The sequence below is a fragment of the Durio zibethinus genome, chromosome 14, assembly GCF_047325235.1.
Source record: "Durio zibethinus cultivar Kanyao isolate XHJ-2024 chromosome 14, ASM4732523v1, whole genome shotgun sequence".
Lineage (NCBI taxonomy): Eukaryota > Viridiplantae > Streptophyta > Magnoliopsida > Malvales > Malvaceae > Durio > Durio zibethinus.
The window spans coordinates 1,039,770-1,174,128 of NC_143175.1; the positions used below are offsets into that span (position 1 = coordinate 1,039,770).

At 34.6% G+C, this 134,359-nt stretch overlaps 20 protein-coding genes and 6 pseudogenes across 39 annotated transcripts; 19 read left to right on the plus strand and 7 right to left on the minus strand.

Annotated features, from left to right (window-relative positions):
* Nucleotides 1-1,648: 1,648 nt before the first annotated feature.
* Nucleotides 1,649-5,597, plus strand: LOC111293857 (DHHC-type zinc finger family protein). Its single transcript, XM_022886878.2, has 10 exons — nt 1,649-2,072; nt 2,160-2,253; nt 3,082-3,176; nt 3,264-3,431; nt 3,513-3,585; nt 3,708-3,760; nt 4,246-4,337; nt 4,420-4,472; nt 4,675-4,800; nt 4,989-5,597. Exons 1-10 carry the CDS (start codon nt 1,924-1,926, stop codon nt 5,265-5,267), a joined length of 1,182 nt encoding a protein of 393 aa, XP_022742613.1. The 5' UTR covers nt 1,649-1,923; the 3' UTR covers nt 5,268-5,597.
* A 147-nt stretch (nt 5,598-5,744) lies between these two features.
* LOC111293811 (uncharacterized) lies at nt 5,745-18,150 on the plus strand. Its single transcript, XM_022886775.2, is given in 12 exon segments — nt 5,745-7,980; nt 7,983-8,429; nt 8,432-9,453; nt 9,560-10,057; nt 10,167-10,871; nt 11,737-12,567; nt 12,708-13,208; nt 13,480-13,959; nt 14,319-15,152; nt 15,391-15,864; nt 16,566-17,408; nt 17,808-18,150. Coding segments are annotated over 12 exon segments (8,388 nt in total). The 5' UTR covers nt 5,745-6,317; the 3' UTR covers nt 17,898-18,150.
* Nucleotides 18,151-18,714: 564 nt separating this feature from the next.
* On the minus strand, nt 18,715-23,335 carry LOC149514920 (disease resistance protein RPM1-like; annotated as a pseudogene). The gene is made up of 3 exons (XR_016327324.1): nt 21,618-23,335; nt 19,026-21,573; nt 18,715-18,929 (listed from the first exon to the last, which is right to left on the minus strand). The product of XR_016327324.1 is annotated as a disease resistance protein RPM1-like (transcript).
* A 9,076-nt stretch (nt 23,336-32,411) lies between these two features.
* Nucleotides 32,412-35,908, plus strand: LOC149514921 (uncharacterized). Its single transcript, XM_089743066.1, has one exon. It carries the CDS (start codon nt 33,653-33,655, stop codon nt 35,906-35,908), a length of 2,256 nt encoding a protein of 751 aa, XP_089599192.1. The 5' UTR covers nt 32,412-33,652.
* A 6,347-nt stretch (nt 35,909-42,255) lies between these two features.
* Nucleotides 42,256-44,496, plus strand: LOC149514922 (uncharacterized; annotated as a pseudogene). Its single transcript, XR_016327325.1, has 2 exons — nt 42,256-43,715; nt 43,826-44,496. The product of XR_016327325.1 is annotated as an uncharacterized LOC149514922 (transcript).
* Nucleotides 44,497-44,588: 92 nt separating this feature from the next.
* LOC111294110 (uncharacterized) lies at nt 44,589-45,391 on the minus strand. Its single transcript, XM_022887287.2, has 2 exons — nt 44,973-45,391; nt 44,589-44,881 (listed from the first exon to the last, which is right to left on the minus strand). The coding sequence occupies exons 1-2, from the start codon at nt 45,132-45,134 to the stop codon at nt 44,777-44,779; spliced, it is 267 nt and encodes an 88-aa protein (XP_022743022.1). The 5' UTR covers nt 45,135-45,391; the 3' UTR covers nt 44,589-44,776.
* Nucleotides 45,392-47,241: 1,850 nt separating this feature from the next.
* Nucleotides 47,242-50,103, plus strand: LOC111293706 (glutamate dehydrogenase 1-like). The gene is made up of 9 exons (XM_089743067.1): nt 47,242-47,671; nt 47,806-47,919; nt 48,059-48,280; nt 48,386-48,460; nt 48,561-48,677; nt 48,744-48,994; nt 49,076-49,151; nt 49,234-49,320; nt 49,575-50,103. The coding sequence occupies exons 2-9, from the start codon at nt 47,890-47,892 to the stop codon at nt 49,758-49,760; spliced, it is 1,044 nt and encodes a 347-aa protein (XP_089599193.1). The 5' UTR covers nt 47,242-47,671; nt 47,806-47,889; the 3' UTR covers nt 49,761-50,103.
* A 630-nt stretch (nt 50,104-50,733) lies between these two features.
* On the minus strand, nt 50,734-57,143 carry LOC111293705 (casein kinase 1-like protein HD16). Of its 2 annotated transcripts, none has more exons than XM_022886586.2 (17): nt 56,751-57,143; nt 55,535-55,995; nt 54,982-55,107; nt 54,820-54,893; nt 54,640-54,709; nt 54,503-54,558; nt 54,328-54,399; nt 54,135-54,229; nt 53,848-53,914; nt 53,638-53,767; nt 53,332-53,550; nt 53,112-53,242; nt 52,414-52,588; nt 52,225-52,315; nt 51,578-51,735; nt 51,284-51,472; nt 50,734-51,107 (listed from the first exon to the last, which is right to left on the minus strand). In XM_022886586.2, exons 2-17 carry the CDS (start codon nt 55,940-55,942, stop codon nt 51,048-51,050), a joined length of 2,121 nt encoding a protein of 706 aa, XP_022742321.1. In that variant the 5' UTR covers nt 55,943-55,995; nt 56,751-57,143; the 3' UTR covers nt 50,734-51,047. The 2 variants fall into 2 exon arrangements, with proteins under 2 accessions (XP_022742321.1, XP_022742320.1); XM_022886585.2 differs by having other exon boundaries at nt 55,535-55,998.
* A 2,338-nt stretch (nt 57,144-59,481) lies between these two features.
* LOC111294245 (ADP-glucose phosphorylase pseudogene) lies at nt 59,482-61,416 on the plus strand (annotated as a pseudogene). The gene is made up of 3 exons (XR_016327205.1): nt 59,482-59,832; nt 60,074-60,192; nt 61,120-61,416. The product of XR_016327205.1 is annotated as an ADP-glucose phosphorylase pseudogene (transcript).
* A 2,343-nt stretch (nt 61,417-63,759) lies between these two features.
* LOC111293867 (YTH domain-containing protein ECT1-like) lies at nt 63,760-68,146 on the plus strand. 2 transcript variants are annotated; one of them, XM_022886894.2, is made up of 7 exons: nt 63,760-63,965; nt 64,794-64,870; nt 65,474-66,049; nt 66,229-66,804; nt 66,891-67,103; nt 67,218-67,364; nt 67,517-68,146. In XM_022886894.2, exons 1-7 carry the CDS (start codon nt 63,923-63,925, stop codon nt 67,751-67,753), a joined length of 1,869 nt encoding a protein of 622 aa, XP_022742629.2. In that variant the 5' UTR covers nt 63,760-63,922; the 3' UTR covers nt 67,754-68,146. The 2 variants fall into 2 exon arrangements, with proteins under 2 accessions (XP_022742629.2, XP_022742630.2); XM_022886895.2 differs by having other exon boundaries at nt 64,803-64,870.
* A 641-nt stretch (nt 68,147-68,787) lies between these two features.
* LOC111295601 (T-complex protein 1 subunit theta-like) lies at nt 68,788-73,936 on the plus strand (annotated as a pseudogene). The gene is made up of 13 exons (XR_016327326.1): nt 68,788-69,261; nt 69,366-69,627; nt 69,730-69,876; nt 69,979-70,140; nt 71,322-71,398; nt 71,642-71,775; nt 71,997-72,069; nt 72,157-72,234; nt 72,317-72,439; nt 72,626-72,688; nt 73,061-73,256; nt 73,422-73,479; nt 73,611-73,936. The product of XR_016327326.1 is annotated as a T-complex protein 1 subunit theta-like (transcript).
* Nucleotides 73,937-74,066: 130 nt separating this feature from the next.
* PNSB2 (NDH-dependent cyclic electron flow 1) lies at nt 74,067-75,663 on the plus strand. The gene is made up of 3 exons (XM_022889148.2): nt 74,067-74,642; nt 74,723-75,157; nt 75,296-75,663. Exons 1-3 carry the CDS (start codon nt 74,214-74,216, stop codon nt 75,488-75,490), a joined length of 1,059 nt encoding a protein of 352 aa, XP_022744883.1. The 5' UTR covers nt 74,067-74,213; the 3' UTR covers nt 75,491-75,663.
* Nucleotides 75,664-76,123: 460 nt separating this feature from the next.
* NDF5 (NDH-dependent cyclic electron flow 5) lies at nt 76,124-77,923 on the plus strand. The gene is made up of 3 exons (XM_022886571.2): nt 76,124-76,823; nt 76,927-77,409; nt 77,581-77,923. Exons 1-3 carry the CDS (start codon nt 76,320-76,322, stop codon nt 77,773-77,775), a joined length of 1,182 nt encoding a protein of 393 aa, XP_022742306.1. The 5' UTR covers nt 76,124-76,319; the 3' UTR covers nt 77,776-77,923.
* A 61-nt stretch (nt 77,924-77,984) lies between these two features.
* On the minus strand, nt 77,985-81,314 carry LOC111293694 (protein SINE1-like). Its single transcript, XM_022886570.2, has 3 exons — nt 80,884-81,314; nt 78,788-80,123; nt 77,985-78,661 (listed from the first exon to the last, which is right to left on the minus strand). The coding sequence occupies exons 2-3, from the start codon at nt 80,114-80,116 to the stop codon at nt 78,173-78,175; spliced, it is 1,818 nt and encodes a 605-aa protein (XP_022742305.1). The 5' UTR covers nt 80,117-80,123; nt 80,884-81,314; the 3' UTR covers nt 77,985-78,172.
* A 1,411-nt stretch (nt 81,315-82,725) lies between these two features.
* LOC111293816 (pentatricopeptide repeat-containing protein At4g13650 pseudogene) lies at nt 82,726-84,327 on the plus strand (annotated as a pseudogene).
* Nucleotides 84,328-85,171: 844 nt separating this feature from the next.
* Nucleotides 85,172-86,191, plus strand: LOC111293698 (NADPH-dependent aldehyde reductase-like protein, chloroplastic pseudogene; annotated as a pseudogene).
* A 204-nt stretch (nt 86,192-86,395) lies between these two features.
* On the plus strand, nt 86,396-88,193 carry LOC111293696 (NADPH-dependent aldehyde reductase-like protein, chloroplastic). Its single transcript, XM_022886573.2, has 2 exons — nt 86,396-86,881; nt 87,652-88,193. Exons 1-2 carry the CDS (start codon nt 86,499-86,501, stop codon nt 88,058-88,060), a joined length of 792 nt encoding a protein of 263 aa, XP_022742308.1. The 5' UTR covers nt 86,396-86,498; the 3' UTR covers nt 88,061-88,193.
* A 137-nt stretch (nt 88,194-88,330) lies between these two features.
* Nucleotides 88,331-91,067, plus strand: LOC111294051 (NADPH-dependent aldehyde reductase-like protein, chloroplastic). The gene is made up of 2 exons (XM_022887213.2): nt 88,331-89,188; nt 90,507-91,067. Exons 1-2 carry the CDS (start codon nt 88,806-88,808, stop codon nt 90,913-90,915), a joined length of 792 nt encoding a protein of 263 aa, XP_022742948.2. The 5' UTR covers nt 88,331-88,805; the 3' UTR covers nt 90,916-91,067.
* A 77-nt stretch (nt 91,068-91,144) lies between these two features.
* Nucleotides 91,145-92,693, plus strand: LOC111294050 (NADPH-dependent aldehyde reductase-like protein, chloroplastic). 3 transcript variants are annotated; one of them, XM_089743068.1, is made up of 4 exons: nt 91,145-91,289; nt 91,362-91,579; nt 91,703-92,089; nt 92,154-92,693. In XM_089743068.1, exons 2-4 carry the CDS (start codon nt 91,467-91,469, stop codon nt 92,560-92,562), a joined length of 909 nt encoding a protein of 302 aa, XP_089599194.1. In that variant the 5' UTR covers nt 91,145-91,289; nt 91,362-91,466; the 3' UTR covers nt 92,563-92,693. The 3 variants fall into 3 exon arrangements, with proteins under 3 accessions (XP_089599194.1, XP_089599196.1, XP_022742946.2); XM_089743070.1 differs by having other exon boundaries at nt 91,206-91,579; nt 91,706-92,089; XM_022887211.2 differs by lacking the exons at nt 91,145-91,289; nt 91,362-91,579 and having other exon boundaries at nt 91,611-92,089.
* A 909-nt stretch (nt 92,694-93,602) lies between these two features.
* Nucleotides 93,603-97,320, plus strand: LOC111295743 (TATA-box-binding protein-like). Of its 3 annotated transcripts, none has more exons than XR_016327327.1 (9): nt 93,603-94,157; nt 95,148-95,235; nt 95,351-95,422; nt 95,591-95,641; nt 95,791-95,835; nt 95,948-96,060; nt 96,471-96,611; nt 96,690-96,763; nt 96,881-97,217. XR_016327327.1 is itself a non-coding variant. In XM_022889436.2 (9 exons), coding segments are annotated over exons 1-9 (606 nt in total). In that variant the 5' UTR covers nt 93,611-94,077; the 3' UTR covers nt 96,882-97,320. The 3 variants fall into 3 exon arrangements, 2 of the variants coding, with proteins under 2 accessions (XP_022745170.1, XP_022745171.1); XM_022889436.2 differs by having other exon boundaries at nt 93,611-94,157; nt 95,968-96,060; nt 96,510-96,611; nt 96,881-97,320; XM_022889435.2 differs by lacking the exon at nt 96,881-97,217 and having other exon boundaries at nt 93,609-94,157; nt 95,968-96,060; nt 96,510-96,611; nt 96,690-96,767.
* Nucleotides 97,321-97,369: 49 nt separating this feature from the next.
* LOC149514923 (uncharacterized) lies at nt 97,370-97,950 on the plus strand. Its single transcript, XM_089743074.1, has 3 exons — nt 97,370-97,550; nt 97,641-97,690; nt 97,756-97,950. Exons 1-3 carry the CDS (start codon nt 97,370-97,372, stop codon nt 97,948-97,950), a joined length of 426 nt encoding a protein of 141 aa, XP_089599200.1.
* Nucleotides 97,951-98,023: 73 nt separating this feature from the next.
* On the plus strand, nt 98,024-102,183 carry LOC111295742 (uncharacterized). Of its 3 annotated transcripts, none has more exons than XM_089743072.1 (7): nt 98,024-98,357; nt 98,690-98,744; nt 99,172-99,246; nt 99,437-99,528; nt 100,330-100,411; nt 101,388-101,471; nt 101,772-102,183. In XM_089743072.1, the coding sequence occupies exons 1-7, from the start codon at nt 98,041-98,043 to the stop codon at nt 101,904-101,906; spliced, it is 840 nt and encodes a 279-aa protein (XP_089599198.1). In that variant the 5' UTR covers nt 98,024-98,040; the 3' UTR covers nt 101,907-102,183. The 3 variants fall into 3 exon arrangements, with proteins under 3 accessions (XP_089599198.1, XP_022745169.2, XP_089599199.1); XM_022889434.2 differs by having other exon boundaries at nt 101,796-102,183; XM_089743073.1 differs by having other exon boundaries at nt 101,765-101,976.
* A 1,950-nt stretch (nt 102,184-104,133) lies between these two features.
* On the plus strand, nt 104,134-106,349 carry LOC149514924 (GATA transcription factor 5-like). The gene is made up of 2 exons (XM_089743071.1): nt 104,134-105,290; nt 105,450-106,349. The coding sequence occupies exons 1-2, from the start codon at nt 105,150-105,152 to the stop codon at nt 106,200-106,202; spliced, it is 894 nt and encodes a 297-aa protein (XP_089599197.1). The 5' UTR covers nt 104,134-105,149; the 3' UTR covers nt 106,203-106,349.
* A 2,223-nt stretch (nt 106,350-108,572) lies between these two features.
* LOC111295587 (glucan endo-1,3-beta-glucosidase 8-like) lies at nt 108,573-112,755 on the minus strand. Of its 2 annotated transcripts, XM_022889130.2 has the most exons (3): nt 111,759-112,755; nt 109,274-110,333; nt 108,573-108,921 (listed from the first exon to the last, which is right to left on the minus strand). In XM_022889130.2, exons 1-3 carry the CDS (start codon nt 112,097-112,099, stop codon nt 108,769-108,771), a joined length of 1,554 nt encoding a protein of 517 aa, XP_022744865.2. In that variant the 5' UTR covers nt 112,100-112,755; the 3' UTR covers nt 108,573-108,768. The 2 variants fall into 2 exon arrangements, with proteins under 2 accessions (XP_022744865.2, XP_089599201.1); XM_089743075.1 differs by lacking the exon at nt 108,573-108,921 and having other exon boundaries at nt 109,085-110,333; nt 111,759-112,637.
* Nucleotides 112,756-119,725: 6,970 nt separating this feature from the next.
* LOC111294369 (myb-related protein 2-like) lies at nt 119,726-121,995 on the minus strand. 2 transcript variants are annotated; one of them, XM_022887649.2, is made up of 7 exons: nt 121,859-121,995; nt 121,552-121,768; nt 121,383-121,459; nt 121,159-121,216; nt 120,962-121,046; nt 120,809-120,878; nt 119,726-120,728 (listed from the first exon to the last, which is right to left on the minus strand). In XM_022887649.2, exons 2-7 carry the CDS (start codon nt 121,763-121,765, stop codon nt 120,027-120,029), a joined length of 1,206 nt encoding a protein of 401 aa, XP_022743384.1. In that variant the 5' UTR covers nt 121,766-121,768; nt 121,859-121,995; the 3' UTR covers nt 119,726-120,026. The 2 variants fall into 2 exon arrangements, with proteins under 2 accessions (XP_022743384.1, XP_022743385.1); XM_022887650.2 differs by having other exon boundaries at nt 121,552-121,995.
* A 6,221-nt stretch (nt 121,996-128,216) lies between these two features.
* Nucleotides 128,217-133,165, minus strand: LOC111293880 (putative serine/threonine-protein kinase At1g54610). 6 transcript variants are annotated; one of them, XM_022886920.2, is made up of 8 exons: nt 133,023-133,165; nt 132,103-132,590; nt 131,512-131,796; nt 131,085-131,402; nt 130,516-130,743; nt 130,276-130,376; nt 129,407-129,521; nt 128,217-128,922 (listed from the first exon to the last, which is right to left on the minus strand). In XM_022886920.2, the coding sequence occupies exons 2-8, from the start codon at nt 132,460-132,462 to the stop codon at nt 128,584-128,586; spliced, it is 1,746 nt and encodes a 581-aa protein (XP_022742655.2). In that variant the 5' UTR covers nt 132,463-132,590; nt 133,023-133,165; the 3' UTR covers nt 128,217-128,583. The 6 variants fall into 6 exon arrangements, with proteins under 6 accessions (XP_022742655.2, XP_089599204.1, XP_022742656.2 ...); XM_089743078.1 differs by having other exon boundaries at nt 130,516-130,739; nt 131,081-131,402; nt 133,023-133,105; XM_022886921.2 differs by having other exon boundaries at nt 132,705-133,099.
* Between the last annotated feature and the right edge of the window lie 1,194 nt (nt 133,166-134,359).

Here is a 134,359-nt window from a genome sequence, read left to right on the forward strand (position 1 = left end):
AATTGGTCACATTTTCAGTCAGAAATACCACAAGAAGATTATTCAAGTAAGACCTCTCTCTTTCATTTTCTACTTTGCTGGAATATTGGTCAGTATGTAGTTCATGGTCACAATGTGTAAATTACTTCCTGTGTATGTTTGAATGCTGCTCTCTCTGTCTAGACCACCTATTAGCTGATTAGTCTTTCATATTGCTGAAAAGGTTAAAACTGATTTCCATAGAGACCAACTACTTACCATATAAGATTTATATGCAGCGTGAAGCTAGTCATTTCTTGATTGCTTACGTGGTGGCCATTCTTCCCCGAGGATATATGTTAACTAGTTTGGAAACTTTAAAGAAAGAAGGATCACTCAATATTCAAGCAGCAAAAGCTTTAGTTGATTTTTGAGTTTCTTGAAGAAGAAGGTTGTTTTCTTCAATATGTTCATTTATGTAGCTTTCTCTTATCTCTGCTATATTCCACTCAGGTGCTGCAGCTGCCTCCCATTCTATCTTCAGTTTGGGGGAGATAAGGGTTGCCTTATCCAAGGCCCTAAATAATGACCCTAACCCTACTTTAAAGAAGAAACAAATGATATTCTAGCAGAGCGAAAGGCTCTACCATACTTCAGTTAATTGTATCATGGCCATAACCAACTCACAGGTTTATAAGCTAATATAGCCATAACCAACTCACAGGTTTATAATTGGTTATGCCTTGTAAAAAATGGCAAGAACTCTTATGGTAACAATGTTTCTGGTCCAGACACTGAAGAGATTCTAATGCATAGAACTAGCTGGTGTGGCAACTGAATTTATGTTTTACGGATATGCAGAGGAAGGCCTTGCAGATATAACCAAGGTACATAATTCCTTTGCTCAACTTCTATCATAAATCGAAAATCAAGCTGCAGGAGTTTCTCTACTGATTGAACTTTCTGGTTATGGAGCAGTTAGATGTATTGCTCAAAGGCTTGGGATTCACACAGAAGAAAGAAGATTCCCAAGTTACATGGTCTGTGCTAAACACCATCCTACTGTTGCGTAGCCATGAAGTAGCACAAGCTAAACTTGCAGAGGCAATATCCCTGGGAAAATCTGTAGGATCTTGCATCCACATTATAGAGAATAACATCAATGATGCTGACATCTAATTGCAACTGGCTTTACTGGCTAACTTTTTTTTTTTTCATTTTTTTCTATTATTTTCCTTTTTTTTCCTCTTGATTACATGAGATTGGACTTACATATACATAAAAAAAAATGCTGTCAATATGGTATATCACTATATCTTCTGGTTTGATTACAAATAAATATATGTAATGTAGCTGATTGAATTCTGCAATTTCTTCATAAATTTCAAGTTCCATGACTATGAAAATTCAAGGTTCAACTTATTAGTAAAAAACCTTCTATTGGAGAATTATTCATAGCATTAATTTTTCTTTGAAAAACAAAGTTTAATTTACTTTTTTTTTTTTTTTTTTTAATACTATGAACTATTAAAGTAAATTTCTTAGCCTAATTGTCAAAGGTTTTTTCAAAAAGAAGTCCCATAAGTCAAATAAATGAATTAAAATTTTGGAATTGGAGAATTTCTTCATATTCTGATTAGAATTTTGGTATCTTATCCCAATTCCCAAACGCTAATCAAAATTTCAGAATCCAAATGATCCGAAGAATATTCAAAAATGAAAAAAAAAAAAAAAAAACAGTTTCTGAACGCTTATCCCAGCTCAAGTTTGTGTACTTACGTACCATGATGTCAGAACAACATCCGTGAAACCGAACCCGAACTACAAAACTGCCACATCAACAAACAAAAGGCACCCAAAGGTCAAACCAAGCCAGACCCTGAAAATCAAACAAAAATTTCCCAAATCCCCTTATTTTTACCCTTCTCGAAGACCCAGAAGAAGAAATTTTTTTTTTTCGCAACGATGGCTGTACATTGGGTACTGATATGCCATGGCTTGGTAACTCTTACAGTAGTTGTTTCGTTCCTTTGTGGGCAGTGGCCTATCTTCCAAGGAACACCAATCAGTTCCATCCACCGTTTCATCACTTTTGGAGCCTATCAATACTTCCTGTACTTCTGCACTTTTCTCTAATGGGTTCTTTTTTTTTTTTTCTTCTTCTATTCCAGTGACTGATTTTTGGTTGTTTTTTGTTTCAGGAAGTTTGTGGGGGCTGTGTTTGGAGATAAGGGAACAAATTTGATCCTTTCTGTTGAGTATTATTGTTGTGATAGGCCTAACCCTATCTTGCAGGTAAAATTTAAACAATTGAATTTATAGAAATTGAAGCCCCTGGAGAATGAGTTTGATTTCCTTTTCTGAATGAGTTTGTTTTGTTGTCTCATAGCATGCTCAGGAATGGGTGTGAATGAGTTTTGGTATGTAGTGCGTTGTAATTTGGAATTTTATTGTAGATTAGAAGTGGGATACATAAAAGTTGTGTTCTCTGGAAACATTAGAAAGCAAGATAGCATGGGTAATGATGTTTAATTTCACTTAATTTGATGCTAAAACATTGAATTATGGGATTCTTTTGGTACATTACGTATGAGAAAGTCCTAGGGTGGAGGGAGAGCTTTAAACTTGGACGTTAACCCTCACAAGGAAGGGTAACAACATCTAGGCCAAGCCTAGCTTGTTACATTGAATTTTAGGATGATTGGCACTGTTCTTTCTTCTCTTTGATACATGGATTCAGTCGATTGGAAATCTTGTGCTTTAAATTTGATGAACGAGAATGTACTGAATAGAGGTTCTGTTCTGTCAAAGCCCTACGTGAACTCCATTTAAATGTCGAAACTCACCGCCATCACGTATGCATCAAATATTAGAAAAACCTTTGCAATATCATAGAAAAAATTTCTTCTGATGCAAATGTAAGAATAGATGATTTAGATGTCCAAAGGTTCTAAATTATCTTTAAAAGTGCCCCACATTCTCTTTTTACATATCCACTGCTAAGCAAGATAATCTTGTACTTACGGGTTTTTCTATACAAGAAAAGCAGGGGTGGTGGGGGGCTTCTCCACTTCTATTATAGTAGAGGGGTCATTCTTTTCTCTTACTTTTTCTTTGTAACAGATTATATACTTGGCAATAATTGGAACAATTTATTGCATTATAGCGAAGACCTCCTTTAGCTATATTCCTGGGTATTATCTGAGTGGAATTCATAGGTATGTGCTAAGAAGTTTTTCTAATGTAACCCAATTTCTTCAAAATGAATGCCTTCTTTTTCTCCTCAGATTTTGTATATTTTGCAGGTATGCAAGCATGTTGGCTGTTGGTATCGGCATTCTGCTCTTTATATTGACTAGCTTTTCTGATCCAGGAACTGTTAAGGCAGAGAATGTTTCACAATATCTATCTGCTTATCCTTATGACAATATCATATATACCGAGAAAGAATGCTCAACTTGTAAACTTCCAAAGTACGTTCATTACTTTGTTGTGCTATTTATTGGTAGCTTTTTAATTCTGTAGGATGTGATGGGATTATTCTATTGATTTAGACCTGCTAGATCCAAGCACTGCAGCATATGCAATCGATGTGTTGCCCGCTTTGATCATCATTGTGGATGGATGGTTTGACATCTTGAACTATTCTTTTCTTCTTTATTTTACTTTGTGTAGCTAACTGTTCTATGTGCAGTATGTGAAAAGTATCTGAATCTCATGACTACTTAAGGGGGTGTTACTTTTTGCAGAATAATTGTATAGGGGAGAGAAATACCCGATACTTCTTGGCTTTTCTTTTATGGTGAGTTCTGCACTATTATCAGCAGCTAGCATTCTATATTATCATTTAGTTCACTTAATTGCCTTTCACATTTTTGTTCACCCTTCGACTGGATGGATGGTAATGTTTTCTCGGAGAACATGAGCAGCCTTTAATTACTAGGTGGAAACTACATATCATTACAGCTCTTACCATCAATTAGTTGGTCATAGTTAAGGTTTTGTTGTTAATATGACTGGAGCTTTTCATCATCCAATTTCCATTATTGTAAGCTAGTTGTCAATATCAGGTTGCATTAATTTTAGTTGGAGTGATGATCTAAATCTAGTAATTGAGCATGCTGCTGTTTTATCCTTTAATATAGATCAATTGTTCATTTGTGGCTTTGTTCGAGATTGAGAACACTGCTCATCCTTTTGTACCCTGCTAGTATGAGTTACAAGACAAGCCGCTTTTCCATTTTGGTTAACAAAATTCATGTTAAATTCATATTTAGCATTCTGCAGGCATTTCCTTCTTTGCGTGTATGGGACAATTGCAATCGGATTGGTTCTTGCTGGACAATTGAAAGAATTGAGAGTTATATATATTTTAACTGGTAAACCAATTTGAACTATGGTTTTCTAGTTTCTTAATGATCTGCAGACTAACATTCCATGCCATTTTCTTTGTTTTTCCAGTTTATTATGGTGTAGATAATTCTTTCGGCAGTTTAGCTCCTTACATTGTGCAGGTGAGTGTAACATATATTCTGAATTATTGCTCGGTTTTATTGCTTGATGTGTGGCTACAATTTTTGTTTCGAAACAACTGAAGGAAGATTAACTTCCTAATTCCTATAGTGTCTTCATTATTTTGGGATTTTTCTGCTTTTAGATTTTGGGTCTTACAGTGGATATTTTGAGTTTAATAAATGGTCTTTTGGCTTGTGGCAGTGGCTGTTGGGCTCATATAACACTCAAATACTTCTTATGGTGTTCATGGCCATAGTTTCTCTCTTATTGGCGGGTTTCTTTGTGTATCATGCTAATCTTTGTCTCACAAACACCACGACAAATGAGGTGAGATTAACTTAGACCTTGTTCAGTAGTTTGTTACCTTAATTTGACTTTTTGATGAACGGTTATTACCTTAGTTTGCCAACCCATCCTTTAGCGAACATAAACCTGGAAATACTTGGCTATGCTGATTATGTTGTTAATGAAACCATGAAACTAGAGTCAAATGTTCTCATGTGTTTCAAATACAGACCTTCAAGTGGCAAGACTACATAAGCTGGCGGAAGAAACTGAGTGAAGCAAGAGCAAGTACTGCAGCATTGAAAGCAAGCATCAGTGGGGTGAATGGTGAAGGAAAACCTCCGGAGAGCAAATGTAGATCCTTCTTTAGAAGGTCCCCTCTAGAGGATACTGAAGCTGTCATAAAGAATAATGTGTATGATAAAGGATTCTTTCTCAATTTCTATGAGGTCATTTTTCCAGTTTCGACAAGAGCATCATTTTTGCAGACCAAATCAAAATCTGGCTAAGATTGTCAACTGTTAGTATGTATTCATTCACTCGAAGTCCACCGTGATATGTGTTTTCCTCTGGTTATCTTGTTGTCAGCCACAACTTCAAGATCGATGATGACATCTAAATCTCAAGGGTTACATTTCAAGCATACAGCTTCTTGATGCCTGTAGTATTAGTTTTTCAAGGAAAAGGGAAACCCATACATCTTATATTTTGTAAGAACAGCAATTCCACATTGGAATTGTGTCTCATTGTCATGTTGCAGTCTCACCATAATATAAGCAGTGTCTGACTCTTGAATTGAAGAATATAGTGGAGATGCCCTTTTCATTGTGGTTATTTCACTCTTCAGTCTGCAAAAAGTGTGCTTATATTGGAACAGTTGCATTTTCATTTGTATCTTAAACTGTCAATTGCACATTGCACTGGCACTGTAAAAATGCAAACATTTATATTCTTTTATTTGTAGCGTCCATCAACCGATGTTTTTTATACGAATTTATATGAAGGAGGTCGTAGTTTGATGATAGAAGGAATTGCAGGTACTAAAATTTAATCCCAATTCTAACCTTTGTTTCCCATCAACCAAGATTCTCCCTGTTTTGTTTTAATAACCCCACAAGAATTGCCAATCACCAATTTTCCATACACACATCATGATAGTATATCTTTTTGCTGATAATTTGATAATAGGTGAATTGTGGTAACTTCCCAAAAATATGTAGAACAAAGTAAATATTCCTTTCTTCATGATTTTGAGAATCCTGAAAATTTTGACTTTTAAAAGCAAAGAAAATTGGTATGGAAATCCAAACTTTAAAAGATTCTTTTTATACTTTATTCTTTGCATTCTTGATTGGTTTTGCTTTCCTTTTAACTTTTTTTGGAAGAATTCTTAGTATCTTTTGTTTTCGTCTTTGCCACCCATTGCATCTATTTGCTTTTGCTTTTACTGAATGCAAGACTGAAATTCCATTACACTGTAGTTTTATTATTCATTCACTTCTTTGTTTTTTGTTGTTCGCTGTGTTTCTGGTTGAGCAATAATTGAAAAGAAAATAAAAATGGAGTTTGTTACTGGTTTTAAACGTTGCATGTTTAATCATGAGAGTAAGGTTCAGAATCTGAAGAAGCAACTTGACAAACTGACATATGAAAGAGATAGAACGAAGCATTTCATTGAAGTTGCCATGGAAGAAGGAGAAGAGATTGACCAAGGTGTCAAGAGTTGGGTGACTCATGCAGAGGAGACAATGAAGCAAGCGGGAGAGACCGTGAAGGATCTTGAAGCGGAAGCAAAGAAGAGGTGCTTCATCGGCCAGTGTCCTAATTTCAAGTCTCTTAACCTGCTCCACAAGAGAGGCGATGAGAATATACGCGCTGTTATGGAGCTCATTGAACAAGCAGAATCTCACAAGTTGAACAATAAGAGCAACATTCAGAACTTGGAGAATCAAGCTGAAGCTGCTGATAAGAGCAACGTTCAGAACTTGGAGAATCAAGCTGAAGCTGCTGAGAACAGAAACAGGAAGACGGATGTTGAACAGGACAAGAAAACCAGTGATGAGGTAGGGAAGGTGAATAAAGTCGAAGATAAGGCAGAGAATAGAAGTTTGGTTGGGTTGTATCCTAAACCCAAGTCTCCTTACCGGGTCAGTGGTGTAGCAGAAGATGAGACCAAGGCCATTAGCAAGCAGATGAAACAAAGCAGGTTTGATAAAGGTGTATTTCCTGCTGGGACCCAGGAGACAGAATCTAGGGCTACTCAAGGTTACGAGGCTTTTGAATCAAGAAAAGATACTATGGAGAAAATCTTGAAAGCCTTACAGGATCCTGATCTCAAGACCATTGGTGTATTTGGGATGACCGGTATAGGCAAGACCATGCTTGTGAAAGAGGTTGCTAGGAGAGCCAAGGAAGAAAGCTTATTTGATGAGGTTGCAACGGCAACTGTTTCACGGAATCCAAACATAAAGGAAATTCAAGGAAAGATTGCAGATGCGTTAGGCCTGAAGTTTGATGAGGAGAGTGTGTTTGCAAGAGCAAAGAGGCTGCAGCAGTGGTTGAAGAAAGAAGATAAGAGGGCTCTTATATTTTTAGATGATCTTTGGCATGGGAAAAGACTGGAATTAGAAGAAGTTGGGATTGATTTTGAAGGTTACCACTACCAGAACATTGCAAGCGAAGAAGATCAAGGACCAGTGGTGCAAAATGTCAGTGAAAATGATTTTCAGAAATTCTCTGCTGGTAGATTCAAAATATTGCTGACTTCCACAACTAAAGAAGTACTCACTGATATGAAAACTGCAAGGATGTTCGAAGTCCAAGTGCTAACTGATAAAGAAGCAACGGATTGGTTTCAAAAAATCGTGGGTGATACTGCAAAGCAACCTGATAACCAACAAATAGCGACCAGAGTGGTGACAAACTGTTCAGGTTTTCCTGTTGCTATTTCAGCAATTGCAATTGCATTGAGAATACGAGCCTTTAGCCATTTGGTGGGCGCTTCGCAAAATGAGAGAAAACCAATTTCAACCAAAGAAGAAAAGCTGAAAAATGTTTACTTGACCATAGATTTGAGCTACAGATTGTTAGAGAAGCTGGAATTGCAGTCGTTTTTCCAACTCTGTGCCTTGCTGCCCCAAGGTTCTGACATTCATGTGTCTGACTTGCTAAGATACAACTTGGGTTTGAAAATAGCAAGAAATGTCAGCACACTGGAAGAAGCAGGAAAAGTATGAATACGCTCAAAGATGCAGGTTTACTACTCAGCAGTGACAATGATGATCTGGCGAAAATGCATGACATTGTTCGTGATGTCGCCATTTGGATTGCATCTGAAGAAAAGCGGATGTTTGTTATAGAGGGTGAAATCCATATGGAAGAACTGCTAAAGCAGGGAAAACTCAAAAATTGCCCTGCTATCTCACTGCCATACTGTAACATTCGCGAGCTTTCGCCCAAGTTGGAATGCCCGAGGCTAAAGTTGCTGCTTTTGTTAAACAAAAACCCCTCTTTAAAAGTCCCCGACACTTTTTTTGAGGAGATGAAAGAACTCTTGGTATTAGATTTGGCTGGTATGAATTTTCCTTCTCTGCCTTTATCATTTACTTGTCTAAGAAGCCTTCAAATGCTGTCTTTGGATGACTGTAAGTTGAATGACATTGCATTATTGGGGACCTGAAGGAATTGAATACCCTTAGAATTCACAATTCTGATATTCAACGATTGCCCCAGGAAATAGGGAGACTAAACCTGCTTAGGTCGTTAGACTTGAGCAATTGTTCCAAGCTCAAAGTCATTCCAGCAAACATCATATCAGGCTTGTTTAATTTGGAAGAACTGTTTATGCGCAACAGCTTTGACCAATGGGGTGTTGAAGGTAATGCTAAGCTTAGTGAATTGAATCCTTTGACTCGTCTAACTGCTTTGGATGTGCATATTCGTTCTGCTCATGACATGCCAGCAGAATTATTCTCCAAACAATTGGACAGATACAAGATTCTAATTGGGGAGGTCTGGGACTGGAATGGAAAGTATGATAAGGAGAGGATTCTGAAACTCAAGCTTACAAAGGGAGTTCGCTTGGATAGTGGAGTTAAACTGTTGTTGCAGAAAACTGAAGACCTATATCTAGATGAATTGAAAGGCATCAAGAATTTGCTATATGAGTTGGATGACACTGGTTTTCCACAACTCAAGAATCTCCATATACAAAATGGTTCAGAAATTCAGTTCATTATTAACTCTATAGCGATGCCTTCTCGTAACATCTTTCCTATCTTGGAGTCATTGTCTCTTCAAAATCTGATTAATTTGGAGAAGATATGTCAAGGCGAACTTGAAGAAATATCTTTCAAGAGATTGAAAATCATAAGCATCAAAAGTTGTGATAGACTGAAGAATTTGTTTCCATTCTCCATGATCAAAATGCTTCTCCAACTTCAAGAAATTAAAGTTACAAACTGCAAAAGCATTGAAGAGATTGCTGTTGAAAAGAGAGAGAAAGGTGCTATTGTTGTTGAAAAGAGAGAGAAAAGTGCTAGTATAGCAACGAATAAAACAGAGTTTCTCCAATTGCGATCCTTAACACTGCAACTTCTACCAGAGCTTAGTAGTTTCTGTTCCAAAGAGAAGAGTCTTTCCATTTATCAACAGGAGCCGGTGAATACAAGGCCTTGGCTACTTTTCAATGAAAAGGTACTACTCCAACTATACTTTTTTATGTTCATTCAATGATAGAAGCTTACCTTTAGAGACTTATATGAAAGATTAAATTTTATTGAAATGATCCTTATGCCTATAGATTGCGTTTCCTGTCCTTGAGAATCTGCGGTTGTCCTCGATCAACATTGAAAGGATATGGCAGAAAACATCTCATTGCAGTCGCAATTTGACAAGTTTGGTCATTGAGGGTTGTGATAACCTTAAACATCTGTTGTCACCATCTATCGCTAGAAGTCTATTGCAACTCACAAGCTTTGAGATAATTGACTGCAAGTGCATAAGAGAGATAATAGTTCCAGAAGAAGAGGAAGAAGAAGAAAAAAAGAAAGCCAAGAGTTTCTTCCCTCAACTAAATTCCCTTAAAATGAAAAATCTTGGGAACTTAGTTGGATTCTGCTCAGAGAAGTATTTTCTTCAGCTCCCTTCCTTGAAGCTTTTGGAGATAGAGAATTGCCCTCAATTGAAGGAATTCATGAACAAATCTATGCGCACAGACGTCACAACTGTCAATGAAACTGTAGAAATAAACATAGAGAGGGATTATCATTTTGGTCCACAAGCTCTGTTTAACGCAAAGGTGAACTATTCTCCATTTTCTTCAATCCATGATTTTTAACTTGCTTTATAACATCAATTGTAGGACTTACTCTTTTAATCTTTTTACTCATTTGCTTGACATTATACAGGTTGCATTTCCTAACTTGGAGAAATTGAAAATCTGCCACTTGAAAACTGTAAAGATGATATGTCACAACCCACACCCTACAGATTCTTTTAGCAAATTAAAAGAAATGAAGGTTGGATATTGCAATGAGTTATTCACTATTTTTCCATCAGATATGGTGGGGGCATTCCAGAGGTTGGAAACACTGATAGTTATCAGTTGTGATTCACTACAACATATTTTTGAAATCTAGGTATCAGATATCAAAGATATACATCCTCAAGCCACACAGCTAAGAGAATTGTATATTTTTCATCTTCCAAAACTGAAGCATGTCTGGAATGTGGATCCCCAAGGCATTCTTACCTTTCCAAGTATACGTGCAGTATATGTTCGGGATTGTTGGAGTCTAAAAACTCTTTTTCCAGCATCAGTTGCAAAAGGTCTTCAAGAACTGGAAGATCTTACAATTGATTGTTGTGGATTGGAAGAGATTGTTTCAGTGGAGGAAGGACTGAAACAAGCTGTAAATAAATTTGTCTTTCCTCAAGTCTGCTCTCTTACCATGAGGAACCTGCCCGAACTTAAATGGTTTTACCCAGCCGTGCATGAAATAGAATGGCCAAAGTTAAAAAAGTTGAAGACTTATCATTGTGGCCATGAAAAGTTACTTGGGATAGAAGAACATGAATCCTTAATGCAAAAGCCGCTTGTCTTGTTTGAAAAGGTATGAATCTCCAATATTACTTTAAAGGTGCCTAAGTTTTGTTGGCAAACTTGAATAGAATGGCAGTAGACAGATTAATATCTAGTTGTAAATTTTTTTGCACTTTTTTTTTCTAAATTATTATATGAATTGACAACTAAATGAGGATTTTAATTTTGATTTTGAAAAAGCGATGCATGTCTTAAATATTCATGTGAAAGCCTTGACCAGTAAAACTTTTGTATAACAATATTTTCTTTAGTTTCTACTGTTAAAAGTCCTTCTAGCAGCACCTTTTCAAGTTTCAACTGAACTTTCATGGATTTTATTTGTAACATTAATACTTTAGCAGCATTTTGAATAAAACTAGCGTTAAACTGATTTGCATAGAGTGACAAAGACAACAGTTAGATAATAATTAGTACTAGTACACTAATAGTTTTGATTCTTTCGCTATAGTAGGTGGATGACAATGTTATGTTAACAGGCTACTAATTCTGTGAAAAGTTCTCAATTCTTTCATTCCTCAACACATCACTTGTCATTTTCCTCTGCTTCCTCAACAGTGTTGAGGAAACTTCCAACGTGTTTAATTATATTGAATCATTAGCTCTTTGTTTAATTCCATTTATGGTGGTAAGGAGCAGAGTTATGCAGAGGCAAAAGAGAAGAAGAGGATTCAGGGAAAAAATGGAAAAGGAAAGCAAAGAAAAAAAAAAAAAAAAGAAATAGATCTCTTTTGATTGAGTGATGATAATATGGCAGCTCTATAACTGTAGAGTTGACTACCAGTAAAGAAAGTTTTCTATTTTTTTACCAAAATAAAATGTCATATTGAGGTAAAAAGAAACTAACTCCAACTTGTTTCTATTTGATGGATTCCTAGGTCATCCAAAATCTGGAGGAATTGTCATTAAACAGCAAGGACATTTCAATAATATGCAATCATCAGTTTCCAGCAGACCTCTTCAGCCAAATAAAAGTTCTCCAAGTGCTTTGCTACCATGACAAATCAGCTGTTTTTCCATTTTGGTTTCTCAAAGAATTCAGCAATCTGGAGAAGCTTGAGGTGATTTGTTGTGAATTCAAAGAGCTCTTCAGTAATGAAGGAGATGCCAGTGAAAAGAAACCGCCAAGGATACTTGAACAAATTAGAAAATTAAAACTGGTTAGTCTTCCTAATCCAAGACATATATGGGGGAAAAACTCACAACTAGATCATGTTGTCCCAAATCTGGAAACTCTTGAAGTTTGGAGATGTGATGGTTTGATTAGTTTAGGGTCATCCTCAGCATCCTTTCAAAATCTCACTAATTTGGACGTGTGGCAGTGCAAAGAGATTGTAACCTTAATTACATCCTCAGCAGCCCGAAATCTGTTGCAACTAATAAAAATGAGGATTAGAGAATGCATTATGGTGACAAAAATAGTTGAAGAAGAGCAATATGATGAAAAAGATAAGATAAGTTTTACCAGGTTGAAATGTTTGGAACTTCATTATGTACCAAACCTCACAAGCTTCTGTTCAGGGAAATACGCCTTTGAGTTTCCATCTTTGGAACAAATTATTGTGAGACAATGTCCCCAATTGAAGATCTTTTGTCAGGGAGTCCTAAGCACTCCACTGTTACATAGAGTACAACGAGCAGAAGAGGATTATGAGGGGTTTTGGTTTGGTAACCTCAATGCTAGCATATCTCAGTTTCACAAAAACACGGTACTCACTGATTTATAAACTTTCTTTAGCTCAAACTCTATTCTCTCTTTTTTGTTAAAGAAAGCATCAGTTAGTCCTTTCTTTTTCAATGGCATTTGTTCTTCTAGTATAACTATTACAATAATATTTGGGTTTAATAGGTACGATACTATGAGCCAGAATATTTGAAACTTCATGAGTTTCTTGAGTTGGAGGAAATTTGGAATAAAGTTCCTCAAGGACTTATGGACTTTAAAAGGCTCAAATTTCTGGAAGTCTGTAACTGTAACAACGTGAGATACATATTTACCGCTTCCATTGCTGTGGGCCTTGTGGAACTGCAGCACATAAAAGTAGAAGATTGCAAAGTAATTGAAGAAATTATCAGAGATGTTACGGCAGCCACAGAGAAGATCATATTCCCTCAGCTTAACTCAATAACTCTCAAATGTTGTTTGGGCTTGGCATGTTTTTATTTGGGAAATTGTGCATTGGAATGTCCAAACTTGAAAGAAATTACATTAGTTGACTGTCCAGAGATGGTTGCATTTGCATCTACTGTTTCAAAAGAGCTGGACATAGAGATCACTGATGGAGGAAATCCGAAGATGCTTGGGAAGGGCATATCTGATGTCCCTGTTAAACCCTTTTTCAGTGATAAGGTCAGGGTCTTTTGTTTTGTGAAGATAACTTTTTCACATTTTAAAAGATTTTCTTTTTAAGGTGTCACTTCAAAATGAAAATACTTAGTAAGTGCATCCCTGTTGTCTCTGCTGTGCCCTTTTCAGTGATAATTTTCCTAGGTTTAAAAGATTTTAAAACATAATTCCTCTTCTTCAATAAAACTCTAAAGGCTTTCTCTCCATTGTTCTTTCATTTTTATCACATACTTAACCATGGTCTGTTATTAACATAATCAAAGGAATTTTGTAGGTGTCATTACCTGTGTTAAAAGATTTGACAATCATAGACATGGGGAACTTGGAAAGGTTATGGGATGACCAACTTGAGATGAAGTCCTTCTTCAAATTAAAGCACTTTAAAGTGCATAGTTGTGTGAAACTATCGAACATTTTTCCACTTGCTATGCTGGGAAGACTTCAGACCCTAAAAAATCTGGAAATAGTGGAGTGTGCTTCGCTAGAAGAAATATTTGAACCTGAATTCGCTGAGGCAGAAAAAAACACTAAGTTTGTATTTCCTCAAGTGACATACCTGAACCTTTCCATGCTACCAAAACTGAAGAGTTTCTACTCTTGTGGGCACACTACAGAATGGCCATCATTGAGAAAAATGGATGTTTGTGGATGTGACAAAGTGGAGATATTTGCTTTGGAATGCCCGAGCTCCCAAGAAAAACAAGAACAAAGCCAGCTTGTACCTATTCAGCAACCCTGATTTTGGATAAACAAGGTATGCAAAACATGTCCACAGGATGCATTAAATTTGCATTTCCTATTCTAATGAAGCATATAGTAAATCCAGATGAATGTCTTCTATTTTTATTATAAATCCACGTTCATCTACTCTCTTTTCTGTTTAGCAAGCTAGCTTATCCTGATCTGACTTGAATTAAATGTTCACTAACTAAAAAGAAAAAAAAAGAGGGTGGGGGGTATGAAAAATAGTATTAGTATTATGTGACATTGAGAGTTTCAGGAAAATTCATCCAATGCAAATGTGTCTGGATATGTAATAGGTAGTAGCCATAATTCTACATTCTTTATGTAATTCATCATTGCTTTTGTTTAACACATTTATCAATTGCCCAGGTCACGTTCCCCTGTTTAGAAGAACTGAGATTGGAGTGCAATGGCATCATGAAAGAGATATGGCACGGACAACTTCCAGAAGGGTATTTAAAACTAAAAGTTCTTGAGCTCATAAATTTTCCTGCACAAGTGACTGTTCTTCCATCTTATTTCTTTCAGTCACTATCAAATCTTGAAAATTTTGTTGTGAATGGTGCTTCCTTTAATGAAATATTCCAATGTGAGGAATTCAGTGGTGGAGAAAAACAGGAAAGGGCACTTGCTCAGTTAAGCAGATTGAGGTTATCTAACCTCAATGAACTGACACATCTTTGGAAGGAGAATTTTAAACCTGGAGAAAATTTTTGTAACATGAGAGCTCTAGAAGTGCACGATTGTGGTAAATTAAAGATTTTAGTGCCATCCTCAGTGTCTTTCAAGAATTTGACAACTCTGGAGGTGTCAAGATGTCAGGGACTTAAACATTTAATTGCACACTCCACAGCTAAAAGCCTGAAGCAGCTTACTAGAATGAGTATAACAAATTGCAAAATGATAGAAGAAATTATAGCAGGCTCAGGTGATGAAGTGAAGGAAGGCATTGTTTTCAATCAGCTGAAGTGTTTGGGGCTTAGTTGTCTGCCAAACTTAGCAAGCTTTTGCTCAGGGAACTACACCCTTGAGTTCCCTTCATTGGAAACTGTAACTTTGAGACACTGCCCAAAGATGAAAAGTTTGCCTCGGGAAAGGTTAAGCACACCAAAACTAAGACGTGTGTATTCAAATGAAGGTGGGGATGAAAAGCATTGGGAAGGCGACTTGAACACTAGTATACAACTTTTGTTCATGGAAACGGTATGCATTACTTCCAAAAGATTTATCATCGACCTTTTTCTTTTTCTAGTTTTTCCTTTCTTATTTGCTTTCCCTAGTCATTTTAAACAAGCCATCTTAGTACTTGAAAGGTTTCTCAGGTATGTGGCTTCCATACCACGCTGCATGCAACAATACCATCATTGGAAAACCTATAACAGCAAGATATGTTTTATCTTAATGGCATTTTTTCTGTATCATAATATGTTGAATTTTGTAGGTTGAATACCGTGCAATTGAGTATTTGGTACTCTCTGATTCTTCCAAGTTGATGGAAATAAGGAACTGGAATGCACAAGAAATTTTGGACTTCAAAAACCTTAAATTTCTCAAAGTTTATAGTTGTAGAAACTTGAAATATACATTTAACCCTTCCATGGCCATGGACCTTGTGCATCTTGAAAAACTGGAGATTCATGATTGCGAGATGTTGGAAGAGGTAATAATCACACACGGATTAGCAAAGAAAGATAGGATGAGCAAGAAAATGTTCCCTAAACTGGTCTCCTTACTGTTTATTGCCCTTCCCAATCTCAAAAGATTTTGCTCAGGAAATTACTTTGAATTCCCCTCCTTGAAAGAACTTTGGGTACAGAGCTGCCCTATGTTGAATACGTTAATTTCTAGTTCAGTAACTAGAAACAACTCAGAGCAGAACCTACATACTGACTTGACAGCTCTGTTTGATGAAAAGGTGATTACAAGTCCTTTGCTATACCTCTAGTTTGTCCATGCCTCTTCATATTTTCTTTTGATACTCCCTTCAATGCCCTTTTTCTTTTTCTTTTTTTTTTCTGCTTTTACATTTTATGTCTTCTACATGAAACTCTAATTTGATTTTTACTGTAGAAACTCTTATCCACATGGCTTAGTCCATTTATGTTAAGTTATTGATACAATCTCTTGATTCGGCAGGTGACATTAGAGGTGTAAATGATATATTAGTATTCGTAAACTACTCGGGTTCGATTCAAAAAAAATTCGAATTCGGTTCGATTATTGTCGAGTCGAGCTCGAGTAGCTCCACTTATCGATCGAGTCAAATTCGAGTATTCTTATATCTGACTCGAGTAGTTTGCGAGCCTAATCGAGCTTTTATATTTAAATATATTTTTATTATTTTAATTAATAAAATATTTCGAGTCCGAGTTCGAGTTTGAATTCGAGCATGAATAATCGAACTTTTGTCGAATATACGAATCGAGCTTATTTTTATATATTAATCGAACTTAATCGAGCGAGTTCGAGTAGCTCGAATTCGATCACGAATCGAACTCGAGCTTGAAAAATAAAACTCGATCGAGCTCGAACCGAATATCGAACCCCGAGTTGTGAGTCGAGCTCGAGCTCGAGCTTCTCACTACTCGACTCGGCTCGACTCGTTTACACCCCTAGGTGACATTCCCCTCTTTGGAGAAATTAGGAGTCATGGACATGGGAAACCTGAGAAAGATTTGTAATGACCAAATTTCTAAGGATTCATTCTCCAAATTAAAAGTTCTGAAGGTCATAGGCTTGCCTAAGATATCAGCTATCATTCCATCTTGTTTCTTTCTCTCATTGTCCAAGCTTGAAAGGCTTGTTGTGGATGATGCTTCCTTTACAGAAATATTTCAACTTGAAGGAGTCGGAGGAAAAACGCAGGCATGGGAACTTTCTGATTTTAGTGATTTACGGTTGTCCAAACTTCCTGAGTTGACACATCTGTGGAAGGAAGAGTTTCAGTCTCAACCTGGAATACTTTTCCATAACCTGAGAACTCTAAAAGTATTGGAATGTCCCAAGTTGAAGAGTTTAGTGTCATCCGCAATGAGTTTTGAAAATCTAACTACTCTAGAAATATCAAGATGTCATGGATTTATAAATCTAATAGCGCCCTCTACCGCTAAAAGCATGATGCAACTCAAAATAATGAGGATTACTGATTGCAAAATGATAGAAGAAATCATCGCAAATGTGGGTGATGGAGGGAGTGACGGCATCATTTTCAAGCAACTAGAATGTCTCAGACTGCAAAGCTTACCACAGCTTACAAGTTTCTGCTCAGGATACTACTATCGCTTTGAGTTCCCATCTTTGGTTGAATTTGTTGCAATTGAATGCCCAAATTTAAGTGTTTTTTGTAAAGGAAAAGTAAGCACACCATTGCTACAGAGTGTACGTCTAAAAGGAGAAGAAGGTAGACCTTTGAAAAATCATGACCTTAATAACACCATAAGAGGATCATACAGCGAAAAGGTACGTTGATTTGACAAATATTCTCAATGACTTCTGTTCTTTAGGTTTAGACATCCTAAGCATATGAGTTCTCTTAGTTTCCAGAGTTGATGGACCCATGGGTATAGGAGCACTCAAGGAATGTTCAAGACTTGGTTCTTTAAAATCCTTAAGTTTATAGTTGTAATTCTAGCAGCTTTAGATATCCTTTAATCACTTACATTGTGCAACTCCAAGCTATGGAACTAAAGACATGAGAAAATTTCTGTTAATAACATATTCCAAACAAAGTCACACCAAACATTAAAACGCAAAAAGCATCATTTCATTTTCTTCCTCAAGTCCTTTCCTTCTCAAATGCTTGTCTACAGTATACTTTTGACCTTTCCCTGTCTCACTCTCTTTCTCTCTGTTACTCAGACTCCGAATTACGTCAAAGAGTTGGAATTTCTAGAGTTGGAATTTCCCGAATGGACATCATCGGATCTCTGGAGACCTTCAGTTCAGTGAAGATCAAATGAATTGCACCTTCAAATTTGGTGTGGAAGGGTATAATCTTATCCAGTCTTGGGCACTTTCTTTTTCTACTTTCCTTAGTTCTGTTTCCTCTATTGAATGGATCAAATTAAGAAATAAAACTGGATTTATGTTATTTGAAATCTAATTTCTCTACTTTATCATTTCCTTTGAATCTGAAATTGTCAAGGTTTATGTAACTATGAAATGAATCCAATCTTGTATGCCCGAGCATTTGGCTCAATATATAGTATGTGTGTATGTATCTTCTTATTCAAAGAGTTGTGTTCATTCCCTAAGTCAAGAAATGAGTCCAATCTTATAAACTTGAGGGTATTTCTTTTCCCTTTTGGACTGAAGCAAACTGAAATAAGTTCGACTTGCCTCATTTGCCTATTCAAGTACTATTATTTACCCCTTAGTCCAAAAATTATTTGTGGGCAAAATGAATGCTACTGCCAAGATGGCTGAGAAATTGTCATTCCAAAACACTAGTAAAGCGTGAATGGTCAACGGTATGCTTCTGTCTTGCAAATATCTTCTTAGAAGTGTATATATTTTAACATGCTTTTGCCAAATACTATGAATTAATCAAACGAGCTCATATCAAATGTCACCTTCTTGTTATGAAATACATTTCCTCACTATTTGTTTTGTGTTTTAATGGAGATTTTCATCTGAAGGCAAGAGTAGAAGCTATGTCACAGAAGGACATGAAAATTCATTGGTTCTTAAATCTCAATAGACAAAAAAAAATGTTATTCCATGCCAGATTAGTCGAAAATAAATTCACTTAATAAAAGCCATATCCATGAAGAATAGATTTATTTTTGTAAAGGGGTGGTGACACAAATCTTTTGATAGAGAAGAACAATAGAATTAGTCAAAAATAATCTCAGTTTTACAATGGGGAAGAATTAAGAAAAGCCATTACATCCAGGAAGATGCCATGATATTGTATCAGCCGGAACTTGGAAGGCTGTGTTGCGACCTGGACCGCTGTTTCTCCTTCAATATTTATTATTCCTAAAAAAAAGAAAGGAAAGAGATATGGAGAAGCATTGAAAAATGGAGATTAAGAATTAAAAAGCTGTAACATGTGGACAATGGAGAGGAACTCACTCATGAAGAAGAAAAGTAGTTTTTCATGATTGCTACATTGCTATCCATGGTTTTTTCCACATCTGCTACAAATTCTTCTTTCATATTTGTGAGGGTCAATTCCTTCAAGGTCGATAGCTTTTCCAATCCAACAGGCATTTTAAGACTTTTGCAACATCTGATCTCTACTTCTCTTAACATTGGCATTGCTCCATCCTCCACAATCCAGCAGTTCAGTTTATATAGCATCCACAATTTCAAGATCCTGAGTTGAGGAAATCCACCATGATTACAAGTCATTTTTTGCCCCGAGTAGGATTGAGCATAAAGCCTCAGGACCTTCAGCTGCTTCAGCTTCCCAAGCTCACACATTGGATCTTTTGACAGTCGTGTCATTGACAGTGTAAGAATTTCAAGATTTTCAGGAAGATCAGTAGTAACAATTTGATTTGGAAGTTTTCCAAGCAAATACAGCTGCGATAAGCTTGTCTGCTTCCATTTCCGCATGTCCTCTCCTCTAAGGTCTAAAGGTTGATTAAATTTATCTATTAATCTCAAATTCAAGGACTGAAGCTTGTCCATTCGAGAGATCCAGTGATGCTTCATTGCATATTAATTTCAATTTTCTGAGACCAACAAAACTTTCAATCCATTTCCTGTGCGGACTCTCTTCTTTGATCACCAACCCCCACAAAATCTTAAGATTGTTCAATGAACCACTAGCTGATGGCTTTAGAGTAGACAAATCAACATCAATATCACTCATATACAAATGCTGAAGCTTCTTTGCCTTCCAGATGGTACTAGGCAACTTGGTTATGAAAGTGTGCTTTATGTCTAAAGTTTCCAGGTAAGACAGTTCACCAACGGATTGTGGGACGTCATCCAAAAGTGTTCGCCTCAAGCCCACGTACCTTAGATATGGTAGTTTGCCTAGTGTATCAGAAAGCACTGGTTTGTAAACACCTTCTAGATCAAGCACTACAAGCATTCCAAAGCCTTTATCAACAACCTTGCTAAGAAGTTCCTTTACTACATATGTAGGTGCATCTCCTCTTTTCCCAGAGAAAGAAATATAAGAACGAAGTCTTCGAACACGGTTTTCTATGTGTTTGGACTGGAGCAACATATCTAAGTTTTCTGAAAGCCTTCGTATGTTAAACCATGTTGATCCCGATGTACCTGAACTTTCGGAGATGTGAAAAAACCCAACTTTCTCCGTATCTAGAAACATGGTGTCATATATGGTATTTAGCACACGGTATGCCTTGGGGCTTCCATCTAACTTTAGCTTTGTGACCTCAATCATGTTTCTGCTTTGGAGTTCTTTAAAATATTCTTCCACTACCTTTTCAAGAGTTTTCACCTTATCTGTTGGTACCACAAACCCCTCAGCAAGCCATAGTTGATACAGCCTCCTAAGAGGAATCTCATATGACTTGGGAAAAAGACCCAAATAAAGAAAACAGCATTTCAATGATGGGGCCAAATCCAGATAGGCTAAAGCCATAATATCTGAGAGAGGTACTTTATCTGAAAATGTCAATTGATCTAAGTTGTTTGACTGATCTTCACCGGAAGTTGCCTCAGTCAGCAATTTCCTCTTTTCATCTTTTTGCTTGGTAGCTGATGAAGCTGACCGCCTTGGAAAATCGTTTTGATCTTTACTAGCTGTTTCATGCTCCTCCACCATTACTTTCTTGTCATTTTTTTGCTTGGTATCTGAGGAAGATGATTTTCCAGATGGTTTCATTTGATCTTCAGCACTTGCCTTCTTTTTCTTTTCCGTTTTATGAGTGAAACGATCAATCACACTTGGCCATTCATCATTTTCATCCTTCCTAGATAACAAACCTCCAAGCAGAACTATTTGAAGAGGTAGACCATGACATCTTTGCAAGATCTTCTCCTTTAACTTTATATCTATCTGCTTTCCCTTTGCGATTTGTACCTTCTTTAAGAACAATGCCCAGCTTTCATCATTAGTTAGGGGGCGTAGCTCAAGAACTTCCTTCTCTGGATTGATATGGTATGCTATATACACCTTCCGAGTAGTGATTATTACCCTGCTGCCATTTGATAAATATGGAAAGACACCATGAAGTCTCTCCCAAGCGTCTGTTGTAGGGACATCATCCAAAACTATCAAGTATCTCTTCCAGGTTAAGAAAAGGCGAAGCCTTTCTCTCAGCTGCTCAAGAGCCAAGCTCTCTTTCTGCTTGGCGTTTCTAAGCTGCCCCAATAAGTCAATCAATAGCAGTCTCTCGTTGAAATCATCCAATTTCCGGGGGACATTAACCCAAGCTCGACATTTGAAGTGCTGCTTACTTGCTACACTGTTATAAATCGTCCTGACAAGAGTTGTTTTTCCTGAACCTGCCCCTCCTAACACTGAAATTAGGAAATGCAACTTGTAGCTGATGAGTGTTAGTTCTGCTAATTCCCTTACTTTATCATCCAAGCCAACAATGCTCAACTCTTCGACCTTAACATCAGAAAGCCTATCGCAGTGCTCCGCACCCTTTTGAGCTGCAAAATCTTCTTGCACATTTTTTGAGTCAGAAAGTTTCTCACAGGGATCATTCCTGAGATCAAAGAATTGGTATTCTGTGCCTTGTTAGCTTCATCTTCAGTTGGAGTCAAAATCACCCGGCTACCATGCAACGAATTTGGAAGAGAAAGTCTGAGCTTTTCCCAAATTTTACTTGTCCATATGTCAAATAAAACCACAAGATACCTCTTTTGAGCCAAGAAATTGTGAAGCCTTTCTCGTAGTAACTCCACAGTCAGCTTTTCTTTCAAGTTGGCACTCGTAACTTGCTCAAAAATGTTAGTTAGAATTTCTTTTTCGTCAAACTTCTGTGGAACATGAATCCAAGCACGACATTGAAAGTGCTGTTTAACATCTTTTGCATTGTAGATTGGCCATAACAAGTTGTTCCCGCCAGAGCCTATCGTACCCTCGATTGAAATGAGGAATAGCAAAATGTGCGGGTTGAGAATTGATTGTGTCAGCTTGTCTGTTGCTGCCTTCTCACTAGTAATACCATATTCCTCTTCCAAATAAGTAGAAGATTGAGGCCATCCATCTAATAATTGCCGCTTCATCTTTCTTAAGTTAGGCAAATGGTGTATCCCACCAATCCGTGAATTAATTTTTCTTGCAACATTGTCACTCTGAACAACAGTAATCACCCGGCTACCATTCAATGAGTATGGAAAGGCTGCTTTGATAGTGTCCCAAAACTCAGCTGTTCGGACACCATATAAGACTATCAAATACCTCTTCGAGACTAAGAAATCATGGAGGATCCGCAGCGGTGACTGAAGGGGCACCTCTTTGCAACCAGTAACCTTTTCTAGAATGGCTAGTAAGATATCTCTTTGTCCACGCTCTTCAGAAACATGAACCCAAGCACGACACTGGAAATGCCTTTTGATATGATCTGCATCATAGACTGTCCTCAAAAGAATCGCCTTACCGAGGTATACCCCATCAACAGTTAAAATGAGATACTGCAAAGTAAGCCGGCTGAGTAATTGTTGACTTAACGTCTTTACACGATCTGTCAAAGCAAACATAGCTGCATTTGTTGCAAGAGTCTCATTGTTAGTTGAGACTTGCAGATCTTCAGAGTCAGTTGATGACTTTGTTGGTGGAACTGAAACTATTGCTGGAACTCCAGAGTCACTTGATGGACTTGGTTGAATCTGCTTGCAATACTCCCTAACTCTCCTTGTTAGTTGCACAATCTTATTGCTTAAAGACACTTCACTTGAAAAGCCGGTGGAAGTATGGCCCTTTCTCCAGCCTCTGTGACTCGGCAGCATTTTCCTGCACATAAGGGTCTCAATATCATCCTCCAAAGAATAAATATTATCCAGAAGCTTGTCCCACTCATCATCAATCCTTTTATTACTTTCATGGCAGTTCTCTGCACTTTCAAGGATTTTCTGCAAATGCTTTAGCTCTTCAATTGAGTTTTTGATGACTTGACCTGTAAAGTTTGTTTCATGACTTGCAATCAAGTTTAGTTTTGCTATCAAAATATGTGTTGTTTCAAAAGCCATGGAACTCAACTCTCAGTATTTGTGTGTCTTTCTTGTGATTGCCAAACTAAAAGCAAACAAGGTTGAATTCCACAAAAATGAAGAGCCGAGATGGAAAATCACATGCCTCCTTGTCCATGCCTCTTTTCTTCTAAGGTGTGCAGCTTTCTTTTTTCAATTGTCTCCTGCATTTTCACATGCTTAGTATAATTTGCTCTGGAATTGTATTCTATAATTATGAAAATCAATGTTCTGAAACAAAATCAGAGAAAAAGGAAAATTTTCCATTGAATTTGTACCTAGAAATATACTAACTGGATACAAGTATATTTGGAAAAAGATAATTAATAATCTTTTATTTCTTAATTCTTTTTACATGCAAGAAAAAATGGTAGAATTTGTTAGTGTGTTAGTGGTTGAAGCATGTTAGTGTGTTAGTGGTTGAAGCAACTAAGTATGGCATTTCTGCTGGAACTTTCTGACAGCAGATTAGTCTAGGTAAAATGATGGGTCTGTGCATGGTGACCCATGCTGTTAGGCCAACTACTTTTGTATTTTTGAAGCCTATAAATTAATGAAATGAAGCTTATGATCACATGAGCCAATTTACTTCAAGTAACAGATTAGTTTCTCTTGTTTTCTGCTATAAATCCTTCAATTGGTATCAGAGCATTCCTTAAGTTCTTAGAGGATTTGTGAGTCCCAAAAATTGAGTGAAAAGCCATCAAACACTTTCCAGCCAGCCTTTGTCAACCTTAAATGGCCTCAAGCAATTGCTCCTTACCTCCACCTCCTATTTTTTCTGGTGAAAACTACCAGATATGGGCTGTCAAAATGAAGACTTATTTGAGTGCTTTTGATTTGTGGGAAGTGGTGGAAAATGAGAAGGAACCACCACAACTTCCTGCAAATCCAACAGTAACTCAAATGAAAAATTATAGTGAAGAAAAGGCAAAGAGGTACAAGGCTAAAAGCTGTATTGAGTCTTCAGTTTCTGATGACATATTCATTAGAATCATGACTTGTGAAACTGCAAAACAAGCTTGGGATGTGCTCAAGGAAGAGTTTCAAGGCAGTGACAAGACAAGACAAATGCAAGTGTTGAATCTTAGAAGAGAGTTTGAAGTCTTAAAGATGAAGGAGTCTGAAAATTTAAAGGAGTACAATGACAGACTCATGAAGATAGTAAACAAGATTAGATTACTTGGTGAGGAGCTGTCAGACAAAAGAATTGTAGAGAAGGTTCTTGTCAGTTTACCAGAGAGGTTTGAGTCAAAAATCTCATCTCTTGAAGACTCTAAGGACCTGACCAAGATAACTTCAGCAGAATTGTTCAATGCTCTACAAGCTCAAGAGCAAAGAAGGGCCATCAGACAAGAGGATTCAACAGAAGGTGCTTTTACAGCCAAGGAGAAAGGCAAGATGCAAACAGAAAGCAAAGGCAGAAAACAAGGAGATCAAAGAAACCAAGGTTCTAGAAACAGTGAAAAGAAAGGAAAATTTCCACCATGCTCTCACTGCAAAAAGACTACTCACTTGGAGAAATATTACTGGTACAGACCTAACATACAATGTAGGTACTGTAAGCAGCTTGGTCACATGAAGAAGGTATGTAAAAATAAAAAACAGCAGCAACCAGATCAACAAGCCAGAGTTGCTGACAATCAACAACAGCTAGAAGAACAAGTTTTTGTTGCAACTTGCTATGGAACCAGAACCTCCTCCAGTGCATGACTCATTGACAGTGGTTGCACACACCATATGGCATCTGATATCAACATATTCAAAGAACTAGACAAGACCTGCACCTCTAAAGTCAGAATAGGTAATGGTGATTTCTTAGAAGTCAAAGGAAAAGGAGTAGTGGCAGTTGAGACACCAACAGGTACCAAACTCATTTCAGATGTGTTATTTATGCCCAAAATAGATCAAAACCTATTAAGTGTAGGACAGTTGCTAGAAAATAACTACTCTTTAGTCTTCAAAGATAAGGCATGCATAATTCATGATCCCACTGGCCATGAACTCTTTACTGTTAATATGAAAGGAAAATGTTTTTCCTTGAATTGGCATGAAGCAAACTCCTCTGCATATGTTACTTCACATGATGAATCTTTTTTATGGCATAAAAGGATGGGACATTTCAACTACAATGCATTGAATTTCATGCATAAAAATGATCTTGTATTAAACATGCCTACTGTTGAAGTCAGTGCTGGAGTGTGTGAAGTCTGTCAACTAGGAAAACAAAGTAAGTTGCCATTTGCAATTAACAAAGCATGGAGGGCAACTGAAAAATTACAACTTGTTCATACTGATGTTTGTGGTCCTATGAGAACCTTGTCCTTGAATGGCAGTAGATATTTCATTGCTTTTATAGATGATTTTACTAGAATGTGTTGGATTTACTTCATGAAACAAAAGTCTGAAGTTGCAAATGTATTTTGGAAGTTCAAGGCTTGGATTGAGAATCAAAGTGGCTGCAAAATCAAGATCATAAGCTCAGACAATGGTACTGAATACACATATGACAGATTTAATGAGTTTTGTGAAGTTGCAAGAATTGAACACCAACTGACAGCAACTTACACTCCACAACAAAATGGAGTCAGTGAAAGGAAGAATAGAACAATCATGGAAATGGCAAGATGCATGCTGTTTGAGAAAAATTTTCCAAAGAAATTCTGGGCAGAGGCAGTCAATACCTCTGTCTACTTGCTCAACAGGCTGCCCACAAAAGCTTTGAAGGGAAACACTCCTTTTGAAGCCTGGAATGGAAGCAAACCATCAGTGCACCACCTCAAAATTTTTGGCAGCATCTGTTATGTGTTCGTTCCTGATATCAAAAGGGACAAGCTTGATCAAAAAGCAGAAATATGTATTTTTCTGGGCTATAGCAACATCACCAAAGGCTATAAGACTTACAATCCACTTACAGGCAAGATGATTGTAAGTAGGAATGTGAGATTTAATGAGCAAACTGCCTGAAATTGGGAAAAATCAAAGGGAGAATCAGTCAAGCAAATTGCTGCAGACATGATAAGCTTTCAAGATCAAGAAGATTATATGTTTGAAAATGAAATCATTGATCATGAACCAGTGAGAGGAATCAGACCACTCACAGATATTTATCAAAGATCAAATGTTGCCATTCTTGAACCTGCAAGCTTTGAAGAAGCTGTCAAATTTTCAGAGTGGAGAAATGCCATGAAGGAGGAGATTCAAATGATTGAGAAAAATCAAACATGGATGCTGGTTGACAGACCAAGTAACAAAAACATCATTGGTGTCAAATGGATTTTCAGAACAAAGTTGAATGCTGATGGTTCCATCAACAAACTTAAAGCTAGATTGGTAGCTAAAGGCTACTCCCAACAGCTTGGTGTTGATTTTTCAGAGACATTTGCTCCAGTTGCAAGGTTGGACACTATAAGGCTGCTATTAGCCTTAGCAACTCAGCAAAGTTGGAAAATATACCAACTTGATGTCAAATCTGCCTTCTTGAATGGTTATCTTGAGGAGGAGATCTACATTGAACAACCTGATGGTTTTGTTGCCAAGGGACATGAAGGTAAAGTCTATCTACTCAAGAAGGCTTTGTATGGATTAAAACAAGCTCCCAGAGTGTGGAATTCCAGAATTGATGATCATTTACTGAAATTAGGATTCAAGAAAAGCTTCAGTGAAGCAACATTGTACATTAAAGTTTTTAACAGTAATGATCTGTAGATTGTTTCTTTGTATGTTGATGATCTTCTGGTGACAGGTAGCAAATCAGCTCTTGTGGAAGATTTTAAGCTCTAAATGCAAGAAATTTTTGAGATGACAGACATGAGAGAAATATCTTATTTTCTTGGAATGAAGATTCATCAAGACCAACAAGGAATCTTCATTTGTCAAAGAAAATATGCAAATGAAATCCTGAATAAGTTTGGGATGGAAAATTGCAAACCAGTCAACACTCATTTGGCTCAAAATGAGAAACTTGTTAAGGAAGATGGAGCTAACAAAGTTGATGGCTCTATTTATAGAAGCTTGGTTGGTTGCTTATTGTATTTGACAGCTACAAGGCCAGACATCATGTATGCTGCAAATTTACTCTCTAGGTTCATGCAAAATCCTAGTGAGTTGCATTTTAAGGCTGCAAAAAGAGTGTTGAGATATGTCAAAGGAACCAATGAACTTGGAATTTGGTTCAAGAAGAATGACAGTTCAAGATTGGTAGGATTCACAGACAGTGACTAGGCTGGCTCTCATGAAGACATGAAAAGCACTTCAGGCTATGTGTTTTTCATTGGATTAAATGTGTTCAGCTGGAATTCAAAGAAACAAGGAACAGTGGCTCAATCAACAGCAAAATTAGAGTATATAGCTGCTGCAGCTGCTGTTAATCAAGCAATTTGGCTAAGGAAAATTCTGTTGGATTTGAGTCAAAAGCAAGATGATCCAACAAAAATTTTTTGTGATAATCAGTCAGCAATTGCAATGGTCAAGAACCCTGTGTTTCATGGAAGAACTAAGCATATTAAGATCAAATATCACTTTATTAGAGAAGTTGAAGCTGAGAATGAAGTGAAACTGGTGCATTGCAAGTCAGAAGATCAAATTGCAGATATTCTGACCAAAGCCTTACCAAAGGCAAGGTTTGAAACATTAAGGAAAAGTCTTGGTGTTTCCAGCAGAAATACCAAGGAGGAGTGTCAGTGTGTTAGTGGTTGAAGCATGTTAGTGTGTTAGTGGTTGAAGCAACTAAGTATGGCATTTCTGCTGGAACTTTCTGACAGCAGATTAGTCTAGGTAAAATGATGGGTCTGTGCATGGTGACCCATGCTGTTAGGCCAACTACTTTTGTATTTTTGAAGCCTATAAATTAATGAAATGAAGCTCATGATCATATGAGCCAATTTACTTCAAGTAACAGATTAATTTCTTTTGTTTTCTGCTATAAATCCTTCAGAATTTGATAAGTTCTTTTTCTCAAAATTCAATCCAAGTATATGAGATAGACCGAATGTCAGACACAACACGATTATATTTTTTTTAAGTAAAACTCTAAAATAATACAAAATGTTTTTCATAATAATTAAAAAATTCTCAAATAAATTAATATCCTCAAGTAAATTTAATATCTATAAACCAATTAAATAACATATCTCCAAAAAATCAGTGTTGATTAAGACAACTAAACAAACATTATTTTATAAAATTTTATTTGCCAAACAATGTCTCCAATGCCTAAAATTCTTCTATCCTCATATTAAACATAATTAATTTTTTAAATAAATTGAAGGGTTTTGGTAATAACCTAGCCCAATTGAAATTCTTCTATCCTCATATTAAACATAATTAATTTTTTAAATAAATTAAAGGGTTTTGGTAATAATCTAGCCCAATTGACAATTGGGCTAGGTTATTACACCAATCCCGGAATGGATATCCCAAAAATTATTTCAGTTGCATTGGTTTGGTATTAAAGTTTTGGATTTTTAGTTATAATTATCATGATTTAAATACAGACATTCTAAAATTAAAAAAATAAAAACATATAATGTTTCAAACATGGTTAGAATTCATTTACAAATTAATGAATTTTAAACAAGAATTTATTTGAATTCTTCCAATTCAACATAATCTAACCCTCTCATCTATTTATTTGCCAGTGAATTGACATGTAAAATTCATTTGGAATCAAATTCAATATTAACGATAGATAAAAGAACTGTTTTTTATGTCATTAAGAATTTGTATTGGAACAAGAACAAATTAATAAATATAAAACAGGAAATTAAATTCTAAGCACATGGAAAGTGTGATGGGTTAGGGAGAAAAACTGAACAGGACTTGCCTTGATTGCCGTCCCCATTGTTTCATGTTGGAGCTTTGGCCTGTTAATAGTTTTGAGGCAGTAGCTTCAGGACAATGGCAAAAGCCTGGTACAAGTTTCTGCTTTCCTGAAGAAGGTATATTAAGTGAGATGTCAAAGTTTTGGTCGTTTGCAATTAAAATCAACTTTAACCCCCAAATCCTTCCTTTTCTGTCAAGAATAGAATTGAAATTTGCTTCTTTGAATAAAAAAAATTTCAAAGCACTCGAGATTCTTAAAAGAATGCTAGTTGTCCTTGAATCGTTACACGTTTTCTAGATTTGTCTTGCTTTGTTTGAAAGGTTACCTTAAAAATGTGTTTAGGGTATTTAATGGTCCAAAAATTTATTGTGGTTATTTTTTTTTATTAGAGATTATTAATAGATAATCATGAGTATTTTAGATATTTAAGCTGACCTAACATGATATATTTAATGTTATATTAGCTTGATCACATTATTATTGTCTTTCGTTGATCTCTACCTTTCACTTATTATTATTTTAAGTTTCATCTTATTCAAATCTTTTACATTTTTTTTTTTGATTTTTTTTATTTTGATATCTAATTTACGCGTTGGAGTGCAAATGCAAAAAAAAAAATCTCTACATTTGCATCTAACTGCTATCTTTTGTCTCTTATAATTCTAGGGATACCCTTGGGTCGCTCAACACAAGCAAAATGCATAGAATGAAATGAAATGGATATCCCACCTGCCTTGGCCTATAGGAAAAAAAAAGAGAAAAGGAAAATGGAAATGGAATGCATAAAGAAAAAGAAGAAGAGAGATTCCCACATGCCTTGGCCTGCGCTCCCGCAAAGAATATTTCTCAAGAACAAATGTTTCAACCAAAAATATTCCTATTCTTGTTGCAGCTTAAAGCAAAGAAGATCGAATTCTTTATTTTCTCATCGTAACTCTATCTTGACATAAATCCAACAAGCATGAATATAAAGCTTCAACTCTCCAAATATATATAAATAGAAGTTAACAAAAATTGAGCGTTCATATTATATTACTAATATCATACATTCATATTTAAGTTGAATATAAAATTTAGTTAATTCATATAATCATCTATGACATCTAACAAGTTAAAAGTTAAAAGTTCAAGTTTCAGCATTTACAAATTTTCTTTTATCCTCAAATTGCAGCTCTTTTGTCAAAAAAAAAAAGATTAAAGTTGCAATTAATCTATTTCCTGTAAATGTAGGCAAAAGAAATATATATATATCTATATAGATAGATAGATAGATGCAAACAGACCACAGAAAATGGAAACACAAAAGATTGAACAACAATTGGATGGCCCAATGATCCTAGCAGTGAAAGGCCATTCAAAGAAGCAATGGGGCGTAGTAGCCAGCAAGCTAGCCAAACACCTGAAATACCCCCTCATTGACCAAGACGAAATCACCTCACTTCTGCAAGAGTCTCAACATCGTGATGACATAGCCTTCGAAATTGTTCTTAAAATTGCTTCAATCCAGCTGACAGAGTTGAAGCTCGGGGTGATCATCAGCACACCACTCTGTCAAGAAGCCCACTTCGATAATTTAAAGCAGCTGGCAAAGTCCTCGAATGCTGTTCTGGTAATAATCCAGTGCCTGCCGAAAGATGGAAGCCATGATTTCAACATTGTCGGAGTTCCCAGGCTCATTGTTGACACCAAAAAGCAACCCTTTGTTGCAGAGGACTTTGTTTTAGAAGAGTTGGATAAGGTCAGAAAAAGAATTTACAGGCACTTGCATGCCCTGACCTTCAGTAATAAGCCAACGGATGAATCTGAACTCCAGTGCAATCGCTGCCAAGAAGTCATTCAAGGTCCCAGCTATCGATGTATTCTTGGATGCGAGGACTACATATTCCATAAAACCTGTGCAGAGCTTCAGGGTGACTTAGAGGATGTTCGGAAAAACTGCCCTCCATATCTAAGGATGCGTGAACCTGAATATCTGTTCCCACCGGAGCGGAGGCATAAGTGCGGAATATGTGAGTATAATTTCTCAGACAGTTGCCATGATTGCCTGTTTCAAACCAACATGAAAGGTGATGAATTCTTGCCAATCATTGTTAATCATGAATCACATGCGCATCCTCTTAATCTTGTCATGATGCCATTGTCTTACAATTATGAGTTCAGATGTTCTGGCTGTGGTGATTTTGGCCATTCCATTAGTTACAGATGCTATGATTGCAACTTTAATTTGCATGTCAGCTGCATTTTGCTACAACGAACAGTTTCTTACGACTACGATAAGCATCCCCTCAGGCTTACCTATGATTCTCTTGAACAAAATTATATGGATAAAAGCAGTTGTGAAGTATGTAAGAAGGAAAGAGATCTGGAGCATTGGTTTTACTACTGTCCAGCATGTGAATCCACGATTCACTTACATTGTATCACAAATCAGTCAATCAGATGTTAACGCCATGGTTGAATCAATCAAGCATCAAAGGTGGCTCACAAATGAAGCAAAAAAGACTTTTTTTTTTTAATTTCCACAGTTTGCAATTTAACCATGTATGATTGGTGGCTAATTTAAATAGCCAATGGCCAAATTTCTTCTTTCTTAGAGACTGCTTGTCAGGAAATGTGGTTTCAGTTTGATTCAAAATTTACTTTAATAAGCATACACTTCTTGGTTGATTTTCAGCATGAAACTAGTGAATCAATCTAGACTTCCAAATTTTATGCCTTTTATTCTGTTGTTTAGGATGGCTGTTATAAATATGTTCGACGGATAATTTTAAACATGATACGATAATATGATACAAAACGAGATAATAAAAGATACAAAATCGACAAAATTTAAAATTTTAATAAAAATTATATATGAATTTGATTAAAATAAAAAAATGTGTTATATTTAACATGTTGACACAAATTATGTCATAATAATTTTCGTATTTTATATATGTTAATCACGAAATAAAAAAACATGAATACATGAATCGTACTGTGGATTTGATTCACCAAACAGTCCCATGAATGAAACGGGGCCTTCATCAAATATTCAATGAAAACATTAAACAGTGAAAACATACTAATCATTTACTGAAGCACTTATCCACGGTTAATGGCATTGAGTTGAGTTAATCAAAATCAACGTCAAAATGATTATATCAACTCAAGTTTGTTAAAATTATTACAGATTCTTGACATGTCATCAATTAAACCACAAATCATTGCTTTTGATAAATGAAAAGGATATCAATATCAACTTAAATCAATTAATTTTAGTATGTAATCATTTATTATACTTGAAGCATGCAATTATGAATTTATGATAAAACAATGTCAAGATTCCATTTTTTGAATCATTATTAATCATATATATTACCAACAATTGAGCATTAGCATAATATACATATTAAACAAATTTTTTAAAATTACATATTCAAGAATACTTAAGCACAAATATACATGTATATATAGTACCATTGCCAATTTTAGGAAGCTAATAGTGACATCGGGAGAAGTTCACCTGTTAAAGAAAGGAATCTTTTCTTTTCTTTTCCTTTCCTTTCCTTTCAGTTTATCTCCCATTAAAAGCAAAGAATCTAGCATAACTTAGCTCTCCCTCTCAAGTCTCAACTCTCAAGCATACGCTGTAAACCTTCTAGAGTAAAGTTGTGTAAAGTTCTATTATTAGTAACGTAACTATTAAACCTGTCTTAAGGTTCAAAACTGTAGTTTAAAGCAAGTCAATATACCAGGTCTGACCGGCGTTATCTGGAGCAAGAACAGCAACAGCATTAATATTTCCGATGATTACTGCAGGTGAGTAACGGCTTCCTGCTTCTTCTTATTTTGTCATGGTGTATCAAATGTAGCTTCTTGTGTTTTGGTCGAGATAATTAGTAATTGGTAAATACCATGTATTAGGATGTTTCAGAATCAGTTGATAGAAAATTTTAAATGATCATATAATTTATTTCTAGATATATAAGTTCTAAAGACTAAAGTGAAAGATTGATATATTGAAAACAATAACAACACGAGATTTAGCTTAGTCGTTTATTGTAACATCCCCAATCCTACATAAAGAGGATGTGTGGATAAAAAATGATATATATATGTAGAGACTTAATCCCAAATTAGTGAAACATTTTTTGTGGGACAAAACCGTGAGAACCTCGGGTCAAAGCGGACAATACCTCGCAGGTTGGGTGTGGGTCTCTACAAATGGTATCAGAGCGGTCACCAGTCCGCAGTCGTGGAGCTGTGAGAGTCACTAAGTGCTACACGATAGTCTGGTGTAATCTTGGTCCTGTGGATGGACTCGACTTGACAGGAACGTCAAGCATTAAAAGTGAGAAGATTGTAACGCCCCCAATCTCACATCAGGAAGATGTGTGGATAAGAAATGATATATATATATATATGTAGAGACTTAATCTCAAATTAGTGAAACGCTTTTTGTGGGATAAAATCGTGAGACCTTCGGGTCAAAACGGACAATACCTTGCAAGTTGGGTACGGATCTCTACATTTATTCATAAAGTTACTTTTAAAAGTAATATTTAATAAGTTTTAAACTCAAATCCGAACACTTAGAACCACTTCCCTTATTCTTAGTCTGCAGCCTTTTTATTTAAAAAAAAATAAAAAACATTAACTTCTTTTTTTCAGAAATGATTACTTTAGTTTCATACTAATTATTGTTTAACGAAGTTCGTAATCAGTTGTTATACTATCTGTTTATGCATATTCAGTTATTACTGGCTTGATTATGGTGAGGAAGAGGAGAGGGGCAATGGAGGTATTTACTCCAAAGCTAATGAAGTTGTGGAAGGATTGGGAGCTTCGAGCAATGGTTGTAGCTAGCCTTTTGGTCCAAATAATTCTCATTCTCTTAGGCAGCCGCAGAAAGTACATTCCAAAGATGAAGATTAGAGCCATTGTTTGGTGTTCCTACCTGTTGGCTGACTCTGTAGCAACTATTGCCCTTGGAATACTGACAAATAACCTGGGAGATATATATGATGAGGGAGGTGTTATTGACTTGAATACAAAACTTACAGCATTTTGGGCACCTTTTTTACTGCTGCACTTGGGTGGCCCTGACACAATTACAGCTTATGCCTTGGAAGACAATCAGTTGTGGTTAAGGCACTTTTTTGGACTAATGATACAGACTGTTGTGACAGTGTACATCTTCCTAATGGCCTGGTCTGATGGCCGTCTTTCATTGCTAAGCATTCCAATGATTGTGGTCGGATCAATCAAGTATGGAGAGAGGACATGGACTCTTTGGAAAGCAAGCAGTGATGAACTTCGAGACTCAATGCTTACTTCTCCAGATCCTGGTCCTAACTATTCCAAGTTGATGAATGAATACAGGCTGAAACAAGCTGAAGGTTTCTTTATGGAAATTGAAGAGGTGAAGGATGTTCAGGAAGGATTGGATGTAACTGCCCCCGAAGAAACCACTCCTGACGGGAAGAATATAATTAAAGCCCATGCGTTGTTTCAAACATTCAAATGCCTGTTTGCAGATCTCATTCTAAGCTTTAAAGATAGGGAGAAGAGCCAATCTTTGATCCAGAAAATGTCTGGTAAAGATGCTTTCGATGTGGTGGCCATTGAGCTAGGATTCATGTATGACATGTTGTACACCAAAGCAACAGTGGTTTATACCCGTTGGGGTATTGCTCGCCGCATAACTACTTTTTGCCTCACTTGCCTGGTGTTGGTGGCTTTCTCTTTGGAGGATATGAAGAAGTATAAAAGGGTTGACATATTCATAACTTTCCTTCTCCTTGTTGTAGCTATTGTTCTGGAGATATATGCAGCACTCGTACTACTTTTCTCGGATCAGACCAATCATTGGTTGATTAAGCATAACAAAACCACAGTTCTAAAAATCATCAACTCTTTAGCACCACTTTTAAAACTAAAAAGGTGGTCTAGTCGCATGCCACAGTTGAGTCTACTTAGCATTTGCCTCAAGGAAAGGGCTTATCTTAAACTACTGGAAAAGGTAGTGGAAAAATGCCCACCTGAAACTTATGTAGAAGTAGATGATCATCTCAAAAAGCTGATCTTCGAGCATGTCAAAGAGAAATTTAATCAGTTTATGAAGAAACAAGATAGTGCTAATTTTAGAGACTTGTGCAGCCAAAGGGGAAACAACATACTCGAAAGGCATAAGCAACGGACTGGACTTAGCCTTGAGTGGAGTATTAATGTTGAATTCGACCAGAGTATCCTTATTTGGCACATTACCACAGAACTCTGCTACTTCTCAGACATGCCTCTGAGTACCATTTCAAGTGATGTTCAATCATCCCGTGAAGTGAGCCAATGCATCTCAAATTATATGTTGTGCCTACTAGTCATTTATCCTTTCTTGTTGCCAATTGGGATTGGACTCATCAGGTTCCGAGACACTCAGGCTGAGGTCAAGAGGTTTTTCAAAGAGAGATTAGAGAAAAAGAATCCAATTAACTGCAGCAATATGTTGCTTCAAGTCAGTGACAGTGAGTTGGAAGAGGAAGAAGACAAAACGAACAGAATTACGTGCTGCAAGTCATTGCTCCAAGCCATGAAGTTAGGAAAAGAAAAACATCTGCCCTCTTCAAGTACAGACAGAAAGAAAAGGCTACAATTGTGCGATTCCCGTAAAGAACCAATGATGTACCAAATGATTACAGCTTGCAATATGTTGCTTCAAGAAACCGTTGATGTTCTACCAGGGAAAGTGAAAGGGGATAGAAGCAAGTCTGTGTTGTTCGATGCCTGCAGGCTGGCATCGGCACTGAATGGTGTGACAGACAAAAAGGTCAGATGGGATATGATTAGAGATGTTTGGTTGGAGATGCTGGCTTACGCTGCTAGTCATAGCAGAGGGAGTCAGCATTGTCAACAGCTGAGACGAGGGGGAGAGCTTCTAACTCATGTTTGGCTTCTTATGGCACATTTTGGAATGAGACAGCAGTTCCAAATATCTAGAGGTTATGCAAGAGCTTTGCTGACTGCAAAATAACCCCACATCAGTCTCAACATATGCATAATATTTTCATTATTCGTTTCATTTCGGAACACAGTAAATTCTTTGGTGTTGGTTCTCTTTCTTTCTTGTTATTTTATTTGTTACTACAACAAATTATGAGTCCATTGCATTTTTTTTATTTGACTTGTTGCATTATTATATTAACCATCAATTTTCCATGAGAACAGTTTTAAATTTTTTTAATCATAAACTTAAGTCTCCCCAAATATAAGTTTAATTTAATTTGTTTGTTAATTTTTATAAAGATATAATTTAATATATACTAAAATTGTTTAATTATTCTTTTAATTTTAACTTCAAACTGAGGCACAGATGGTGCAAATAGCATGCAGCAAGAATGAAGTTTCATGTCTCAATAGGGATATGTTGTTAGTAAAAGAACAGGGTGAGGAAAAAGGGATGAGCAGGCAACTTCTGTCAATGAATGTATGCAGGAAACGGAGCTCACCTTTGATCTTTCTGGCACGTGAAAGCTTGTAAGGACCTTTTGAATCCCTTTCTTCACACAATTCTAGTGGCATGTTGATGAAAACCTGTAGATGTAAAGAAAAAAGCATTTCAACTAAGAAAAAATGATAAAAGGAATCAAGATGAGAACCATCCAAAAGGAGCCTTGCCTCTATAAAATTAGAATCCAGCAATATTGTATGGCATGCATCTTGGTCTTTCTTATTCGGAGATATTAGACTGGCCACTTCACCTAAATTAGATGCAAAAAAGGATGTAAACAACTCAAACAAAATACATCATACAAGAACCATGCCAAAAGCAAACCTTGGGCTCCACCAGAACAAAAGCTGAGCTCTAGTAAACCATCTAGTCATAACATTCACATATGCACATTTATCTAAGTAATGGTAATGGTTCAATGTTTAATACTTAGTATGTCCAAACTTCATGTTGTCCTTGTTTACTCATTAAAATTAAAATATATACAGTGATAAGTTCATACGTGTTAGTGGTTGAAGCATGCTAGTACTGAAGCATGTTAGTGTGTTAGTGGTTGAAGCAAGTTAGTATGGCATTTCTGCTGGAACTTTCTGACAGCAGATTTGTCTAGGTAAAATGATGGGTTTGTGCATGGTGACCCATGCTGTTAGGCCAACAACTTTTGTATTTTTCAAGCCTATAAATTAATGAAATGAAGCTCATGATCAAATGAGCCAATTTACTTCAAGTAACAGATTAGTTTCTGCTGTCTTTGTTTGTTCTTGTTTTCTGCTCTAAATCCTTCAATTGGTATCAGAGCATTCTTTAAGTTCTTAGAGGATCTGTGAGTTCCAAAAATTGAGTGAAAAGCCATCAAACACTTTCCAGCCAGCCTTTGTCAACCTTAAATGGCCTCAAGCAATTGCTCCTTACCTCCACCTCCTATTTTTTCTGGTGAGAACTACCAGATATGGGCTGTCAAAATGAAGACTTATTTGAGTGCTTTTGATTTGTGGGAAGTGGTGGAAAATGAGAAGGAACCACCACAACTTCCTGCAAATCCAACAGTAACTCAAATGAAAAATTATAGTGAAGAAAAGGCAAAGAGGTATAAGGCTAAAAGCTGTATTGAGTCTTCAGTTTCTGATGACATATTCATTAGAATCATGACTTGTGAAACTGCAAAACAAGCTTGGGATGTGCTCAAGGAAGAGTTTCAAGGCAGTGACAAGACAAGACAAATGCAAGTGTTGAATCTTAGAAGAGAGTTTGAAGTCTTAAAGATGAAGGAGTCTGAAAATTTAAAGGAGTACAATGACAGACTCATGAAGATAGTAAGCAAGATTAGATTACTTGGTGAGGAGCTGTCAGACAAAAGAATTGTAGAGAAGGTTCTTGTCAGCTTACCAGAGAGGTTTGAGTCAAAAATCTCATCCCTTGAAGACTCTAAGGACCTGACCAAGATAACTCCAGCAGAATTGTTCAATGCTCTACAAGCTCAAGAGCAAAGAAGGGCTATCAGACAAGAAGATTCAACAGAAGGTGCTTTTACAGCCAAGGAGAAAGGCAAGATGCAAACAGAAAGCAAAGGCAGAAAACAAGGAGATCAAAGAAACCAAGGTTCTAGAAACAGTGAAAAGAAAGGAAAATTTCCACCATGCTCTCACTGCAAAAAGACTACTCACTTGGAGAAATATTGCTGGTACAGACCTAACATACAATGTAGGTACTGTAAGCAGCTTGGTCACATGGAGAAGGTATGTAAAAGCAAAAAACAGCAGCAGCTAGATCAACAAGCCAGAGTTGCTGACAATCAACAACAGCTAGAAGAGCAAGTTTTTGTTGCAACTTGCTATGGAACCAGAACCTCCTCCAGTGCATGGCTCATTGACAGTGGCTGCACACACCATATGGCATCTGATATCAACATATTCAAAGAACTAGACAAGACCTGCACCTCTAAAGTCAGAATAGGTAATGGTGATTTCATAGAAGTCAAAGGAAAAGGAGTAGTGGCAGTTGAGACACCAACAGGTACCAAACTCATTTCAGATGTGTTATTTGTGCCCAAAATAGATCAAAACCTGTTAAGTGTAGGACAGTTGCTAGAAAATAACTACTCTTTAGTCTTCAAAGACAAGGCATGCATAATTCATGATCCCACTGGCCATGAACTCTTTACTGTTAATATGAAAGGAAAATGTTTTTCCTTGAATTGGCATGAAGCAAACTCCTCTGCATATGCTACTTCACATGATGAATCTTCTTTATGGCATAAAAGGATGGGACATTTCAACTACAATGCATTGAATTTCATGTATAAAAATGATCTTGTATTAAACATGCCTACTGTTGAAGTCAGTGCTGGAGTGTGTGAAGTCTGTCAACTAGGAAAACAAAGTAAGTTGCCATTTGCAATTAACAAAGCATGGAGGGCAACTGAAAGGTTACAACTTGTTTATACTGATGTTTGTGGTCCTATGAGAACCTTGTCCTTGAATGGCAGTAGATATTTCATTGCTTTTATAGATGACTTTACTAGAATGTGTTGGATTTACTTCATGAAACAAAAGTCTGAAGTTGCAAATGTATTTTGGAAGTTCAAGGCTTGGATTGAGAATCAAAGTGGCTGCAAAATCAAGATCATAAGGTCAGACAATGGTACTGAATACACATCTGACAGATTTAATGAGTTTTGTGAAGTTGCAGGAATTGAACACCAACTGACAGCAACTTACACTCCACAACAAAATGGAGTCAGTGAAAGGAAGAATAGAACAATCATGGAGATGGCAAGATGCATGCTGTTTGAGAAGAATCTTCCAAAGAAATTCTGGGCAGAGGCAGTCAATACCTCTGTCTACTTGCTCAACAGGCTGCCCACAAAAGCTTTGAAGGGAAACACTCCTTTTGAAGCCTGGAATGGAAGCAAACCATCAGTGCACCACCTCAGAATTTTTGGCAGCATCTGTTATGTGTTCGTTCCTGATATCAAAAGGGACAAGCTTGATCAAAAAGCAGAAATATGTATTTTTTTGGGCTATAGCAACATCACCAAAGGCTATAGGACTTACAATCCACTTACAGGCAAGATGATTGTAAGTAGGAATGTGAGATTTAATGAGCAAGCTGCCTGGAATTGGGAAAAATCAAATGGAGAATCAGTCAAGCAAATTGCTGCAGACATGATAAGCTTCCAAGATCAAGAAGATTATATGTTTGAAAATGAAATCATTGATCATGAACCAGTGAGAGGAATCAGACCACTCACAGATATTTATCAAAGATCAAATGTTGCCATTCTTGAACCTGCAAGCTTTGAAGAAGCTGTCAAATTTTCAGAGTGGAGAAATGCCATGAAGGAGGAGATTCAAATGATTGAGAAAAATCAAACATGGATGCTGGTTGACAGACCAAGTAACAAAAACATCATTGGTGTCAAATGGATTTTCAGAACAAAGTTGAATGCTGATGGTTCCATCAACAAACTTAAAGCTAGATTGGTAGCTAAAGGCTACTCCCAACAGCTTGGTGTTGATTTTTCAGAGACATTTGCTCCAGTTGCAAGGTTGGACACTATAAGGCTGCTATTAGCCTTAGCAACTCAGCAAAGTTGGAAAATATACCAACTTGATGTCAAATCTGCCTTCTTGAATGGTTATCTTGAGGAGGAGATCTACATTGAACAACCTGATGGTTTTGTTGCCAAGGGACATGAAGGCAAAGTCTATCTACTCAAGAAGGCTTTGTATGGATTAAAACAAGCTCCCAGAGTGTGGAATTCCAGAATTGATGATCATTTACTGAAGTTAGGATTCAAGAAAAGCCTCAGTGAAGCAACATTGTACATTAAAGTTTTTAACAGTAATGATCTGTTGATTGTTTCTTTGTATGTTGATGATCTTCTGGTGACAGGTAGCAAATCAGCTCTTGTGGAAGATTTTAAGCTCCAAATGCAGGAAATTTTTGAGATGACAGACATGGGAGAAATGTCTTATTTTCTTGGAATGGAGATTCATCAAGATCAGCAAGGAATCTTCATTTGTCAAAGAAAATATGCAAATGAAATCCTGAATAAGTTTGGGATGGAAAATTGCAAACCAGTTAACACTCCTTTGGCTCAAAATGAGAAACTTGTTAAGGAAGATGGAGCTAACAAAGTTGATGGCTCTATTTATAGAAGCTTGGTTGGTTGCTTATTGTATTTGACAGCAACCAGGCCAGACATCATGTATGCTGCAAATTTACTCTCTAGGTTCATGCAAAATCCTAGTGAGTTGCATTTTAAGGCTGCAAAAAGAGTGTTGAGATATGTCAAAGGAACCAATGAACTTGGAATTTGGTTCAAGAAGAATGATAGTTCAAGATTGGTAGGATTCACAGACAGTGACTGGGCTGGCTCTCATGAAGACATGAAAAGTACTTCAGGCTATGTGTTTTTCATTGGATTAAATGTGTTCAGCTGGAATTCAAAGAAACAAGGAACAGTGGCTCAATCAACAGCAGAAGCAGAGTATATAGCTGCTGCAGCTGCTGTTAATCAAGCAATTTGGCTAAGGAAAATTCTGTTGGATTTGAGTCAAAAGCAAGATGATCCAACAGAAATTTTTTGTGATAATCAGTCAGCAGTTGCAATGGTCAAGAACCCTGTGTTTCATGGAAGAACTAAGCATATTAAGATCAAGTATCACTTTATTAGAGAAGTTGAAGCTGAGAATGAAGTGAAACTGGTGCATTGCAAGTCAGAAGATCAGATTGCAGATATTCTAACCAAAGCCTTACCAAAGGCAAGGTTTGAAACATTAAGGAAAAGTCTTGGTGTTTCCAGCAGAAATACCAAGGAGGAGTGTTAGTGGTTGAAGCATGCTAGTACTGAAGCATGTTAGTGTGTTAGTGGTTGAAGCAAGTTAGTATGGCATTTCTGCTGGAACTTTCTGACAGCAGATTTGTCTAGGTAAAATGATGGGTTTGTGCATGGTGACCCATGCTGTTAGGCCAACAACTTTTGTATTTTTCAAGCCTATAAATTAATGAAATGAAGCTCATGATCAAATGAGCCAATTTACTTCAAGTAACAGATTAGTTTCTGCTGTCTTTGTTTGTTCTTGTTTTCTGCTCTAAATCCTTCAATACGGCTTGCCAAACTTGCACCAAGATTTGCTACAACACATTAAATGTCTTGTTTGCCAAACCAAAATTTTAACTCGTAGACTTCTATTTCTCAAGAACATACTTACCAACCCAGCGTATATTTTCTGTTCGATCTTCTGCCTTGAAATGGAGATCCTTGCTTAACCCATGCTGAAGATTGTCTCCATCAGGTATGTAGGATAACCTTCCCCTTGTATACAGTTCCCTACTTAGTGAACATGCAAGTGTGCTTTTACCTGAACATTCAAACAAAAAGCTCAAGAAAAAAAAAAACATATTGTAACAGTACAGCCCACTTTGATTGTTTGAGCAGCATTTAAATAAATAAATAAATAAAAATTTGAGTGCATGTGTGTGTGTGTATAGTCTTTCCAGTTGTGAAATTTGCAAATAGCAAACAGTAAGAATGCAGTTTCCTTGACAGCAAGTTCTAGTCCATGGATAATCCTATCAGAGAAGAATTTTTCAAATTTAAAGTCATGAGGAGGCAATCACTGCTGCAAAACGTTTTAATTTTCCAGGAAGGATAGTTATAATTCAGAAGAAAACTTAGAAGCGCATAGGAAAATCCATTTGACTATAAACCTGATACACTGAGACCTGTGATCCATAAAAAACAAGTCTTTGGTTAATGAGCCTCTGCCTTTCAAGCTTCCCAACTGGTTATTCTTGCCAAAATATATTCGTTGAATTTCCCACAGTTGACATCTTAAGTTCTGCAGTCTTTGAGTCTCTATCAACATAAGTAAACACAGAATTGGTAACAGCAATCCGATAACCACAAATTGAACAACAGTAAGCCACTTGAAAATAGTACGAGAGGTTTAAAGTGCCCCTTGTATACAGTAGTTACAGAAGCCCAAAATCCAAAATTTTCTAATTTTTTTTAAAATCAAGCTGCTAAATGATACACAACAGCTGATTTTCTTTTTCTTTTTTTTTTATTTTTATTTCATTCATTTTTCTAGTCTGTATTTGGCACCTCCAAAATACGTTTCAAATTGATAAAAGCTTGTTTATTTCTTTTGTTATTTAAATAAAACTAGCAATGACCCTTAAATATTTCAAAGACTTTGAACAAATTAAAAATCAAATTTGTATGAGGTTGAATTTGTTATATTCATATGCTTTTTCTAGTTGTGAAGTTGTATGAATTATGCGAACTGAGTTGGTTGAGTTAATAAAATCAAATACTTTGCTTATAATGCTCGGATTAGATTTTCATTGCTATTGATGAGTGATCTATAAATCCAATATAAATTCTCTTTGAAGTGTGCGATATACCCTGACCTTGCAATGAGATAACCTCCCTCAGCTAAACTTTTTGTACGGAAAATAAAGAAGTTGTATGAATTGTATTGAGCTTATGATGCTTACCATGGTTGAGTAACCTTTGGTTGCATAAATAAATCGACACGAAGCGTATCTTAATCTAAAGAAGAGGGATTATGTTCTGAATCTTTGGATAGAGTTAGAGCATATTGATCTCTTTACCAATTAGTTGACAATGTTACAGAAGCTCAGTTTGTGTTTCAAGACTTTTTTGTTTTTTTATCATTTTCCTTGATAAGAAGTGTCTATGAAGTTAATTTTGGTATGCTTAATGTATTTTCATGTTTTGATGTCAGTATCATCCTGATGTTAACAAGGACTTACGAGCCGGTGAGGTGTTCAGGAGCATCCTCATGCTTATGAAGTGAGAATTCCCTAAATCCTTGTTTCCACATGATTCACTAATTGCTGATGTTTAGTGTTACTGTAAATTTGAAAGACCTTTACTTTAAACTGGCAAATCTTTGTAGTGTTGGGGTAGATGCAGGGTGACATTGGTGCTTTGCAATTCTTTCATGGGATGGGTATAATAGCATTCAAAACAATGAATAACTGGGACTCTGTTACTTACTATAGTAGAAATTTTGGGATGAGAAGCACGACAGTGTGGGATTTTCAAGCATGAATGCGGCTACTCTATGCCAAATTGCTAAAGGGTACGATAGCATTCAGAGCTGCGTTCCCAGGATTCAACTTTGGGACAACAATACTGAAAATGAACTTGTTAGTAGGGAAGGAGAGCTGTGGAACGCTAATCCTAAGTCTTCCTTTTGAGTTCCTAAGTATGACCAAAAGGTTACTTTTAACTTCTTGTCATGAAATTATGCTTCTGCTTGGGCTGTTATTATCGATGGGAAATTCCTATACAGTTATGATTCGCCTTTTATGAACTTCCGAAATCTGATCCTTTAGCTTCCCTCCTCTCTATTTTCACACTTCCTTTTCCTTTTGGTTTATGTTTTTGGAAATCAATGACAGACATTCTTGAGTATTTTCCCTTCTGAAACAAGGATTAAGTATGATCGTGCACTTACATTTCAAGAAGATGTTGGGAGGTCATATCAAGGAAAATGGAACTATAGTCCTGAGTTTGAAGATGGGATTAGGACAGACAGGTGGGCTGAAGTCAAATGAAAAATGCAAGAAGAGAGATTTCGAGAACGATATAATGTGAATGAGGAGCATTCTTCCTTTTATGATGAAAACTGATGATGAGGTAGAAGAAGAAAACCTGCAGACCTTTGGGTCTTGTTTTTCTCTCACCTTCAGTAGCCTAATGGCTCTACTGGATAAGAATTTGGATGCAGGATATAAGATTGGTTATGCAATTGCATGGATCTCCATTGCAAGTTGGGTTTGTGGGAAAAAAAGCAGCAGTGTAGTTGTTCTGGTGGTTGTAGCCATGAGGGTTGGCTCCAATCTTGCAAGATATGCTCCACTCCCTCAAAGGTGCCGTCCTCGCACTATTTTACATGTCAATCAAGCTTCAAGTTGATTTAAATTAATGCTTCCATAAATCATGTGCAACATGTATTGGTCATTTGGTCTTGTACATATGTTTCAAGAATGGGGATTCTATTTCCTCCACCTTTTTTTCCTTTCAGTTTCTGTATTTGGTAATTGAACAAAAATCTAATTCCAGGGGCACTGCCATTAGCAACCCCCAAGCTGAATTTAATGAAGATGAATTTTCAAGCTCTCTTCATCAATTCAAGAAACAATTTTACTGCAAAGATTCTACTTGGATAATTTGCATTCAAGCATGGTATAGATCTAGAATAAGTGAAAATTTTCATCTGTTTAGATTACAGTTTCCTCTATCTGAAAAGAACAAGAAAGAATTCACATGTTCATGTGGTACAGTAATCGAAACAAGAAAAGAAGAAGAAAAAAACTAGTTTGACATACTTGTACAATATGTCAAAACTGTTAACAGCTCTTGACTTTTTCATCATTCTTCAGTTCCTTCAGATTCCTCCACAAATACCTCCCACTAGCCATGTCAACAAATACCCAGAATCCATTCTGAGCCATCTGAAATTCAAGAACATGAAAGTTGGAAACAAAAGAAAATAACCCAATCAAGAAAAGCAAAAACAGAAACCAAGGAACAGGAGAAACATACCCTTTTGAAACTGAATTCTTGTTTATCTTTGGCAACCATCTTCTCGGAATCCTCAGAAACTATGTCGTCGTCGATCTCAGATGATGAACGTGCCGTCCTCCACGCTACATACCCTGCTAAAACTGCTGAGAAAAACACCAACAAGAACCTCATAGGACACATTTCTCTTATCTTTTTTTTCTTTTAAAGCCAATGGAAAACAAATCTCTGCCTTGGGTTTCCTTCAATGAGAGAGACAAAGAATTGAAGATTCTAACAACCCCAAACTTCAACGACAGATTGGATTTGTTAAGAAATGGGAGGAATTTTCATTTTGAAGGCACCCTATGCATCATGTCAAAAACCATATACAATATGGAAACCGCGTTGTTGGAGATTGAAGCTTTCTCCTTAATGGTTTTACACAGTCAATGATGGCTCACCAATTACATCATTAATTGGTCAACATTTTACCTTTTCAGTTTGTAGGAAAATAAAATATTAATTGATAGCTTGGGAGTTTCTGATAAAACCCAAAAAATGATTAAAAAAAAAAGAGCCCCACTTTATCAGATCCTACTATCATAATCTTCAAAGAGAACCTTTTGTTTTTATGAACATGGTTTGAGCGGCCAAATTGTGCTTATCCCTCCAATTATGAATTTGTCTCCTCCGCAAAGCTAGGTCTTAGTCAAAAACTTTGCTAGACAGGACAAAATCCAAAGGTTTGGGAGTTTGACTTATTGCCTTGTTGGATAATAGGATTATAGGAACCCAATTCAATTAGGTTGGGCTCACCTGTGTCAAACCCAGTGCATTAGTCTATGGGGCTTCACCCTTTCGTCTAGGGCTGGACCTACATTTTTAGGCTTAAAAATACATGTCCAATAAAGTTGTCAAACTTGGAAACTTCAGTTTTTTTTTTAAGTTTAGAAACTTTAATTAAACTCATTGTGATTTGAATTTTACTGTTTAAATTATTAAGATGATACATACTCTTTAAGATTTAATAAAAAAATAAAAATTTTTGTTATCTTCACTCACTTATGAAATTAAAAATTTTAATGTATAAAAAATGAATTGCTATAAAAATATCTTTGTTCTGATCATAATGATTTTTGGCCAAAACAGTATTCAGCTCAAACAAAGCTAATTAATTTCATTTGATATTTAGGTGCAACAAAGAAAAGGATAATTATTTTTATGAAGTGATGAATCACATCTAAAAAACTGAGTACTGCCTCTTTAATGTGATTTAAAATGAATGGAACCTAAGTGCTATTACAAGTAAGATGGAATCTTCCCATGGTGAAGGTGGGTGAAGAAATGAAGAATGTTTATAGATTCTGAAGGGATTTTCAACTTGTTTCTTTTCTTATTACATCATGTTTGGGGCCCCATTGTTTTTACCAAATGTTTCTTCCAGTTAATGCCAGCACTACTAATAGCCCACCAAGGCCTAAACAATTTTTCGAACACTGCAAAATTTGTTGAAAAAGACTTGCATTTTCTCTAAAAAATTTTCGAAGAAATGATTCATATGAAAATGGAGTTCGTATTGGATTCATCTACTAATTTTTGTATATCCACTTCAGATTATTCTTCTTTTTGTATCTGTAAGCAGTTTTTTCCTTTCACTTTCTTTCAAAATAACTTGATTGAATGTGAGCTTTGTAAGAAAGAGAAAGAAGGTTCTGTCTGGTGTAAGGAAAGCGTCATATTCTTATGGTAACATGTTCCAACGTTCATTGATAGTCGCATAAATCCAACTGACTTCAGAATTTTGGGATTTAAAGTTGAGCAAACCCGATTTTTTATGATGGTAAGCTCTTTTGGTGGATTCATCTTTGGTTTTTTTGCTTATTTATTCTTGGATTCAGAGTCAAACTTAGGCTTCACTTTCACTCCTTTGTTTGAAGCAGATACCAAATTTCAAGTAGTACTGAATTTCAGTAACTCAAGTAAGAGCTGTGACAGCTTCTGACCATTGTTTGTTTTTTAATCTTCTCTTTATTGTATCTTATTTTCTGAAATAGACATTTTAATTTCTGATGCTGCCCTTAGAAAATGAAGTTTTAATTTTTCCCCCTTCTTTTTTTGTTTTTTTTTTGGTAATTTCATTGTTTTGTCTCTGTGGGGTACTTTACCATAAATACCAATGGAGCTACAACAATGGCTGGGGCTAGTGCCTAGGATATTTTTAAGATACTTTTGACATTGATATTTTCCTCTTGAGCTTATCGCTTCAGTTCCTACCAATTTTCCTACATGAATCACATGATTGTACTATGAATCAGTACTCAAATACAGATAAGATTTCCAGCTATCCTATCATTCCACATCCCTACTTCAATATAGTATGTTTGTTTCTCTTTTTATGATTTAATGAATTATAAATGTTCATTATTCATGAAATGATAGTCCATATGAAGCTGAAATTACCAAGATTGGGTGCCTTTTCTTTTTCTTTTTCTTGCCCCAAAAGGGAGAATTCTAGGCCAAATGGTTTAAATTGATTCAACCATTTAAGAAAGAAATCTTAATCTTCTGACTTCTGAGTCTCTTGTTTCACTCTTTTTCTCTTTAATGTGTTAAACTGCTAAGAACAACAATGAATGCATTAGTGGCAACCAACAGAAACTTCAAGCTGGCAGCCCGGATTCTTGGTTTGGACTCTAAAGCTTGAAAAGAGTTTGCTCATTCCTTTCAGGGAAATTAAGGTGATTAAAATTTCTCTATTTTCTCCATTTTTCTCTCATTTTCTTGTGATTAATGTTCAGACATGTCAAGAGGACTTAGAGATAATGTTATGCTGGTCTATGGTAGATTCACTCTATTCTAACATATCTTGCAGGTTGAATGCACCATACATAAAGATGATGGCAGTTTGGCTTCTTTCGTTGGGTTCAGGGTTCAGCATGACAATGCAAGAGGCCCCATGAAAAGAGGAATCAGATATCACCCTGAGGTTGTTTACATCCTGCTGTTTGAAATCTTCTGAAATTTGTTCAACAGTAGAAAGTTAATATCCTACTAGAAATCACTGAATTAAGATTCTATCTTATTACTAACTTCTTTGGGTTCTGATGACGCTTTGAATAATCTAGGTTGACCCTGATGAAGTGAATGCTTTAGCACAACTAATGACATGCAAGACTGCAGTTGCCAATATCCCATATGGTGGTGCTAAAGGGGGGATAGGATGTAATCCAGGAGATTTAAGCATATCTGAACTAGAACGGCTTACTCGACGTTTCACCCAGAAGATACATGACCTGATTGGAATTCACACAGATGTTCCAGCACCTGACATGGGAACTGGTCCACAGGCACAATTTGCCGCAAATATCCTAGTTCTACCAATTTTCCTTTCACTTCTGTAGTTTTCCTTTCCTGCTGGTGCTTATAGATGGTATTTTCTGTTGGTTAAACAGACAATGGCATGGATACTAGATGAGTACTCCAAATTCCATGGCTATTCACCTGCTGTAGTGACTGGAAAACCAACCGTAAGTATATATATCCAAAGAGAGAGAGCATTCCACTTTACATTGTATTTCTGCAAATTGAGGCTATTAACACGGATTATTATTACCCTTTTTCCTTTAGGATCTTGGAGGATCACTTGGCAGAGATGCCGCTACTGGCAGAGGGGTGCTCTTTGCAACTGAGGCCCTTCTTAATGACCATGGCAAGACCATCTCTGGACAAAAATTTGTAATACAGGTGCACCTTTGTTGCTAAAAAAAATTAAATTTTGAGACACATACTCTTAAGATAATTCCATTTCAGGGCTTTGGAAATGTTGGTTCTTGGGCTGCTAAACTCATCCATGAAAAGGGTGGGAAGATTGTTGCTGTAAGTGATATCACAGAAGCCATAAAGAACAGAAAAGGAATTGATATTCCCAGCCTACTCAAGCATGTCAAAGAAAACAAGGGTGTCAAAGGATTCCAAGGAGGGGATTCTATAGATTCCAAGTCAATTCTGGTTGAAGACTGTGACATACTCATCCCAGCGGCACTTGGCGGAGTCATCAACAGGTTTCTTTTTCTGCAACAAGAATTTTTTCTGTTTCATTGCTGCTGATTAAAACTAAATATTCTCCTTTGATCTTAATGAAGGGAAAACGCAAATGAGATTAAAGCCAAGTTTATCATTGAAGCTGCTAACCATCCGACTGATCCAGAGGCTGATGAGGTTAGTGCTTGTCTGTAGCTTGCAACTACAATTAACTAAAAAAAATGAGCAACAATTTCATTTCTCTCTTCTTTGCCTGCAGATCTTGTCAAAGAAAGGGGTGGTTATCCTTCCAGACATATACGCCAACTCAGGAGGAGTAACTGTTAGTTACTTCGAGTGGGTGCAGGTATCATATTTGAACCTCTTCTTCTTATATTACAGGCTAAATCTCCATCGAAAATGATCCCAGTTTGTCATTTATAGTTTTCATATTTCAGAATTCTCATTTCCATTATCATCCTTAAGCGATTCTTTTTTTTGACATGCCCAAGAATTTGTTTCGGACAGACAAAGATTTGTTGTCTGAAGCTAGCAGATTTCTTTACATTTATATGTACCAAGCACCAGAGAGTAATGCTAATTGGTCATTTTCCATTGCAGAACATTCAAGGCTTCATGTGGGATGAGGAGAAGGTGAACAATGAGCTAAAGACATACATGACCAAAGGATTCAAAGACGTGAAAGAGATGTGTAAAACGCACAACTGTGACCTCCGTATGGGAGCCTTTACTCTTGGGGTTAACCGTGTTGCGCGGGCTACTGTTCTTAGAGGTTGGGAAGCATAAGAGTGCTATGCTGGTTTGAATAAAGATGGAGGCTATTATGAAGCCCCTGATTCTTGTCCACTGTTGTGGTAAAACCTCATTCATGTGAGGTGATTCTCAAACAGTTCTGGGAAAGTAACAGTACTTACTCAAAATGTGAGGTTCTTATCATGCTTTAGTATGCTATTCTTTCGGTCCATCATCGAGCATGTACTGGGAAAGTAAAAAAGTATTTACTCAAAATTTGAGTCGTTAAACACTGTACAATATAGCATGGATCATATTCAAAATTGATACCGGCCCAATCCACATATTACACCTTTGAACACAACAGTCACAATTGAAGTTTTTCAAAGTTGTATCCCCGTGACATCTCCAACAAATCTAGATTCACATCTCACTACGTGTAACTTTTTTTAACGGTCCTTTTAACTTAAAAAGAGTGAATTTTTTTTATTACGTAAAATATTGTTGGGAAAGCAAAGAGAAGTTGCATGTTCTTGACTAGGGGAGTCGCTTGACGATGGTAGCTAGTAATTTATAACCATTGAGAGATCACGGAAAAGTTGGGAATCATCAGACTAACCATAAAGTACCCAATAGTCATTATCAGTTCATAACATCATAGGATTGTCTGATTCTTGGCAAGCAAGCCTCTTCTTCCTCCCGACATGTCAACTTCGGGTACAAAAAACCTGAAATGGTCAGAGTTTTATCTTTTGTTTTTGATTGCTGACATGGCTACAAACATCAGCTAAAATTTCATATTCATTGCTTGAATTGGTTTCAGAAGATATGTTGCCATCAAGCAATTTCCTTACCATCAGGAAAATTCCAGGAAAATATTGAACAAATGGTGACCAAAAGGCTGAACCTGAAGTCAATGGAATACATAGTTTCATTACATAAAATTGTTAACTGAGTCAAAACTTCTTCATCTTTCAATCAACTGGATGATATGGGGAGGAGGGAGAGAAAGTGAATGATTTCCCACTTAAAGAAAAACACTGCAATTTACTTGCAGCCATTTATGATAATTCAAAGCACATGATAGGTTACCATGAAATGTATGTTTTAACAAACAGCTGGCCATACTATCTAGGATTGGCTCAGGGCATTTTAATCCAACTCTCAAAATTCTATTAATTTTCTCCCTTTTTTTTTTCCCTTTCTTTCCCCCTTTTTACATCATAGCAGAATTAACCCCCACCCATTCTCAACTCAAGGCCAAAAATACCTCAACTGCTTTCAAAATTTGAACTTCGTATTGTTTTCTTTAAGGATTATGTCACAATGTACACTCCAGAATTAGCAGACTGTCCGCCCATAACAAATTGATGCAATGTAGAGATTTTTGGCCCATTTTTCCTGCAACAGTAAACAATCATCACATGAGATAAAAACTCCTCAAAACAAGGGGTAGAGCAGATATAATAAAAGAGAATAGGCAACACTTAGCACTCATTTTTAATGCTTAAAGAAGTTAACCTGCATTGCCACAGGTGTTAAAACATAGCAAGGGGCAAATCTAGGGATATGCCCACCTTTACATGGGTGCTTGGAAAGGCAGATGTACGCAGAGTTTCCTGAGTTTCATCCATCATTTTTCGTCTTGGAATGCTCAGAATGAAGGCAGCTTGATCTCCGGTTGCAGCCATAGATGTTATTCTATAACCACTTTCCCATCGCCGATGTATTCCTTCGCTTGGATACAGAAAGTCAAGCTCCACAACCTTGAATCATTGAAATAAATATAAAAGGAAGTATAATCAGCTACTTTGGAAATGGAAGGTAGTGGAAAACCGAAGATGTATGTCAAGATCAAAAGAAAGGAATACCTGATCAGAGAATCCAGAGTTCCTTGACATTACCACACCCCAGCGACTCCCAGCAGTTGTCATTGATGTTACATGAAAGCCTTCTTTCCACTTCTTATTTATCCACTTGAAAGGAAAAGATTCACTCACCTTGTACGACTGCTGGGTGTAAGGAGTTCCTACGAAAGTCACAGAATTTTGATAACAGCTTAGTAATCAGGGTGGTCAATATAATTTATGTGCTGTAGATATATAAGAATCTCAGGCATGCTCAGAACACATTGCTTTAGCCAATCTCCACTTGCAACCAGCAAGCTTGTCGTTGGGTATACTTTCTTGCTAAAGGTTACAGAAAAAAGCCTTAATTCAAAAGTTTTTTCACATATCAAGGATACAAGCTCTAGGCAGACATGTCAACCTATTCATATTTGCCCATTAATAAGTATATCATTAATCTCATGAAGCTCTAAATGTACATGGCAGCAGGTCCAGGAAGATGCACATAAATTGGAAGTGTGTTGAACCTCCAGGCTAAATTGTAATATATGAATTTAATCATGCATGAGTGCTGGTGGTCTCAGCAAACTCAATGACACTACTCAAAAAGTAATTTTATTTAATTTCAAAGTCATCAAAAAGGAAATATATTTAGTACCTAATTTACCAACCTTTTGACATAACAACCAAGGAACTCCCATTATTTGCTCCAGCTATTGAACTAATATAGTAGTTCTTTTCCCACTGCTCCATAATCCAATCCTGATGAAATCCAATTGATATTAAAGTAAGGAGTAAGTAAAAAATGCATGTACACCAAGCAGAAAAAACGACAGGAATTAGTGTTTTAGAATAATAACCTTGTGCAGAAAGACCGTTGACAATTCGTAAACCTGGGAAGAGAAACCGGTTCCCGCATCCATGATCAGGGCCCAGAGATTAGCTGCTGAAGCTACACAGCTAATAAACAACCCATCTTCATTACCCTTCTCTACATGCTGACGCAACCTTGAATCTGCTACATTGTAGTGATATCTACAAGATTGATAAAAAGTTACAGGTAGGATGAACACCGTTTGAGAACTACCTGAGATGTACAAACTCTAGGCAAAACAAAATTCAAAACTCACGGCTAAATATCTCGTATTTTACACTAGGTATGCACGGCAAGACAAACATCAAAGAGTGGCAATCTAATTTTAATGGGCCACATTCAGCAATGAACAACCAGTCACTATGAGCATAAAGGTCTTTTGTCATTTACTTCTAATTTTTGCCAGTCACTATATATACTTCATCATCACATAGGAGACATCAATAATGAAAGTATTCCCCAAATATGCTATAATATTACAGTAACGATGAAAACATGCAGAAGTGATGAGATTAACTCCCTGCCAGAGTAACTTATAGCAAATATTGATCATTCATACCACTCAAACTTACAAAAAACATCACGGACTGGACATGTAACAAAATGTTTGAGCAGTTCAAGGAATCAAGATAACAAGCAGAATTAGAAATAAATATTATATTTAACAAGAAAATGCAACCTTACCTCTGCTTCATAGGACGACGTGCATTGTAAACAGAAATCCACTGAGTAGCAGGAGTACCTAGTCGTATTTTTTTCTTAGGCTGCTCATCTTCTTCCAAATTAATGACTAATCTTCCACGCTTTTGCCCAACCTATTTATACAAAACGAAACAGAGAAAGGTTGTTTAATTAAACATCCTATCTAATCCAATTTAATTGGGAGAAAAGACATGACAACCACCTTAAGAGCTCCATCAATTCTAATTGGTCTCAATGGCGTGCATGGTTCAATTAGGCTTTCAAACAAGGATATGAGCTTGGCATAATTGGGCTCCTCATCAAACTTCATATTTGTAACAGCTTCAAGGAACTGCTTAAATGGGGCAGGACAAAAGCAACACATCAATTCTGGAGAAGTGGCCATCTTTTTCTTGCAAACCATAAAACTCTTGTTATCCCCCTGTGAAGTTCCAGACAAAAAGTCAAATAGTTAAGAGGAAGTAAATCACAGATTACGTAAATCTTTAATCAAAACAACAACACAAACCTGATAACCCTGCCATGGTAACCGTCCTCTTATTAGAAATATCAATGTGTATGCCAACGACTCAAGGTCATCCCTACGACTTCCAGTCCGACCTAAATGTGCATGTACACTAGCATACCTAATTGTTCCCCTGATAGAAGAAATATCCCAAGCTATTAACACCACACATAAGTAGTAATTGGTGACATCTTTAAAAAAGGGTCTACATACCTGAACACATCAGGCCTCTGATCATAATCAACGTGTTGACCAGAGTGTGCATCTTTCCATCTAGAAGCTGATCCAAGAACATGGGAGGCAGACAATAATTAATACCAACTTGTGAATAGCATCTATTCCATCTCAGTTAAAAGATATGACAAAAAATTAGAATATCATAGAGAAATCTTCCATTGAAGAGGAAGAAAACACTTAACAGTTAACCATAATGTGCTCATGCTTGACACTTCAGAAAGAACATACAGTTAACAGTTAAGAAAGGACTGAAGAGAACATACCTAAACCAAGATCAATAAGATATAGCTTCTTCTCATCGGCTGATCCAGGTTGACCTAGTAAAAAATTCTCAGGCTTCACATCTCCATGCACAAACCTTTTTTCAAGCAGACAATAAACAATGATAATCAGTTGAAACTATGCAAAACAGGAGGGTGAATTTAATCAAGTGCAGAATGTTACAATATGACCTACCCCTTTAAATGAAGCTTTTCAAGAATTGATATTGCCTCCACAGCAACACAAGCAGCCATATTTGGTGACATCCTGTCATGGTACAAAATGTTACAAAGATGAAAGTGTATGGTAGATATATGTAGACATGCCTGGGTCGGTATGACAGAGAAAAGAGGAAGATTCTATTTCTTACGATTGTCCTAGAGTATTCCAAACATCCCATAGACTAGGACCAAGCATATCCATTACCTGAAAAATTCATTAATGTTCTTAAGATACATTAAGTAATTTGTGAGTTCAGACACTAAGAAGCTCAAATTCAAAACTCACCAGAATGTAGAAGTCTCCCTGGCGACCCTTATAGTGCACCCCAGGAATCCCATAGCACCCAGTTAGGGTACTTTTCATTTTGTTAAGAGATTAAAAAGAAAAAGCGAGAATTTAGACACTGCTGGAATATATATAGAAACACAAGTTTGACATAAAATTTTATGATTAAAAGTGCCATACTTGTACACTTGCCACTCATAAGGAGGACCATAATTGCAACCTTTACTGTTTCGGTGCTCAAGCTTCAAAGCTACCTGTGATGAAAAAAATCTCATAACATTACATGCCATGTGGTTTGCCCTGGAAAATCCTTAAACACGGGCATGAGTTTCTCAGACATACCTCAATTGCATCTGGTCCAATTCTATCACTACCACCACTTACCCTTCGACCAACATAAACTTGGCCAAAACCACCCTTACCTAATTTCCTTTCTATCTTATATGCAGGAGAATTACCCACTTGTACCTGCAACGAGTAACAAAAATGGCATTCAGTCAAGAGCTTCATTGAGGTGAACAGCTAAATAACTAGGAATGCTTGAGTTTGCAAGAAACTGAGGATTAAAAGACAGGTGACTGAACATATGTTGAAACACCCACAAGTTGATGCTAAAACACTCCTCACTCTTTTGCAAAATCAAATTAGAAATGATTATCCAAATAGTTTCAAGCAGATTTGAAATGCTGAAATAAAGAAATCTTTTGAAATTGTAGTAGTAATATAGTAGTTTGCTCTTAGTTGAAAGAAAGCACACTGAAAAAAAAGTTGCATTCAGCCAGTTTTCTTGCCAAAAGTGATGTGTCTCAGGATAAGCAACATAAGACGGAAGATTTAAGTAGCAGATAAAATATATTCAACAAAAGGAAAGATATATTAAGCAATATGGAGCTACCCTTTCAGGAACCGGAGTTGTGCTAGCTTCTTCTTCAACTCCCACTATTTTGTCAGCACTCCCACCCTCCATCGCAATATCTTTATCTGCCACTACCTCAACTCGGTTGAAAGCAGGTTCAGCGGGAGCCAAAGGTGCAGCCTCAGGAAGAACGTGACAAGGCTCAGGGTCTAAATCTATCAACCTAATGCCCCGGCCTCTACCAGCAGCAGTTGGCCTTGTGGGTACACCCGGTGAGGGCCCTTTGGCTACTCCTGCAGCATTCCCCCTTCCTCTTCCACCAACTCTCCTCCTAGTTCTGTTCTGAGGAGGCAGTACCCAATTCTCTGCTTGATCAACTGGTTGAGGAGTAGGCTGAAGATCATCAAGGCGTTTCGATCTCCGGGCTCCACTTCGCAATTCTGGCATCTTCAACCCATGCAATTCACATTCCACTTAATTTCATCACCACCCTTCCAGATCTTCTGTAACCAAAAAAGTAACCAATATAGATACTGATAAACATGTCATAAGCAAAACACCACACCTATGGAAAGCTAATATAATCAATAACTTCATATTTAACGTTTTTAACATACCCTTACACAAATAACCAAGATTTACATTAGCTTAGTCTATCATGACATTTCCAGATATCAGATTATAAACAATAACGACACAATCAGCGAGTAAATTATCAAAATGATGAAATAAACAATTCTTCCTATGATAATCCATTAAATAGCTATCTCAAAGAGGATAAACAAAAGAGCCTATTTTAGCAAATACCCTTCAAAAAGAAATCTATATGTTCCAGAATCAAGTAGCTATAAAGCAAATGTAGCTAAAAACACAAAAAAAATCTAAGCAAGTTCATCCCCTATTTGATCAAAAGATTCAAAACTTCAAAGATCATCGGAATCAGTCATTTCAGTATCAAACAAAATAAACATCAATAACTTACAATAAAAAAACAACAATCTTTGAGCTCATTAAATCGATCAAACAAAACAACAAACATCAATCAACAATACTCATATTTCATCACCCCAAAAATGATTTAATAATAAAAAAATTCAAAACCTTACATGAAACTTTCCTTTTTATAATCAGTTTAAACCAGATTCTCAGTAACCAAACAATTTTCAATCCGATCATTCAACTTTTCATAAAAAAAACAATCAAAAGCAAAACTGATCATCAAACAAGCTAAAAATATCTTAAAAAAAGAACTCACAGATCAATTATCCTCTAAAAACTTGATGGGTCAAGCTCAGATCCTTAATGAAATGTTCAAAAAATGCATTTTTGGGGCTAAAATTAAAAACCCAGAAATAAAAATCCAAACTTTGAGGAAAAAGCGACAGTCTTGTTCTTTGGATTATTGGGGGATGAAATGAAGATAGAAAGTAGGCCAAAAATTAGGGTAATAAGCAGAGACAAACAAAAAAAAAAAAGAGTGATTTTTATTGAAAAATGCAAGAGAAGATAGACAAAAAGAAATTCTTGTAGGTGGTGATTTGGAGAGGGGTATTTTATGTGTCAAACAAAAAGCAAAAATTAAAAAAAAAAACAACACAAAAAATATTTGTGTGGAAAAATGTTAATGGTGGTGATAGTGGTGTTCTTTGTTGGTGTTGATGTTGGTTTATCAATATATACTGATGTCTCTTAAAAATTATCTACAAATAAAAATAAAAAATGATTTTTTAAAAGGTCAGTAACAAATTTTATTTTTTTTAATAAATAATATATTTTTATATTTTACGGGAAAGAAGAAAATATGAAAGTTTTTAAAATATATTTTTTTTTAAATACATGTAATATTTATAAGTGTTAAATCAAATTTTTTATATCTTCTATTTGAATATATGCATTAATGGATAAAAAATAGAAAATTTTCATTAAATATTTGAATTTTTTTATAATTATGAGTTATTTTTTTGCTATATTTGTTTATGTCAATTTTATAATATTAAAATATTAATTTATTTAAATGTATGGAGCATGGGATTTGGCATATGAATTTTTGGATTGACCAAAATGCCATTATGGATGATTCAAATTACATAAGACTTTCCTCTTGTTTGGGGTAGGTCTGGCTACCTTTCAATTTTTTTTTTCTTCTTGAGTTGCCATTTGACAGCAATAATTTTAATAAATTGATAATATCAATATATTTTACCTTTTATTATAAAAATAGTTGAAATTGCTATAAATTACATATAAAAATAAAATTTTATAATTATTTACAAGAAAATCATATCAAATAAAGAATATCAGCATATATATATTTAATATTTCCATCAAATATATTGTAATAATATACAAATATAGACATAATTGAAAGTTTATAATAAAAACATAACATTTGTAATTTTTTTTAAGAAAAAAAAGTAATTTCCTTTCACCATCAATTATTCCTTTTGTTTTTTTTTTTTTTAATCATGTTTTCCATATTGATAAGTAATAATTATTTATTACTCATTAAATTCCAAATATTCTACTTCATTTACTATACAACTTTAGCAATGGCCATTGCTCAAAACCACATTAGTTACTTTTTCACATTTAATATTTTCAAAATTAATATGAATTCGAAAAAAATTAAATGTATAATATATTTTTATGTAAAATAAATAAATATTAAAAATTAAAAAATATTATTAGTTATTTTTCACATTTAATATTTTCAAAATTAGTATTAATTACTAAAAATTATGAATTTCGAAAAATTTTAAATATGTTGTATATTTTTTATGTGAATTAAATAAATAAAGAAATATTAAGAGTTAAAAGATAAATTAAAAATTAAAAAATATATATTTATAAAACCAACATTTATTACATACTATGGTAGAATAGAAGATATCAAATGGAAGGAATAATTTTTTTTTTTCAATTTTCAATTTTATCCCTTTATCATGAATAAAATAAAAGCACAAGTAGCTTTCATGATGAAAGATGAATTAAATATTTTTGTTTTTAAATCTTCACCTGTATTTGTACTAGTTATTGTATATATTCATATATTCTTTAAAGCTACGTGACATAATTTTTTATGGAAATTCATGCTCTAACAATATTACTACATTGAATACCTAAAGTACTAACAAGCTCTTGCTTTGGATTTTAATTTAAATTTGAAAATTCTCATTTTAGACAAATAATTATGTCTGATTATTTGTATATTTATATCATATAAAATATTAAAATTTATGTATTTATATAATATTTTATACAAAAATTTCGTATTATAATTTATGTCGATACAAAAATATAAAATATTTTTTTTTATTTTATTAAATTCATATATAATTATCATTATAATTTTAAGTTATATTACTTTCGTATCTTATTTTCGTATTGTGTTTATGTTATATTTTAGATTATCAAATCTACAAACAATAATTAATATACTATATAGAACTTATAAAAGTTTGATCAATATTTTTAAAAGAAAAATTTTTTCCATTACATTTATTGTCAAATACTATAATTACTATTAAAAATTACATTATTAAAAAAATTCAACATAAAAATAAAAAATTTGTAATATTAAGATTTAAATATGAAATTCATCTAAATATTGTATGGATTAATCAAAATAAGTTTTGAGTTTAAAATTACATTAATTTGATATAATAATAATAATAATAATTATTATTATTATTATTATTATTAATTTGTTCATATTATTTATAATTTATTAATGAAAAGTCATATTTTAATTTATTGAAATTGTTTTGTGATTAAAAAAAAATATCTTGGCATGTCATGTTTTGGGACACACCAAACATGGCCTAGCAAGAAAAATCCAACTTTTATTGGTTTTCTTTTTAGAATTAAAAATTCAACTTTGTTAACAGCCTCAAAAAAATCGACAAAGCTCATGGTGACTACAACACCAACTCGGAGCCCCGAACTCCGAAAAGACACGGTAACGACTTGGAAACTCTTCATCATGCCTACTCTGCATTTATAACGAGCACGAGTGTGCGCCCGAGATATTTCGGGTCCCGCCAACCCGAATTGGAAACTCCGGGTCATCGAGAAGTTGTATCCAGCTTTGAGCAGGACTCCCGAGCACTCAATTGCCCAAAATGGCGATTTGAGCAGTCAATTGGCCGTGCGGGGTCCGGTCGTACCCGGTTTCGGGTTTCATGATGTGATTATTGAAACTCCGATTCACACGGTTCAGTTGCCGGATTTGGCTCCGATTGGTGATGTTTTGATTGCTTATAAAAGGAGGATTGAGCAGGTTAAAGGGTTTGATTCAATTAAATATGTTCAGCTAAGGAAAAAAAACGTTTCTTTTGGTAAAAGAAAACTTTCAGAGCATGGAATTGGTTTTGGATTGAACTATGTAACATAGTAGAGTTTTTCTGTTCTTTTGATAATTGAATATGCATTTTATTTTATCAAATGATTGATTTAATTCTCTGTTAGTATTTGAAATGATTGATTTCTTGAGGTTCCAAGTTTTTAGAGCTGATTGCTTTCATTTCCATATGTTTTAATTCTAGCATAACAAGGCCTAAGGTAATGTTTTTAATCCAGGCATCCCATGTCGCCATCTTTCATTCTGTATTGTGTTTGGCAAGCTTGTAGGCATGTTTTTTTCAGTTGTTCAAGAACCATGGAGCGTCAGCTGTGGCTTCAATGAGCCACTCTCACAGGTAGATTCTTTCTCTTCCAATTGTTCCTCCTAGTGTTTCTCTTGGTCTTGACAGTATGAAGGAGTATTTTAATCAGACAGGGACATGTAGTCTCTGTGAGGTTCATTCAAAGGACCTCTTGATTAATGAAACCGGCCATTTCATTTCAATTTCCTTTTGAGATATGGATAATTCCCATTTTTATGAACTAGATAATGAAAAGGTAACTAATGCTTCCTGGTTGTGTTCTTATATGGTTTCACCTATGTCTTTCTTTGTATCACCCTACGTCCTAAGTTTCACTTAGCTTGTTTGAACTCTCATTGTCACTGATTCAAAATGGAACTAAATCGACAAGAAAAGAAGAAATTAAACATCAAATTGTTGTTGGATGCTTTGTGAGTGTTTCTGAGAGTTATTACTTTATTGTTAAAAGAAGTTCCTTTGAATCATATTGCAAGTGTTATTTCTTGGTATTTAGTGAACCCCAGATGGCCTTTTTAATGGCTTTGCTTTGGTCTGTTAGCAATACTAGTTTCATGATGCCAGTTTCGTCTCTAAACCTGCAAAGGAGATTGGGATTCTTTACGGAGACATAGCCATGTTGTCGGAGTGCAAAACTATCATGACTACTTATTTCCATAATTGTTGTAGTCTTATAAAGATGGTATAACACAGGTGATGCAAAAGTTGAACGAAGGGGGCAAAGGAATTCGGTTTTTAAGGAAATTCCTATAAAAGTACCCGTAATGACTTAAAAAAATTAGTTTTCTGTCGATTTTCCTCATGTCAGCTCCAATGCATGTCATATTGTAGAGATAATGTTTGCTCATACCCAAAATAATAAACAGATTAGCATTGCATTCTTTTTTTTTTTTTTTTTTGGCATATTTCCCTAGATTTTCAAAGTTGAGTAACTCATACCCTATTTGATTCACATGAATGCAGGCAGTTGATCTTGGTGGCTTGCTAAAACTCATCCTTAGAAAGATGTCTTTGCAGTTGAATAACCCACCATTCAATTTCATGATTCATTCTTCACCACTTCCGGTTCCTGACTCAGAGTTACCTTACAATAACTGGTTTTACAGATAGTTCCTCAGTTAACTGGTGTAGGGGGTTTTAAACTTGGATCTGGATGTTACATAAATCCTGTTTTTTCCAGAAGATGCTGCTAAACTTTTGAGGTAAGTTGATGTTCCGATATTCGGATTAAAACTGATTATCATCATAGTACTAACGTAAAATCATATCTGAATAAGAAAAACCAACATTTTACACGAGGAAATCTCTTGTGGATCTGTTTGGGCCAGCACTACTTATTTGTATTTAAGAAAAGGTGGATAACATCCATGTGTTTGCAGCGTTGTCACTTTTCACTTCAGTCTAAATGCATGAAACTGTTCAATGATGTAACTAATATAGTAACTTGAAATCTAACATCAGTAGCCTGATGGGATCCAACGCAGCCATCATCCTTGCTTCTTACCCTTTTTGACTTCAAAAGGCTCTTTCATAATCAATCACCAGGGGACCTAAATTTGGGAGCATATTTTTGTCTTAAAACTTGCATCATCCCTAGATCTTGGTGACACTCTTACCATTAGAGATGTCAATAACATTTCCCATATGAATTTTCATCTCTGAACTTTTATATTATACTCATATCTATATTTATATCTAATAAATATTTTAAATTTATCTTTATTCTTATCTCATATATATTTAATGGGTACGAACAATATGAATTTTTATCTCTGAACTTTTATATTATACTTATATCGATATTTATATTTAATAAATATTTTAAATTTATCTTTATTCTTATCTCATATGTATTTAATGGGTATGAACAATTTTCATACCTGTAATTTTTTAATTATTTTATTTTTATCTAGTATATTTAAATTTTTTTATCAATATATAATTTTTTAATAAAAATATATTAATTTAAATTAATCTAAAATAATAATTTATATTATTTAATAAAAAAATTATTTATTAAATATATATAAATATATATGTACGATATAAATATGAAATGAGTGTTATATTATTTATTTTTATTTTTATATTCAATAAAAATTTAAAATTATATATATCTTTATTCTCATAATATAATATTTATTTTTATTTTAATAAAAAATTAAAATTTTTATTAGATATAAATAAAATTGACATCTTTACTTATCACAAAATCAAATACCATAACAAAATTTACATGATGGTTAAAATTAGTAAAATTTAAAATTATAATAAAAAGAATTGTAAGTGAAATAATCCCGTATAACAAATGACTCCGATAGATTTTGCCCTTCCCGACACGACGGTTTAAACCGTTAGATTCCATTGTCCGCCCCAGTTGAAGCACATAGACAAAGACTACGAGTAGAATGTTTAAAAGTCATTCGGCTGCAACTTGTAGTAAGCATCCAATTGGCTTTAGCGTCCATTACCAGAGAGTAGCGGCTGCCTCAGTTTAGAGTGGGTTAAAATTTAAAGCCGATACAAGAATGTGTTGGATGCTCAATTTAATTATTCATTTACAGATATTACTCTTAAAATGAATAACATGGAGCATTAAAATTTTAATTTTAATAATTATGAATTTAAATTTAAATTATAATTTCTCAAATATAAAAAAAAACTTATAAAATGCTTTGTTATTATAGATTAAAAACTTTAAGATATGTGACCTAATGCATTTAATAAACTAATTATTGTGAATAAAACTTATAAATTTATGAGTTTTGGTTTTTTTATAATAATAAAATAAAAAATAAAAAAGACAAAACCTTGATTTTTTTGCTGATTAAGGCGTTGGCCCAATTTAGACTATGTTTGAAAGAGTCAACTTGATTAAAAGTCGGATTATATGTTTAATTTCAAATTTTCATTTAAATTATAAAAAGATTTTAAAAAAATTTAAACTTATTAAATAGACATTGATATAATTTTAGATCAAGTTAAATTTTGAGTTGAAAATTGAACAAAAATATTAAAATCCAAGCTAAGCTCAATATAATCCGAATAGAATATATAATAAAAATATTATAATTATTTAAATATATATGTGAATTTTTTATATTATATTTTTTCAAAAATTTTAATTTTTTATTATATAAATTAAATTTAATGAATTAATTTAAAATTAATTTTTTAATTTAAATTAAATTTTAAAAAAATTTAAAACCCAAGATATAATACCAAATTATATTTAAATAAATATATAAATTATTAATATTAAATATGACTCAAATTCAATTTATGAATATCTTTAGACTGCACCCAAAACAAAAAAAACCCCAAAATCAAACAAATTAATCTTTGGAAGTACGACAAAAAGAAAATACTCGAAAAGAAATATCCTGGAGTTGGAGCCACAGAGTCATTTGAATCACTGTTTTTCCATTTTAGTGACCACCCAAACCCAAAGCAAATCTAATCTCTCGAAAACCAAAAAAAAAAAAAAAAGAAAAACTTGGGAAAAGGCAATGACTTGGCTGTTTTTCTTAATGCAATAAAAAAACGTTTTTTCGGTCCCTCCTTTGTGTGTATTCTTAAACCCCCCACCCTCGCAACGCTTTCGGGTTTTTTGGCGGCTATCACTTCTCCACGCCCTCCCTTTTTTCTCTTCCCTAGCTTTCCTACTCTTTCCAACTCTAGGGTTTTTCTTTTCTTTCTTCTTCTCCTTGTTTCTCTCTCTACTCCTCACTTTCTCTTTCTAAATCTACGCCTTTGATCTTTGATCATGGCCACCTCTGATCGTATCCTTGCCAACTTTTCTCCTCTGGGTATGCTTTGGTTTTGTAGATTTCTGGATAAATATTTTTTTTCTTTTTTATTTGTTTTTAGTATTTTTCCTTTTTGTTCTTAAGGATTTTCTTGTTGTTTTGAGGTGTTAACTCATTAATATACATATTTTTGGAATAACCTTCAATGGGTATTTGATTTTATATGTGGGTTCTAGTGGGATTTATTCAAAAGTTTGTTTTTTTCCTATTGGTTTATGCTAAATTTCATTTATTTATAGATTTGGGTTTGATGGTTTTTTGAAGTTCATGAATTTGAATTTTTTTATCTTTGGATCTTTGCCGTTGAGATTTTTATTTGATTTTTAGATGGGTTTTAGTGGGGTTCACTGAATTTTTTTTTAATAATTGGTTCATGCTTAATTTGTATACTTTTAGGCAAAAACTTTAATCTTTTTTATAGATTTGGGTATGATGGTTTTTTTGAGTTCATGAATTTGATTTTTTATCTTTGCTGTTGAGATTTTTATTTGATTTTTAGATAGGTTCTAGTAGGGTTTACTGAAATGGTTTTTTTTTATAATTGGTTTATGTTTAATTTGTATACTGTTAGACCAAAATTTTAATCTTTTTAATAGATTTTGGTTTGATGGTTCTGGAACCTAATGACTTTGAATGTGTTTTATCTTTGGATCTCTGATTGTTGGATTGAGTTAAATTTATTGGGTGGTTTTTATGATATTGATAGCTTGAGCCTTGAAGCTATGGTTTTCCTTGTTGCCTTAAGTGATTTGCTTTGGATAAATGTGAACTTTTTTGGAGTTTAATTTTTAAATTATCGGTTTTGTTTTTATCCTTCTAAAATCACAGATGTTGCAGATTCACTGGAGAACTTGTCTCTGGATTCACAAGCCAAGAGCACAAAAGTTCCAGAGCCTGTCAAGAAGGTAGAACTTAGATTGTGAGATGCTCATTTCTTATTCTTGTTTTTGATAAAAAGTTTTTCATTTTGTTAGTTAGATAGATTAGTTGGTTAGTGATTTTATTAGATTCTGTGCAATTCAAGCCTCTGAAATCTAGTGGGCTGCCTGGTTAGTTGTATAAACTGGGTTATAGTCAACAGCGCTTTTTGTGTGGGTAAAGATGCATGTATTGTCCTACCGCATGCTGTTAACTCAAGATTATGATGCTGATAATTGGTGATGGGAATAATGCAAAATCTTTGAGAGATAAATGGATCTGTTGTAGTGATTATCACTGTTGATTTAGGAAGAAGGCTAATGCTTTCTTGAAGCTGCCCTGAAACTTATCATTTACAATTTGGTTTTTGCATAATGGTTTGACTAACATTTAGGTGGTGTGGAGTTTGTATAATGGTCATGCTAACATCATCATTTTGATGGATTTTGGATTTGGAATTTTTGGGTTGGTCATGATAACATGATTAATCGTTAACCTGTCAATTTGCTTTAGGGATCTATACATAGAGAATTTTTGGTTTTATGATCAGGCTGAGTATTGTATTTGATAAGCTTAATGTCTATTGACAGGATTTTTATGGTGATAATGGCTCTTACATGTACCAGCAAACTTATGGTTATATGCCATATGGGGCATATTCTGTGCCCAGTTCACCTCTTCCTGCTATGGGACATGATGGTCAGCTGCATGCGCTGCAAGAATACCATTATCCAAGTCCTTATTACCAACCACCTCCGCAAAATAGTCAAGCTAATGTTTCTCAGGTAGAGGTTTCAACTTCTGGTGCAGGTGATCAAGCTTCCTTATCCATTGAAACAAATAAAGGAAATTCAAGCAATATAGCAAGTGGTGGGGGTTTGAGTGGTAATAATGGGTCAGGGACATTGAAATCAACTTTCAAAAACTCCTCCCTAAATCCAAATGCTTCCTACAAAAGAGGAGGCCTGCCAACAGGTAATCTATCCCAAGGTTATCAGGATCCAAGATTTAGCTATGATGGGTTTCAGTCAACAAGTCCTTGGTTAGATATGTCGATGTCTTCTAATGGGCAATCCAAACATGCTGCAAATAGTGGGTTCTCTTCATATACAAACAACCTTTCATCTGGCAGGAACCAGAACCTTCATCCCTTCCCTCATGTCGTGGTATGTTCAAACTGCTTTGTTTCTTAGATTTGAACTCCTGCTTTATAGATATCTGAATTCTAACCAAGACACATGCACTGCTGAAGTAGTTTGATAGTCGTACAAGGTAGATAGATATGAGATTTTCTTGTCTTCTTTCATTGTCAGTTGACCTAATTGTTCTAATGATCTGATTGCAGAATTTGCACAGTGCAAGACCATCATCTGGTGTAGCCCAAGCATTTGGATACATGAACCACATGTACCCAAGCAACATGACATTCGGTCATTATGGAAACACTGTCAGAGGTGGCTCTGGTTTTGGATCATATGGCTATGATGCCTGGAAGAAAGGAGTAGGGTGGTATACTGTTGGTAACAACAACAAATCTAGGGGTCGTGGATATGGAAAAGAGAATGTCGATGGTTTAAGTGAGCTGAACAAAGGACCTAGAGTAAAAGGGTATAAGAATCAGGATGATCTTGGACCTGAAACACTAGCTGTCAAAGATCAGAACCTTCTACTGACCAAGAGCAATAAGGAGAACAGTGTTTCTCTTGTTCCAGATGTCGAGCAGTATAATAAAGAAGATTTTCCTGAGAGTTATTCAGATGCAAAGTTTTTTGTCATTAAATCCTACAGTGAGGATGACGTCCACAAAAGTATCAAATACAATGTGTGGGCCAGTACATCTACTGGCAACAAGAAACTTGATTCTGCATTCCATGAGGCCAAGGAGAAGCCTGATGGCTGTCCTGTATTTCTAATGTTCTCGGTGAGTATGATTAACATTATATCTGCTGTCTTGATTTAGTGAGTATATGATTTGTTTGATTTTTACTAAGCCTGCACCTTTTCCAGGTTAATACCAGTGGACAATTTGTTGGATTAGCAGAAATGGTGGGCCCAGTTGATTTTAACAAAACTGTAGAATACTGGCAACAAGATAAGTGGACTGGTTGCTTCCCTGTGAAGTGGCATATCATCAAGGATGTGCCAAACACTTCATTGAGGCACATAACACTTGAGAACAATGAGAACAAGCCTGTCACTAATAGTAGGGACACCCAGGAGGTAATCTCTCTCTCTCTCTCTCGCTCACTCTATGTTTGTGTGAGTGTGTGTATTATTTCTCCTTTTTTGCGATTTTCATTCTTCTCATTGTAAAATGGTTGGTGGCTGCTGTAGGTTATTTTTGAGCAGGGGATTCAAATTCTCAAAATCTTTAAGGATCATTCCAGTAAGACATGCATTCTTGATGATTTCGAATTTTACGAGGATCGACAAAAGATAATCCAGGAGAAAAAGGCTAAGCATCAGCTGTTACAAAAACAGGTATGTCTGACTCTTAATTGAATCTTGTGTCTGAATTTTGCTTTTTAACCCACTTATAAGATGTTTTTCATGCCTTTTATCATATAGAATCTGATAGATATGGCTTGCATAAGCCGTTTAAATAATAACTACTTTATATTCTTCCTAACCAGGTTTCGAGTGGGGAGCCTAATGATGATGTTGCAACTGGTAACAAAGAAAATACAGCAATAGCAAAGGAGACTTTGGAAAAATCTGTAGAGGCAGCCTTGATAGAAGAACCAACAATTGCATCAACAGCAGAGATATCGAAGGCGAATGGAGATGTGAAACCTGTAGAAGAGAATGGATCAGTTGCTCCAACCGAAGATGACCCCTCGAAATCAGTTTCCATCGCAAGTGCATGCTAATTGGCTTCTTAGATTTAGAATAGGATTGTAGTTTTGGTTGGTTATTAACAAGCTAGCTAATCCACATCAGCTATTTTGAGTCTCTTTTATTAGCTGGGAAGGAAGTAGCAGAAGGCAGCAGCTTTCAGCCTTTCCTTGTAGCAATTAGTAGCATGGTGAGACAGAATATGACTGCTCAAAAGCCTGAGATTTTCATCTTCTCGTCATTTTCATCTATTTTTCTTTGTTTTTCTTAATGAGAAAGAGCTGAGGAGAAAAAAAAAAAAAAAAGCCCAAGCAGAAGCAAGTTACTCCTTTTTGCATCTTGCATTTGATCAAGACATGGCTTTTGTTTTACCTGCATTTCCAATATAGATGGAAGTAAAAGAGCAGTATTGGAGACATTGTGCTTTACTTGTTCTCTATCTTGCATTATGGGATGTTGTAAATTCCTCAAACTTTTACAAATACTAATAATCTTTAAATTTGTATGTAATTATAATTAATATTAATGCATGAAAAGAATTACTTCACCATAATTGTAATATTTATTAATTTTAAATATGATAATCATGAAATATAAAATGATATAATTTAAAATTTTAATAAAAATTGTATATGAAGTTAATAAAAATAAAAAATATTTTTATATTTAATGACAAATTTTAATATAATAATTTTGATTTTTTTTGGTGATATGATAATTTTTATATTTTATTCTTGTTTGATGTAAAATAAATAAATATAGATGAATTTGTTAATTTAAAATATGATATAATAATATGATATAAATATAATACAAAAATAAAAAATAAAAGTGATATAGTTAAAAATTTTAATAATAATTATATATAAATTCAATAAAATCAAAAATATATATTTTATATTTATGAGTTTATATGAATTATGATATATAATTTTTATGTAAAATATAATATAAATATATTAATTTTAATATTTTATATAATATTAATACACAAACAGTATAGCTTAAATGAATGAATTAACCAACGTAATATAAATCTAATATTAAAATACTTATAAAAATTAATTTTACAAAAAAAATCTTATAAAAAATTTTTAAAATTATATTTTATATGATATAAATATATAAATTATCTGGTTTAGACACAGAAAAATGAATGAATCGGTGTAATACAAACCTGATTTCAAAGTACTTATGAAAAGCAGTTAAAAGAAAAAAAGGAAAACCTTATAAAATGCCACCTAGGCTTTTTCTGTGACTTACAGTATGCTTTTCCCTCTTTTTCAAGAAACAAAAGAAAGTTTCAATTTTCCCTTATTTCTTCATTTCTTGGGTTTGGGTTTTCTGACTCTTTTTTCTTCTTCGATTAGGGTTTGAGTAAAAAGGAAGAAAAAAATGGGGTTCTCAATGCATCCGTATGGCATGCAATCCATGCTGAAGGAAGGTCACAAGCATCCCTCAGGTCTCGACGAAGCTGTTCTCAAAAACATCAATGCTTGCAAGCAACTCTCCACCATCACCCGCACTTCCCTTGGCCCCGACGGTACCCCTCTCTCTCTATCTGTTTGAAATATGGATCAAATGTTCGTTTCTAATGCCGCATTTGCTTTAATGCTTTGCTTTAATGTTTGATTTACTGTTCCTTAGGCATGAGCAAGATGGTTATTAATCATTTAGACAAGCTTTTTGTCACCAGTGATGCTGCTACTATTGTCAATGAGCTTGAGGTTCAGCAGCAGGGGGCGAAGTTTTTAGTTTTAGCGGGTAAGGCTCAGCAAGGGGAGATTGGTGATGGGGCTAATTTGACGATTTCCTTCTAGGAGAGCTTCTCCAGAATGCAGGGGAGCTTATTAGGATGGGTTTGCATCCGAGTGAGATCATCAGTAGATATACTAAAGCAAGTAGCAAGGTTTGCCTTAAGCATTTTCCAACTATCTTAAATGACCCGAGTGTTGTTTAATTATTGATGATCAAGTGTCGCGATTTGCCATTCTATTTTTAATATTTGTAGGCAGTTGAGGTTTTGGAGGAACTTGTGGAGAAGGGTTCTGAAAATATGGATGTTCGGAATAAAGAGCGAGTTGTTACTTGAATGAAAGCTGCTGTTGCCAGCAAACAGCACGGACAGGAAGATATATTGTGTTCCCTTATAGCTGATGTAATTTGCAACTTGTTCCTCATGTGCATCACAAATCAATTATTCTATTAACTGTTCCCTTTTGAAGGATATCGTGACCTCTTATTTATTTTTGCATCGTTGGCGTGCATCCAAGTCTGCCCCAAGAACCCTGCTAACTTTGATGTTGATAATGTCCATGTGGCATAGCTTGTTGGAGGAGGTTTGCATAATTTTACGGTAGTTCCGGGGATGGTTTTAAAAGGTGATGCTGTGGGAAGTATAAAACGTATGGAGAAGGCGAAGGCAGGGATTTAAAAAACGGTGGAGAAGCGGAATAAGGGTCCCTATTTTGGGGTAATGTTAATGTTCACCGTAGCTATTGAAAAAAAATTCGGTAAGAATGTCATTCACGACAGTAATGACACGTCACGATCGTAAAAAATGATCTAACAGTAAATAACGATAAAAGCAGATCGTTGTTATTGTAATTTTATTTTTTATCCAAAAAAAAATCTCAATTTTCATTTGAGAAAAATCAAAAGATAAAAAACACAATCTCAATTAAAATCAAAATTTATATTAAGATCAAGCACGAACAAATAAAGAAGTGAGGTTTCAAACTTAAAAAAAAGTACACTACTCAAGGAGAAAAGGAAAAGAAAAGAGGAAATGTTGTTTTAAGTTGGCAATGAATAAAGCAACAGCAAGTGATGGCTGAAACTGAAAGTTGCACCTCGAGTTAGAAAGAAAGAAGAGGGCGTCACTTGTGAGAAAAGAAAGAAGGAAGAGAAAAAAAAATGGATTATGGATTTGTTAAGAGCTAAACGGCATAGTTTGAAGGTTAAGGATAAAAAAATTAGAAAAACAAAAGAGGGCTTGGATTAAACCCATTTTATGTTTTAACACAAAAGTTGATAACTTATTTTGTTTTTGGGCTAAATGGATTTATGGTTATAGGTTTTAATATCAAAACTTAACTTAATATACTTTTTATATTTTTTAATTTTTTAATTTGTAATTTATTCATTTTTAATTCATAAATATAAAATATTTATAAATAAAGAGATATATTATTAATAACTAGATAAATATAAAGTTGTTTGGAATACGAAGAACTCTTATAATGATAAAAAATTATGAATATTAATTTTTTTATATAAATAACGAAGTCATAAAATTACTTTAAAAATTATTTAAAAAAATTTATAATTATAATTATAATTATTATTTTTATAATAAATTATGTAAAATTAAAAAAAATTCAGGATCGAAATGAACGCAGTAACAATGATAATAATTATTATATCCGTAACTACACTAAATGCAACATAATAAAAAACGAGACCGTTATCGAAATTTGAATCCATGAGCAAAAGTACAAATTTAATTTTCTCTCTCTTTTCATTTCTATAGTTTCTCTATAATTGTTAATTGGCAAAGTTAAAAGTCTCTGTTGTTGTACCTTTGTATTCGCTTCACCTTAGGTGGCTGTGTTTGCCAGTGGTGTTGATACATCTGTTACTTAAACAAAAGAACTGTATTAATACACTCTGCTGAGCAGGTAAATTTTGAGAATTTTCTCATCTTGTTATTTTTAAAATCTATGAACCCTTCAGGCATATATATATAATATTTTTTCTTTAGGTATGCTAGATCTTTCACTTTGTGCGCATTATGGTTATTATTTGTCTATTATGATTGTCTAGCTGTCCATCTTTACTTTGATAAGTAAATTAGCATTGGGGGCTTTAGCTGGTCAAATATGTCTAAATGTGTAAGGTTTTAGCTTGGTGTTTTTGTGCAGCTAGAGAATTATGCAAAAACTGAAGAAGCTAAGCTTGAGTAGCTTATCAAAGCAGTTGCTGATTCTGGTGCCAAAATTATCGTCAGTGGAGGAGCTGTTGGTTAAATGTCATTGCATTTCCGTGAACGTTACAAGTATATTAAGCTTCTTTTCCTTATTTCTAATTCTGCTCTTTGTTCTCTCTTGTCTTGATTAAGGTTGGATATATGCATATTTAGATATTTGATTGATACTTATGCTATGATGTTGAATGTGAAGTGTAGATAGACTGGCCAATTTTTCATAGTCATCAATATTTTCTTGGGAGCTTTTGCAGTCTAGTTCCACATTTCTAATTTGGAATCTTTTTCTTCAGGTTAATGGTTTTGAAAATCAGCTCAAAATTTGAACTGAGGCGTTTTTGTCGCACAACAGGCACTGTTGCTCTTGTGAGCATTTTGTCTAGATTATGTCAAAGTAAAAAGATCGTATTTTTTGGTTTTTTCAATATAATGAGTCTTTAATTCTTCCAACAGTTGAAACTCTGCCAACCAAAGCCAGATGATTTGGGATTTATTGATTCAGTTTCAGTTGAGGAAATCGGTGGTTCTGGGGTATGTTTTGAAGAGTTTGCTTTAGTTATATTTTGTTCCTAGCCTTTCGCTCACTTTATTTTGCCTTGCCTTTTGAATGTAGGTCACTGTTGTGAGAAGTGAAGACGGAGGTAGCAGGGTTGCCACTGTGGTTCTGAGAGGAAGTACCGATAGTATATTGGATGATCTTGAAAGAGCCGTTGATGATGGAGTGAACACATATAAGGTTATTTTTGCCTAACTTTTTTCTTGTTTCTACGCATTCCTCCAAGTGTCTGTAATGTTTCTCCTGTATAAACCTTGTTCAGTTATGTTCTTCTACCTGCTGAGATAGTTTTCTTTTCTTTTTTGGATGTAAGTTTCAAGGAAAATATCATGATCACATTCTTAATTCCTATGTTTTTCTGGTCAGGCAATGTGCCCGGACAGTCGTGTAGGCTAGAAGATTGAAAGAATTCTCCTTTGAGGAAACAGGGTGATCTATTATTTTCCCTCTGCTTTAAACCCCTTATTTCAAAGTATCATTCTGCTTAATTATGTGTTACGCTTGCTTGAATGTCATATGAGAATATTTGTGCATTGATGGCAGTTTCCCTGTCTAACCACTATCTTTTGGACATAGTAACACGTTTTAATCTTATACGTGGGTTGTGCTGGATATTTGTCAATTGAAGCAATGTTGGCATTGTTGACTATCAAGTTTATTTTGCGTTACTACTATATATCTTGCATTTGTAATTTATATTTTCATCTCTGTTGGGAAATCTCCTATAGATTTTGGAATATATAGTAGGTATGGATTAAGTACTAGAAGAGTCTATCAATATTAACATGGGATGTTTTGCAGATTGGATCAGTATGCCATTGACAAGTTTGCTGAAAGTTTTGAAATGGTACCAAGAACCCTGGCAGAGAATGCTGGACTAAATCCAATGGATATCATATCTAAGCTGTATGAAAAGCATGTTACGGGGAGGTGAATCTGAGGATGGTGTTTGCAAGGATGTCTCAACCCTGAACATTTGGGATCTTTATGTCACTAAGTAAGTTGCTATTTGCATCCTCTGAAAATTAACTTTTCTGGCTCGAGTCTATTATTCTTCGAGTCTGGAAAATTAACCTTTAATACTTTGATCATAAATGTGTCACAAAAGTACAAAGTTGACTATTTTTTCTTTTGTGTTTGTATTTTCTTTTTTCTTTTGGCGGTTTTTTGCTCTCAAATATGCCGCGGATGCAGCCTGCACAGTGCTTCGAGTAGATCAGGTAATTAACTTGAAAACAAAATCTTGAAAATGGATATAACACCGTGTTTGTTGGTAAGATTCGCATTCATATTTTCCTTTGGAAAAATTTTGTTTCACCAAGCTCACCATGCCCTTCATTCAATGTTGCAGATTATCATGGCAAAACCAGCTGGAGGTCCAGCAAGGAGAGATCAGCCTGCAGGAATGGACGAGGACTAAAGGCTTGTGCAGCGTATGTGATTACCTTCCTGTTGTATCTCACCTAGCCTGTTTCCAGGCTTTGTTTAGGCATCTTTTGTTTTTTTTTGTTTTTTTGAGATGCTGTAACACTTTAGCTTGAAAAAATAATTAAAATCAAATTAATTTGATCGAATTCAATATTCAATCAATTTTGATAAATCAAATCAGTTGAAAATTATTTATATTCACCTTTACAGAATGTGTATCCACCTATTAAAAGGAACATAAAATTGGCAAAAGAAAAATATATCAATAATAAATACGAATTTTCTATCGTATTTTATCTATGGTCTAAGATCTGAAAAGTGAAGTTAATATTTTGTAGATATGAAAATTTTATCGTATTTTATAAATATTTTGTAGATATGAAACATAAAACGGGTGGGGATCCTTCTGACATAAAGGTTTAGATAAGAGAAAAGTGCTTAAAGCCAAAAGCCAAAAAGCATATCCAAACAAACAGTTGTTAAAAGGATGAGCCTGCCAACTTAGTCCACTGCAGTCCTCCCAACAATGGCTTCTCTTCTTTCTTTCTCTCTTCCAAAACCAATCATAATCAAAGCTGCTTCAGCAACTACTACTATAACTACCCTTCCGATTCCAGAGGCTCTTGATGAAAAATTTGGTCGTAAAGGCATCAAATTTCTGGAGTCCAACAACGTTCCATTTGTTGAGCTGACAGTAAGAAATGGAAGCTCGCTGAGACTGAGAATACCTGATGCTCATGTCACTTCATACAAGCCTAAAGTTTATTGGAAAGATGACGGCTTCGAGGAGATTCTTTATACTGTTCCTGCTGGTGGACCAGACTCTACCAAGGCCAAAGGAGGGATTGGTTTGGTTATCAATGATGCATCTGAAAAAACTTCGAAAGGGTCTTGTCTTTCTGGTTCTGAGTGGACTGTAAGGGATGCTGATAATGATGCCATTGATGCTCTTCAGGTATTTTCTTAGTTGCATTTTGCCCTCCAAGTTCATGTAGCTCAGAACTTATCTTCTTTGTTTCTGATGCTTTCTTTCAGGTTGAGTTGAGCTGTACAGCTGGAACTCTAGATATAAGTTATGTTGTCTCCCTTTATCCATTAAGCATAGCAACAGCAGTCATAGTAAAGAACAATGGCCGCAAAGATGTAACTTTAACTAGTGCCATACTTAGCCATTTGAACTTTAAGAATAGAGGGGGCACAGCAATTAATGGACTCCAAGGCTGTTCTTATTGCTCACATCCACCTTTATCTTCGCCTTTTGAACTCCTATCCCCGTCTGAAGCAATGAAATCTGAATCTTCCGGATGGTTTGGTTCTGGGAGTGAAGGGAAACCAGGTGTATGGACTAAACAAGATGTACCATTCACCATCTTGAAGAACAAGCTCAGTAGAGTATATGCTACTCCTCCATCAGAGAGGCTAAGGGCAATTTATAACACCCCACCTTCAAAATATGAAACTCTTGATCAGGTAAAATAAACCATTTTTCTATTTCCATTACTTGGGAACTTTTTGATTTGCATTGCCATCAATCACCAAATGCAACTTATCATTTTGCATCTGCTCAAAGTATATATTGAAGTTTCCTTTTGTTGCTTCCTTTTCCAGGGCCGAGAACTGTTCTTTAGGGTAATACGAATGGGATTTGAAGATATATACTTGTCCAGCCCGGGTTCCTTATCTGAGAAGTATGGGAAGGATTATTTCATCTGTACCGGTCCGGCTTCGATGCTGGTGCCTGTGGTAGTGAAACCTGGTGAAAAATGGAGAGGAGCACAAGTTATTGAACATGACAACTTGTAATTATGTATTCCACTAACAGAAATACATATATTTTTTTGGTTTCTTTTTCAATTTATCATGAGAAATATTGGTTTTAGAAATCATTAATGTTACTGCAGTTCATTAACTCATTGAGTGTGATTTATGCTTGTAATAACAAAGCAGAAAGGTTAAAGGTTAAAGGTTGCTGTCAACATTTGCTCTGCAATTACTACAACATTTGAGTCTAGGAGCTATATATTTGATGAAACTGTTAAAGAGTTAAAAGGAACCAAACCAAACTGGACTCCAACTAGCTTGTTTTGCTTCCTAGTTACCTTTCTTGTAACACATTGAGACTAAAAGAAACAGTGTCTGAAATGTTTGAATTTTAATTATAGCAAAAGTGGGGCACACTGAGAGAGAGAGAGAGAGATGAGAACCAAGAAAAACAGAAATCAAGATAAAAACTGTTAAGCCCATTTTCTACCATCTGAAAAAGATAAGGTTGAGTGCTTGGCAGAGGACTAGGTAATAGTAAGAGGTGATTCTGTCAAAAAAATGAAGGGATATAAAAGGTAAACTGAAATATCTATCCAGTCACCAACACCGGCGTAGTCTATTGGTAGAGTGCTATATTCTTAGTTTCAGTTGTTAGACTTCAAATCCTGACAACCAAAGAAAAAAATATCTTTCCAGTCTTCAATTTGAGCCAACCAAAGATATGAATTGAATTATCCTGAAGGAAACCAAGGGATAAGGGGCCACCCTCTTTCCTCTCTTGTTCTAAAAGACACTGCTACACCTAGATGCAACTACATATAAAAAGATCAGGAAAGAGTCTTGTTACAACAAGAAAGAAAGTACAACTATGGCTTACAGTTCAATTTTCTCAACCAACTTCACTCGTTTTTCTTATACAAGACCAGTTAACCATCAGTTATCTTATCCCCCTTCCCTCCCGTCTACATCTCTTCAATACAGCAATAACAGGAGAGAATTTCCAGTTCCATCTGTGGCTTCGATTCCTTACCAACCAATCAATGTGGACTATCTGGAGGGAGAATTCAGAGGCCATGGGGTCACCTTTGAAAGTATTGATGATAGTTGTGTTGCCAAGATGGCATTGGATAATGGCAGCACAGCTACTCTAATGCTTCCAAGTGGTTTGATCACATCTTACAAGGCCCCAATGTGGCATGGGGGCGCAGTTGAGCTCCTACACACATCGGTTTTCGAAGGAGATGAAGGTGAGGCTGTAATACAAGGAGGAGTGTCTTTAGCCCTCAACTGTGAAGGTGATAATGAAGTTTCATGGTCTCCAAGTAATTGGACACTTCGTGATATTAGAGGCAATTCTAAGGACTCCATTAAGGTCAGTTTAATATTAATTTGTTAAGCATATGATATTTAGAGAGACGAAACTATTCAGAACATTGTGAACTCTATTAAGGTCATTATGAACTTGATAAATGCAGGTTGAAATGATAAGCGGTGATTCAGAAAACCTGGTTGAAACAAGACATATTGTGACACTCCAAGAAGATGTCTTAAGCTCAGAGATTTTAGTCTCAAACTCGAAACCATCACCATTACAATGGACAGGATCTATTATGAGCCATCTAACAGTTAGCAGTCCGGAGGCAACATATGCACTCGGATTAGAAGGATCAAATTTTCTCAACATCCCACCCTTTTTGTCAAATTTTGGTATAATTCCTCCAGATTTCGACCAGCAAATTGATTCTTACATTGGCCAACTATGGAGTCAAATGGGACTTAAAAGGTTTTTCAGTGGCTCGGCACAAAGAAACGAGAAGAATGCTAGTAAAGTTAAAAGAAAGCAGAGAGAAAGTGAAGAAGAAATGGAGGGTGAAGAGGAGGATGGCTATAAGCAACTAAATAAGCAAATGAGCAGGATATACACCAGTGCACCTAGATTCTTTACAGTCATTGACAGGGTAATTTTCTAGCAAAATTCACAATAGCTACCCAAATAATGAAATAAGTTACTCTTAAATCCCACTCATCAAAAGTCATACTGATTTGTGATCTTATGAGGCCGATATTGCTATTCTTGTTTCATTTTTGTATATGCACACTCATTTGCTATATTTCCTTTTATGGAGCAGGGTAGAAGAAACTCAATTGTGGTAGGAAGAGATGGATTTGATGAAGTGTATATGTTCAGCCCTGGTTCAAACCATGAAATCTATGGTGAGTATGCTTATATATGCATAGGTCAGTCAGCCATGCTTAAACCTGTAATCTTAGGCCCAGGAGAAGTGTGGCTGGGTTGCCAGCATTTACACAACCCAAATCTGTAAATCATCCTTAAACCTGCTTTTATATTCATCAAGTAAACTTTCGTGCGTGTTCAGCAAAATGTAAGCTTTCATGCCTGCGATCCAAAGGTCTTACTGTTGAGTATTGACTACCATTGACAGCAATAATATCGCGTTCTCATTGTTCAAACTCTGATTGAAGGGAGAAGATTAAACTAGCAAAGAGTACATGCAGAAAAACCAAATCTTATGAGAAGCAGAAATGTTTTGCTCCTGTTAAATTCATTAAACAATGAGCTAATGACATTGTTCAGTAATTGAGTAACAAATATTGTTACAGATAGGGGCATTGTAATGACCTACTCTCCAACATGCTTCCCACTAACAGTATTCCTAATTCACTAGGATTGAAAGAGTTTAATGCAACAGGATGAGTGAATTAAGTTGGAACAACATAGAAGCCTTCATCCTGAACTTCAGTCCACAATAACGAAGTGAGAACCACAACTATAATTAAAAAGAGGCCAAAAAACATTTTTGACGCTGTCTTCTTGCGAGCTTTCTCATTGTGAAACTCTTGAGTTTGAGTTTCAGTTTTATTCACGGGAACAGCATCGTCGCGAGACCCTTGGAGATCAACATCAGCAGGACTGTCATCGGTTGATGACACAGATTCAGAAACACGTTGAAATTCCTCACCATCAGTATGCATATGTCCATTCCCTTTGACCTCATAAATCATAGCACGCCGAAAATGGTTATGGTTTGTGGTTGGGCTCCATTCAAATTTCTCTGAGCATGGACTTCTGAACCTTCTGGATTGTTTCTCACAGTAATCTGAGTTAAATTCAATAGGATCTTGAAGAGAGTGGATTAGCTTCCTTGGAGTTGTAAAGAGGTTGTCTAAATTAATCCGAGAACGTGACCTCTGAAGCACAAAACATAAAAAGGCGAATGCAGTTTATAGAGTGATAATATCAACAAAACCAAAAATAAACAACAAATAAATAAAGTAAGAAGGCCAAATCTAAATAGACAATATTGAGCATTTCACCTGAGGACTGGGAGTGGCACTTCTTGGTAGCCCGTTTCTAGAACTTCTATGCAAGAATCCTTCAAATTCCTCCGTGTACTCTGATCCATGATTGCTAAGTTCATGATGATTAGAAGGTGAATCACACATGGAACTTCCCTGAGCCATCAAAGGGAACAAGCCATCCTTAAGGGATACATCTACACCTCCATTTTCATATCTCCAAAGCTTCCTGTTCACACTCCTTTGATCATATTCCATGTTGCGAGAAATTTGAGTCATTGAAACCGGTGACTCAAGCAAAGAATCATATTCCATAAAGGAATCAAGAGTCTGTGATTCAGGTGAAGCAGTTGCTGGTGATCTATCGCCAGTAGGGACTAAGTTCCTTCTACGACTGCAGTCTCTCCTACCAAAATTTGAACCAGCAACTGAACTGCTACCATTCTCAAATTTTGATCCTTTATCTTGTGCTATTTTCTTTGCAGTTTGCAAAGCTTCATAAGCAGCCCCCTTAACATAAGCCATCTGATCAGATTGACACTTCTCCATCTCTTCCATAATCAACTCCACCTCTGAGAATATGCTCCTAGGATCCAAACACTTCATTAAGAAATTTATCATTTGTATTGCTGAAAATCGTTTCTGAGAATTACCTTCCGCAAGCCCAGCATTTGATATTCTCAAGCCAGATTTTATTAACAATCTAGCATATGCTTCAACAATCAGAGCATTATGCTTTGCTAAAGCCATAACCAGACCCATATGTGGATTGGTCTGAGTGGACTTCTCCTCCAAAGCCCCAGCCACATTTTGACAAACCTCGTTCACCATCACATCAGAAGCAAACCGCCAGTTATCCGATTCCACAAGGGCCTTCAAACAAAGTGCAGCCCCTGAACTCAAACTTTCTTGGGAGCCCAAAAGAGATTCTGAAAGAGGCTTACAAAGTGAGTGGATTATATGCCTTTTCTTATCTTCTGGAGTGGTTGGATCAATCCCATATCTTGCAATTGCAGGTACAACCTTTGAACATGCCTGTTGAAGAGGGAATGACCCTGCACTTGAAGCCAATGTCTTAATAATAGTCGACATGATACTATCAATCTGAGGAACAATCTTCACACCATGGACGCGAGCAAGAACCTCATAAAGTGAAATTGTGTATTCGCCAGACAAACTCCCGGTTTCTTTGGTCTCAGAAACTTGAGCAAGAAAGACCGGTATTGCCTTTGAATCCAAATCTCTCACATATGATTTCAGTGCCTTCATTGCTGATTTACGACTATCAGCATCTTTGTCAAGATTGGCCAATTCTCGCCTCAGTATTGGGCTAAGATTTCTACCCATCAGCTACCTGAAAACACAGAACAAGATAATCCATTTTACTAAAGAGTTAAAAAGAAAAAAATGTTTGAGTGTTGTATGCAAAGTATTGCAAATAAATGCAAGAGCTTTCCTTAAATAGTAGTAAAAAAGGGTTTGTTATTTGAAAACAGCAAACTCAACACCCTGAAGTAATGCCGAGGAAACTGAGAAAAAGACAACAAACCAGAAATCACACTCATTGCTTAGAACTGAATCAACCAAAATATCTAATAACCACTTGAATAAGCCAATTTTATACAAAACAAGCATAAATCTAAGTTCAAAGTTACAATTTTTGACTACTTTCCTATCTTTTCCTATGAACCTAACATAAAATTAAACCTTCTTAATCTGTAAAATTACCAAAAGTTTTCAATTATTTCAGCACAAAAACACGTTATCTCAAAATTTTCTTAACACATAACATCCAGATAAAAAAAAACACAAAAAATATTAAATTTAATCACAAAACAAAAACGGAAATTAAAAATTAAAAATTAAGAAAATTTTATTAAGTAAAATGTGTATTTAGATACAAGCTAACAAAATCTATAAAAATGTAAACCAAACAAAAATAATTCAAAATCAAATCCAAGAAAAAAAAAAACAAAAGAAAGGAAGAGCAAGAATCTTGGGTTTGTTTCTGAAATGATAAAACAATTAAAAAGAAACCAAACTTATGAAAAGGGTAAGCCAGATTTTGCTCTAAAACTACAAAAATGAACTAAATATGCTATAAAAAAAACTACCTTTCAATTTTTTCTCACTCTTCTTGATCTTCTTCTTCAACTGGCAAAGCACTTGTCTTTGTAAACATGCACCAAATAAAAAATTTTGAATCTTTGAACAAATTTGAAGAACTTTCTTAATCTTGGAACTATAAAAGACAAGACCAATGATTAAAAAATAAATTTTTTGGGGGTTTTTCTGTAATGAAAGTTTGTTGCTTTTTTAAGTATTTTGGTTGGTAGATGGTTGGGGTTGGGGACTGAAAGTTCAGAGTTTTAGGGTTTTTCCTATCATTAATTGTTTTTTTTTTTTTTTTTGGAATTTCCATTGATGGATTTCGCATTTTGCCTTGAAATTCAAATCTTTTTTTCAAAATTCCACCGCTGTCCCTCATCCTGTGGGTCCCACTGTGAAAATTGGTCTTGCCCCTTTGAAGATCATCGGACAAAGATTACAACGGGATATGTCCAAGCTTATAATTCACTCTTCCTTCCTGCCCTTTTCCCTTTTTTTTTTTTTTTTTAAATTAAAAAACAACTGTCATAATTTTAATCGCAATTATTATTTCAAGCAATCATTTTTTTTTTAAATACCATCTTATTCCTTGACATAATCAAGATTAGACTTTCATAATTTTTTTTACTTTAATTTTTTAAGTTTACATTTGTATATAATTTTTTTTAATAAAAGAGTGATTCTTGTAATTATCATAATACTAGAACTATAAATTAAGGTTTTATTTTAAAAACTCAATTATAAAACATTTATTTCAATATAATAAGAGTTTTTCAATCGAATTCTCATATGAATAATAAAAATTTTTAAAAATTAATAAAATACTAATAATAATAATGTGTTATGAAAATTAAAGGACTGATAAGATAATCTTTGTTTTGGCAACTTAGTAAGTACAAGACATTGAATGATTGAAAAGTAAAAATCAGTACAAATATATTTTCATGATTATGAAGAGAAAATAAAGTACTATATGAAGCTTGAATTTTCATTAATTGTAACCAAATTTGATGGAATATAATAAAAGTATCTGATCAAGTTTTAATTTATAGTTTCGAAATAATTGAAAAATGACAGTTAAGATTATCCATAGAGAACGATTACTTTGTTGTAAAAATATTTGAATTAGTAAAAAAAATTTTCAAATCAATTATTCTAATAAGATAAAATTTAAATCTTAATGTTTATATTTTTCTTTTGTTATCCCACAATACGATTTTCTTATAAAAATATATTAGTTGCATTTGATTTTTTATTTAATATCTAAAAATAAAAAAAAATGAGGAAATTTTTATTTTATTTTTTGAATAAAAATTTAAAAACAAAGAAAGTTGTTTCATTTCTAAAATTATTATAAATTATAATTTAATTAAATTTTTATTTATAAATTTTTCATACTTACAAATCATCTGCTAATAAAAAACCATTAAAAGATCCAGTGTTAATGCACCCACCCTGGAAACCCTCGTTGGCAGAAAATTTTAATTTAGTAGGTGACTGAGATGGCTGAGGACTGTAGCCATAGAGTAGATTAATGAAATGGCAGAGATTTGATCCAGTGCCACATCTGATTCTGTAATCAGTTGGGTTTTTGTCTTCGGACAAGGGTAGTTCCGTCATTTTAAGTTATTGTATTTCGAAGGACCCACAATCTTTCAGTTCCCGCCGTCCCCCATTGCTGGATTCTAATTCTTCACAGATTCAAAGGAGGATAAGACAGAAAGTACCAAAGACATGAGCAAAACAATCCTTCAGTTTTGAACAAAGCCTTTAAATCAAAGAAGCAATGAAAACATATGTAAATCAATACTTATATCTACAAAATAATGAAAAAAAGGCAGAACCTGATGGCAGATACAATAAGTAGGTTCATTTGGATCTATGGGTTGATCAACATCAGGAGGGGTAGCAAAATCTTTTTCATGGCTTCCTGGAGGAGTCAGCAGTTCGAAATCCCTATCAGGCTCTTGATCCCAATCTCTATCCCTGCAGTCCAGCCTCTTTGATTGAGGTGTTCCATGAAAGGACTTGCGTTTATCAAGCTTAGGAACAGGCTCATATGGTGAAATTTTTCCTTCTGATAAAATTGCAGGAAGAAAAAACATGGTGACAAATTGATAACCACCCAAGGCAGTATTTTAGCCATCAAAGATGCTCAATTGGCAGGCTCAATTTATGCTAGATGTGGTCAGAGGCAAGATGCATATACAGCATTCAGAAAAATTGACATAAAAGATTATATATCATGGAATGCATTGATATCAGGATTCGCACAGAGTGGATTCTGTGAGGAAGCATTGCAGGTTTTTTCTCAAATCAATACTACAGGAGTGGAAGCTAATCTATTTACTTTTATATCCTCCATTAGTGCTGGTGCTAATACTGCTAATATAAAACAGCGAAAGCAGATCCATGCCACGATCATAAAAACAGGTATGACTTAGAAATCGAAGTGTCAAACGTTTTGATCACATTGTATGCAAAGTGTGGTAGCATTGATGATGCAGAAAAAGAATTTTCAGAAATGCCTGAGAAAAATGAGATTTCTTGGAATGCTATTATCACGGGCTATTCTCAACATGGATGTGGCATTGAGGCAATAGATCTCTTTAGGAAGATGAAACAGGTCGGTGTGAAACCAAATCACGTCACTCTTGTGGGAGTTTTATCAGCTTGTAGCCATGAAGGTTTGGTGGATGAGGGCCTAGGCTACTTTGAATCCATGACCAAACAACATGGCTTAGTGCCTAAACCTGAACATTATGCTTGTGTTGTTGATCTTCTAGGCCGAGCTGGTCATTTGTGTCGCAAGAAAATTTACAGAGTATATACCTATTGAACCGGATGCCATCATTTGGAGCACCCTCTTAAGTGCTTGTGCAGTTCTTAAGAATGTAGACATCGGAGAATTTGCTGCTCATCATCTTCTTAAACTGGAACCTCGAGACTCAGCTAGTTATGTACTTCTCTCTATTTTATATGCAGTGTCCAGGAAATAGGATTCTAGGGACCAGACAAGGCAAATGATGAAAAAAAGAGGTGTGAATTTATGAGTACTTAGAGGATCTGAATAAACAAGCAGCTAAAATCGCTCATGTGCAAGACCGTTATAGCCTTTTCAGTGACGTGGAACGAGGACAGAAGGACCCGACTTGTATATTCACAGTGAGAAGCTAACTATTGCTTTTGGGCTCCTTAGTCTGCCCAGTGCAATTCCTGTTTGTGTGATTAAGAATCTTCGTGTACGTAATGATTGCCATGATTGGATTAAATTTGTGTCCAAGATATCATCTAATCGGCCCATTGTAGTACGAGATGCATACCGGTTTCATCATTTTGAAGGTGGCTCTTGTTCACGCAAAGATTACTGGTAACTAAGAACTGAAAGAGCATGGACTAATGGGTTGAAAATGCACCATGATTTGATGCCAGAGGATGATTGCGTCATTTAGCCGACAATTCATTGAGATAAGAATTACGCCCTCATTGATTATCTCCACAAGAGCGTGCAGGATTTTTATGTCATGTACTTTTGAAACTTCTTGCCATCAGGTGCTGTCTGATCATCATTTAATAGTGGTGTTTGCTTGTGCAGAGGTAACTGGTAAATTTTTGTTTTTATTCCCTTTTTCAAAGGCTTGTGAAACATATTACAGTTTCTAATGACTATCATTTACTCTTTATCTTGTCTTGCAAGGTGAAAACATCAACAGCACATATGAGGAGCTTATTTGTTTGAGCCCCGCTTCCCTGTTTGCACAAATGGGTTGAAGCTAGAAAAAGTTCAAGATGCAACAGCTAATTTATCCCACAGATCATGTATATGCTGATCTCCATCCCTGGTCAATATCTTTTGCCAACCTCTTACATCATTATAGCAGTCTTTCAGGTAGATCTGCTAATTGTTTGAACCTTGTGATATATCTAATTGTTTTTTGAAAAAAAAAAATCTGCTGGACAAACATGCGTCGTTGAATACGTATACCCTCACTCCCCAAACGGCCCTTTCTTTTGCTTTTCTTTATGGTGCATTTAATGTGCCAAGCTAAGACATGACACAGTGTGATTTGTTTATTGACTTTTACTCAAGCCATTCTCTCTTCTGAAGTTTCAATAAACAACTTGAAACTCTAGATAGATTAAGAAACTTCAAAGAGTTCGTTCAACGATGGCAACTTAGTTTGGTTGTAGCAATTTTGTTGTCAGGTGCAAAGGCTGAATTGTTTATCTCCGCTCCTCTTTCACATGTGGCAATTGGGGCAATTTGGAAATTTTCACAGCATAGTACTGGGGGAATGAATTTTGCCATAAAATTAGAACCAACTACTCTCACGTCAGAGCCTTGACAGGCTCCATTTGTTCTGATCAGATATAAGTATTGTTGACACCCATTCATTTTCCTCATTTCTAAAATCATTATTTCAGCATTTTTGCTGCAGCAACAAGCATGGCAGAGTCATCATCTTCCCTTCCACTTAAGGACCGGGTGGCAATAGTTACTGGTGGTTCTCGTGGGATTGGCCGTGCCATTGCCATTCACCTTCATTTTCTAGGTGCAAGAGTTGCTGTTAATTATGCTTCAAATTCTAGTCAAGCTGATCTTTTGGCATCTGAGCTTAATGCCTCGAATTCTCCTGATCATCCCAGAGCAGTTGCTATCAAAGCTGATGTTTCAGATCCTGATAAAGTCAAGCTACTATTTGATAAAGCTGAACAAGAATTTGGCTCAAAAATACATATCCTTGTCAACTGTGCTGGGATGATGGATCCAAAGTATCCAACCCTGGCAAATACAACAGTGGAGGACTGGGATATGACATTCAATATCAACACTAAAGGATCATTCCTTTGTTGTCGTGAGGCAGCTAACCGTTTGACACGGGAAGGCGGGGGAAGAATCATAATGATCTCAACATCTCTTGTGGGATCTCTTCTGCCAGGATATGCAGCTTATGTTGCTTCCAAGGCAGCTGTTGAGGCTATGACCAAGATCTTGGCTAAGGAACTGAAAGGCACAAAAATAACTTCTAATTGTGTTGCTCCAGGGCCCGTAGCCACAGACTTGTTCTTTGCTGGTAAAACTGAAGAAACTATCAAGAGATTTGTGGATTCCTGCCCTTTAGGTCGATTGGGTGAGCCCAAGGATATAACAGGGATTGTGGGATTTTTAGCCAGTGATGCCGGAGAATGGACCAATGGGCAAGTAATTAGGGTCAATGGAGGAGTTGTTGTATAAACAGCATCATGATATCTTGATAATATGTCTTTTTTTTGTTCATGCTCATGTATTGGGAGCTGAGATTATTGTCTCCACCGAACCATCTAAAATTTTCTTTTTGCAAATCTGATAATAAAATAGTGAAGCATATGAAATGAGACATGGAAAATTTCCATTTTTAGAAAAAAATGATTCTGTAGCCAATCCAGCGGTTCATTTGGTCAGACAACCCTTTTAAAAAGAAACAAGAAGAAAAGACAATATCAACTCAAACAGTGCTAGCTATAATGTCTTAGAAACAGTTGAGATTTTACTTTCCTTAAATGCTTAAAAAAAAAAAACCCTATTTTCTTTATCTCTCATTTTTTCATATTCTTCAAAATTTTTAATCTTTTTGATACCATGGCTTCCACCACCGGCACCAACCCTCTGCCACTCAAAGACCGAGTTGCTATAGTAACTGGATCATCGCGTGGTATAGGCCGAGTTATAGCGACTCACCTGGCTGAACTTGGTGCTAAGGTCGTTATTAACTACTCCTCGAGCCCGGACCAAGCCGATCTCGTTGCTACCCAAATCAATTCTCGCTATCCTGGTGACTGCCCACGAGCTGTAACCGTCAAAGCGGATGTTTCGGACCCTGCCCAGGTCAAGTTTTTGTTTGACTCGGCTGAGCAGGCGTTTGGGTCACCGATTCATGTGCTGGTTAACTCAGCTGGACTGATCGATCCTAAGTATCCTAAAATTGCCGACACTTCATTGGAGGACTTTGATCGTATTTTCAGGTACTCCTGTCACTTAACTTACACAAAATTTCATAGATTCTGATGAAAAAATTTAGAATATCTTAGCATATAAGAGTTAACTATGGAGAAATATGAAAGATTATGTTGTAGCGTGAAAAATCATCATCTTTGTTGATTTGAAAATGGGAAATAAGAATTCAGATTATGAAATTAGAAGGTTTTCTTTTTTTTTTTTTTTGGGATGAGAAAAACCAAGCCTAGAGTAGATAGGTTGCTTAAGAAGTGTCCTACTGAATAACCTAGGAATAATGGCTGGAGGTGTCTCAATGACTCCAACAAGAGGCTACCAGCTGGTCTGAAATCTAAGGCATTTAAGTTGAGGGGAACGATGCTTGTCAATTGAACTAATCCTTGTCGGTAAAAATTAGAAGGTTTACTTTGTTTAGGAATTGGAATTTTTTACATGCTCCAGGCGGCATGGTACCGGAACAAGTCAAATGGTTAGAGATTATAGTTCATGTTATCTAAATTTTTCATGGAAAATACCCTACTTTCTCTTTAATGGCTCCATGGGTTTCTCTGTGTTATGAGAAGGGTCATTTATAGGATTTTGCATTTGAAAATTGGAAACTATATTAGTGACTAGCTAGATGCAGCATGCAAGAACGAGTTCAGTAGATTTTATAGATATTATAACATGGTTGCATTTGCCAAAATTCTTATTTTTGCTTGATTTACTTGAGGCAAAATATAGTTGGATTCGATTCTTGAGTACCCTTAATTATTTAGTTCCAAAAATATTATTTCAGTGTCAACACAAGAGGGGCATTCTTGTGTGGCAAGGAAGCATCGAATAGGCTGAAACGCGGTGGTGGAGGTCGAATTATATTGCTGTCATCATCAATGGTGGCTGCACTGAGGCCAGGATTTGGAGCATATGCAGCATCAAAGGCAGCAATAGAGGCAATGATAAAAATACTGGCAAAGGAACTCAAAGGGACTGGCATCACTGCAAACTGTGTGGCACCAGGGCCAATTGCAACAGAGATGTTCTTTGCAGGTAAGAGTGAAGAAATGGTGCAGAAAGTGATCGATGAGTGTCCACATAATCGGCTTGGTCAGAGCGAGGATGTTACTCCTGTTGTTGGGTTCTTGGCTACTGATGCCAGTGAATGGGTTAATGGGCAGATCATTCGTGTTAATGGTGGCTATATATGATACTTGTTTAAGCGCTATGCATATTTTTCAATGAATGATAGTATGCATCAGATCAAGGACCAAATTCATAGGAAATAAATCTGATGATTATTGTGCGCACATTATAATATCTTATGAAGACAAATTTTGACAACGAATCTTGTAATGTTTCATCCCTTTTCCTAGCAGGGCTTTGGTTTATGGTTTGCAGCTCTTATTCCTATTTAGTCATCGTCAATTCCTTATGCTGCAAAATAGTGGATTTTTAGTCAAAACTTGATATCAGTAAGATGGTTTTTGTCTGTCATAACAGGGATGCAAAGTTTAGCCATGTAGTTGTTAACTGAGTTTCTGTTCATACAAAATGACAGTTACATTGTTCATCCTTTCTTTATCCTTTAATTCTGGAAGATTTGTCGTCGGCATCTGCTTTTAAGTGATAGATGTAACATTGAGGAGTGAGGTTGTGCAGGCAGCAAGCCCTGCTAAATGGTTTTTGCAGTCATTAACTCTTTTGGGTGCTATAAAGAGGAATATCTAAATGGTCAGTCAGTTGAACCAAGATGATTAATCTTTCAATCATCATTCCTCTTTTTTTTCTCAATTTTTTTATTCAACTTTGACGCACTGGATGACTTCATCAAACAGATGTTTTGGCTTCCAATATTTTATTTACTAAAAACGAGTTTTGTTATAAAAAAAAGAACCCAATTTTCTTTGTCTATCATTTCATCATTTTCTTCAAATTTTTAAACTTTTTGATACCATGGCTTCCACCACCAGCATCAACCCTTTGCCACTCAAAGACCGAGTTGCTATAGTGACTGGATCATCGCGTGGTATGGGCCGAGTTATAGCGACTCAGCTGGCTGAGCTTGGTGCTAAGGTCGTTATTAACTACTCCTCGAGCCCGGACCAAGCCGATCTGGTTGCTACCCAAATCAATTCTCGCTATCCTGGTGACTGCCTACGAGCTGTAACCGTCAAAGCGGATGTTTCGGATCCTGCCCAGGTCAAGTTTTTGTTTGACTCGGCTGAGCGGGCGTTTGGGTCACCGATTTACGTGCTGGTTAACTCAGCTGGAGTGTTGGATCCTAAGTATCCTAAAATTGCCGACACTTCCTTGGAGGAATTTGATCGTATTTTCCGGTACTCCTGTCACTTAAACAAAATTTCATAGATTCTGATGAAAAAAATTAAAATATCTTAGCATATTATAGTTTACTATGGAGAAATATGAAAGATTATTTTGTAGTAAGGCCTGTTCATGATTTGGATTGTCTTGGATACAAAATTTAATCCGAAATTTTAAATGATTTGGATATAAATATTAAATCTGTTAAAAAAATTTAAATAAATAAATGATGATAGATTAAAAAATAAGATCAAATTTGAATTTCATCTTTTAAGATTCGAATTTAATTTGATTCAATTTGAAAATTAAAAAAATATTTTTATTATAATGTATAATATTTATTTATTTTATTATTTATAATAAGATACGTGCAATTTTTTAATGTAAAATATTAAAATAATAATTTAATTTTAAATTATATTTAATAAAATTAAATTAAATACAATCCAAATAACTCATAAATTTAAATTAAATTAATAATTTACAAAAAATTAAAAAATTATTTTTTTAATTTTAAATATTAATAATTTAGATGAGTTTAGATTTTATTATTATACATAAAAATAAACTTGAATAAAAAATGAAGCTTAAAAAATCGGATCGAATTAGATCTGAACTTACTTAAAATGTTAGAATATCATGTTAAGAGTAACTCGATCCGACTCATGAGCAACTCTATTTGTAAGGTGAAAAATTTTCATCTTTGTTAATCGGAAAATGAAAAATAAGAATTTAGATTATGAAATTTGAAAGTTTTCTATTTCTTTTGGTATGAAAAATCAAGCTTAGATGAGTTGCTCAAATATGCCATATTGATAGCCTAGGAAAAATGGTTGGAAGTGTGTATTCGAGATGATTACAACAAGAGATTAGCAGTTAATCTTAAACCTAGAACCCTTAGGTTGAGGTGAATGATCCTTGTCGATTGAGCCAACTCTAGTTGGTAGAAATTAGTAGGTTTACTTTGTTTAGGAGTTGGAATTTTTGACATGCTGCAGGGGCATGGTACCAGAACAAGTCCAATGGTTAGAGATTATAGTTCATGTTATCTAAATTTTTCATGAAAAATACCCTACTTTCTCCTTAATGCTCCATAGGTTTCTATGTGTTATGAGAAGGGTCATTTGCAGGACTTTGCATTTGGGAATTGGAATCTATGTTGGTGACTAGTGAGATGCAACATGCAAGAATGAGTTCAATAGACTTTATAGATATTCTAACATGGTAGCACTTGCTGAAATTCTTGTTTTTGCTTGATGTATTTGAGGCAAAATAAAGTCATTCAATTCTTGAGTACCCTTAGCTTATTTAGTTCTAAATATGTTATTTCAGTGTAAACACAAGAGGGGCATTCTTGTGTGCCAAGGAAGCAGCGAATAGGCTGAAACGCGGTGGAGGAGGTCGAATAATATTGCTGTCATCATCAACGGCGGCTGCACTGAGGCCAGGATTTGGGGCATATGCAGCATCAAAGGCAGCAGTAGAGGCGATGATAAAAATACTGGCAAAGGAACTCAAAGGGACCGGCATCACTGCAAACTGTGTGGCACCAGGACCAATTGCAACAGAGCTGTTCCTTGAAGGTAAGAGTGAAGAAATGGTGCAGAAAGTGATTGATGAGTGTCCACATAATCGGCTCGGTCAGAGCGAGGATGTCTCACCTGTTGTCACGTTCTTGGCTACTGATGCTAGTGAGTGGGTTAATGGGCAGATCATTCGTGTTAATGGTGGCTATATATGATACTTGTCAAAGCATTACGCATATTTGTGAAAAACAATAGTATGTATCAGATCAAGGACCAAATACATAGGAAATAAATCTGATGATTATTGTGAGCACATTACAATATCTTGTGAAGACAAATTTCGACAACGAATCTTGTAATGTTTCATCTCTTCTCCTATCAGGGCTTTGGTTTATAGGTTGCAGCTCTTATGCCTATTTAGTCTTCTTCATTCATATCAGTAAGATGGTTTTTGTCTGTCATAACAGGGAAGCAAAGTTTAGTCATGTGCTTGTTAACTGAGTTTCTGTTCATACATATTACAGTTGCTTTGTTCATCCTCTCTTTATCCTTTAATCCTGGAAGATTGGTCGTTGGCATCTAATTTTAGGTAAAATGTGCTCTTTTCTTTTTATTAGTATTTTTGTACAAATGTGTAACATTGAGAAGTGAGGTTCTGCAGACATGAAGCCCTGGTAAAGGGTTTTGGAAGCAATGGCTTTTGCAGTCATAACTCTTTGGGGTGCTATAAAGAGGAATATCTAAATGGTCACTGAGTTGAACCAAGATGATTAATCCTGCAATCATTATTCCTCACTTTGACGCACTGAGTGACTTCATTAAACAGATATTTTGGCTTGCAACCAAAGGTTTCTTGTTGACACTACGTGTCACATCCAGGTACACACTATCCAACAAATGGTTTTCCTTTCTTTTTTTTTTTCCCTTGTTTTTCTTTTTCCATTTTGATAATCTTGTTACACTCTTCTATCTGGACCACTGGTACTAATCCATGGCTACCAGCAGTAGTGACAAGCACAACCCAATCTCATCTCCCCCTCTTCAAGACCGAGTAGCCATTGTCACCGGTGCCTCTCGTGGCATTGGCAGAGCCATAGCTCTCCATCTGGCCTCTCTTGGAGCCAAACTAGTTATCAATTACACCTCTAACAAGGTCCAAGCAGATCTTGTGGCAACAGAGATTAATTCTTCTTTTCCCGGTAGCACCCCACAAGCCTTGACAGTCCAAGCCGATGTCTCTGATCCTAGCCAAGTCAAGTCCCTCTTCGACATAGCTGAACAGTTCTTTAACTCACAGCCTTACATCTTGGTCAACTCAGCTGGTGTTAGCATTGCTAAGATTACCCCCGTAGCCGACACTTCACTGGAGGATTTTGATAGAATTTTGAGGTAAAGTGCAATCATAAAAGCATCCAAAAGGATTCTTTTAGTCTTACATTGTATGTTGTTTCAGGGTAAACACGAGAGGGGCTTTCTTGTGCGCCAAGGAAGCATCAAACAGGCTGAAACGCGGTGGTGGAGGGCGAATCATATTGGTATCATCATCAATCGTGGCTTCACTGAGGCCAGGAAACGCAGCATACGCAGCATCAAAGGCAGCAGTAGATGCAATGGTGAAGATACTGGCGAAGGAGCTCAAGGGAACTGGCATTACTGCAAACTGTGTGTCACCAGGTCCAATTGCAACAGACATGTTCTTTGCAGGCAAGACTGAGGAAATGGTGGAGAAAGCGATCGATAAGTGCCCACATGGTCGGCTAGGCCAGAGCGAGGATGTTGCTCCCTTTGTTGGGTTCTTGGCCACTGATGCCAGTGAGTGGGTTAATGGTCAGGTCATTCGTGTTAATGGTGGCTATATTTGATACTTATATAAAAGTGTGCCATGTATGTTAGTTTCAAACAATGGCTTCAACTCCGTTGTAATAGATTATAATCTAATCAAGACAAATTTGGACAGTGGACATCTTAATGTTTCATTCATATATGTTTTTCATTTGGAGTAGAGAACTGGGAATGTCTTTTTGAGGAAAAAATTTATACATTATAGGACAAACTTAAGGATAGTAATTAAGTTGAATTAGGTTGATATATTATCAAATTTAAGCTTGATTAACTTTGAGTTTATTTCGTAGTTTAAGCTGTTTAAGTTTGGTTAGATAAGTTCAATAAAATTATAAATATTAATATTAAACATTTTATTTTTATCATTTATATATATATATATGTTGAGAAATAAAAATTTGATTAAGTCTAATCATTTTAAGTAAAATATTAAATTATTTAAATTTGATTCAATAATAAATAAATTAAGTTTAAAATTTTTTTGTATCAAATTCGAATAATCCACTAATGATGAGCCTTAATATTTTGAATCAAATTTGAATAACTTGAGTTTGTTTTATAATTCAATTAAATAGATTGGATTCAATTAGATGATTTCAATAAAATTAGAAATATTAATACTAAATATTATATTTTTGTTATTTATTTATATATATTAAGAAAAAATTTTAAATCTAAAAATATTTCAAATAAAATATTAAACTATCTGAATTTAACCCGATAATAAACAAATTGAACTCAAATTTTTTTTAATCAAATTTAAATAACTAAAAAATAATTTAACTCAGACTAAATTTTACAACTCTATAAATAAACCCAAAGGAGGCATATCATTATATCAGCCCTCTAACCCAAGGATCCAAGCCCAAAAGATAAAAGACAATCCACCAAAGGAAGTCTTTTCGAACAATCCAACCCAAACTCCCAAATCTACCCTTCCCGGTTGGTAAGTACGAAACACGAGATAACGTTAGCTTGGGTCAGCAATTCCCCCAACATAACCGGTAAAAACCCGTAACGCTCACCGCTTAACCGGCTCAACGTCTATAAATATGGAGATCCAGGGTACAAAATGCCAACCCAATTTAACCACCGCCTTTATCTCTCTTTATACCAATCTCTCAAAAAATCTCATCATCAAAGCGAGACACTCATGAAATCCATATCTCAAACAAAAACCTATAAAAGACTCGCCTTTTCAAACATTTACCCTCAATTTTCCCTCCAATTTTATGTAGATTTACCTCTTTAAAGCCCCTAATTGTTGTTTTTTTTTTCCTTGAAAAAGATAGTGAATTTGATTAGATTTGGGTAAAACTGGATCGGTTTTTGTTTTGGGTATTCCCTTTATTTCCTCCAAAAGTTGTTGATTTACCCGTTTAAAAACCGTAACTTTTTGGTAAACGTGTTGAGTTTGATTAGATTTGGGTGAGATTCGATCTGGGTTTTTCGGTTTGGATATTTAGAGAAAAACCCATCTTTTTGGGGGGAAATTTGGGGGGGGGGGGTGGTTTGGGTGAGGAACCAAAAAGAGAATGGCAGAACAAGGTGGCTTGGAAGGGAGCCAACCAGTGGATCTTTCCAAGCATCCATCTGGCATTGTTCCCACTCTTCAGTAAGTCGCCTTGTAGCCTCTCTTATCTTAGATTTTGACACGTTTTTTTTTTTTTTTTGTGTGTGTGTGTATAAAGTTATATATGCGTTAGGTTTGATTGAAAAGAGTTTGTCCATGGGGAAGATCTTTTAGGTGTTATTGCACATGGGTTTTCAACTAAATCATTGATAAAAAAAAAGGTGTTTTTGGGATATGGGTCTTTGAGATTTTGGTTTTTTTTGGTTGAATGGGATGTTATTTGTTGCCTAGAGTTTGTGGATGGGTCTGATCTTTGGGTTATTGGAGACAGGTGGTCAATTAAATCATTCAAAAAAGGGTGGTTTTTGAGAGCATATATCTCTAATTCATGCATGACCTTTTGATGATGATAAGTTTGTGGATATGTACTTCTTGTGTTGGATTTAGAGAAGAGGCATAATTATGCTCTTATTGAAAATTTTAAGGACACTTAATTGTAGTCTTGTAATGTAATAACTGGAAGATTTCATCAGATATCTTTGGATTAATGCTTTTCCTTTGATGTACTTGATGTAGTAATAGAGTAAATCAATTACATCAAATATCATTGCATAAGCCTGGCCCACTAGCCTGCGAGTGAAATAGTACATCACTTGAGCTTAGCTGGTTTATCCACATATTACACTTGAGTCTTGTTCTTAATTGGAATCAGCTAGCGGAATGAATTGCAAGGGGCTTGAATTGTTTTAAGCCCGATTACAAGTTACTAACTAATCTTAACGGGAAGTTGAAAACTGTTGCATTTGGCTTTCAGAATTCAGACTTGACAGAAGTTTTGCATAGGATCATATTTCTTTTCTATGCTTGTAAAGCTGTAATGATTCAGCGCCTAACTAAGTGTGAATCCATATTAAGCTTTCAACAAAAGCAAAAAATGGAAGTTTCTTCTAATTGCTTCTAATTATAACTGTGCTGTGGTTTGACTGCAGTTTATATATAGAAATCTTAGTATTATTCTTACTGTGTTTCTAGGAACATTGTATCAACTGTGAACTTAGATTGCAAGTTGGATCTTAAGCTAATTGCTTTGCAAGCTCGAAATGCGGAATACAATCCCAAGGTACGCTTGGGATGGTTAAGTTCTGGCTATTATCTTTTTTTTAAGTTTTTGCAGTTTCTGGTTCTGCTGCTGTTACTTGCTTGCTAACTTTTTTTATTTACGAAAAACCCTATAGCGTTTTGCTGCTGTAATTATGAGGATCAGGGAGCCAAAAACTACAGCTTTGATTTTTGCCTCTGGAAAGATGGTAATTCCTATCTTATTGGAAATTACATTAGTATGCATTTATTTTGTTGTTATGTTTAGCGTCAAGATCTTTTAGCAAATAACAAGTGCTTGCTCCAATTGCTTGAGCCAAGCATGTTGTTGTTGTTCAATATTTCATTTAGTAAAACAGTTTTCCTTCCTTCTTCAGGTCTGCACTGGTGCTAAAAGTGAACAGCAGTCTAAACTGGCTGCGAGGAAGGTATATATATTACTTTGAGATGTTTGTGCCTTGAATGTTTACGAACTATGTTAGAGGTCAATTAGCTCCATAATATTTGCTCTTATCATTAGGATAGGTGGATGCAATCATGAAGTTGGCTATAACTTACATTGTATTTGTGCTTTCAGTATGCCAGAATTATCCAAAAGCTTGGGTTTCCTGCTAAGTTTAAGGTACTGCCACTATTTCTTTTTCTTTTCCCTCATGCAAAACATGCTCATAGAATCTGATTTATGGACTAATATCTCCTCCTTCAATTGTGTTTTTCCCTGCTTATTTGTTTAGCGTTCTTGTTGTCATTACAGGACTTCAAAATTCAAAACATTGTTGGGTCCTGTGATGTTAAATTTCCTATCAGACTTGAAGGCCTTGCATACTCCCATGGTGCCTTTTCAAGTGTAAGTGGCAGTCATCGTTCATTGAGTTGTTTCCTTTTATGTTAGAACATTGGATATGCATGTTTATAGGCAGGCATTTGGGATTCTCAGGTATGAGTTCCCTACAGCCCATGCTGTTCTCTATATGTGTTTGCACATACAAAGTTAGTCTTCTTGTTTGAGCCCCTTGAATTTCATTTACCATTTCTTATGGCTTTTAAGCTCAGTGGATGGTGGTTAAATTTTTATTCAAATTGTTTTGAAACATTATTTGCAATAACGTTGAAACTGAGCTTTTATTCGGTTAGTGAACAGCCGTGGAAACGTGAAGATAAGTTTGGGCTTGTAATACTTAGATTTAGTTCTTTTTTGGTATGAGTTAAAGATAATTATAAGGCGTGCTTATTTGATGTCAAGACATGTTTGTTTAGGTCAAGGATTGGGACTTATCTTCATGATGTTTCATGCAGTATGAACCAGAACTCTTTCCAGGCCTGATCTATCGTATGAAACAACCGAAGATTGTACTTCTTATTTTTGTGTCAGGGAAGATTGTGATCACTGGAGCTAAGGTGATTACATCGGGCCTTTGGTCATACGTCATAGGTGCTCTCTCATGGAATTTTACTAATTCTCTTTGAGTGTCTCAGGTGAGAGAAGAGACATACACAGCCTTTGAGAACATATATCCTGTCCTTACAGAGTTCAGGAAGAACCAACAATGGTAGGATGCTATACCCTCTCCCCTGTCTTTGCACTGTTTGAATAGTGTTTATTTTTTTCATTCATCTCAGAAGAATGTTCTGGACTTGCATCTGACTGATCCGTAATTTGCTGGCAGATATACCTTTGAATGGGACTTTGACTCTGTTGTGGATGGTAGGTTTTCCTCTGCCATTGTGTTCGGAGTTGGATTAGAAGTGTGAATATAAGAAGAATTGCGCCTGGCTTTTTGGCTATGGTTGTCATATGGGGTCTGCTTTTTCCTTAAAGTCAGCATGGTACTTAAATGGATGGTAAATCCCTGGTGTAATTAGTAATTTATGAGGGAAGAGCAAACTCAAAAAATACAAAATGTTCAGGGATCGGGGTTAGCTGTTGCAGACATTTCACTTTCAATTAAAACAATAGCAACTTAATTAAAATTTTGACCGTTGGTCATACCATTTATTGCTCAACTGTTTTTGTCCTCTCGGACTCAGAGTTAACTTGGGTATATGCTAAAGACTATAAATTTGTAACTTGATGCTAGGAAATGCCTAAAGCCAGTGAAATTTTTCATTTTTTATTTGTTTTTATACTTGTTATTTAAGAGATACATGTAAACGTAATGGACACACGTTTCTTTTGGCTCTTTCATTTTGGATGTGCAAATTTCGTCAAGGTGAAAAGTGTTTCAGTCTTGAATAAAGATGGGAGGGGACTTGCCATTTGTTATTCCTTATTTGTTTGCAAAAGATATCCCATCGAATCTGGAGGTTCCTCTGCAAAAGATTCTTCGTTTCAGTGTGGTACTTCTCACTAACATCAACAAGTTGAAAGAATGAAACTATGATCTCCCAGTTTTTACTAATTTAAAGCTTCTTTTTTATTGAAAACAGTTTACCAAGTGGGAAAGTTTTCTCATATCAAATCAAAATCAAAGCAAATCGTAAGTTTCAAAGAAAATTTATATTTTGCATGCTAATCTAAAGCTAAGATGTGTGAAAATGGAAGGAAAACGAGGTGGGTAAAATTGTCATTTTACTGACTACGAAGAAGAAAGATATTTCCTGTGCCATGGGCGCACGTGCGAGAATATTTTGTGGCAACGGCCTTTTCCGTGGAGCTCACTCTTCTCGTTTCTTTTCTCTTCTTTTCCTCCTTGCAAGAAACAAAGATTGTTCCTTGCTTTCTCTTCTCTCTTTGTAAATTGTAATATTAAAACACCCCCAGGACAACAAAATTAACTACCATAAACAAACTTCTTTGAAAGCTAAAGCGGAACCTTGGTTATAGTTAATGGCTCAATTCACACCACAAGGACGTTTGAAGCTGCTCTTTCATGGTGATGGGATGGAATCGAAAGACCCTTTTCATTACAAGCTTGTTAGCAATGTTTTTGGTGGTTCTGGTGGGCTAAAATCACTTCAAGTTCATAACAGTACTACTAGGAGACTCTACTTTTCTTATTCTTTGAAGAAAGGCAGTAAATTTAATGCAAAGGCATGTCTGAATGCGAGTAATGAAGGAATATATGATGAAGAGGATTATGATAGTGAGTTTGAGACCGATGATTTGGCTTGTTTTAGAGGTCTTGTTTTGGATAGCTCTTACAGGTAGAAACCCTTCTTAATTACCCATTTTTTCTTGTTTGATTTTGATGCTTTGTTTTGGGTATTTGTTTAGAAACATTTGGAGTTGTAGATATGTTTAGTTTTTTTCCATTTATTGTCGTTAACTTGATTTGAAATATCTGAAAAGCGTCTGATGGTTGATTATAAGGAAGTAACTCAATTAATTCTCTCTAGGTGATTATATGGCTAATTATCTGACATCATTTTTCCTTCTGTTTCAATCCACAACATGATTCTTGCTACCGTTGTAATAATTTACACTGGCTTTTCTCACTTGTTTGGGTAAGGATCTGATCAGTGTCATTCCCTGCCAGGCCAGTCAATGTTGTCTGCTGGAGGCGTGCTATATGTTTGGAGTTCATGGAGAAGGTTGGATTAGTGTGGATCACCTTTTGATTTTAGATGCTTGGGTGGAAGTCATGTGATGCGTTTTAGTCTTCAGCTTTAGCAGTTGTTTACATTTTCTTCTAAATTAGATATCCAAAATGAGGAAAGCTAGTGAAGTGTTGATTTCTGCACTTGTTTAGAGTACTTGTTTTTCCATTTCATTGTATGATAGCATAAATGTTTGGAAAACATGGTGGTAGGTTAATGTCGGACTTCCCCTGCCAAAAGAACAAGAATCTCAAATATTTACCCTAAACACTTGTAAAGCATTATGCCGTCATCTACTTCTTTGTCTCTTTGATATATGTGTGTGCTCAGATGCAAAACTAACACTCACATTCATTAATGAAACATGCAAAGAGAATTGTTCTCTTCAACATTTAAGTTCCTTTACCTTGGTTTTATCCAGGCTGATGTTCTAGAATATTATGATCAGACTGTAAACTCCCCAAGTGGATCCTTCTACATACCAGCCGTGTTAAGGGTACGGAATTGAGGATCATTTATCATTTATTGTGATCCTTTGGCATCTTTCTTTCAATTTTCCTGTAACATTCTTGTTACTCTTCTCACACACTTACTGTTTTAAGGCTTTTTACCTTCTCTTCTTAATGTCTCTCATCCTCATATGTGTCTTAGTTCACATGACTTGACCTTATTCTTTACTCTCCCAGGTTCCCCATCTACTGCAAGTTGTTAAGAGAAGAAGAATCAGAAACAATCTTAGCCGCAAAAATGTTCTATTTAGGGACAATTTCACTTGTCAGTAAGTTGTTTACAATTACACTTGTCATAAGTTCTCATAAATAATACCCTTATTAAGTTAACCTTATTACATTGACATAGTTTGTCCCCATGATTCCGAGTTTTAGAAACATATCAAAAGATTTTATAGATATCACCTGGTGAACAACATTAATGATATCTTGACTGTCTATGTTCAAACAACTGTGCTAATTATGTTTCTGAGTTATACGATGTGGAGGTTGCTCAATATGCCTGTGTAACTTCACAATTGAGAGAAAGTGTTGGACACAAAGCTTTGTTTCTTTCACAGTACTTGAGAAAATGTTTTATTATTAATTTTTTGGTTTAATTTATGGACTTGTACCTCTTTATGTTGAACTTGATTTAATGACATGATAGTTTCTCATCCTTCTTTCTTGTTTCTATCTTCAAAATTCAAAGTGGAAATTCCTGATGGGAGAAAAGAAGTCTTGTGCTGGTTGCTGTTCAGTAACGTCCCTCTTTCATGTGTTAAAGCCCACTTGCTTGTCATGTTTATAGATTTTATTTCTGTCATCTATATGACAGAAAATTTCTTAGCCAAGACTTTTCATGTTCTACAAATTTTTTTGCACTTTTCTAAGTCAAAGCCGGTAAATCTCCTAATTTCAGGTTCTCATTTTCCTATATGTGATATATTATTGTTACTATAATTTCTTAATCAACTATCTGTTCTTCTTGTTCCTTTTCGTATCAAAGAAAGATCTCTTATCAATTAAGTTATAGCAATTGTTTGTTTCCTTATAAGCATCTTACAACGGCAGTTTTCCTTTTTCAAAAGGTATTGTGAAGCTGATGAGAACTTGACCATAGACCATGTTCTGCCAGTTGCAAGAGGAGGGGAATGGAAATGGGAAAATCTGGTAAGATGATGAATTAAACAGATAGATGACTCATTATTTGTGGATTATCTCAATTACTCTTGTTTGAGCTTATAATTGGTGCTTAAGAGTTAGACACCTTGCTGTTACGTATTCTTCTCATCTTCTGTCATCTGATTGAAAATCAAGACTAAGCAGAAGGAAGCACATAGGAAGAATGTAAGAAAGATCACAAGAGAAGAGGAAGAGGTTTCCTTTTCACCCGTAAAACACAACACAAAATTTGATGCTTAGTTTTTCTCGTAATCATATTCATGCTATGAAAATTATCCTACATCTGGCCATAGTTAATGCTGATTACATGTCTTCATGGTTAGAAGTTGTTTGCTTCTTTCCTACTAATTATTCATTAGACATATAAGCCGGACAAGGCTTGAGGAAAAATGGGAAACATTGTACGGGGAATCTATGGAAGATGACTACAGGTGTTACAATGCAGAAACATTGTTGCCTTAGAAGAGTTATCATATTGCTTGAAGCCATTGGTTCTTTTTTTTTTTTTTTTTAAGATGAACTTTGAATTAACAGATGTTATATATGCTTACTTAAGGTGGTATAAAGTGATCAATATGAATATAGTCTATGCCCTTATGTATAATTTTGTTGAAACAAGTCGATGTTTAAATGTACTTAAATAAGCTATGGTTCACTTTTGTGCTGCATTACATGTCATCTTTGAAAGATGGATATCAGAGATGCTTGATGAAATATTGAAATGACTGAAAATCTTAATGAATAGCTACATTTGATTGTCATTACTTTAAACATTTTATGTAAAACATTTCTGTCAAAGCAGACAGTAATGCCATTTATCATGAATGAGAGATTTGTTTTCTTCTTTGTTTTACATTCTGGAACCATAAGAAACCTGATCAAAAGAGGTTTAAGATATATTTATGGTTCTACCCACCATGAATTTACGAATTTTATAGTTTTTTCTTTCGTGTGCCTGGTACAGGTCGCAGCTTGTGCCAAGTGCAATTCAATGAAAGGTCAAAAAACTCCAGACGAAGCAAATATGAAGCTGATTAAGGTTCCCAAGGTACTTTCCCTACTCTTGTGAAAACTGTAAAAGTTTCATTTGCCTAAAATCATATATATGAGAAAATGGTGTCTTCTGCTATAGATGGCATTTGGCAAATAAATGAAAAAGGAGAGACAAAGAGAGAAAAGGCCATAGTTCACAGATAGTGTCACCTTTGTCTTTTTTCTCAGTGTGAATGGACAAAAGGATGACATTGAGATGATCAGCAAAACTGGAAATCTTAATTTTTTTGTTTCTTTTTTGCATTAACTATTGATAACTATTAACACGGGGATGATTTCATCTTTGAGAACTAAGATATCGTCCCCCTTGGTTGTCCAGGCCCCAAAGGATTATGAAATACTTGCCATACCCCTAACAAACGCAGCAATAAGGATGTTGAGGAAGAGAAATGGGACACCTGAAGAATGGCATCAATATCTCTCCCCTTGAGCCTTAGACAGCCATCTATACAGCCTGTTGTACATTCTTATACATCAGATAAACAATCAATTATAAATTGCATCCAAGGTTGTCTTATATTTCGGCTTTTGATTCATGAAATGGGTGTATTCATGTCTAGAAAATGCTTAACATAGTAATTTTAATATTCTTTTAGGATTTCTTTGGCAATGTTTTAAGGCCAAAAACTCGATCCCCTAGAACTAGTTATCAATAAAGGTGTATCATGTTATTGATGATTAAATAAATTGATGATCATTTTAAGAAAGCTCTCTATTCTCTTTCATTTTTATTTTTTTGTGAGAATATGCTTCTTGATCTTGACTTGTTGCAGAACTGGTTAATGGTGTGAGTTACAAAGAGCTAACTAGCTCAAAACAATTTGTATGCGCTGCATTGTTCATATTTCCATTAATGGTTCCAACTCGAAAGAGACAAAGGAAAGATAATTGCGGTAACATGCATCCATATGCTCAGATTGAGGCACGTTTCTGTGACCTTATTTGCATACAGCTCAAGCTCAACTATCTCTTTCTGGTTGCTCATCCAAAATATTTTGTGCTTGGCTTAAAATATTTGAGTGATTTTTAGTAAGAAATGGTCATAGGATCATAAAGAAGTTAATATCTTATTGATTTGGTATTCAAAATTTTACATCTAAAAGGAAGATTCAAAGTCTGAATCCAATGTCTAAATTTATGTTTTTTTCTACTAGTCTCCCTCATGATTTTGCAGTGATTAATGTGGACAACAAGCTCAACTTTTCTCTTTCTTCTATGAACAAATTTGAATTAGACAACAGACCCTGGTTTTTCCCTTTTTTCCCTTCAAATAATGCAAAAGATTCATATTGGCCAACTGATTTTCACCAATAGTGATGCAACTTCAAATTTGATGTAGAATCCCAAAACCAGTCGTTATTCAAGATTAGGCAGCCTCAAATGGAATCCATCCCAAGGAGCATATATCAACTACTTGTTTTATGTTTAGATTTTCATTATTATGGAGAAAGAGATAGGAAGGATGGGTGGGGGGGACTGGTGCTATCATGCTTGTGGACTTTTGAGCATATGGCTGGACAGAATCATATCCTTTAGGCACATATTTTTTCCCTCCCTACCTCATTATTATCATTCAAAACCTTCCCACCCTTTACTCTCCTAAAATAATTGTTGCATTGTCCTATTTCTACATTGACGGTAGCTGTTGGGATGACTCTGTCCCATTGCCAGACAAAAAATGCAGCCCTGATCAGTCCAGTCAAAATTATGGAGACTACTCAAATTAAAAGTCATTTGATTCAAAATTTAAACATAACCCTTATTTTCTGTACTAAAAACATTCAAATCTCAATACTTGTAACCATTTTTTATCTCAAATTGAAGCCTCTTTTGCAAATTAAAGAGTAATATATTGAAGGAAAGAGGGGAGAGTACGTAACATTATCTTTAGTATAATTAATCTGCAAGAAAAAATAAAGGGAAAGTTCAATGGGGTACTTCTATATGGCCAAAATAAGGAAAGGCAAATAGGGAGATGGGGTTATGTGATAAATGAGATGTTCAAATTTTCTCTAGTGTTTTCACATGGCTGATGATCAAAAGTGGTCAGCATGTTGGTTGAACTGAATTACTGTTTATTGACAGTGCAATGATCCACCATTTGATGGGGACATACTTCAAGCATCCTGATAATGGCTGATGGAGTGATGTGGGGTCCATGCATGATTCGTGCATACATTTGATGTATGTATGTATACCACAGAATTATTTTACTAGTAGTTAGGATTATTGAACGGTCAAGGAGGTAGCAGTGCCCTGCCAATAAGGATTAGACCAATACCAGAAACCATTCCTCTGCAATACATTCATCTGTATATATAAACATATAAATCTAACAAATAAGACCCACCAAGCATACCTTTTTTGTGGATCCCATGTTCAATTTCTAGAAACCTACTTCCCTGATATAGCCTTAACCTCTTGCCACGGGTTCACTTCTCTACACTGCCAGTCTGCCATTGTGTTTTGATTTTTGAACCCCGAGAGTGAAGTGTCATTTTCAGCTATATTAGCTGGTGGTTCCTGCTTCTTTCCTTTTAATTAGATTTATTAAGGACAGAGTCATGAAATCTGATTTAAAAGGACAGCTTATGGTTAGCATGTGAGGACATTCATTAGGAGGGAACAGCCAATTTAAAAACACGGTCTTGCCGAAATAATTCAGGCAACTTTCTTGGAAAGTATAATAACATATTGACTGAAAGCTGGATGCATATATAAGATGATGTTCTAACAGCTTCTTGAAAACCCAAATCAAACATTGCCGTCAAAACAATAGGTTTGGAATTCCATGGCAACCAATAGGTTGTAATCAAAGTATTGGTGGTGTTACAGATAGAGAATTGATGATCACTGAGAATTCTGAGATGGGAGTCTTCTGAATAAGGCTGCACCTGCACCCCCCAAATATCCAGGGCCTAACATAGATTGACTGACAATATATCATTTGATATGAACATTCATTGTGTAACAAAATGATTTTGATCAGCAAAGTCACTTTGATCAGCAACAAAATATCAATGCAATTGATCTGAAGATCAGTAAGCAAACCTTTCACACTGTTAATATTAGAACTTGCCTTCCTGGTCCCATTAGCCCAGTAGCCCCCCAATGGCCTTTTTTTTAATCAGATGAGGCTTCAGTGTCAAAGCAGGCTCACAGATTTCTGGCCCCACTGATCAAAACCTTCTCCACAGCTGCACTCAAAGGTTTTCTCCTCTCCCTCCTTAACCTCGTCTACCCAAATTCAAAACCAAGCACATGGGAATATAAAACAACAATTAGTATATTAAATATAATTTACTAAATCCAAGAAAAGGAAAAAAAAAAGGAAAAAAGTCTTATTTTCTTGTATATATATGGGCAATTCAGTTTTTGTCTCTCTGTTTGTTTCATTGTGATTGTGATTTGTAATGGATTTGAATAAGCTTTGATTGTTTTCTTTAGCTTTATCTGCCGACAGAAAACAAGGCCATAAAGAGGGCACATTCAAGACAGCTGAGCAAAGCCACTTTTGATTGTTTCCTTTCTTCTTCTTCTTCTTCTTCTTCTTCTTCTTCATCTCTTTTTTTCTCTCGAGTGTTTCATTTGAAGTTTCCATCTTTCACTTTCTTTCTCGGAGGGTACCAACAAAGTACAATTTTTTTGCATTTGTTTTGGTTCTTTTGTTGCAATGGATTTTTGCCGGAATGTGTCAGTCTCCGGTGAGTACCAACCGGAGCAAGTCCTTTATTCACCCTGCTCTAAACTTGGACCTACCTTAGCTGCTGCTGCTGCTGGCTCTGTCGATGACCTTTTTCCTGCTCAAAATACAGTCAGTTTCCTCGTCTTTTCTCTCTTTCTCTTCTTGCATGGCTTCCAAAGTCTGGGTTCTCCTAAATGGAACCAGAAGAGGAGATTTTGGTAAAGTTTGTCTTTTTTTATGGGTTTATTGAAGTTTTGAACTTTGATTTTGTGGCTAAACTAATTGCAGGAAGTGGATATGAGCTTGGAATGGTTGTCTATATTTGTAGAAGACTGTTTCTCCAGCAGTGGAAACTACATCCCAGTTGGAGCAGCTGCAAATGTTCAAAACAAAAGTACAACTGCAACAAAGCCTACAAAATCATTACAGCAAAAACCCCAACAAACCCCACCTTCCTTGCAGAAATTTTCAGTTCCAGGCAAGGCTAGAAGCAAAAGAAAGAGGGCAGCCACAACATTATCCAAAACCAAAATGAACCCATTTTCCAGCTGGTCAAACCACCTCAACTCACATAGCCCAAACCTCCAATTGGCTTGCTCTGACCCTCCTTTGCTTCAACAAGCATATTGGTTAGCTGAGAGTGAACTCATTCTGCCCAAAAAGGAAGAAGATGACTGCAAAAATAGTAGCAGTAACTTGATGGGAAATAGTGAGGTGGAACAGTCAAAGAAAGAGGAAATGAAGAAAGAGACGGTGGTGGTGAGTAAAGAGAGTTTAGGAAGTGAAGAGGGTAATAGTGGGCAGCAGCCAAGGAGGTGCACTCATTGCTTAGCACAGAGGACTCCACAGTGGAGAGCTGGACCATTGGGTCCAAAGACTCTATGCAATGCATGTGGGGTGAGGTACAAATCAGGTAGGTTGCTGCCAGAGTATAGGCCCGCAAAAAGCCCCACTTTTGTGAGCTATTTGCACTCCAATTCTCACAAGAAAGTAATGGAGATGAGGATGGCTTTGTTGTCCTCAATTCCTAGTGAGCAGTGATGACTTCTTTCCTTTTTTTCAAACTCCCATTCCCCAATGTAAATCAAAGCTTTGATAGGGTAAATTTGCAGAAATTCTTCACTGGTAATGTGGTAATTCCCTCATTTGTTGAGGCATTTTAGTGGCATGATTGTAATATCTATACTATTAACTTTTACAAATTTTGCCTTAATTTTTTGAACTTTCAAAATTTTTCTTTCTCAAAAAGAATCTGAAACTGTTTCCATATGAAGCCTTGGAGCAGCATATCCTTTCTCCCTGCTCATTGCTTCCTTCATGCTTCAGTTTGCCATCATTTGTCCTATATCGCATCTAAATATTAAGACATTGGCTTTTTAATAGCACATTAAATCAAACCAGAATCCTAAGAGAAGTAGTGGTGAAAGCTAAAAAATTCAACAGATTTGAGGATTATATTATAATATCCTAATTTTTTTTATCATCATGTTGTAATAAAAAAATTAGAGAATTTCAAATAAAATACAGGAAAACATACATACTCATAGTTGAATTGTCTGTGTTGTTTCTAACTTGTTTGGGCTTGGAAATAGTTAATCTTAATGAAACAATTTGTGCCCCTTAGGACACTGCAACTATATTATGTTGGTTAGAACATTAACATAACATGACCAACTGCGTTTAGTATCAAAATGGGATTGTTGGATTTTCTTTAATTTTAGACAAAATAGAAAAAAAAAAAATCATTTCTTGGCTACCTTTGAGTTTCATGGACCCTGTCTTAAAAAGGACAAATTTAAGCAAAAAAAAAAAAAAAAAAGGCAACAAGAAAAAGAAGTATCTAATACTAAGAATCCAATTACTAATATTTTTTTGAAATTTTAATTAGAGTAATCTAGTATTATTAATAATGTTTTTTTTTTTTTTTTCTAGAATATGGATTTTTGGCAGCTATTGGCTAACAGGGGATAAGTGATGGATTCCAGCATGCATGTGACTTTTTCATTATTGGAGGCTCATGTGCCTAAGCATGCTTCTATTATTGAATTATTTGCCTCCTCCTTTTGTTTTAATTTATATTTATATTTTTGGTGGTTTTGCGATGTTGAATTATGAAATCTAAAGAAACAAATCAACATCCATCTTCAATTTATGTTTTTCTTGCCTTCTTATTTCATGAGAAAATGAATATGAAAATGCAATGCATAGGCAAAAGAATAACTAAGAAAGTTGTGGATGTCCAAAAAGATTATAACTATTATTATTATGAGATTTCACATCCAATTGAGAGAAGCTCAAATGGCTTTGTTGTGTTGGCAGGGACTCCATTGGGATTTATTGTTAAAATGTTTTTATCATTATGATTTATTGGTAGAATTAGAGATATAAACAATAGAACTTTTGAACATATTTAATTTATATTATTTATATTCATTTATTAAGTTTAATATAATATTTTTTGTTTGTTTATTAAATAAATCAAACACAAATAAAAATTTATTTGATTCATTTATATTCGTAAATAAATTCGTTTAAAATTTATTATTTATTTGCTATTCGTTTATAATAATATTAACAAAATTATATTTTTATAATTTATCATAATCTTATTTTAAAATTTATTTATATTTGTTTGAATTCGTTTACGTTTATTTAAAATTTATTTTTTAAAATTTATTTGATTATAATTTATTTATTATTTATAAATATATTCATTTAATATTTACGAATGAATTTATTTAACTTAATTAAACTAAACACGAACTATACACAAATTAAGCACAAATCTATTATTGTTTAAACGAATCAAGTTTAAATAAATAAAATATTTTTTTTATTAAATACGAATTGAATCCAAACACTTTTAAAAGTAAATAAATAAACTATAAATATAAGAATATTCATTTATATTTAATTCGTTTCCAGCTCTAGGAAAGAAAGACTACTAAATTTTTTATTCGAGTGATTAAGTTCATTCTCTTCGGCTTTTGAGTACAAAAAACTGTTTTTATTCATATAATAGAAATGGAAGTTTGGCCTTAGGGTCCCACTCGAGCACCCTTCCAAAAGAGAAAGATAATGGATATTGGTTGTTGTGTGGAATCCTCGATGTAAAATCAATAGAAACAAACAAATTCAATTTTTTTTAATTTCTTTCCCTATAAAAAAGATTTAAAAAAAAAAAGAGAAATTTTTTTTAAGGAAATAATTGTGGATATCAGAAAAAAGGATAGATATTTGGAATCCCTATCTTTGAGTCTCAAATCACTTAAGAAGGTGAAAAAAGCGGTCAAAAGTCGATGAAAAAAGTTGATAGAAGTGGGACTATCCATAGCCCATCAAAGTTGTCTATGAAAAGAAATGGAGTTTTTGCATGTGATGAATTTGAAATTGAGGTAGCTACTAATTGGGTTTTTCTTTGTGGTAGTGGTGTAAGTAAATCTTTATTCTTGGCTGACTGCTATCATGGAAGAATTTAGTTACAACTTTTGATTCACCAACCTATCTTTAGGAAAAACTAGGTGAATCCAACAGATTCATGGCTTTCTTGGTTCATCAGTGATCAGAAACTGCTTCCTGCCATGTTAGAATGATATAATCTCAACCTTTAAGCACCAAAGAACAATAAGAAACTAGAATGGTACCTTATGGCATATTGAGGTACCATTCTTCCACTAGAATTTGAAGGTTCCTGACAGGAAATGATGCATTCACTACCGGCTAGGTTTGGGAAAACTTGAAGACCGGCAGAGTTTAGGTGCTGCAGAATTAAACGTCACTTGGTCAGCCGAAAAAGGATTGAAATTCACCTAAATGTATATTTACATGATCCAGAAAGTCTGTCATGAGACATCCTAACACAGGCGAAACCTCCAACCAGTTTGACCATAGAAGTGAGAAGCATGACATTGATCAAGTTAGTGTTTTGGTTAGAGACTGATAAATTCGAAGGATTTTTATTAAATCAATCCATAAAATAAATAACCCCAAGAATCTGTAACATACAAAAGAAACTAGGAAAAATAAACCGCAAAAATAGTACATCAGAGTTGTCTATAGAATCAAATTTGTAGTACAAGAGATGTTAATACTGTTAAAAATGCTATTCTCACCAGTGAGGGACCGATAGAAGATGAAGAAGAAGAAGACGCAATCTGAATGATAAAATTACAACTCCCTTGAGAGAGGTTCTGTGTAGTGACCATGCCCAGACCTTGAAAATTACAGGCCAGGTCATTCTGATTTTGCACCTGATAGTACATATTAAATGCGTAGGAAGCATTTCCATTGACATCGAGGTTGTTACAAGAAGATTCATATCCAAGTGCTGTGCAATCTGAGAAGGTGCAAGCATAGTTTATGTTGTCTGCAAGTTTGCTGAGGTCCTTAGCATTTGGATTAAACATACACCATTGTTTAGGAAGATATTCGACATTCTGAGCACCAATAAGAAACTTATTTTGATTCTGACCAGAAAGATCAAGTGGAAATTTAGGCTGCCCATCATACCTATAGATTCCCCAATGACGCTCAAAATTTCCAGGAGCAATGCTCTTGGCATCCTCATCTATAAGGCCAAACAAGTAAACTTCCATATATCCTGGCCGCAGAGGCGTGCCAGTGTTGGCTGCAAGTCTAGGCATAAGCCCATTATAAAATCTCTGAGCATTAGCCAAATTGGCATTCTTGTCTCCATCTGTGGGCCAACCTACCTCCCCAACAATAATGGTCATGTTCCCATGCCCTACTGCTTTCAGAGCTGAAACCAATGTGTCAAAGTTGGCATCGAAAACATTAGTGTACCGAATCCCATTATCGACAATAGGGTTTCCTCCATCAAAGAAAGCATAATTAAAGGGGAAGTTGTCATTTCCATATAGACTGAGGAAGGGATAGATGTTCACGGTGAAAGGTGCACTGTTATTGCTTAGAAAATTGACAATTTGCGTCATAATTCCACTGATATCACTTCGGAACCGGCCAGCGGATGGAACAGGGTTGTTATTTGGTGAGTTGTAGACATCAGCATTTAAGGGCACAGTAGCCTTTATGGAGTCTCCAACACCAGCATCATTAAGTGCATTTTGAATGTTCTGAAGTGCAGGGAATGTGATGTTTATGAATGAGCCATTGTAGGATGTGAGAAATGGCTCATTGCCAACACCTACATACCTGTGCAAAGATAGTAACAGATTCCATAGATTAGTTGCAAGATAGCATTCTGAACAATCCACCAATTAGAATTTGATATAAGTATATAATATATGTATAAATTGGATGATGATGCAAATTTGTTAACAAATTCACCAAAAAAAGTGGTTGCATTGCAACATCAGTCAAACATATTCCATACTTCACCATTACCAGAAAGTAACATCATTAAAATCTTTCAACAATCAGCTTTTAGTGAAGACACGCTTAGAATCTCGCCATTCCAAATGTTAATCACATTGCAAAATTTCCGTAAAAAACTTCCAAGAAACCTTCACGACAGCGGTCAATGAAGTTTGTAGAATAAGAAAGTACAGATCAAGACTAAGTAGGTTTCTCACAAGGAAAAGAAATGCTGATAGGGCTATCAGTGGCAGGAACTCTAACTATTGGCGACTCCCCTAAATTAATTAAAAGGTCATAAAGCTCACATAACCAATGTCAAAAGCTTAACACATGCAGTCAAGAAATCTCACAATTTTTTGATGAATTGTATATTTCTCTTCAGAAATAGTGCACATTGTGGGCAGATTCTAAAAAGGTCCTTCCAATTTCTATACTTTGATGCTAAGAATAAAGCTGCCAAAGAAAAGCACATATTGGAGGAATCTAGTGCTATCAGAGTCTACTATCTGTACAAAAGGAAACAAAAGTTGGCATCCATGACAAGTTGAAATCCTGTGGCAAGATTCCTAGCAAACTTTTCCAAGAAGTTCACATCATGTGCTATTTGCTCATTCTCACACAACAGATACGTTCATTTACATCTAGGGGAAGACAAGTCAATCAAGCTCATTATTTGCGCATAATTGTGTAAACAAAAATGGGGAACTCATTGAAAAGTTAAATAAAAGTAACTTCTCTTATTAGCATCAAGAATCATTAGAACTTCCAATAGGATGAGCAGCTCCTATAATTGGATGGTTTCTGGAATCTAAAAAACCAATCACGGAGATGCAAAACAAAGTTGTAATTCTATACAGCAAAAGGAATAACTTTGAGAAAAAGAGAAATCATCTTGCAGGATGTCAAAACCCTCTATAGCCCCAATTATCAAATTCAAGCATAATATATTGACAACTATTCTATGGGAACATAAATCAAATACAAATTAAACTAACACCAAATACTTAAACATTCAATGCCAAAACTGGATTTGGAACCAAAAGTCCTTACTGCCAACGCTAACAATTTCCAAATTAAGCATTACATTCATCAAAATCCTCAATACAAGATACAACAACATTTTATCAATAGATTAAACAAATCTTAGAAATTGTCTCAACACCAATAAAAAATAATAATTCAATAAACAAAATCCTGCAAGACAAGCCTGAAGCCAACAAAAGTTTAAAAAAAAAAAAAGCAAGTCAGAATTGAACATACTTAATTTTAACACCTCCATTGAAGTTATATCTTGTGACATTCCTCGTCACCCATTGTTTAGCACGATCATAGCTATTCATAGCAAGAAGCTGATCATTAGGAATAGCAACCATGACTTCAATGTCAGTTCCTGCAAGAGCACTCATAGTATTTGAATCTGCATCAAAAAGCTTCACTTTTTTTATCCCATTGTCCTTTAACATCTGAACCACTGTTTCGGGAGGCAGTTTATGGGTTGCCATGGTACCCCAATTCACCCCAAGACCATTAACAAAACCATCAAAGCAAAAAAGACAAAGGAATATTGTTAATAACATTCCTAGAAATCCAGAATTACCCATACTTTTATTTGGCTTTTTAATGAAAATTTTGAAAGTTTGTGAAGCTTAAGTCTGGGAAAAAGCGAGGGAGTTAGCAAAAGAAAAAAAAGCAAGGGTTTATGTTATGTGGTTTTAACTGTTATCTATTAATGAAGTTATCAACCGAAAATCAAGCAATTTTTGTGATCATGGGAGAGAGAGAAAAACAAAAAGAATCCAATAAACGAAACTGAAAGATAAGAGAAAAAAAAAGAATATAAATATCCTGAAAAAAAATAGAAAATTTATACCAAAAAAAAAAAACCCAGCAAGGCAGAAACAGAAATGGTTTTTTGGGGGAATCAAAGGGACAAGATTGAAAGTTCACTGAATATAGATGATGGGTTTTGAAGCAAATCTTAAAACAGAAAGGGAGTTTTGAGAAAAGAGGAGTTGAAGAACAGAGAAGAAAGAGGGGATGGGAAGAACAGAATCAAAGAGACAATTTCAAATTTGGCAGAGAAAAAAATTATGTGATTGCATTTCAAATAGAATGTGAATTTCCAAAAACCAAAAGTACATCAGAAGAGAAAAGTTAACAGACCAAAAAAGGCTGAGACTTGAAGGAGAGAGAGAGAGAGTAAATTAATAATAGTCCATTTGATTAAACCCTTAAAACTACAAAATCAAATCACCATAAAAAACAATATATGCACGCAAAACATTAATTTGCATGGACGATGACGTTGAAAACAATGCTGAGATTAATTATCTCAACATTAAATTAATATCAACTATGAAAAAATGTGGTTGAATTCAAATCAAATAGTAACGTTGAAATTAAATATAATAATTGATTATCTGATTTAAGTTAATTATTTTAAGATTATATTTGATATATAGGATAATAAATAAAATATAATGATAATTATTTTATATTTTATTTTATTTATATTTAAAGAAAAAAATAAAATTATAAAAAAATTATCTTTTTTTTATAGGATGATTTAATTTTTTTCATTTTATTATACTGTTAAAAATTTTATTAATAATTTAAATTATATAAATTTTTAAAAAATAATTTTAACTAATAAATAAATTATTTAATATTAATTTTTACACACATCAAATATAAAATAAAAGGATATTATTTAATCTAATCTTATCATAATCTTACATATCAAATATAATTTAAATATAATAAATTATTAAATTCTTCACTTTTCGTTTTTAACAGGAGAAAGAATGAAATTGAAAGCTCTCAATTGTATTATTGAGATGCTATTCAAACGAATTTCGCAATTTAATTGGAAATGAAAAGGGTTCTAAATTTGACAATATTTGATATATAATTTTTTATTATAATTTAATTATAATAAAAAATTATATGGATGTTTATTATTTAAAATATAATTTTTTTTATAAATTCTACATAATATTAAATTATAATTAATCAATTATATTATAATAATTATAAATAATATGATTCTTAGATTTCATCGCCAGATGATCCTAAATTTGAGGTTTTTTTACTAAGGAAATGTGAAAATTTTGAAAAAAAAAAGGGGGGGGGTGTTTTGAAGGAAGTGTCAACGGCTATATAAATAAGAGGTTGTGCTTTGAGATAGTTTGTGTTGTTGTCAATAGCTTAGGTTCGATAATCTCTAGGGAAAGGGCGTATAATAAATAAATAATATCAATAATTATGAAATTTTCATTTATTTATAAAAAAATTTAAAAAAATTCAAAGAAAAGTTCCTTTTTTTTTTTTTTTTTGTTGATTTCAACGATTTTTTTGTTGTTTTCTTTCTTTGTTCAAAATGTACGAAAAGAGAAAGAGACAGCCGACAGCTCTTTTGTCTTTTTCTCGTGTTTTTCTGTCTTCCTTGTTGAGTTTACTGTATTTAAAACTTCAAAAATTAAAATTTGTCGAGGAATAATAAATTATATTTAATAAAAATTTATGATTTAACTGTTAATTGCTTATTTTTAGATAATATTTCTTTTTACGTATGATTTTTAAAAAGCTGAAACGTTAAAAAATACTTTTGAATTATAATTAAATTATCATCTAAATTTTGGCTGTTTTATTATAATTAAATAAATTTTAAAATTTTTATTTTCATCTAATTGATTTTTTAATTAGACGAAATATGATTATTGATTATTACAATCACATGATTTATGTGATTAATTTTTGTTCAATTAAATATTTAATTGATAAAAAAAATTCAAAAATTGAATTGATTATAAAAAATAATAATTTAAATTTTAGTTAAAATACTTTTTTATTATTTCTTTAAAATTATTAATATATTATCCAAAAAAAATTTTACTTGCTTAAAATAAAATTCAATTAACCTTACCTTAACTGAACTTATTAAGGAAAGGACCATGAGATAAAACGGCGCAGTTTCAAAATGTCTCTGTTGCTCTGGATATGGTTTGATGACGTGGACCACTGACAACCCACGTTTATTGAAGCACAATGTTCTATGGACGATCAACAAGCGAGTGTTTCGTCATCTGATTCATGTTTTTGCCAATTTTCTTTTCTTTTTAAGAAAAAAAAAAGCTATTTTATTGGGATTGTAATTTTATTTGGCGATGAAAAAGCAAATTTTTTTTTTTTAGTTTAGGTTGTCGGTCACCGACAGGGTTACACGTAAGATTGGGAAAGGTCAGTTTGGAGATTGGGACAACACTATGGGAAGTTTTTTCAAACTACTTTTTGGATACTAAGCTAATTCTTTTGTTGCTTTTGGGAGATTTGCAAAGTGAAGTTATGTAATGATAGTTTATGTGTCTAATCTCTTTACGTGTCGCATTCGATTTGAATTTGAATAGAATTTAAATATAGTATTAATAAATTTTAAATTTATTTACGTTTAATTTGATTTGAAATTGAAATTTAATTTTATTGCTTAAATCCTATTCATATTTTAAAAAAGTTTTTAGGTTCATTCAAGTTGGCCATATTTTAATTTAAAAATAAAAAAATTTATAATAAATATTAATTATATAAAAAATAATCAATAAAATAAAATTTAAAAATAATTTTTTAATTTAATTTGATGTTTGAATAAGATTAATAAATATAAATATATGATATTCGAGTCGAATTTAAATCTTAAATATTATATCTAAAACTCGATTCATTTTTAAATGAATTTAAAATTTAAGTTTAAAATTATTTAACAGATTTAAAATTTATATCTAAACCTTTTTAAATTTTAAACAAATTTTAAAATTTAAACAGATAATCCAATCTTTCACAAATTTAATTGTGTATTACCTTTTTGAATTTTACTATTTATTTTCATAAAAACAATATATATATATATATATATATATCTCTTAACTGATGACGGCAAAAAAGTATGATGTCAATTATATTAATCAGCCAGATTAATGCTCCAGATGAATAGTTGTTGGGAAGAAATTTTTATCGTATTATAATATTGATTTAATATTGAACCCTTAATAAATTATAATATTATTTCATGATAATTCCTTTTATAAATGAGTCGTTCATTTTTTTATATATATATCTTATATCTTATTTTTAAGATTTGAATTTCGAGATCTTAATTCGATATAAATTATAACTGTTGTTTTGCAAATTTTAAGATAACAAAATTATATAAAAAAAATTATATCATCCATTAATAAAATATTAATTTTTTAATTTTAATAATTAAATTTAATCTTTAACAACGTTAAATAATTAAAAAAAAATTCAAAAATGATAAATTTTGATTAGATTGCGGCTAAGGATTAAGTCATCTTGCTTTATGATAATTTCACCTTTGCTTCCTTTCAAAATTATTTGGATTCTGTCATTAATTTTCAATGTTAATTATAGATTGTGACAAATTTAAGCTTTGAGAATGGACATGAATCTTCAAGTTTTGACATAAAAATTGAAAGTGAGGGAAGATTTCTCTAATTCCAAGTTAGGGTAGATTATAAATCTCAAAGAAAATGACTTATATTAAATGTATAAATTATCCGCTAACGAAGATCGATGACAGTGAGATTAAATTAATTATTAATTATTATATTTAAAAAAAAACTTCTATTAATTATTGTATTTTGTATAAAAATATTATTTATAAATGATAATTTAATTTAAAAGTAAAAATAATTTTAAAACACTCGTTAATAAAATTTAAAAATTACGTCATGGTAAGTATTTTACACATCAAAAGATAAATATATAACGAGAATAAATTTATTTAAAATGTGTAATGCATGCATGCCTGGTAATTAGTTGGCACAACTTATAAATGATTTGATAATTTAAAATAAATATAATAATATAATATAAAAATATACGAAAAAAATATATAAAAGTAATATTTTTTAAAATTTTAGTAAAATTTATATATATTTAATAAAATAAAAATTATATTTTATATTTTTATATCAAAATTAATTATAATATATAATTTTTATATAAAATATAATATAAATATAAAATTATTAATATATTATATAATATAAATATACGAATTATCATATTATGAGAAAAATTATCGAGGGGAATGGGAGTTTGCTTTTTTGTCTTATTTGATTTTTCCTTTATAGATTGCAACATTTTCAAAATCTAAATCTTAACACCCACGATTTTTTTATTTTTTTTTTAGATTGCAACTTTTTTATGAAAAAAAAAAAAAAAAAAAAGAGTTTTGAAAAGTTGCCAAGGTGTTATTGTGTGGTTCCACATCATTTTCCATATTCAAGTTTCTATTTCATTGTTCTCTTTGACAAGGTCCAAATCCTTTTCTAGTCTCCATTGGAACTTCCAAATTCAAGTCAATCATATTTCATCATTAATTAACATAATATGGTTCAATAGTTTGAGATAACAAATTGCTTTCACTTTAATAACACCCTTAGTTTAAAAGCCAATTAGAAGACCAACCCGCCAAATTAATTAATTTGATTATAGGGCAACTACAATAGTTTAAAATTATAAATTCAAAAATCTTTTGTCAAATGGTCATGTTCAATAAAAAAGCTTATCCTTCTTTGAATAAATCAACATTTAAATAAAATAAAATATAATATAATGTATGGAAATTTAACTTGTATTTTTTAAATAGAAAACTTGCATTAATATTGATATAATAAAAAAAGTTTTTAATATAATTCAATATCGATCAAATGATTTAAACTCAATTATTTTATCTGAGATTAAAAAAAAGTTATAGACACTAAAATTTGAATTTGGACATTATTAAAAGTTTCGTCACTTTCAATGAATGAATAAATTATTTAAATTAAATTTCGAATTCAACTCAATCCACTTATTATTATTAATAAGATAATGAGTTTGCTAATTGAATTAGGTTTTATTGATATAAATAATAATTAAAAAAAAAAACTCTAATGGCTTCATTAAATGTTGAAAGGGCAAGGTCTTGATAAAATGCACAATGCAAAAAATAAAATAAAAATATGTAAGAATCTATGTTTGACACGTAAATGCAATCATCAAAGAGATCAATGGATTGTTCTTATAATTTTATAAATCAATTAAGCTCAGCTGCATTATTTGTTAATTACAATCTGATTGAGACTTGTCCATTCTTTTTAAACAATTTAGTTAAGTAATATACTAGAAACTCATTCAACGGCCAAAAATATCAAATGAATTAAATTAGAATATATAATGTTTTCTTCAAGACATTTTTTGGGCATGAAAGTTGAATAATTCAAGGTCCAGACCAATTCCAAAATCCCAAATGTCATTTAATTTTTTTTGTTGAATATCATTAAATTTTAATAAATAATAATTATGTATGATCGGTTGATAAAATATTAAATTTTTAAAATCTTAATTTTAATGATCAAAATTTAATCATCGATAACTTCAAATAAATAATTTAATCTTTGACAACTTTGCAAACTTATTTTTGTTATGAGCAAGTAATTTCGGTCTGGGAAGCTTTAGTTTTACCCATTGTTTAAATATTGTGTGAAACTTCAATTTCATATCAGAATATTTTAAAAATCTGTTAAGATATTTAAGTTGAGATTTAAATTTATATTTGTAAGATATTTTTTATAAAACAAAATCATAAGATTTGTAAATTAAAACGAATAAATTTCTCAGATAAAATATGAATCTTTACATATTAATTTCACATTTTGCATTGTTAAACTCTCGACGAGAAAAAAAGTAATAGGTATTAAAATTTTAACTTTAAATTTATTAAATATTATTTATTAAATTTTGGTGACTTAGTAATTTATCTACATTGCATTTTTGCTTCAATGGGATGGCTCTATACACTTTTAATGACAGCATGACCTCATGGGGGGCAACAAATTTTTAGGACAGCTATAATTGACATTTGAAATTTCCTTTTCTTCAACTTAGACATTGTAAATAGGTTTATTACAATATTGTGTTGAAGTCCTTCTATCAGAAAGTTTCCCTTTCTCCGATTTCTAGCCGTTTGATCAAGATGTTGCTCCCTTAAAACTTACCCTTCCTTCTATCAACTGATAGTTAGGTAGCTTCCTCCATTTTTTTTCCTTTCCAATTAGAATTTTACGTACCCTTTTTGTCCCATTGATTTGTCCCCCACATTTTCCCTTTAACTAAACAAAAGGGAAGATGGAGTTTGAAGCAATGCCAACAATCACAAAACTCTAGATTTCAGGTGGATAGATCTTCATTTGAAAGCAACCCTTGACTACCCTACTTCTTTCATTAGCATATCTTTTTCCACATTTTAGTTTTGTTCATTGGTGTGATGTCTTCATTCCCACGGTGGAAGAATGAGTATATGATAGGATGTCTCCATTCCCATACCTTATTTATATATATATATATATATATATATATAAACTCAAATTTATAAGACATCTTTTTTGGAATAAAATTGTAAGATTTTTAGATCAAAACGATTAATATCTTATATATTGAATACGGTTCTTCATAAATTGTATCAAAATAATTATCAATCTGATAAAAACTAAATGTTATATGATAAGAAGCCACCTCTTAAATCTAGTACTACATAATGGGAGCCATCTTTATAATCTTAGCATCTGGTGTGATATTAGTTTCTATAAGTTAGTGCTATACAATTGAAATAACTTTTAGGATCCTAACGTCTGATGTGATTCTAATTTTATGTATCTAAGTGTGCTTTGTAACAAAAAAAAATTGTAATGCTCCAAATTTCATATTGAAAGAATACGAAAATATGATATGATATATATATATCTAATCCAAATATGTGTGATTTTTTTTAGATAAAATCGTGAGACCTAATTCAGTTTCCCAACTATAAATACAATTTCATGTTGTTTATTGATTATTTGGGCTACTGTTCTTTTGGTTTGGCCTCTTTTCTTTTGATTTGGGGCTTTGTTCATCTGTTCATTTGGTTGGTTTTTTTTTTTACTTTGGGCTATCTTGATGTTGTTATTTGGGCTGCTTTTCTCAGTCTTGATTCTCTGACACCTGAAAATAAACATGAAACAGCATTTTTTTTATTAATAAAAAAATAATAACAAGTTGACATCATAAAATGAAGTGAAAATGTGTAACAAAAACAAGTAGGGCAATTTTGATTCAATATTTAAGTTATGTCATACATTAGCATGTTAAATCGAAAAGTTATCCTGGTAGAAATGAAAGCAAGGACATTTAGCACCTAGGGATTGTGCTTTAATCAGATCAAGCCATGTTTCCTGTAATAATCCATTAGGTCTTGTCTTAAATGATACATGATCAGATAGGAAAAAGATTAAAAAAAAAAAAAAAAACAAAACTACATCGATTAGCAAGAAGCAATCCAAATTGATTTTGGTTTGGCAAGCTGGCCCGAATCCGAAAAGCAGCATTTCTTCACCGAGTTTCCTCTTCCGATGTTTAATGGGAATTGGATTATCAATATGCTGAACTTTGTCTCTTCACTTTCTCTAGTCATGAAGATGAATAATCCCTTCAGCTCCAGCTGAGACCATTCAGGTCAAACTGTTTGCAGCTTGAAGCTGCATCATTTTCTTCATGGACATTTAAATCTAGCTTTGTTACAAAGTAAGGTAGTCTATCAACTGTATCTGCCCTTTTGTTTCCTTTTCCCTCAGAAAAGCTGCAGTTGTTGCTGCCATTCCCTTTCTCTCCTTGTAATCCTACACTCATGGATAAATCACTGGAGCTTCTATCTGCAAAAAACATTTTTCTCTCTGCATCCTTGCCTATTGAGGATAGAAACAGTTTGTTCTTTTTTATGTCCTCAAAGGATTTCAGCTCAGTTTGCAGTGGCAATGGATCTTCTGCTATCTGACCTCTTTGCTCCAAGAGTGAGCTGCTACTGTAAGCTCTTAAACAAATCCCATTGTTGTGTATTTCTTGCTCCTTCTGAGATCCTTCACAGGAGGTCAAGCAACTATCCATGGAACAATCAGTGGGTGGAGTTGCTTGCGTTTGCTGGTGGCTTAAACCCTGTAAGTCTTTCAAATCTGAAAATGCTGAATTCAGGCATTGGTTGGACACTTTAGACACCAGTTCGGATAGCTGAACTTTGGCTGCTTCAAGCCCCACGGTACCCAAATTTTGTCCACCAAGAGTCTCTTGGGCTTTCTCCAGCACTGCCTGTAAGTATTTCCCTTGAGCCTCAATACGAAGCTGTAAATGTCGCTGTACCTGGTTCAGTTGAGAAATTATCAGAATGAAGCTAACTGACCGACCTTAAAAATCATTTCCAAAGTTCTAATAATATGTACCTCAAGCTGCTCATGCAGCCTTCTCTGGACTTCAATTTGCATTTGCAGTGCTTCACCTATTTGTAAGCCTCTGGATTTATGAACATCAAAGTCAGTATATGAAGAAATAGATGACTGAATGCAAAACTATGAAAGGCTATTTAAGTTTCTTACTTGTTTGTCTGGGGTCCAATACTTAAGTTATTCATGTGCATCCCATTTGCTTCAGACATTCTGTCTCCTCCCATTGCAACTGCACCTATATCCATTGAGTTAAAATTTAATGTTCAGAATGAAAGCTCTCAACTGGATAATTATCAGAAAATAGTTGAAAACTTGTCTAGTGCAACAGGGGAACAATGTCCTCTTACCTATTTTGTTACTGCCATTATTAGCTAGTCCATGTAGATTTTTACTGAGCCTGTATTTCTGCAGCCAAAATGTAAGATTTTACTTAGTACTTTTAACACATAAAGTAATAGGATCGTCAACAATTTTCAAATTTTTACCACTTTTTTTTTCTTTGAAGGAGGGGGTGTTGCTTGGCATGTTGGATTGTATGAAGACAATTCTCTAGATGACATTGATAAATTACCTGAAGGTGACTCTTGAGATGATATAAGGTAAGGCCAGGAATCCCCATTAGTTTCATGACTGTTTTAGGAGTAGCCTCTGCAATAGAAAAATTACAACTATTTGTATTAGCCTAAGGCAATTTATGCATGAATCAACTCTGGTACTTCTTGAGACTTTTGTGTACTCACTGTCTGCTCCTCCAAGCTGATTGACAGCTTCTATGAAGCGTTCATGAAGGTCAGGCGTCCACTTCAGTCTTGGCTTCGCATCAGTTGAGAGGACAAGACCACAATCTCCAGTGCCATTCCCACCTTGCAGGAACAAATGCCTTGCAGGAGGAATAGGCATTCTCGAAGAAGGGTGGATGTTCTTTCCTTGATGCTGATGGTGATGGTGATACATTTTCTGTCTCCAAAAGGAACTCAAATGTAAGTTTAGCTTGTGTTGAAGCACTTACAACTAAATTATCATGCCCGGTATCAACTTTCTTTTTACCTGATGCGCTTGTTCTTTCCTCTATTTGATCTCTATCTGCTAACCCCTTACTTCTGGAGCTTCAGTATCCTATGTTCTTTGATAAAATTTCACCCGCTGCTCTTACTTATCACCTCTCTCCTATGGCCAGTTCCCACAAGCCAAAGGTGACCCCAAGTAAGGCTTTATAAAGCAGTATAGAGGGGGCTGATGGGTAGAGTTTTGTGAAGCATAGAATCTGGGACAGAAGCTGATGGAACACCTGATCCAATCCAATATTCACAGTGACTGAAAAAGAGATATTGTCCCTCCTACTTTGTTAACTGTGGGCCATATACCCTTGAATTCTGCTTTCCATTCTAAGACAGTGCAAGCCATTTGAATTAGCACACAAAACAACTTTCTGAAACACCTCAGGACATGCATTAGGTACTGGAATTGATCCTCCCCAAATTTTTTTTTGTATGCATTTCTGTTCGTCCCTACTGGCAAAAAGCAAGAATCTTATTCCCCGGATTTTAAAGGGGAAGGAATTTTCTGACTTGGATTAGAGGAATCCACTATCTATGTTGTCTTGAGACATTCAAAAGCTCACCCTCCATGCTCTCAACTTCATGGAAGATTCTTAGAACTCTTTTACTTTTGTTCTTCACCTTAGAGTCGATTTTTGGTTGTCAATGTACACAGTTTAACTAATGAGAATATAAATAAGGTTTACTTCAATGTTATCTACATTAAAGGGAGTAGATGGAGACTCAAAAGAAAGTTTTAACTGGTTATATTTGGAGAATGCAGAAGAAGATTCTTCTTTTGACTGGAGCCACCTTGAAACTTTGGAATTAAATACATACAAGAACAAGATAATGAAATGGGAGAGGAAAGATGCTCTTCCTTGGAGATTCTTGGGAGGCGAGGAATGGAATAAGGAATACATTCCATTTTGTCTCCTTCAGTAAGTTTGGTACTTATTCAGCCTTTACAGTATAATTTATAAGGAAAATGAGGACCCAAATCTTTTGCATTCTTCAATTAGTATAAGACAGCTGGCCCCTTGACGGCGAATCCTGAGCACCTTGGGACCCGGTGAAAAGAAGAGAAGAAGGATTGTACTTGTTTCCATACTTGCATTTGTTGAAATACATGATAATCGCTGGCCCTGGAGACGACAACTTGCCCTTGACCTAGTGCTTTGGTGTGCTTTCCTGATTCTCTTGTATGAATCTATAGGCTCTTCTTTCTCTATTTGATCACTTTCTTTGTCTTAATTAAGCTATTAGAAGAGGTTTCTTAAACACCCCTCTACGTATATATACAGAAATGTCAGATGAATGAATGTACAAATCCATGAACTCATGCAACTTATTCCTTTTTCTCGTTCCTGGGTGAACTGGCACGTAGAAAACATGGAATTATGCATTAGGCAATCTGAAATACTTTAAAATCAGATATATTTTGTCTGTTATCCTCTCTGTAATCTGCATAAACAAAAGCTGAAATATACATGGCTTGGCCTCTGGGACAAGTTCTATCCATGCTACCTACATACTAGTCTACCATCAACATGAACTGATACAAGAAAAAGAGAACTTTGTTTTGTCTATCTTGAATTTCGATTGGCGGGCTATGCAATGTGCCAACTGCAAGTTCATTATGCTTATGCTATAGCTAGAATTGCAGTGAGGGATCCAGTTTTTGGCGATAACAGGGAATTATACTATACCTATTTAAAATAAAAAGAATAATATCTGCATGATCAACGGCTAATGCAGAATAAATTCGTATATTAAGTTATGAAGTCCAAATATGCCATATCATATAAACCAACAAAATAGAGAAATAAAACTTGTTGGAGAATGTGGATATGTCTGATATGCAGATACCCCCATTAAATGAGTGCTTGAGAAATTTCTAAGAGCAAACAAACATTAGCAATCTATGCAGAGATTATAGTAGTTCATTTCAAAGCAATTATAAGCAAAATTCCAATTCCTTGTATAATGTCTTCACATTAGTTTCAACTGGCCTTTTCGGAAAATCAATTGATTCTGATATGTAAGGATAGTTTATGCAGTTTGGGAGAATCTATCAATACCTTTAGACAAAGAATTAAAGCAGAATCCCAAAACAGTTTGCTGGCATGTGGATAGGAATATAATTGCAGAAGAGGCATTATCTGGTGCCCCTGCAAGTTACAATATTAGATTGCTTCAATTTCTGATGGACATTGATCAAACAGAAGGGAAAAAATCACAGCAGCAAGGGTAGGATAAATTTGGTGAGTGCATTTTCATGTAATCATTTCCCTTTTTTTCCATTCCATGACTAATTGACTATGAAGAATGACAACTAATCCACCATAATAAAACATGTGAGAGCATCGAAAACAGGATGATTAAAATCTGATAATTCTTTCTAGTTTTGAGACTAATCAAAGATGTGACTTTACCAATCTCAACCATGTTTTTAGGCTGCACCAAAATTGAAATGAGAATTCCAGCAGTCTTGTTTAAGTTTTGTATTTTCCCACTTACAGTTGGTATTATGTTGACAGACAAAATTATTTATGTTTAGACAAGCAAGTACTTAATTTGATGTCCAAAAAATGCATGTACCAAAACCATTTGTAGGATAACAAACAAGGTCCTAGTACTTCATTTCATGTCTGTTAAGGACACAATGATCATCATTCCAACATTAGTACATAAAAAGTACTTAACTTTCACTGATGTTGTCAAAATGAAATTCAGTGGTGCAAGTCCTTTTGTCCATATATCTCTAAACCAGCTGTTTTTGTAATGTTACCTTCACTGTTGCTACCTTCTGATCTCTCCAAGGATGTTATTCCTCACTGTAAGCAGAGGGGAACATTGATATTTGTTCTTCCTTGTACTTACATTTCCTTTTGATGGATTCTGTGTTAATATAATTTTACTTTTTCAAAGACTAGAGAAGAAGCTCTGAAAAGAGCAAACACACCACCAAAGCTGAGAATATCAGATTAAGGACTAGTTCAATCATAAGCAAGACAAGTGTAAGATTCTTACTGGTCACCACTTGTTGACCACACATGATAGCATTGGCTGAAATAGAAAGTGAGAAATGACCACGGAATACTATTCCCTCGTAGAAAAAAGTTACTAAAGATTCCCAAGGAATAGGAATGTAAGAATCTTAACTCAAACTAAAGCCAATGAGTCATATTCTCAAGTCAATAATTTTTTTTGGTTATTCCCCTCTACCCAAAGCCACAAAAAATGGGTTCCCTCACAAAAAATGGGTTCCCTCCCCCCATCTTTTTTTCCCTTTTGATCTAATTTAGTTGGATGCTTTTCAGCATTCATGATTAGTGTTTAAATGTTCTCATAAGTTGAGCCACTTGACAAGAATATTGCCTGGTTTAGAGATTGCTTATGTTTTTATCAGATATATATAACTAGCTTGAGTCTTTAAGCTTCGATTGGCTGACAGGAACAAACTGATCTCCTTGGCTCAATCATGATCTAGCCATCATTCTATACAACAGTTGAATTGTTCAAAGTTTTTGCAATTTGTTCTGTTGCTTTGAAATATATGCTTCCCTGTTGGAGTGTAGGTTGTGATAAGACCATCCCATTTCACTTGACAGCTCCACCATTTATATATCTCCAACTATATACAATTTTCATTAGAAAGCATTGATATTGATTTCATCACCAAAGAATATGATTCCAACTCCGAAGGGTGAACATAAAACTTTGAGGTAGGCATGAGATTGAGATTATACCGCGCCGCCATCCCCATATATCTTCAAATTTAACCTCTATATTCTCTTATAAAGAGTTCCAGCATCAAGGAAAAAGAAGGGAGGGGAAGAAGAAAAAAAAAAAAGAAAGCTGAAGGAATTATGATATATGTCATAGTAAAGCTCAGTGAAGCTGAAGCTTAATTGTTCTTTTATGTATATGAATTAGAAGATAGCTGAAATAGTGGCATGAAAGATCTATCAACACATGGAGAACGTGACTGTGTTTTTAGAATTTCTTTGCTTGATCTCTCTGTTTCTCTAATATTAATCATACAATTGAAGAACTAAATCATCAAAAGGGAGATATCCATTAACATTTATCAGTCGTCATGGTTGCAGAAAGAACAATGGAGTGACCTTTGTTAACCGAATATTAGATGAAAGACGGCTAAAATTTGAGCGTGTTTCAAATAATGGCCAAAGGGAGTTTAATTATAAGATGCAAATGAGCAAAGGGTGTTCCAAAAGTCACCAAGTTCACAACATCACATGTAACTGTGTCTCACACAAGGTTAGCAAGTTCAATAGGCCGATTCTTCTCACGGCGTTACTTATTTATGTTTTCATATCAAATACGTGTAAAATATGAAAATTATCTTATCAAATTTATGTCAACAGATCAAACATAAAATAATTTTTTTGGTTTTTATCAAATTCATTACCATATCAAACTCATATACGTAAATTTATTAATTTTTTTCATATTATTTTTATATCGTACGATACAATGTTTAAAATTATCAGATAAGGGCCATTCAAGGATCCAAAATTTATCTGCATAAATGACATAAATTCGAAGATCCCATGTTAGTCAGTCCACGAATTGTTCACTTGTGTAATTTGCAGACATAGGAGAAAGAGGTCTTCTGTTCTATGAAGTCACCCTTACCCAAAACCATCCATCTCTCAAATTCACACTCCTAAAATACTTCCATGAAAGCTACTAAAATAATGTTTATTATTATTGTTATTTTTTTTTTACATAAAAAGCCGTGGATTAGGAATAGGAAAAAAATTATAAGTGCTAAGATCTAATATGGGATGTTAATTACATGAACCAACTAAGTAAAACTGTAATTCATGTTTACTTTCACTGCTCCGATTCCCTTGCATACTTTCTGCTAAAGAGTCGAGCTGTCCACTTCATGCATATATTCCGAGCCAATTTCATTAGTTGGGGCAAGCCAAGTTGCTGTTAACATGATAATACCAGTTCCAGTATACTAGGCTTCCTGGTCCAACTGCATCTTCTATATATACATATATATATATATATATATATATTTTACTTTTGTCCCTTCTGATCTTCCCCTCCATCCATTCCTTTCTGTTTAAAGAGATTTGCTCCAACAATAAACAAGATGGGAACAGATCAGAACTTGAAAGCAATGGGTGTGTGTGTTTATCTGAATGATGCCCCATTTGCCGGATGGAAAAGAAAGATGTGGTTTTCATTTCTGTTTTATGATGCACTATGTCAAGAATATTCATAGATGAATTTGAAAGTTACAACACCACCAAGGTATGGATATATTAGAATATGATTTTTTTTTTATCAACCAGAATTGTCCCCTTACAAATAATCTAAGGTTTAAGATGCATGACATAAATTAGATTATCTTGAGTTTTTTTGTATTGCAGGAAGTAGCAGGTTATGGTGGAGAAGGTCCAAATCATGGTGGTCCAGGAGGCCAAGGTGGAGCCATTGCACCACCAAAACAGTCTTGAAGCAACCAACAGCAGCACAGAAAATTCACACTGCAAATAAACTCAAAATCACAATTCTCCTACAAGGTTTTTTCCCCTGAGAAGCTGAAATATACCCCATCAACTCAAGAAATCTGTATACTTGTACAAATAAGTCTCAAGAAAGAGATTGAAACAGCAAAAAATGCAAGTTACTTGAAACATTTTTCATTCTGAATTCACTTATCAACTTGCCAAGCAGTGACCAAGCACCGATAATGTCACAAAAAGACAGCCTCTTAAGATGGGAAAATGTTGGAGTGGATAGTGCTGCTACCAGGGCTTTGGAAGGGGTTTTTGTAGGATGTAATCTAACTTAAACTAGGATCCATCTATCAATTCACATTGTCTCCCATGTTAAAGTTTATTCTCCAACAGCTGTTCTTCTCAAACCTACCATTCTCAAAACTTGTTTGAATGTCCAAAAAGTGTTATAAGGTTAGGTTAAACTTCCCCCATTGATCACGTTTCCCATGGCAAACAATTTTCTGCATACTTCAACCTGTTTTGGCACAACATTTGAGGTAAGCTTTAATGGTGATTGATATAAAAATTTGGCCAAACTTACAAATAAACAATCATAAAGATTTTTTCTTTCTTTTCATTTTAAAAGCATTAAGGGCAAGCTTCAAGAGCTTTGGTTCAGAAGAACCTATACAATTAGACATAATTTGATCAAGTTTTTCTTTAACTGAAACAAAACGAGGAAAGCATTGGATTTTTTATAAAAGAAATCGTAATCTGAACATAAAAAAGGGGTTACAATTTTTGTAGCTAAAAAAGAATTGCCTGGAATGAAGAGAAATGAACAACTTCTAGTTTTAAATACAAATATCAACAAAAGAAGAATTGAAGGATTTTTTCTCTTATGCTGTCCAGCCTCCATTAATCTAAACAGTGTACAGTTTGGAACACAGCACTTTAATAACTGAGAAACAAAAATATACATAACAGTGGAAACTTATCCTCAAGGTCCCAACAAATTTGAGAGCTTCTTTTGGTGTAAAAAGAATAAAAGGTAAAGGAAAAAAATATAGAAAAATTGATTTCAACCCTGGAATGCATTTTTAACAAAACAATACATGCTTCTATGAAAAAACAAACAAGAACCTATTAAATATACTTGCATTGAGTAGCAGTATGACTCCATGACACTGTCAGCAAATGCAATCGACTGCCTTTTCATAGATCGCCTTCTTATGTATGCAATGAAAGTTTAAAGTATGGTTTTCTTTCCTTTAACCCGGGTGTCCCCACTTTTTTCTTTTTGGGATCCCGTTGGAGGTTTAGATGGTTCGTGCAATTTGCCTGCAACATGCTTCTTTCGCCTTGGAGCGCCTGTGCTGGCAGAGTCAACCAATGGACCTGACCAAGTTTGAATTGGTTCTTTTGAATAAGTGAATGATGTAGAGCTGAAGGGGACATCAGGAGGAACAAGTGCAGGATCAATGTGATGCGATGCTCCTATAGGAAAGCCAAGTGCTCCATCCTGGTGTGGTGGGGGGAACTTTTCACTTTTGCTTTTTGCATTTGCATGGGTTATTAGGCGCCTTCTCTGCTTCACACAAGGGAACCCCAAATTAGTTAAAGATATCAGAAAATTTTAACAGATGTTCAATGTCAGTCGCAGCTAAACCTAGAATCTGTTGGAGTGGACATCTTATTAACATGCCTTGATATTTGCAAATACTCCAATCAGATGTCATAAAGGGGCAAATAGACTAGCCAAACCTGTGTTATCAAATTTATTCAGTAGGCAGAATGAAGCTTAAGCCGTAACGGGACAACATATCTTATAAAGAAGAGAGAAGATGCAAACTTTCAATGCCATATCTCCATAAGAGTCATAGCACATTCAATGCATATTTAAACAATAGAACAACTAGCAACAAAAAAGCACTGCTTTCAAAATCCTGTCTCATTTAGTTAGGGGCATGTCTGCCTTTAAAGAAAATATTATTTTCAAAGTAAAATATGAAAACAAAAGCATCTAAGCATACAAGATAGTGGTTGTTGACAAAGTGAAATATCAAACATACATCAAGATTAGACAGAAGCTCAGCATTGGCTTCTGGAGCAGGAATAGCCCTTGCACGATTGCGTGTCCGTGTCTTCCTTGCACCATCATCCTGGGCTTTACCAGCAGCTCTGAGTCTGCACATTAATACCAGAAAGTTTTCATTGTTGATTACAGTTGAAATACATACAGAAGATATACATGACTTGATGCTTTGAAATGTGCATTTGCCTGTGCATGTGTGTAATTAGGAGCAGGACAAAAGTTAAGTATGAACTGCAACAACTGTGTCAAAATAGCTTAGATTGAAAATTTTCAAGTAAATAACCGTAGGCAGAATACTAATTACCATACCATTAACAGTGAGTTAAACTCAAATGGAACAAATGTCGAACACAGAATGATGACTAAACTTTGAAGACATGGAAGTTGCTATGATCAATTGTATGCAAGAGTTCAACAGCTCCCCATTGAATAATTCAAAATCATTGCATATTTTTACATTAGAGTATCCAGCCAACAGCAAAATTCAATGCTCCTCAGGTCATAACAAGTTTTATCATCTACACATAGGGTAGAATCATTTAACATAATCCAGAATAAGCACATAAGATCCAGAAAGACCTGAATCTGTGTATCTATGCTTGCAAACCACATTAGTTTATACATCTCTCTCTAAGAAAAGACATGTGTATGCGGGTGAGGGGTTTCCAACAGAGAATTTGCTTAACGGTCTGTAACGTTTCTATGAATATGCATACAAGTGAATATAGCATCCTTTTGGTCATGACAATCCATCAAATTAAGAATTTCCAACCTTAATCAGCTAGCACAGTTTTATAAAACAGCCAGTGATTAAAGTTAAGAGAGAGCAAAAGTACAAGAATTGACCTCCGAGCTTCATCATCTCGTCGTTTTGCATCCATCTCTTTACTGGGTGGATATTTTGGGAGGCTAGAAGGTTCGGAAGCATAAGGTTCTGTAGTGAAGAACTGCACAAGAAAAATAAAATGGTGAAAAAACACTTTGCGAAAGCTTATCTTCGCAATAAACCAATCTTTATAAATAAAAGATAAAAGAGGCCATGAACAGAAGGAAATGGAGAGTGTTCATCAAAATCAAAGAACTCACTTCACTTCTTAATGCAGCCGTGGCAGTCAGACGTTCTGCCGGATCAATTGCAATTAGAGTGTCAATAAGTGGCAGCGATGATGGTGGGAAATCTTTAAATGTCTCTTTTATGCATCTTTTATAAGGCTCTCGAGGCTTAAATAAGGTTGCATTTGGCAACTTTGATTTTTTCCAGTATTCATCTGATGGTGAACCACATAACTTGTATATTTTATGTAGTTGCTCTACCTAATAGATCAAAAAAAGGAAATAGTTAGTAGCAATAAAGTCGCAGTACAACTGCATAGAATATCAATATTCATTTTCAACATGTAGTGATCAGCAAAGAGAGAATAACAAAGCAATTCAAGATAAGATATGTAATTTATTGGTTGCACGATGTCACCCTCCACTAAACACAAACTATAGCAATTTTTCAAGAAATTAACTTAAATCAACAAGTAGAAGGAAATAACTTCCTAAATGAATAGTGATGCCAAAATCCTTCCACCTAAAATCTTGCATAACAATATGCAATATAATCAAAAGCCTCTTAAACTGAAAAAACAGCAATTGAAGCAAAAACCTACCTCTGTTCGACCAGGCATAATAGGCTTCCCAGCCAAGAGCTCAGCTAAAATGCATCCTGCACTCCAAAGGTCAATACCAACACCATAATCTGTAGCCCCAAGAAGAAGCTCAGGGGCCCGATACCACAGGGTAACCACCCGACTAGTCATGGGATGCTTGCGGTTTGGATCAAAAAATGTAGCCAGTCCAAAATCAGCAATCTTAAGTGTTCCTCCATCATCAATAAGAAGATTTGACCCCTTAATATCACGGTGAAGCACTCCACGGTTGTGACAGTGCTCGAGGCCAGAGAGTAGTTGATGCATGTAACACTTAACCTATAATGTTAACATACTTTTTAAGCATACTTCTAGAGTCACTACCTTGCCAAGGATGTAAGCCACGGATTTCAATATAATTTAAATCACAAGACAAGTTGGGGCTAACCTGTGGCTCTGTAAACTTTACTATTGGGCTTGCTGCAAGCCCAGCCAAATCATGCTCCATGCACTGAAATACCAAATACAAACTACACGACATCCTTGAAGTAACTAAACCTTCCAATTTTACAACATTAGGATGATCCAACCTCCGCAGTATGAGAATCTCTCTAGCCATGAATTTCACACTCTCAGGTTCAAGATTATCAAATCGAACCTTCTTTAGCGCAACAATTTTACCAGTTACTATATCTTTAGCTTTGTACACATTGCTATATGTTCCTGAGCCAATCTATCATCAGTAAGGAAAAGGTAAGTATCTGAATCAAAATACAAACTTCAAAAATATCAATAAATGAAGAACAAGACCGAGAACTAAACTGCATCCCAGACGATGTAACAAAAGGCAACTGTTTCAATTTAAAGACAAAATTGACCATTCATATCCCATAATTAAACAAAGAACACAAACTAAAATGGCACAAACAACCAATTGGATTCACTATCATTTCAAAACAAACCACCATTGTAACATCATCGTTCAATGAGGACCAATAAGAAAAGCACACAAATATTGAACAAAAACAAAATTGCACACCTTATCAATCTTCTCAAATGTGTCAGCCCTCCGTGGAATCCACCCATTAAGTGCCTCCCCACAGGCATCTGAAAGCCATGAAGGCCATCCAGCTGCCACCTGTTCTCCACGCAAATGCTTTGGTAGGTTACTCAACCTGGGGTTTGGCTTTGACCTTCTCCTTTCCACCCTTTCTTTTCTTTCCCCATCAGCTTTTTCCTCCTTTTGGGTACCCTCATTTTCAACCTCTACAACATTAGCATCAGTTTTTGAAACTATAACACTTTCTACTTTCCTATTGGATTCAAAGCTAGCATTTTTATTCTCTCTAGACTCTGAAACAATCCCTGAAGATACTTCTCTCCCCAAAACACACCCCATTTCTTAAATCTAAACCTCATGTCCTAACATATTCTGACCAGGGTCTTGCTCTAAATCAACAACTAATCAATAACTAATTAACTGCACAAAAATCAAGCAACTATAACAAGCATGATCAACCGATAAACCTGCAAAAAAGAAAATTGAAACAAAAAAGTTGACTGCTACATGAAATTACCAAAACCCAACTTAACTAATAATCTAAGCTAGAATTCACAGCGCGAAAAGTCATAAAACCCTACCCTTTTACTGCTACAATTTGGGAGCTTCTAAGATTCAGCAAGAAATCAAAAAGGGAATCGAAAAGAAATGATCTTGGAGCCAAGTAAAAGAGTAAAATTGATGAAAGAGTGAAACTTGATAGGTTTTAAGAAGAAATTTGGGAAAGTCAAATCGAAAATGATCTGAAAATAAGAAAAAAAGGAGAGTTTTTTTATAGAGAGAAAGTGGGAGAGTTAAATAAAAGACATTGTTTTTAAGCAGTTTGGAAGTGAAGTTTGTGTTTTGTTGTGTGCTTTGTAAGAGAAATAGAGAGAGAAAGAGCAGAAATTGATACTTACTTTGGTTGAATCTGAAGGAGAGAGAGAAGAAAGAGGAGAGATACTGTTTCTATTGGTAAAAGGCTTTTGGCCTCTTTGTTCTTTAGTGTTTTGGAGTTTTCTTCTTTTTGTTTTTTATTTTATTTTTTTAAAAGAAAAAAATCGAAATTAAAAATAAATGAGAGCAAGAGCTTTTTACCACCAAAGTCAAACCTCCCCCTAATTCCTTTCATTTCCCACTAATTAGAATCAAAAGTTTATTTCATAAAATAAAAAAATAAAAAAATAAAAAAATTTATTCATTAAAAGTAATCAAGATCGTTTAGTTTAAATACCAAATTTATATTAAAAAATTTGCTTGAATCGATTTAAATTTATTAACTGAACATATAATTTGACTTATAAATAAATTTAATTGTGAATAATTTCAAGTGAACTATATGGTATAATTTAAAGGATGATTATCTTTGAAAGGGGGCAAGATTTAGTGGTTTGATTGCTTAACATAAAATGAGAAATTATTGTGTTGGATTGCTGTCAATGTTTGTGTTCCACCAAAGTAATTTCTTTTCTCAATCCTTATTCTTTAGATATAATAATTTATATTATATTTTACATAAAAATTATATATTATAATTTATGTTAATATGTGAATAAAAAATATATTTTTTAATTTTATTAAATTCATATATAATTATAATTAAAATTTTAAATTATATCATTTTTATAATTTATTTTTATATAATATTTATATCGTACCATCATATTATATTTAAAATTTTCAAATTTATTTTCTAGTTAAGAGCACCCACTTGTTCCACCTAAGCCAATTTTTTCCTTTTATTTTCCCTTTTTCTTTGGTTTTATCTTTAATGCTAGCTCACATTCACCAAGGTAAAAAATTTATCAAAGTGCCCAAATAACATTAAAAAAAAGAAAGGAAATTCACCAAGGTTGCTTTAAAAAGAGAGCAAGATACTAGTATAATTCATGTACCAAAAAGCTTATATTATTAATTGTTAATACTAATTTTTTTTTTCTTTTTGGATTATTAAATGATTGAACTGAAAGTACCTGCCAGTTCCCCAACATTAATATATTTTAATTTGTATTTTATAAGCTATATTCATGAATTAGTGACCTATTCTTTTAAGGCAGGTCCTAAATCTTTTTATATGGAATTTTTAATTTTATTTATGTAATTATTTTTTTTTAAATAAAAAAATAAAAGGACAAGTAGAGGAATAGAAAAAAAAGACAACCTCTCTTTTTTTTATATAAATATATATTAACAGGAAATATTTTTTATTTAGATACGATAATTTATATATTTGTTTTGTTTAAAATATTGATAATTT

What these genes read in the sequence shown, in the direction of transcription:
- LOC111293857 (XM_022886878.2), top strand. Translation starts at nt 1,924, where the DNA reads ATGGCTGTACATTGGGTACTGATATGCCATGGCTTGGTAACTCTTACA. An exon ending in GGAGCCTATCAATACTTCCT is followed by an intron (nt 2,073 to 2,159) that starts GTACTTCTGCAC and finishes TTTTTGTTTCAG; the next exon opens with GAAGTTTGTGGGGGCTGTGT. An exon ending in GGCCTAACCCTATCTTGCAG is followed by an intron (nt 2,254 to 3,081) that starts GTAAAATTTAAA and finishes TCTTTGTAACAG; the next exon opens with ATTATATACTTGGCAATAAT.
- LOC149514921 (XM_089743066.1), top strand. Translation starts at nt 33,653, where the DNA reads ATGGTGAGGAAGAGGAGAGGGGCAATGGAGGTATTTACTCCAAAGCTA.
- LOC111294110 (XM_022887287.2), bottom strand. Translation starts at nt 45,134, where the DNA reads ATGTGTCCTATGAGGTTCTTGTTGGTGTTTTTCTCAGCAGTTTTAGCA. An exon ending in AAGAATTCAGTTTCAAAAGG is followed by an intron (nt 44,882 to 44,972) that starts GTATGTTTCTCC and finishes CTTGAATTTCAG; the next exon opens with ATGGCTCAGAATGGATTCTG.
- LOC111293706 (XM_089743067.1), top strand. Translation starts at nt 47,890, where the DNA reads ATGAAAAGAGGAATCAGATATCACCCTGAG. An exon ending in GAATCAGATATCACCCTGAG is followed by an intron (nt 47,920 to 48,058) that starts GTTGTTTACATC and finishes TGAATAATCTAG; the next exon opens with GTTGACCCTGATGAAGTGAA. An exon ending in GTTACTTCGAGTGGGTGCAG is followed by an intron (nt 49,321 to 49,574) that starts GTATCATATTTG and finishes TTTCCATTGCAG; the next exon opens with AACATTCAAGGCTTCATGTG.
- LOC111293705 (XM_022886586.2), bottom strand. Translation starts at nt 55,942, where the DNA reads ATGCCAGAATTGCGAAGTGGAGCCCGGAGATCGAAACGCCTTGATGAT. An exon ending in CGTCGTCCTATGAAGCAGAG is followed by an intron (nt 52,589 to 53,111) that starts GTAAGGTTGCAT and finishes TCAATCTTGTAG; the next exon opens with ATATCACTACAATGTAGCAG. An exon ending in TTCCAAGCACCCATGTAAAG is followed by an intron (nt 51,108 to 51,283) that starts GTGGGCATATCC and finishes TTACTGTTGCAG; the next exon opens with GAAAAATGGGCCAAAAATCT.
- LOC111293867 (XM_022886894.2), top strand. Translation starts at nt 63,923, where the DNA reads ATGGCCACCTCTGATCGTATCCTTGCCAACTTTTCTCCTCTGG. An exon ending in CTGTATTTCTAATGTTCTCG is followed by an intron (nt 66,805 to 66,890) that starts GTGAGTATGATT and finishes CACCTTTTCCAG; the next exon opens with GTTAATACCAGTGGACAATT. An exon ending in ATCAGCTGTTACAAAAACAG is followed by an intron (nt 67,365 to 67,516) that starts GTATGTCTGACT and finishes CTTCCTAACCAG; the next exon opens with GTTTCGAGTGGGGAGCCTAA.
- PNSB2 (XM_022889148.2), top strand. Translation starts at nt 74,214, where the DNA reads ATGGCTTCTCTTCTTTCTTTCTCTCTTCCAAAACCAATCATAATCAAA. An exon ending in ATGCCATTGATGCTCTTCAG is followed by an intron (nt 74,643 to 74,722) that starts GTATTTTCTTAG and finishes GCTTTCTTTCAG; the next exon opens with GTTGAGTTGAGCTGTACAGC. An exon ending in AATATGAAACTCTTGATCAG is followed by an intron (nt 75,158 to 75,295) that starts GTAAAATAAACC and finishes TTCCTTTTCCAG; the next exon opens with GGCCGAGAACTGTTCTTTAG.
- NDF5 (XM_022886571.2), top strand. Translation starts at nt 76,320, where the DNA reads ATGGCTTACAGTTCAATTTTCTCAACCAACTTCACTCGTTTTTCTTAT. An exon ending in ATTCTAAGGACTCCATTAAG is followed by an intron (nt 76,824 to 76,926) that starts GTCAGTTTAATA and finishes TGATAAATGCAG; the next exon opens with GTTGAAATGATAAGCGGTGA. An exon ending in TCTTTACAGTCATTGACAGG is followed by an intron (nt 77,410 to 77,580) that starts GTAATTTTCTAG and finishes TTTATGGAGCAG; the next exon opens with GGTAGAAGAAACTCAATTGT.
- LOC111293694 (XM_022886570.2), bottom strand. Translation starts at nt 80,116, where the DNA reads ATGGGTAGAAATCTTAGCCCAATACTGAGGCGAGAATTGGCCAATCTT. An exon ending in GTGCCACTCCCAGTCCTCAG is followed by an intron (nt 78,662 to 78,787) that starts GTGAAATGCTCA and finishes TTTGTGCTTCAG; the next exon opens with AGGTCACGTTCTCGGATTAA.
- LOC111293696 (XM_022886573.2), top strand. Translation starts at nt 86,499, where the DNA reads ATGGCTTCCACCACCGGCACCAACCCTCTGCCACTCAAAGACCGAGTT. An exon ending in GACTTTGATCGTATTTTCAG is followed by an intron (nt 86,882 to 87,651) that starts GTACTCCTGTCA and finishes ATATTATTTCAG; the next exon opens with TGTCAACACAAGAGGGGCAT.
- LOC111294051 (XM_022887213.2), top strand. Translation starts at nt 88,806, where the DNA reads ATGGCTTCCACCACCAGCATCAACCCTTTGCCACTCAAAGACCGAGTT. An exon ending in GAATTTGATCGTATTTTCCG is followed by an intron (nt 89,189 to 90,506) that starts GTACTCCTGTCA and finishes ATGTTATTTCAG; the next exon opens with TGTAAACACAAGAGGGGCAT.
- LOC111294050 (XM_089743068.1), top strand. Translation starts at nt 91,467, where the DNA reads ATGATTAATCCTGCAATCATTATTCCTCACTTTGACGCACTGAGTGAC. An exon ending in ACACTACGTGTCACATCCAG is followed by an intron (nt 91,580 to 91,702) that starts GTACACACTATC and finishes CATGGCTACCAG; the next exon opens with CAGTAGTGACAAGCACAACC. An exon ending in GATTTTGATAGAATTTTGAG is followed by an intron (nt 92,090 to 92,153) that starts GTAAAGTGCAAT and finishes ATGTTGTTTCAG; the next exon opens with GGTAAACACGAGAGGGGCTT.
- LOC111295743 (XM_022889435.2), top strand. Translation starts at nt 94,078, where the DNA reads ATGGCAGAACAAGGTGGCTTGGAAGGGAGCCAACCAGTGGATCTTTCC. An exon ending in GGCATTGTTCCCACTCTTCA is followed by an intron (nt 94,158 to 95,147) that starts GTAAGTCGCCTT and finishes CTGTGTTTCTAG; the next exon opens with GAACATTGTATCAACTGTGA. An exon ending in TTTTTGCCTCTGGAAAGATG is followed by an intron (nt 95,423 to 95,590) that starts GTAATTCCTATC and finishes TTCCTTCTTCAG; the next exon opens with GTCTGCACTGGTGCTAAAAG.
- LOC149514923 (XM_089743074.1), top strand. Translation starts at nt 97,370, where the DNA reads ATGGACACACGTTTCTTTTGGCTCTTTCATTTTGGATGTGCAAATTTC. An exon ending in AGATTCTTCGTTTCAGTGTG is followed by an intron (nt 97,551 to 97,640) that starts GTACTTCTCACT and finishes TATTGAAAACAG; the next exon opens with TTTACCAAGTGGGAAAGTTT. An exon ending in AATCAAAATCAAAGCAAATC is followed by an intron (nt 97,691 to 97,755) that starts GTAAGTTTCAAA and finishes TGAAAATGGAAG; the next exon opens with GAAAACGAGGTGGGTAAAAT.
- LOC111295742 (XM_089743072.1), top strand. Translation starts at nt 98,041, where the DNA reads ATGGCTCAATTCACACCACAAGGACGTTTGAAGCTGCTCTTTCATGGT. An exon ending in AATGGAAATGGGAAAATCTG is followed by an intron (nt 100,412 to 101,387) that starts GTAAGATGATGA and finishes TGCCTGGTACAG; the next exon opens with GTCGCAGCTTGTGCCAAGTG. An exon ending in AGCTGATTAAGGTTCCCAAG is followed by an intron (nt 101,472 to 101,771) that starts GTACTTTCCCTA and finishes TTGAGAACTAAG; the next exon opens with ATATCGTCCCCCTTGGTTGT.
- LOC149514924 (XM_089743071.1), top strand. Translation starts at nt 105,150, where the DNA reads ATGGATTTTTGCCGGAATGTGTCAGTCTCCGGTGAGTACCAACCGGAG. An exon ending in TTTTTCCTGCTCAAAATACA is followed by an intron (nt 105,291 to 105,449) that starts GTCAGTTTCCTC and finishes AACTAATTGCAG; the next exon opens with GAAGTGGATATGAGCTTGGA.
- LOC111295587 (XM_022889130.2), bottom strand. Translation starts at nt 112,099, where the DNA reads ATGGGTAATTCTGGATTTCTAGGAATGTTATTAACAATATTCCTTTGT. An exon ending in AATGGAGGTGTTAAAATTAA is followed by an intron (nt 110,334 to 111,758) that starts GTATGTTCAATT and finishes ATCTTTGCACAG; the next exon opens with GTATGTAGGTGTTGGCAATG. An exon ending in CTTCTATCGGTCCCTCACTG is followed by an intron (nt 108,922 to 109,273) that starts GTGAGAATAGCA and finishes TTAATTCTGCAG; the next exon opens with CACCTAAACTCTGCCGGTCT.
- LOC111294369 (XM_022887649.2), bottom strand. Translation starts at nt 121,765, where the DNA reads ATGTATCACCATCACCATCAGCATCAAGGAAAGAACATCCACCCTTCT. An exon ending in ATCTCAAGAGTCACCTTCAG is followed by an intron (nt 121,217 to 121,382) that starts GTAATTTATCAA and finishes TTTTGGCTGCAG; the next exon opens with AAATACAGGCTCAGTAAAAA. An exon ending in TAATGGCAGTAACAAAATAG is followed by an intron (nt 121,047 to 121,158) that starts GTAAGAGGACAT and finishes CAATGGATATAG; the next exon opens with GTGCAGTTGCAATGGGAGGA.
- LOC111293880 (XM_022886920.2), bottom strand. Translation starts at nt 132,462, where the DNA reads ATGGGGTGTGTTTTGGGGAGAGAAGTATCTTCAGGGATTGTTTCAGAG. An exon ending in CATTTGAGAAGATTGATAAG is followed by an intron (nt 131,797 to 132,102) that starts GTGTGCAATTTT and finishes TACTGATGATAG; the next exon opens with ATTGGCTCAGGAACATATAG. An exon ending in TTATGCCTGGTCGAACAGAG is followed by an intron (nt 130,744 to 131,084) that starts GTAGGTTTTTGC and finishes TTGATCTATTAG; the next exon opens with GTAGAGCAACTACATAAAAT.